Raw genomic sequence first — 144,179 nt, 5'->3', positions numbered from 1 at the left:
TGAAAGGAAACGGCAGAAAATGAAGAAGATGGTGAAGGCACTGAGAGGAATTGTACCTGGTAGCAGCCAAATGAATACAGTTGCTGTTCTAGATGAAGCTGTTAGGTACCTCAAATCTCTGAAGGTTGAAGTACAGAAGCTTGGAGTGAGTAATTCGAAGAAAATATCTTGAATCTATGCTGCGGTAACAGCAATTGAATTCAATCTATTTTATTATGCTTCAGTTACCCTTTATTAGTTGGGACTCTCTCTTTCTCTCTCTGTCTCTCTCTCAAAAGCAGGTTGGCATTATAAGGATGATAATGATCAAGTATTTGAGATGAGGGTCATGTTAGAAATTCCAGTTTCAATGATGCTTTCCTTAGTGGGATGACCCCAGCTTGTTTTGTTTTTCACTTTGTTGGTGGGAAGGATGGGCTGTGGGTGTTTATGTGTAATATGCAAAACCTCTTCCACTTGGGTGTTATCCTATCTGAACTCTTTTCATTTTGGTTGGCCAATACATTAAGTGCTATAATAAAGTGTACTTCGGATTTAATTAATATGCTCTCTATCCTACTCTCCCTGTTGAGATTTCCCCCCTTTTTTTTACTCTAGCATTTGTTAAGGATCAGTAGTCCTTGTGTACTGAGTACTTGATATGCTTTTATATATGAGCATGGCTTGCTCAGCAATCTCACTATTTTCAGTTTCTTTATGATACTTGCAACATGCCTTTTTATCTGTTTGTGCTGGAGATCAAGAGACATTGGGGTCATGCTCATGTTCATGTTCATGTTCCTTTGCATGCATGGTGGTGCTTTTCTATTACCTCCCCCTGCTGCAGAGTCAGGTAGTGGTGTTCCTTGTTAGTGGTGCACCAACAGACTTTTTGTGACATCTCTGCTCTTCCAAGATTTGTGCTCCTTCATAGGTCCCACCTTTCTATCTCTTTTATTAAATTTTGCAGTGTATTTTTCATGTTTAGTCAATTATTTTCAATTTCTTTATAGGGGAAAAATGCTTATTCAAGGACAAAAGAGAAGCCCCAACCACACAAGTAGGTAACAGAGGATCCAAGCATTAGGGTATCTATATAATGCCCTTTTTTGCCTTGTATGATCACAGAAGAGATGATCCAAAACATGAATAAAGCTTCCAAACTCCCTCACTCTTTTTCTGAACTTTTGGCTGCTTTGCTCTTTTCTGATCCACCAAATAATGCAATGTAGGGCACATTTCAACCATGGAACATGGCAACACACTTGAATGGCCCTGAAAGGCCGTCTCTGTGTTGTTCCTCTTAATTATGGTGCTTATGCATATGGGGTTCCTTGGTTTGGGTTTTCCCTTGTTAGTACTTAAATGGAATTGGAAATAAGCTTTACATGTGGGTGTAGTTGCTTTGCTATATTTTGCTGACTTGTACTCTTTTCATCGTCTTCACTTGCTCCTGTTCTGTTAGCAATATTTTGTCAAGAGTTTGATAAAGCCCGTCCCTCTCAATCAAGACATTTGATGCCTTAGCAGAAAATTCTCTTGGACTGAAACATATCCCTCCTTTTTGTTGTGAACATCCTACCATTTATGTTTGTGTCTTCCACTGTCAGGTTTGAATGGAATCAAACTTCAGGCTGATTTCTTGTTTTGGGCTCAAACATTTTATTAAATGAAGTCGGATTAAAATTACTCTTAGCCAAGTTAAGTTGTTTTATTTGCCTCAAAATGGCGTGAGTCCAGGACCATAGCAATTCAATTAAGACGTTGAATTTGAATTAGGCTAGTGTTTATCCAATCAAATAAGCTGTCTTAGACATAAGCTGTGATCGCAAATTCTCAAGTGTGATGGTAGAGGGAAATCAATTGCTTCATTGTTCAATATGAATAATTTATTGAGCCGCATGGCTCTAAAACATTTGACTCTAGAGATATGCATCCGGCCACTCCATTCTAATGGGCCCATATATCACGTAACATTACTTAAGATTGCCCTCATTGAATAAAAATCAACTGGTGAGCCAATTGCCAAGTTGGGGGGCATTTATCTCTTCGTATGGTGCGTTTGATACATAGCAGTAGGAATGAATATAGGACAGGAATAGTTGAAAATGTCGTTGACGGTAAGATCTGATTTCAATTGAAATGGATTTTTAATTCATATTCCTATATTAGAAACCAATCTGAGCACATACCAATGAGAAATGGGATTGATTTCCTCGGACCGGACCAGCTGGTCCGACTGAATAAACTTTCCGGTAGTCTAACCGGTATTAAACCGTGTCTAAACTTATCAAATGACAAGCTTATAAAACTTAAATTTGGGCCATGTTTCTAGGCCCATACAGCTAGCTTGTTTAGCTTGGATGTTGAAGTTATTTATAGGGCACTTAGAGCACATAGAATCCATCTGCTTCCGATGTGGGACTGGGAATAGGATTAAATAGAGGCAAAACATTGCTTCTTTGAGGGCTGGACGGATCTCAAAGTTTGAAGCATTTGAAGTTTGAACCATTGAGCCACCATATTTATTAAATGATATTGTTAAAAAATATATATAATAAGAATCTAAGATTAATATTTTTATTTCAATTTTTTTTCATATAAAATCTTTAATGAAATGTAAATATTTAAATTCCTGTTTATTTTTATAATAATAATATAATTATTATTATAAAAAATAATATAAATTAATTAATAGAATAATTTTAAAACAATAAAATACAAAGACAAAAAGATAAAATTAAATATTTTAAATTTTTTCATCTTAAATATATTTTCATTATTAAATATTACATATTTCTATTTAATAAAATTTAAAATATTAAACTTTATCATTTAATTTAATATACCAAATATAAAAATCAAATATTATTAAAATTTGTAATTTTATATATTTTTAATTTTTTATAATTATTTTTAATTTTATATAATATATAAATTATATATTTAGTACATCACTAATTCGACCGTGATTCGACTACCGGTCCGATCAATGAACCATGAATCGACAATTTTTCCGGTTTGATGACCGATTTGATTTTAAAAACATTGGATTTCCCTTTATCATTCTAAACAAGTGAGTGCGGGTACTTATAGGATTCGTAAGATTATTATACCAATTGCATGCTAAACAGGCATGTCTTTTATGGCAAACCATAACTATTTTTTTTTTTTTTATAAGTAAAGGATATGCATTAAAAAAGGCATAACGCCACAAAGTATATAAGGAGTATACAAGGCAACTAAGGCCTCAAAAAACAAAGACAAAAAGAATCACTGTCATTTAATCCTATTTTAAGTATACTAGTATGATTATATTCAATTAGTTATTGCTAACTTCATTTCTTAATTTTGTTGGCAATGTAGTGTGTTAGAGACATAGGTTATGTTTGATTTAAGAGAGTACTAAGGAAATAAAAATAATTATTAAAGCTATTATTGGTTCCATAAAATTTGAGGGAAACATAGTAGAGAGAAAAAATAAAAGGAAAAAAATTGAAGGAAAATAAAAAATAGATTGAAAATTAATAAATTATTTTTATATGCTTCTTCAAACTCATTTTACTTATTTTTCTCTATTATATAAAGATTAATTAATTTTAAAAAATTCAAATTGCATAAATTTCTAATTAATTTTAACTATATTAGATTTTCTTTTGTATTTTTCACGGTGAAATCAAATATGAGAAAATAATTTTCTTTTGTATTTTTTTTTCCTTTTCTTAGTACTTTTTGAGTATTAAACATAAAAAAATGATTTTCTCTTATTTAGTTGTACTATGAAAAATATGAAAGAAAAGAAAATTAAATATAATTAAAATTAATTAAAATTTATGTATTTTCAAATTATTTAATTTTTATTTCAAAAAGTTATAATAAGTAAAATGAATTTGAAGGAACATATAAAAATAATTTGACTTTATATCGATTTTTTTTCCTTATTTTTTCTTTTTTTCTACTTTTTCTTTCTATTTTCTTTCCTTTTCATTTCCCTTTAATTTTTTCAAAAACCATATCGTGGACCCTACATTTTGCTCGATGCGTCCCACTCAATGTTGAACTCGCATTTTATTTTATTTGGTGAAAATTTGATTTTTTTTTTTTAAAGACTTGGAGTCACCACTTATTTTTGTTTTATTTTTTTAAGGAAAAATAAAATAAGAAAGAAAACTTTAAGTGTGACTCCTTATTTGGAAAAGATCGTCTGTGAAAAACCAAATTCGAGTCCACAGGTCAGGTTACTTGTTACAAAATTTCTAAGTTGTCAACGTTTCAATTCTATACACATCCAATAAATATAGACATAAGAACATTTCCATGAACTAATAAAAATGAAACTAAATAGAAATGAGGAAATAAAATATATACCAAAACAAGTCTACAACAAATCGAATGCCTCATTTACAACTTTCCTAATCTCATTTTCTTCCGTGAAATTTGGTTCTCCACATGTCGTAAATCTATGCTCAATCAATATAATACCAATAGTGGAATGAGCCCATGCAAAACAAAAATGAGCCCAAAGTAAATATCCAAAAATATGAAGAGACCCAAAATTCAATAAACCCAAAAACAATCCACAAATTGGTCTAATAAATTTTGCCAATAAAAATAGACTTAAATTAACAAATATAACCCAATAGAAATATCCCACATGTTATAGACCCTAGTTCAAAATTTTTTAATTAATAATTAAAATACAAACACAATCAACCAAGCTTAAATATAAAAAATCAAAATAAATCAAATTAGACCTAAATTTAATATCTAATAATTCAAGTCTAATTTAATATGCAAACCGAATTCACAACAAAAACTAAGTCCAATTTAATAAATAAATAACTAAACAAATTAAGTAAACTCAAAATACCCAAGCTACTACTACAAAAATCAAATAAACTAAAATACAAAATAGAAGTAAAACAAAGTAATAAAAATAAAAATTTAAAATATATAAGAGAGGCAAAACATTTAAATGTTAATCGGATTTGAAATTTAAAAATAAAATTAAGCTCAACATTAATATAGAAATAAATTTGAAACAAATTTTGACGTCTACAACTTTACATAATTTACAAATCAATTATTGTAGTTGCTAAGACTTATTAGTGGAAGTCTTTATTTAATAATAAGTGGGACGCAAGTGAGAAAAAAGCGCGCCGATTCACATATTGTCCATCCGTTTGTTTCCATTTCACACTGGGGCTTAGACTAACACCCAAAAAAGGAAATGGGCAGCCCGATTCTAGCTTTCATTCTATTGACAACTTTTGCAATGTAGCTAGGAAGAAAAAGAAAATATGCAAAAATAAATAAACGAAATTCTCCAAACAAATATCCAATAGTTTCTCAGCTCGCAAACAGACTGATGGGCAGTAAAATATTCATACCCGGCCCCTACCTCCGGTCATCAAAGGCCATCAATAATAGAGAAAATGTAGTCTCACCATCCCAAAAGAAGTACTGTGAGCAGAATGGCTATCCCTTATCCTTTTTACCAAGTTGGTGATACGCTTCATAAGCCAATCTTACATCCTTGCAAGTCCTAAAAACTCTTCTATTTACTGTGGTTCTCTGGACTTCTTCATAGCTTTAAAACTGAAAACAAAAATGTATTTATAATAGGGATGACCTTCAATATGGAAATTTGATCATAAGAATTTCTTCATAATTTTGGGGCTATGAATGAGCTCATGAAAGATGAGGTTGACTGAGGTCTTTGGATTTTGTCTTGATATCTTGGTGGGTGTCTTGATATCTTTTGCTTTTGAATGGGAAACCACCAAACGCTTTCTTCCTTCTGGGTGGTGCTCAAAGTCAAGCATAACACTTTTCTGAGGTTCAATGAACTAAATTTTCTTCTTTTCTATGATTATTGCTTATGGGTTTGTGAGACCATTGGCTGATAGATTGAAATTTCTATATATATATATATGCTTCTTCTGGTTCAAGATCCTTATTAGTATCAAGTGTTCATTGATGGAGCCCAGAAGTGTTGGTTTAACAGTAGTGGTAGTTTGTTCTGTTCTGGTTGTGGTGGTTATAAGCATGGATCCAAGTTTTGAAGTCGACCATCAGGCTTTGAAGGCCTTCAAGAGTTCAGTTGCTGACGATCCCTCTGGAGTGCTTGCAGATTGGAGTGAAGCCAACCATCATTGCAATTGGTCTGGAATCACATGTGACCCTTCATCCAGTCGTGTCATGTCAATTATACTGATGGAGAAGCAGCTTGCCGGCGTGATCTCCCCATTCCTTGGAAACCTTTCCAAACTCCAGGTTCTGGATGAAAGAAACCAAAACTGTTCTGGAAAAGCTTACTAGATACAGAGTATATATCGTTATCACATTTGAGATAAACTCAGATCATTATCCTTATCACTAACACTGGACTTAACTTTAAACACATTCACTGGGCAAATTCCACCTCAACTGGGGCTTTGCTCCCAGCTTTCAGAACTGATTCTTTACCAAAATTCTCTTGCCGGACCAATTCCACAAGAACTAGGAATCCTAGGGAATTTACAATCATTAGATTTGGGGGCTAACTTTTTGGAAGGAAGCATTCCTGAAAGAATTTGTAACTGCACTGGCTTGCTGAATCTGGGCATTGATAACAACAATCTCAGTGGTGCCATCCCTTCCGACATTGGAAGATTAGATAATCTTCAAGTCTTCACAGGGTACAGAAATAATTTGGTTGGTTCTATACCAGTTTCCATTGGCACGTTGGGAGCTTTGCAGGTTCTAGACCTGAGTACAAACCATTTGTCTGGTGTATTACCTCCAGAAATAGGGAACTTGTCAAACCTTGAAACCCTTCAGTTGCTTGAAAATCAACTTCACGGGAAAATCCCACCTGAACTAGGGCTCTGTAGGAAGCTCACCACTCTGAATTTGTATGGCAATCAGTTCAGTGGGGGCATTCCTTCAGAACTAGGAAACTTGGTTCATTTGAAAGTGCTGCGGTTGTACAAAAATAGGTTAAGTTCTACAATTCCATCCTCTTTATTCCAATTGAAATCATTGATCCACTTGGGAATATCAGAGAATGAATTGAGTGGAACAATCCCTTTTGAAGTTGGGTCTCTGAGATCATTGCAAGCACTGACGCTGCAGTTAAATAAGTTCACTGGGCAAATCCCATCATCCATTACAAACTTGACAAACTTAACATATTTGTCTATGGACTTCAACTTCTTCACAGGTGATATTCCATCCAACATCGGATCGCTTTATCGTTTGAAGAACCTAACCCTGAACAATAACCTTCTCCAGGGGTCCATTCCATCCAGTATCTCTAACTGTACACGTCTAGTCGTCTTAGGTCTAGCTTATAATAGAATAACAGGAAGAATTCCACAAGGTTTGGGGCGGCTTGCAAATCTTATTTTTCTATCTTTCGGGAAGAACCAAATGTCGGGCAACATTCCTGATGATCTCTTCAATTGCTCAAATCTGATTATTCTAGATTTGGCCAAGAACAATTTCAGTGGAGTTCTGAAACCAGGCATTGGCAAGCTCTATTATCTGCATATTTTTCAAGCTCACAAAAATTCCTTAGTAGGGCCTATCCCACCTGAGATTGGCAATCTAAGCCAACTGTTCTCATTAAAACTACACTTGAATAGTTTCTCGGGCACAGTTCCTCCTGAATTATCCAAGCTTTCCCTCCTCCAGGGTCTCTATCTGAATGACAATGCTCTAGAAGGTGCACTTCCTGAGGTAATTTTTGAACTAAAACAGCTTAGTGATCTTGGGTTGGGTAACAACCGGTTTGCAGGACCCATTCCACATGCTATCTCTAAGCTTGAGTCGCTTTTGTACTTGACCCTCCATGGAAACCTGTTCAATGGATCCATTCCAACGAGCATGGGACACCTTTCTCGGCTGGCAACCTTGGATCTCTCTCACAATCATCTGGTCGGGTCAATTCCGGGGCCTGTCATTGCTGGTATGAAAAACATGCAAATATATCTCAACTTTTCACACAATTTCCTATCAGGGCCCATTCCAAATGAGCTTGGGAAATTGGAGATGGTGCAGATCGTGGATATGTCAAACAATAATCTATCAGGGAGCATTCCAGCAACTCTTCAACGCTGCAAAAACTTGTTCAATATTGATCTGTCAGTGAACCAACTTTCCGGTACAATTCCAGAGAAGGCGTTTGCGGGAATGGATGTACTTACAAGCTTGAATCTTTCAAGAAATAATTTAGGTGGTAGACTACCTGGAAGCTTAGCGATTATGAAGAATCTAAGCTCCCTGGACCTTTCTCAGAACAAGTTCAAGGGCATGATCCCCGAGAGTTATGCAAATATTTCCACATTGAGGCATCTGAATCTTTCTTTCAATCAACTGGAAGGTCATGTCCCAGCGACTGGAATATTAAAAAATATAGGTGCATCTTCTCTGGTGGGAAACCCAGGTCTTTGTGGAACCAAATTTCTCGGGTCATGCAGCAATAAGAGCCATTTAGCCGGTTCTCATCCGTTCTCCAAGAAGGTTCTGTTGATTCTCGGGGTAGTTGGATCTCTCATTGTATTGCTGCTTCTCACATTTTTGGTTTTAATCTTCAATCGGTACTTCAGAAAGCAAAAAAAAGAAGAAAGTGAGAATCCAGAACCATAGTATGCTTCAGCATTGATGCTCAAGAGGTTCAATCAAAAGGATTTAGAAATAGCTACTAGTTTCTTTAGTGAAGAAAACATTATTGGGTCCAGCAGTTTGAGTACCGTATACAAGGGCAGAATGGAAGATGGGAAGATTGTAGCCGTAAAGAAATTGAATTTGCAACAGTTCTCATCGGAGTCTGACAAGTGCTTCAATAGAGAAGTGAAGACCCTGAGCCAACTCAGGCACAGAAACTTGGTAAAGGTACTTGGGTATGCCTGGGAAAGTGGAAAAATAAAGGCTCTTGTTCTGGAATACATGGAGAAGGGGAACTTGGACAGCATTATACATGAACCAGGGGTGGATCCATCAAGGTGGACTTTATTGGAGAGAATCAATGTTTGTATTTCCATTGCAAGGGGGCTGGTTTACTTGCATTCAGGGTATGATTTCCCCATCGTCCACTGTGACTTGAAGCCTTCAAATATTCTCTTGGATGGAGATTGGGAGGCCCATGTGAGTGATTTTGGAACAGCTCGAATTCTGGGTGTTCATCTCCAGGATGGAAGCAGTGTTTGCTCATCATCAGCATTTGAAGGCACAATTGGATACTTGGCACCAGGTAACCAGTTTATTACCTTTCTAATTGTAAAAGTTTCAGTTTCATCATGTGATTGCTTTTGTGTTTGTGTCTTGATCAGAGTTGGCATACATGAGGGAGCTGACGACCAACGTGGATGTGTTCAGCTTTGGCATCATAGTGATGGAGTTCCTGACAAAAAGAAGGCCAACAGGACTGGCAGCTGATGATGGCATGCCATTGACCTTGCGTGAGATGGTGGATATGGGCCTTGCGAGTGAATCCAAAAGGCTTCTTCAAATGATGGATCCTTTTCTAGCTTCAACTGCAACTGAGAAGGCGGGGGAAGTATTGGAAGAGGTCCTTAAACTGGCCTAGTCTTGCACCTGCACAGAGCCTGAGGATCGACCCGACATGAATGAGGTGTTGTCCAGCCTTTTGAAGCTAGGAGCAAAGGTTGCTTCATCAACAGCATAAGAGAGGTCGGATGGAAGCTGTAATGGTGCGAGTCGTGCATGGAGAAGGAAAGGCAACCAAATTGCATATGAAAATTGGCTGCTGCCTATGTTTTGACTGAACTGATCATCTTGCGTGGTGGTTATGTAGATTGTAATTGAAGTTGACAATGCATGACCTTCTTTTGTGTTTGGCACTTGGACCTTTGTCTTTCCAACTAGTATTTTCCTGATTTTTGCATCCGTCTCTTGAATTATTGGGAGGTTTCTCAATTTTTGGATGAACGAAATCACACTTGATATGAGATGCCCTTCAAAAACATAATCAGTGAATTCATGGAATGTTTCAAATTTTTGTTAACAAAAATAAAACAGTGGAATTTTTGGGATTGTATTGACCCTAAAAATAAAGACAAATTAAAAAGTTTCACACGAGTGAATCCATCTTGGGCCACCAAGGCTATGACTTCTGAATCAAAGGCCACATAGTCCTCCATGGTACCACCTACATTGAAGTAGACCATATTCAACCAATAAATGTACCCATCACTTCAATTATGAGAGTGAGAGTTGCGTTGACCATCATTGTCCCCCCTTCCCCCACACCAAAAAATAAATAAATAAAATTAAAAAAAAAAAAATTCTCTTCGTAATCTCTTGGAAAAAAATTCAAATACGATGAAATTGGGATAGAAAAATCCTTCATTTCTATGTTCAACTTTTATAAAATTCTAAACCTTATTATTATTATTGTAAAATTTAGTTTAAAAAAAAGGTAAAAATCAACACAAATATCCTTTTTAAAATCTTTCTTTAATGTAAAATTTTATTAAAGATTTTTGTTATAAAATTTACATGGCATAGTATATTTATAAGATTGTATAAAGTCATCAACATCCTAAAATGAGGTATTATTGATATTTTCTCCTTATCCTAAAAACTATTTGTAGACCCCTTTGAAGAGCCAAAGGCTATTAGTTTTTTTTTAGGGATTTTTTTTCATAGCATTGGAGGAGCTGGGCAGCACCTGAGACAAGTGGGGGCCCAGCTGATGGACATGGTAGGGAGATGGCCAACCATGCTGGTGGTTGAAGGCACCATACTTGTTGATGCATGAACAGGGGAGGGATGGAAGTTGGCTTGAGAGGAAAGGCCAGGGGAAGCAAAAAAACAGAAAAAAGAAGGGGAGCGTTCTAAAGTACGTCTGCTAAGCCACATTTTTTTTATTGCCATTGAAATCTTTTGGGTTGAGGTTATTATGCTATAATATATCCGCTGCTTGTTCTTCATGTGAAATTTGATATAGAATGAACTAATTCTTCCTTTGCTCTCCTTTGTGTGCTTGAGTGATACCTTTGAATCTCCATTTCCACAACCCTACTCTTCTCATTTCTCCATACTGCAAGTCTCCTCTTTTCCATCATAACGTCCATTTTCTCATGCCTCATACCCAACCGAATCTGTTAGCCACATCCATTCCAACCTCCATACCCATCCATCAATCCTCATGCACGCATGGTCCTCATCTATACCCATCACGTCTTCTTTCATGCTCATTGCACCCACTGCTGGCTGCCCATTCCCCTCAAAAATCATACCCATTACAATACCCATCCTCTACACCAACTTTCATGCCCGTCTTTCCCATACCCGTGGGCATCTCTCACTCACCATCCTCCCATTCCTGCCATCAGCCAAAGCCCTCATTCTTGGTGAGGATGGACTCCCGGAAGCGTGGCGACTCCTCACGAGCCCCCTTGGAGGCGGTCGCCCTGGGAGAGTGAAGAAAAAGAGCTTGAAGGTGGTTGCCAAGGAGGCTGCTGGTGGGGCTGATGGTGCCCGGCTGGAGAGTTGGACTGTGAGAAAGTTTGGAGCTCTTGGGCTTGCCCATGTTGGCCTTGAACTTGGGCTTAAGTTGGAGCCCAGGCCCAAGATGTGATGGTGATGGTGTCTTGGGCTTAAGTTGGAGCCCCGGCCCAAGTTGATGCTGAGGATGGATGCCTTGGGCTTGCCCATGGCTTTGGTTTTGGGCTTAAGTTGGAGCCCAGGCCCAAGTTTGCTGATGGAAGGCCCCATTGCTCCTTATGCTAACCACTCTTATGGTCCAAGTCCATGATGAGTGAGCCCATTTAGCTACTTCATGTCCTAACAAGTTTTAAATCTTTAATCTTAGTAAACTATTAACTTATCCATGCATTTTCATTTCACTTTTTATTTTTATTTTTTTATCTTATTTTATCTTCACCAATTTAGTTAGCTCAAACTTGAAGGCAATTAAAAGACAAATTATTATTGTTAATTATATTTTTATCTCGAAATTTATACTATTCAATTTCACTAGCTTAAACATTATGATTGTTAATTATTATTTCATATGTATCTATTTATCGTCTTTTAAAATTTCATTCGTTAAAGCCTAATTCTAATTCTTCAAAAATCCAACATCCCAAATTTAATTTTCAATCTCGAAATTTATACTATTCAAATTCGTCCTTTTAAATATTATGTTTGTCAATTATTATTATTATCATTTTGCATGTATCTATTTGTCATCTTTTAAAAATCTCATTCATCAAAGTTAAATTCTAATCCTTGAAAAATCCCATATCCTAATCTAATATTTCAATAATCCGTTTAAATCTCATTTTCATCAATTAAGAATTATTATCATATGTTATCTAGCTATCTAAAGTCTAAAGCTTTCAAAGAAATCATGTGTCTTAATTTAATTCTTCAATAATTAGTTCAAATCTCATTTTCATCCATTAGAGTTAGTATCCCATATTTATTTACTAATTTAAAATCTAATCCTTCATAAATCCGATGTCCTAACTTAATTTTCAAACCCCTAAAAATTCCACTATTCTTTTTATTTCGTTTAAATGTTATTTTCGTTAATTAGTATTATCATCCTATACGAGTTTACTAATTTAAAATCCAATCCTTCAGAAATCTGATGTCCTAACTTAATTTTTAAACCCCTAAAAATTCCACTATTCTTTATATTTCGTTTAAATGTTATTTAACGCATTATTCTTTTTATTCCGTTTAAATGTTATTTTCATTAATTAGTATTATCATCCTATACAAGTTTACTAATTAAAAATCCAATCCTTCAGAAGCCCGATGTCGTAACTTAATTTTCAAACCCCTAAAAATTCTACTATTCTTTTTATTCGGTTTAAATGATTATTTTTGTTAATTAGTATTATCATCCTATATTAGTTTACTTATCCAAAATCCAATTCATAATTTAATTTTCAATCCTAAAATTCTACTATTTGCCTAAATGTTATTTTTTTTAATTAGAATTAGTATCTCATATTCATTTAGTTATTTAAAGGCTAAATCCTTCAAAAATCCAATATCTTAATTTAATTTTTCAACGACTCGTTTAGATCTTACTTTCATCAATTAGAATTATAATCTCATACTTACCTAGTTATTTAAAGTCTAAATCCTTCAAAAATCCCATGTCTCGATTTAATTTTTCAATAGTTCGTTTAAATCTTATTTTCATAAAATAGAATCATTATCTCATATATATCTAGTTATTTAAAGTCTAAATCCTTCAAAAATCCAATATCTTAAATTAATTTTTCAACGACTCGTTTAAATCTTACTTTCATCAATTGGAATTATAATCCCATACTTAGTTATTTAAAGCTTAATCCTCCAAAAATCCCCTGCCTTAATTCAATCTTTCAAATATTCGTATAAATCTTATTTTCATTAAATAGAATCATTATCCCATTTTATCTAGTCTAATCTGTCAAAAATCTCATGCCTCAATTTAATATCTCAATAATCCATTTAAATCGTATTTTCATCAATTAGAATCATTATCCCATATTTATCTAGTATTCCAAGGCCTAATCCTTCAAAAATCCTATGTCTTAGTTTAATTTCTCAATCCTAAAAATTCCATTATTCATCTATATCTTATTTTTATCAATTAGAATTATTATCCCCCCACTTATCTATTTATTTAAAGTCCAGTTCTTCAAAAACCCAACGTCCTAATTTGATTTTCAATTTTATAAATTCCACGTTTACTTATTTATTTCTTCTAAAAATTCCAATAATTAGAGTTCAATTATTCAAAGATCAGACTTTCAAACTTAATTTTCAAAATCCCACTATTCACTTTCATCCGTTCAAATATCACTTTTGTCAAAATCCGATTTTCCAATTTAATTTTTTAATCTCACAAATCTCACTATTCACTTTTCATCCGTCCAAATATCGTTTTGATTAATTAGTAATATTATTTCATATTTACCTATTTATTTCTCTTAAAAATCTCAATCATTAAAGTCTAATTCTTCAAATTTCCGATTTCTAAATTTAGCTATTTAAAATTCCAAGTGTCCTATCTTCGAACTTAATTTTCAGTTCCTAATATTCCGATTATCGTATTTACCCAGTTACTCATTTGTTATCATCATTATTTTTATTACCATTTTATTTGTTCATTTCTAAAAAGTTCGTCTTCAAATGATTTTCGAGATTTCCAATTTTCATAAATCAACTTTCATAATTTCTACTTCTCAAATAACTTACGATTCTGATTTCTTTCAAAATTTAACTCCCAAAGTTCCAATTTTCGCAACTTAATCTTTCTTTAAGATCCCGAACTCTCAAATCGTTTTCAAAATTCCAACCTCTTTCAAATTCAATTTCTAAAAATTCTCATTCTCACATTCAATCTCTAAAAGTCTGATCTTCAAATAAACTCTAAAACTCCAATTTTCCAGTGATCTTCGAGATTCCAATTTTTCAATTAAAATTCAAAAATCTAATTTTCTCCCAAATAGTTTCAATTCCGCTCTGGCTTTCAAACGATCTTCTGCTCCTCTTGGTTTTAGTAAGCGTGTACGAATTTTTCATAATTTCATAATAATGGAATCTGTGGTATTAAGTCATGTTAAATAAACGGGCTTTGGTGGGGGCCCAACATGGGTGACTTTATGATTGATTGATTGGATTATCATACATCCTGCTCTTTGACATGCATGAGATTATTTCTTAATTGTGCATTGATTCCATTTCTATGATAGTGCACTGTTCGTTCGTGGCCCAAGTATGCATCCATTCCTATTCTGCTCATCCTCTATTGCATGTTTCGATTCCCATATGCGCCTAATCGATTTGAGTATCCATTGATTTTCCTATTGATTGCCATGTTAGCTTCATTTTATTAGTAGAGACCCGACTTTAAGGACTTAGAGAGATGCTACGGTCTTTACAGTACCTTCCCAATAAGCAACTTGACCCCCGAGCCCGATCCGGTTTTTCGTAGATCACCTTTTCCAAAATAAGGAGTCGCACTTAGGGTTTTCTTTCTTATTTTGTTACCCTTTAAAAATAAAACAAAAATAAGTGGCGACTCCAAGTCAATTCTTTTTAGTAAATAAAATCTTTTTTTAAATCAAAATCGAGCTCGAATGGGAAATGCATGAGCCGAAATGCGGGGTCCACACTATTGTTTATAATTCAATGGTTTGAATTTTTCCATGCCCGTTATATTGTTAAAAATGATTAATAGTGAAGATTATGTTAACCAAACCACATACACAAGCCTAAAATAAAATAAAAATATAAGATTTTTAGTCGGATACGACAATCCATGTCATTTTCATATCCATGAAATGTGCTAACACTCAAGAATTCACTTATTAAAACAAAACAAAAAAAAAATTATAACAATAAAACTCTCAAGAAAAACCTCTCGACTACAACCACATACTTTAAAAAATAAAACCTGAAATATAAGAGTTAAACGTATAATAGGGGTAAGCTTGTCCATGGACAGATAAAAAAAAATTTATGCCGTTTAAAACTGAACAAAATATGCTAAGATACATGTATGTTAAAGATGGAATCGGACAAACTAGGTATATAGAGATGTAAAAGCTTTTTGCCTCTTTTATTAGAAGTGGAATTTTTTCTTGGATTACAATGAGGTTAGTTCCCCCTTTATAACCAAAATTTGTGCATTGATCGGCTTAGTGGAACTGTACTTTTCACAGATTTTTTCTTTATCCTCGTTTTTTTTAGGCTTTTTTCCTTTTTTTTTTTTTTTTTTTTTTTTCTTCTTCTTCTATGCATGCAAATTTCAGCTTTTTGTCAAACTCGTTTAATATCTTCTTAGCCAAGCTGTTAGGTTGGGCGGGTTTACGGGTTACTCTGTGAGAGGTACTCCTCAACGAGAGGTTGTTTGATTTTATGTACATCCCATAAGGATATCATGTTACATTGAATAAAATATATATAACTTAGTGATTTCCGGGTATAATATGATAACTTATATAGAATAGAAAGATAGCATAAATTTACAAAATAAATCATTTGTAGACCCAACAAATCTGAGGTCATGACTCGTGAGCATCACGGCATCACCACCAACCCTATTCCATATAGAGTCTTGTGAGTAGAATCCCTTATCCCTTCCTATCCTTTTTGGCCGCTATCTTGCAAGTGGAGCGAGCATTGATATTGCCACCATGTAAGTACAAACTCACGCATTCACACTCCACAAGGCCCCCGGATTTCACTCACATTCAGTTCACCCATCGCACAACCGTTTACATGGCTTTTCATGCTACACTCATCCTAATTAATTCAGCGTTGAAACTGACCATGACGGAAAGTTGCTGATGTTTGACTGAAACTTGAGATTGAGTGAAGGATACAGATTTTGGTTTGATATGGAGATAGGTGGGTTGGCCAGGTTTTGAATTGGACAACGTCTGGTTTATATGTACGTACGTGGTGGCTTAGTGGTGTCTGTCTACAGTGTACGCCTTCATAGGCAAAACTTGCAAACAGCACGGCTAATTCGAGGAGGTTAAGTTAAGACTTGTCTGGTAAAGTTGTATATTAGTGCTTCTTCTGGTCGAAGCTCCTCATTAGCATCAGGCATTTCTCCAGCAATGGTGTCTGAAAGAGTCAGTTCTGGGTGTTCATCTCCAGGATGGAAGCAGTGTCTCCTCATCATCAGTATTTGAAGGCACGCAAGGTAACCATTGTTTTTCTTTTTTTTTACCTTTAGCTTTGTAGAAGTTTCAGTTTCATCCTGTGATTGCTTTTGTGTTTGTGTCTTGATCAGAGCTGGCATACATGAGGGAGCTCACAAACAAGTGGATATGTGTTCAGCTTTGGCATCATAGTGACGGAGTTCCTGACAAAAAAGAAGGCCAACAAGACTGGCAGCAGAGGATGGCATGACATTGACCTTGCGTGAGATGGTGGATATGGCCCTTGCGAGTGAATCCAAAAGGCTTCTTCAAATAATGGACCCTTTTCTAGCTTCAACTGCAACTGAGGAGGAGGGGGAAGTATTGGAAGAGGCCCTTAAACTGGCCTTGTCTTGCACCAGCACAGAGCCTGAGGATCGACCCGACATAACTGAGGTGTAGTCTAGCCATTTGAAGCTAAGACAAATACTTGCATTTGTCTCTTCAATTATTGGGAAGTTTCTCAATAATGCCCTACAAAAACATTATCAGTGAATTCATGGAATGTTTCAAAATTTGGTTAATAAAAATAAAACAAGAACTTTTGGGACTGCAATAACAGTTTCACACAAGTGAATCGATCTTGGGCCACCAAGGCTATGACTTCTAAATCAAAGGCCACATAGTCCTCCATGGTACCACCTACATTGAAGTAGACCCATATTCAACCAATAAATGTATGGTTTCATTATACCGTTTTGCCACCCCATTGATGAGAGTGAGAGTAGAGTTGACCATCATTTCCCCGCTCCCCCCACACAACCAAAAAAAAAAAAAAATCTTCATAACCCAACGAAATATTTATAGTTTTCAAATTGATAATAATTTATAAAATGTATTGATTGGGTGCTTTTTGAGAAATGATTTAGCAAATCCATCAAAACTATAATTGATTGGTTAGATAGAAGAAAAAGATACTACATGAGTTTGTTTTTCAATAGAAGATATATAATAATAAGATGTGATCGATTTATAGACCCAACGAATCTGAGGTCATGAACAATCACTACCAACCCCATCTGGGCCATCTCCAGCCACTGCCTATCCGTTTTGGCCGCTTTTTTGCAAGTGGGGCGAGCACTGACATTGCCAGCATGTAAGTACAAACTCATGCATTCACATTCCACAAGGCCCCCAGATTCGATTCACCCATCTCACATCCGTTTAAGTCTTCTATTTACATGGCTTTTCATGCTACACTTACCGCTAAATTCAGCATTAGAACTGACGATGACGGAAATTAGGATCCTTGACAGCTAAGTTTGAGATGTTAGGCTAAAATGCATGTTTGAGTACTGAAACTTGAGGTTGATTGAAGCATACAGATTTTGGTTTGATATGGAGGTAGGCGGGTCGGTCAGGTTTTGCCTTTGGGGTCTTAATCACTTCGAGGGCTTTTTCAATACCACGAGTGGTTTATATGTACGTCGGCTTAGTGGTGTCTGTCTACAGTCGACGCGTTGATAGGCCAACTTGCAAAGAGCACAGCTAATTTCGAGGAGGTTAAGATTTGTCTGGTCATTGATTGACGGGTTGAAAGTTGTATATTAGTGCTTCTTCTGGCCGAAGCTCCTCATTAGCATCGAGCATTTCTTCAGCAATGGTGTCTGAAAGAGTCAGTTTAATCCTATTCCTGATTTGTTCATTTCTAGTACTGGTACCACTAGTTCTAACCATGGAGCCAAGCTTAGAAGTTGAACATGAGGCCTTGAAGGCCTTTAAGAATTCAGTTGCTGACGACCCCTTTGGAGCCCTTGCAGATTGGAGTGAAGCCAACCATCACTGCAATTGGTCTGGAATCACATGTGACCTTTCATCCAATCATGTCATATCGGTCTCGCTGATGGAGAAGCAGCTTGCAGGTCAGATCTCTCCATTCCTTGGAAACATTTCCATCCTCCAGGTTCTAGACTTGAGTTCCAACTCATTCACTGGCCACATTCCACCTCAGCTGGGGCTTTGCTCCCAGCTTTTAGAATTGAATCTTTTCCAAAATTCTCTTTCTGGATCAATTCCACCAGAACTAGGAAACCTTAGAAATCTGCAGTCATTAGACTTGGGGAGTAACTTCTTGGAAGGAAGCATCCCCAAAAGCATTTGCAACTGCACTGCCTTGTTGGGACTTGGCATCATCTTCAACAATCTCACAGGTACCATCCCAACAGACATTGGAAATTTAGCTAATCTTCAAATCCTTGTACTATATAGCAACAATATTATTGGTCCTATACCAGTTTCCATAGGTAAGTTGGGAGATTTGCAATCTCTAGACCTAAGTATCAACCAATTGTCTGGTGTAATGCCTCCAGAGATCGGGAACTTATCGAACTTAGAATATCTTCAATTGTTTGAGAATCACCTTTCTGGAAAAATCCCATCAGAACTGGGGCAGTGTAAGAAGCTGATCTATCTGAACTTGTACAGCAACCAATTTACAGGAGGCATTCCTTCTGAGCTAGGAAACTTGGTCCAGTTGGTTGCTCTGAAGTTGTACAAAAATAGGTTAAATTCAACAATTCCAAGCTCCTTATTCCAGCTGAAATATTTGACTCACTTAGGAATCTCTGAGAATGAGTTGATTGGAACTATTCCCTCTGAGCTTGGATCTTTGAGATCACTGCAGGTACTAACTTTGCATTCAAATAAGTTCACTGGGAAAATCCCTGCACAGATAACCAACTTGACAAACTTGACAATTTTGTCAATGAGCTTCAACTTCCTCACAGGGGAGCTTCCATCCAATATCGGATCCCTTCATAATTTGAAGAACCTGACCGTGCACAACAACCTTCTAGAGGGATCCATTCCATCTAGTATCACCAATTGCACCCATCTTGTCAACATCGGTTTAGCTTATAATATGATAACAGGGGAAATTCCACAAGGTTTGGGACAGTTGCCGAATCTTACTTTCCTTGGTTTAGGGGTTAACAAAATGTCGGGGAACATTCCTGACGACCTCTTCAATTGCTCAAATCTGGCTATCCTAGATTTGGCCAGGAACAATTTCAGTGGAGTTCTGAAACCAGGCATTGGCAAGCTCTATAATCTGCAAAGATTGCAAGCCCACAAGAATTCCTTAGTAGGGCCTATCCCACCTGAGATTGGCAATTTAACTCAATTGTTCTCCTTACAGCTGAATGGGAATAGTTTGTCAGGCACAGTTCCTCCTGAATTATCCAAGCTTTCTCTCCTCCAGGGTCTGTACCTCGATGACAATGCCCTAGAAGGTGCAATTCCTGAGGAAATTTTTGAACTAAAACATCTCAGTGAGCTTGGTTTGGGTGACAACCGGTTCGCAGGACACATTCCACATGCTGTCTCTAAACTTGAGTCGCTTTTGAACTTGTACCTCAATGGAAACGTGCTCAATGGATCCATCCCAGCAAGCATGGCTCGTCTTTCTCGGCTGGCAATCTTGGATCTCTCTCACAACCATCTTGTCGGGTCAATACCGGGACCTGTCATTGCTAGTATGAAAAACATGCAGATATATCTCAACTTTTCACACAATTTCTTATCAGGACCCATTCCAGATGAGATTGGGAAATTGGAGATGGTCCAGGTCGTAGATATGTCAAACAATAATCTATCAGGGAGCATTCCAGAGACTCTTCAAGGCTGCAGAAACTTGTTCAATCTTGATCTGTCAGTGAATGAGCTTTCTGGTCCAGTTCCAGAGAAGGCATTTGCCCAAATGGATGTACTTACAAGCTTGAACCTTTCAAGAAATAATTTAAATGGTGGACTACCTGGAAGCTTAGCGAATATGAAGAATCTAAGCTCTCTGGACCTTTCTCAGAACAAGTTCAAGGGCATGATCCCGGAGAGTTATGCAAATATTTCCACCTTGAAGCAGCTGAATCTTTCTTTCAATCAACTGGAAGGTCGTGTTCCAGAGACTGGGATATTCAAAAACGTAAGTGCATCTTCTTTGGTGGGAAACCCAGGTCTTTGTGGAACCAAATTTCTAGGCTCATGCAGGAATAAGAGCCATTTAGCTGCTTCTCATCGATTCTCCAAGAAAGGTCTGTTGATTCTCGGGGTACTTGGATCCCTCATTGTATTGCTGCTTCTCACATTTTCTGTTATAATCTTCTGTCGGTACTTCAGAAAGCAAAAAACAGTTGAAAATCCAGAACCAGAGTATGCTTCAGCATTGACGCTCAAGAGGTTCAATCAAAAGGATTTAGAAATAGCTACCGGCTTCTTTAGTGCAGAAAACGTCATTGGGGCCAGCACTTTGAGTACGGTATACAAGGGCAGAACGGACGATGGGAAGATTGTAGCCGTAAAGAAATTGAATTTGCAACAGTTCTCTGCTGAGGCTGATAAGTGCTTCAATAGAGAAGTGAAGACCCTGAGCCGACTCAGGCACAGAAACCTCGTAAAGGTACTTGGGTATGCTTGGGAAAGTGGAAAAATAAAGGCTCTAGTTCTGGAATACATGGAGAAGGGGAACTTGGACAGCATTATACATGAACCAGGGGTGGATCCTTCAAGGTGGACTTTATTGGAGAGAATCAATGTTTGTATTTCCATTGCAAGGGGGCTGGTTTACTTGCATTCAGGGTATGATTTCCCCATTGTCCACTGTGACTTGAAGCCTTCTAATGTTCTTTTGGATGGAGATTTGGAGGCCCATGTGAGCGATTTTGGAACAGCTCGAGTTCTGGGTGTTCATCTCCAGGATGGAAGCAGTGTTTCCTCATCATCAGCATTTGAAGGCACAATCGGATACTTGGCACCAGGTAACCAGTTCATTATCTTTCCAATTGCAGAAGTTTCAGTTTCATCCTGTGACTACTTTTGTGTTTGGTCTTTACACTAATGAAAGACGTTTATGCTTTGATCAGAGTTCGCATACATGAGGGAGCTCACAACCAAAGTCGATGTGTTCAGCTTTGGGATCATAGTAATGGAGTTCCTAACAAAAAGAAGGCCAACAGGACTGGCAGCAGAGGATGGCTTGCCATTGACCTTGCGTCAGCTGGTGGATGCGGCCCTTGCCAGTGGATCCGAAAGGCTTCTTCAAATAATGGACCCTTTCTTAGCTTCAATTGTAACAGCGAAGGAGGGGGAAGTACTGGAAAAGCTGCTTAAACTGGCCTTGTCTTGCACCTGCACTGAGCCTGGGGATCGACCCGACATGAATGAGGTGCTGTCCAGTCTTTTGAAGCTAGGAGCAAAGATACCACCTCCATTACCATCATCATCATGATGGCACTTTTCCCCATAGCATGACTTGTGCTATGTCGTTCCTGGTTCCATGTGAAATGCTCTCTTCCTTGCTGGGAAGGAGATGTTAAACAACCATTTTTTTTGTCTCTACACCCTTCTTATTTGTTATAAAACAAGAGGTAGATGTCGAGAGAGAAATGGTATAGGTGTATTTATCACCAGCCTCGTTGGAATGTATTTCAGCTATACACTGATATGGTGGACATAACATGGGAAAACACAACCTTGATGGCTTATATTCCTAAGCCAAGTGTGTAACTCATAGCCTTATATGCTTTTTATATCATCTATTGATCTTACACAGTTGCTAGCTGTTAGTATACCCAACCAATCTTGAGTCAAACATGGACATGTACCATATGTCGTAGTCCTTCCTTCCTTGAATGCATCTAAATACCCACTTAGCTGCTCCATAATGAACCTTGCTTGGACTCTTGATGAACCTTGATAATAGACTGGTTGCATACATTATATCTGGTCGTGTAGTTGCCAAATTGTGTAGGCTTCCAACGAGTCTTCAATAAATTGAGTTGTCTTACTTTGATATGTTGCCTTCCTTTTTGAGTGCGTCATTGTCGTCAAGTGGAGTCACTAAGTCATCACATCTATTGAACTATCTTCCACAGGGATCTTTTTCACTATAATGTATAGCATTCGAACGATGCATCTATGATAAAATGCTTTCTAATGTCAAAATGTTTGATCCTCTTATGGAACATATGTATGATAAGATATATCCACCCTGTAACAAAACCCCCTAAACTAACATTAAGTTCTTTTGAGTGAATCCATTCATCACATTTCACATCAATTAATAGTTTGAAAAGAAAAAAAAAAAAAAAGTAGCTCATATACTCTTCATACATTTCATATATTAAGCTTCAAAGAAAATCGAAAAATCAATAAATAAGTAAATAGACAAATAAGAATCTCTCTTCAAGACTTCAACAATATATGGATGAAGGATGGCTGGCTTAATGAGTTGGGGGATCATTATGCAGAAACTCCTCTATGGTTGAAGGGAACTCCAAACCCCTAAAACCACCACCACCACCACCACTATTCTCAGAATCAAAAACAGCTTTACCCAAAAGCATATGAGCCAATCTCAAAGGCTCTCTCCTCTCCTCCTCACCACCATTGTAAAAGTGCTTAACCCACCCCTCCAATCTCTCCACTTCCTTTCCACACTTGGGTCCCTTTACCCCAACAATTCTTGAATAAAACCCAACTTCACAACAGCAAAAACCACCATCATCACCACTCCTCAACCCCAAACCAACGCTTTTTTGCTCTTCCTGTATCCATTCTGATAAACCCAATAGTTGGATCAATAGTTGGATGTCATCCACCACATCATCTTCAACCCCATTGGCCGGTACTGGGAGATATGGACCGTTTGATGGAGAGGAATCCTCATGGGCGGGTAGGAAATCAGGGGAATCTGAGAGGAATGCTCGAGGAGTTTCACTGTCTTGGAGGGTTGAGGTGGTGTTTGGTGGCTGGTCGCAGTGGAGATATATTGGAGAGCTCAGAGATTGCGTTGATGTGTAGGTACTTTCTTGTGGTGGGCGGCTTTCTGATTTTAGTCTCTTCTCAACCTGCTTCAGTGAAGAAAAGAAATTGGCGTGGGGAGTAGGTGGCGGCATCCTGCTCTGGCGATAGGGTTTCATAATGATAGATACACAGAGGTCCAGAGGATGAATATGGACTCGATGGGGTTGATGTGGCCCACAATTTGGTGGGCCTGGTGGGCCAAGTAATATGTTTTATCTTTTTTTTTTTTTTTTAAGGCAATTGTGTTCCAAAAATTAAGTTTTTATCCATATAAATTCACCATTTAAGTCCAAGATTTAGAGAAAGTGTGAAAATTAAGAAGAATGATATGACTATTTTATCTTTCAAAAAATGACATTTATAAAAAAAATAGAAAATTATTAATTTACATTTTATTTAAACCTCAATAAAATTTAATTTAATTTAGTGATTTAAAAAAAAATACACCATTTTCCAAAAAAATAAAAATAAATTATTATTATTATTATTAAAAAATCAAACATATTAGAAAATATATATTTTTAAAATTATGTACTTAAAAAATAACTAAAAAGTAAAAATATGTCAAAATTATTTTTTTTAAATGATATATTTTTTAAAAAAGATAGTTTTCTAAAAGTAATAAATTTTTAGACTAATTATTTAAAAAAATTAAGATCAAAAGTTTGTCAAACATGGTAGAAAATAATCAAAATAGTTTTAAAGAGTATATTGATCTTTTCATATTTTATATGGTTTCGATAAATTATGGGACTTTTATGGGTGAAATCTAGTTTTGAGCCCAACTTGTCCAAAATACAATTATTCATTTTTCTTTCCACTTAAAAACTAAAAGCATCATTGGGAAATTATAGAAAACGCAATAATAATTAGCATTCACTCTTGAGCAATAGCAGCTCACATCAATGTACATTAAACCAATACCACACTCAAATCACGCGCTCACTTTCCGGGAACAAAGTTTGTGGCATAAGCCCAAGCGTTGTTGTTGACTGGATCGGCGAGGTGGTCAGCAAGGTTCTCCAAGGGTCCCTTTCCGGTCACAATGGCCTGAACGAAGAACCCGAACATGGAGAACATGGCCAGTCTCCCATTCTTGATCTCCTTCACCTTCAGCTCAGCGAAAGCTTCTGGGTCATCAGCAAGCCCCAATGGGTCGAAGCTGCCACCGGGGTACAGTGGGTCGGTCACCTCACCAAGTGGCCCACCGGCAATACGGTAGCCCTCAACGGCTCCCATCAAGATAACTTGACAGGCCCAGATGGCCAAAATGCTTTGAGCATGGATCAAGCTGGGGTTGCCCAGGTAGTCAAGTCCACCCTCGCTGAAGATCTGTGCACCAGCCTTGAACCACACGGCTTCACCGAACTTGACTCCATTCCTGGACAGCAGCTCTGGGAAGACGCAGCCAAGAGCTCCGAGCATGGCCCATCGGCAGTGGATCACCTCAAGCTCACGGTTCTTGGCGAAGGTCTCGGGGTCAGCTGAGAGCCCAGCGGTGTCCCAGCCGTAGTCACCGGGGAATTCTCCAGTGAGGTAGGATGGGGGATCGCCAGAGAGTGGACCCAAGTACAAGACACGGTCAGGGCCGTACCACGGGCTGCCGGAGGGAGCCTTGAAGCCAGTTTTCCTCATGCTGACCCGTCCTCCACCGAGAATGTCGGAGGCATTGGGGCCAAGCTTCACAGTGGTGCCGGCAAATGATGGGGAGGAGAGGGCCATGGTGGAGGCAGCCATTGGAGAAATGGAATTGGAATGCAGAATTGGTGAAGAGTGATGAGTTTGTGGTTGGGCCTAATGGGCTGGATGAATGTGAGTTCATATAGAGGAAGGTCCTTATCTTTGGAGATCTCTATCTACGCTCTCATTGGTTGATGGCATTTTAGAAGCTTCTTTGGTTGTCCACGTGGCAATCTCTATACCACTAAGGTGCAACCTTGTACAGAAAATCTATGAAATATTAAGAGTTGTTCGCTCCACCAATGGAATTCAGCCACTTATGTGACTTTGGATTGTGGTATATCCTGATGGATCCTGATTAGGACCACTAGAATAGGCGGGAGTCCTCCACAATAAGTCCTGTGGGGTGTGGCAGTTGGCCCCATGGATCGGGTGGGTGTAATTTTTGCACTAATTGCATTATACAATTATGTAAAATAAGCTAGATTTATGTCCTAAACCAATAATTCTGATTAAAGATTTTCATCCACCCGTTTTAGATTTTAATTTTCAGTCATAGCACTTTTGTTAATATCGCTTTTATTAAAAACACTTTTTGAAAATACATACACACATATATACTCATGGAAACTTGTAAACGAACATCTATAATTATGTATATCCTTATAAAAGGAAAGACCTCTAATAAATATTTTTTTTTTTTTTGTTCGAACATTCTACATTTTCTATTTCATTTTCTTCTATCACTTTATTTTTCTACAACATGTTATCAACACAACGCTCTAATGAAAATTTGAAACATCATATATTTTTTAAGACTTCTACATCAAAGGTTATAAGAAAGTATGTCATATGTTATTTGATTACTTAAATTTTTAATTGTTCATAATATGAAGTTATATAAAATAAATGTTAAAAGTCATATAGCCAAAAACCATATGAAAAATATTATGTTTATATATAACCAAAAGCTATGCAATTATTATCATTATTCATAACTAGAAGTTATGAATAGTCAAAGGCTTTATAAATTTTTTTATTATATATAGCTTGAAGCTATATATTATTATCATTATTTATAATTAGAAGTTATAAATATAAGAAAATTAATGATGTTCATATAATCCAATTTTTCATAGCAAGAAGCTATATAACCTAAAGTTACATATCACAAATTAAAATTATGCATAACCAAAAGTAATTACTATTCATAACTATAAGTTATGAAAAATATTAACTTTTTTTTTACTAGCTTGGGATTGTTGTTTATATATATATATATATATATATATATATATATATATATTATTGTACAATAATTTCTAGATGTTTATTATTGAAAATTGAAAAAAAAAATTAGTGATAGACTTGCATGATAGGATGTTTTTATAGAAAGTTTGTTTTAACTATAGATTTTAATTTTGAATTATGGGTTTGACAAAAAAATAATTTTGTTTGCAACTATTTTTACACTCTAAGTTGTAGGTCTATCTAAATCTATTTTTTGGGGAAAAAAATTTAAAAGCATAAGGATTTGGTGCTGCCTAATCTCTCCAGAATTTAATTTTGAAAATAAATAAATAATACATAAACCTAGTTCTTGTTTTTGGAAAGAGGTGCCCCATCCTAAATGGGCAAGTTTTGTTTTCATAAAAAAATCACTTATGCATTATTCTTATACAAGAGACATTGTTATAGACATCATATTTTTCTTTTCTTTTCTTTTCTTTTCTCCCTTATTGTAAATTCACAAAATTCTTTATTTATCAGTTATATTTCAAATTTGTATATATGTTTCATTAGATTATTTCATATGTAATCGCCAGATAATGTTAAATCTCACCAAACTTGAGTTTATTTTCTTCGTTGTTTCTAAGAAAAATTACTTATCATGGATATTGGATACTGAAATCCATCTAGATGTCATGAACCTTAAGATAACCATTAAGAAAAGAAATGACGTATCACTACAGGATCGCACAAAAGCCCTATGTTAGCCCAAGAGTTCTCCTAATCAAATTTTGATGATAACAAATCATGGTTCAGTGACTAATTGGTTTGAATGGTAAAAAATTTCAAGTATAAATTCGGAAATTCATCAAAAGACCAAATGGATACAAGATTGAGGCTTTTGAAAAACTTTTAATTATAGGAAACAAATGTAAGATGAATGCATGGGTGCACTTAGAGTTTACATATCTTTTTATGCATCTTTGGAAAACTCGGTTTGTTCTTTAAAGTTGCAATTTCATTAAAACCCGAGTTTTATCAAATGTACCTTAGACAAAACGTTTCAAAATTGGCATATTAATTTACCTAAAGATCTTGCCTAAGTGTTAGAAAAGAAAAGAAGGGAAAAAGATAGGTTTTCGGGGCCAAAAGGCTAAACTGATCGAGGCTCTGGCCAACCGGCTCAACTGGTTGGGGAACCAGTCGAGCGGTTGCCCTTGTCCGGTCAAGGTCCGGTCGAGGAGTGTAATGCCCCAAACCCAATTTAGGGGTAAAATAAAAATTTAGAAATTAATAATTAGTTAAAGTAATTTAATAAGGGTAAAAATGTCTTTTCCTATTTAAAATTTCTAGATATAAATTAGATTTTTCCTATCTTCTCTATTCAAAAAACCTTTTTACACAGAGATAAGAGAGTATAAGGTTGAAGATTTGGGGGTTTAGTGTTTGAAGATCAATTTTTCAGATGAAAAGGAAATTCTTCAGAGTTAAATACTTCAAGATTTTGAGTGCTTTTTCAAGGTAAGGGAAATTAATGCAAATTTTTATAAAAGAAAATAATTTTTTTTTTTAGGTTGTATTTTGAAATGTGTAAAAATATTATTTTTATCTTTTCGCATAAATCAAATATGTGTTTTGTATGGAAAGTATATTTGAGAATTTTCTTTGTTTATGAAAAGAGAAAAATTAAGGAGATATAATATTTTGTTTTGTAAGTTTGAATTAATAAAATAAAGTGTTTGACTTTAGATTATATGGCCCTAGTCAACGGGTTATAATAGTTGACCTTATGGCCTTAGTCAACGAGTTATAATTGTTGACATTTGGATTTGTTCACCTTAAATGGAACAAATTTGAAACTAGCCACTCATTTGTGATGTCCCACCTAATTGGACACCATTTGTTATTTGATAACCAAAGTAAATATATTTTGAATGTATTTGATTTGGTTTTGATGAGAAATTGTTTTGAAATGGATATGAGAAAGTTTTGTTGAATTAGTATTTTGAATTCAAAAGTTTTTATGAAAATAAGTATATTTTATATCTCCTATTTGCAAGCACGATTGAAAATGTTTGATCCATGAAACTGCATTGATGTTCCTTATTGAGCTTTAAGTTCATGCCCCTCTATTGATAATTTTTGAAGTACTTTCAGTTCGGGCGATAAGTGATGGTTAGGTTTGGGAATTTTTCTTTGTTAGGATTTTAGTTCAAACTTTATTTTTGGATATTGTTTAGATGTTAAAATTTAATTCCCATTTAAATTATTTGAATTTGGAGTTATTTGAATAATAATATTCTAGTTGATGTGTTGGTTTTTTTAAAATTGATACTTAGATATTTTAGAATTTTGTCCTACTACTCTAAACAGGAATTTGGTAATTGGTAAATTTTTAGTTACAATACGAATGTTTGTGTCATTTCCACTTTGAGTCTTTGGGCTTGAGGTGTGAAATGATCGTCATGCCCTTGGAGTGGATTTTGGGGCATGACAAGAAGTGTCAAAAACACACTCTCTCTCTTCCAGTAGCCTTCCCTTCCCAGTTGAGGTTCCTTCCTTCCCGATCGACCTTTGGTCGAGGTCCGGTTGAGGCAACAGTAACCTGCCAAAGCATTAAATGCTCCAACGACTAGTGAATCGGTCGACCCCTAGCTCGACCTGTTGAGGCTGTCTTTTGCTTTTCTTGGCTCCCGAGCTTAGAAACTAATAAATTGAGAGCTTCACTTCATTTATGATATAGAGAACACTTGCAATCAATTGTCTACCTACTTGTTCTTGCCTTAAATGCTCTTATTTCCTTCTTAGTACATTAAATCTTTACTTACATATCTTTTAGTGCACCCTTGTGAGTCATCCTAACTTTGTTTTGTATTTAAGCTATCATTGAGCTAAGTTGAGGGATTCATTCTTGTAAAAACTAAGTGTTAAAGCCTTCAAGAGGTTTGAGTCTTGAAGAAATTGTGTAAGAGCCCATTGGAGCCGAAATCCAAGTGTAAGAAAATTGGAAGCTTGGTTGAAGTTTCAAGTTAGTGGAACCCTCACTTGGTTAGGAGATTGAGGAAAGTGGACGTAGGCAAGGAAGTGTCGAACCACTATAAAATCCGAGTTTGAATTCTCTAACTCCATCTCTTTATTTTTTATTATATTGTGTTTGAATTTGTTATGTTGAAAAAGTTTTTAAAAAACCCAATTCACCCCCCTCTTAGGTGTTTTTCTCATTTAAGCATAGTCTTTATTTTCTCACCCTATATTCCTTCGTCATCATATTGATGAAGGGTTAAAAGGAGAATATCTCATAGTAAAAGATCGTTTCATTCTTTGGAACAATTTAAGAGAATGATATGACCACAAAAAGACTATGATCTTGCCCAAAACTCATTATGATTGACTACATTTGAGATGACAAGATTTCAAGTCAATTAGTAAATACAACTCTGCACTATTCAAAATCACCTCTCAATTGAAACTATGTGGAGAAAAGGTCATTGAAGAAGACATGCAAGAAAAGACATTTACTACTTTTATGTCTCAAATGTGTTCCTACAATAGCAATATCAAGAGCACAAATTTAGTAAATATTTAAAATTAATTTCATGTTTTCTAGTTGTTGAACAAAATAATGAGTTTCTACCTAAAACCACTAATCCTGTCTAACCAGTTCAATGTCATTCCCTGAAGTCAATGTCATCTCATCTCATGCTTATGGATTTAGATGAGGTTGTTGTCGAGGTTGTAGTCATGGTAATGGTAGACATAATTCTAAACACCATAATAGTCATTATCATTCTCAAAATAAGAAAAATATCCTCCACCACTAGAAGTGCACTAGAAGTGGAACAAGTTTAAAACAACACCAAAAAATAGGGAAGATATATCAGACAAACAAACTTATGAGAATAAATCCCTAAATGATTGTCTCATAAAGGCTAATGTTGTTAGCATCTTAGATCTAAGCAACAAAAGTAATACCAATTTTTCAAAAAAAATTGATCTTTAGGGTTAAAGTACTGACTTTTTAAGTGGATATTCCAAAACCTTAAATTCCAAGTATTGAAGACGACGTTAAAGTTGCTAGAAGTCTTGTATACCCACGATCTTCTGCCAATAACTCGACCTAGTTCTTGGCAAACTTTCAGTGGGAAGAAAAAAATGATAGAGGTTATGGATCTCTCTTTCTCTATGGATGGTGGAAAACAGAAGTAATGGAAACTCTAATTCATAGGGGGTATTTATAAGGTACCTAATTGAGATTAAGTTACTAGAGTTCACATAGGCTTGGGTCACTTAATTTAGCCCAAATTGGGTCTTAATTGATTAATTAATCTAACAATGCCTACTAATTAATCAATTAGCCCAATTCAGATACCTTGTTCACTTATCCCTATGCAACTTTACGTAATTACCAAAATACCCTTATGCAAAAAAAGTAAACTTAAAGTTCATCCAACCCTCATAACTCATGTCAACAAGGCATATAAGCTCAGAGTGGGAGCCATTGGGACTCATAGGAGTATTGGCTCTTTCAAAATCCAATTCTAAAGCTGATTCAACATCCCACTATTGATAATCATTTGAACTTCAATATCCTATATAAATAGCAACGAGACACTATGTGCTCCGGTTTGTGACCTACTTTCCATTGCATTTAGTCTCCTTATGAACTGATCTCTATAATCTAACAAGGTGAAAGCCATTAGTCTTTCAAAACTATCTCTACTATCCTTAAATTACAAATCATCCTTTTGTATGTTCAATTGACATGTCTTAGCCCTCAAAGAGTCTATGTCAAGTTTTACTTAAGAAACCACTATGGTCATAATTTTCATACCTCCTTAGGATCACCCAATGGGATACTCTATCTCAATCACATGAGATATCATAGTGTCTTTATTAAGAATACCTATCGTTACTGATTTCTATCCATAGTAACCCGATCCATAGAGAATATATGATCAACTTACGATTTCACCTGTAGGTCAAAGCCGTTGATAACTTTAATACAAACTCAATATTCTCTCAAGGTTGAGAGACAACATAATGAAGCAACTTAGTGAGGTTAGGACTAATTAATGGTGTTAAGTCATAACTCAATGTAGGTCATGTCCAATGTGTAAACCATACACACTATTACACTTACCATGAGAAACTCATCCCTATGGTCAAAACCAATCATCTCTCCAATTAGGACGTGGTGCACTACAACCTCTAATAGGTTACCTAGACTTATGAACTAGTTGTGTATAAGTCATCTATTTGCAAAAAAACTCATGACTTGGATCTTTCGTGCTACTTCTAATGCACCCAAGTCACGTATAATGCAAAAAAATATAGACAAGAATGCGCATAAAGTGTAATGCATGAAATAAATATAGATAAAAGTGAAACTAAAATGTCATTAAATAATAAATTCCAAATTTATTACATCATGTTATGCTTTTAAGGACTCTATCCTAACAAATGTCAATACAATATTAAGGTTTGAAAACTTGATTAGAAGGTCTTGAAAAGTTACTATTTTATTACTAAATAGAACAAAATTCTATGAGAATAATGTTCAAGATTCTTGAAGAATTGACAAAGTTATCACTTATAGTAGATATCATATTCTAATTATGATGAACTAGAAGTTCTTTGAAATAAAGCATTATACGTTTTCATATGACCAACTTGGTCCCTCAAGATTAACATTTATTGTTCTCACATGGACTTCACCAAAAAAAAAATCCAAAAAATCCAAAAAATTTCTTATCTAGTACTTGTCCATCTATGGTAACTTATATTATACCAAGTGGTATTTTTATAAGACAATTTTCCCATCATTAGGGAGAGAAAAGTAGTTCCAGAAGAACAACTTGAAAAAAACAAAATTACTTAGAATGTATTGGCTTTGTCTCACCTTGATCCTCGAACAAATCAATATGAACTATAAATTCAAAAGATCATTTACTTGTACGAAATTTCAAATCAATTGTCAAATGCATTCACTGATACAAAAAAAATAACTAAGCATGTTTTTATTCTAGTTGGAAATACTCCAACACGGATTGATGTCCCTATAGGACGATTATGTAATGTCAAAGCAAATGAATCTAAGTCATGCCTAAAAGGTGGTAGACTTGTCAGCTCAAAATATACAATTCCTTGAAACAAAAAAACACGAGGAAAAACATATGAAAAGGTAGACACTCTTGTAAGAGTTGTACCCAAAAATGATTTATTAAAATTGATTGATTAGTCCCAAGTTGACAACCAAATAGCCCTTGAAAAGGCATAAATTATACAATTAACCCATGAAAATGGCATAGATACCTCAAAATAATGAGATCTCAATTAGTTACTTACATACGAGAGAAAAATGGGATTAAAAATACTTTTGTTATTGATAATATGTTTGCTTTCCAAGTGGCTATTGACATAATAAGAAATGATAAGGTTCCAGAACAAAAAATTGTGGATGAATGCCAACATAATTGGTCAAATGGAAAGAAGTAATCCAAATAGAGCTAAACTTGTTAGCAAAACAAGAAGTATTTGGACTTATAGTCCAAACGCCTGAAAGAGTAAAGCTTATTAGGTACAAATGGGCTTTTATACAAAAGCACAATGAGAAATAAAATCACAAGATATAAAGTGAGATTAGTAGAATAAGGTTTCTTGTAGAAACCTAGTATTAACTATGAGGAAACATACTCTCTCTCATAGACCAATCACATTTCAATTTTTAATTAGTTTAACGGTCTCAAAAGAATTTAATATAAGTCCTTGAATGATTTAAATTGCTTGAAGCAAATATTACAAATCCTCGCAATATGTACTCAATCAAGTTATTAAAATAGGGGTATGTGAGTAACTCTATATGGATTAAAATAGTCCAAAAGTATGTGGTACCATCACCTTAGCAAATATATATTAAAAGAGGGGTATGTGAGTAACTTTATATGTCCATGTGTTTTCATTAAAAAAATCAGAAATCAGATTTGCAGTTATTGCAATATATGTTAACAATTTAAATCTTGTTGGGACTCGTGAAAAGCTAATAAAAATAGCAAGTTATTTGAAGAAATAATTTGAAATGAAAGATCTTGGAAAAACAAAGTTATGTCTCGACTTACAAATCAAGTACTTTCCAAATGGAATGTTAGTCCATCAATTAACATAAACAGAGAAAGTTTTGAAGTGCTTCCCTATGAACAAATCACACTCATTAAGTTCTTCAATGGTAGTTCATTCACTTGAAGTGAAAAATAACTCATTTCGTCCTAAAGAAGATAAAAAAGAACTACTTGGTCCAAAAATACCACATCTCAATGTTTTTGGTGCATTGGCGTATATTGCAAATTATACATTACTAGATATTGCATTCTCTGTTAACTTGCTTACGAGATATAGTTTTGCACCAACTAATGAAGTCAAACATGTACTACGATATCTTCGTGAAACAACTAACATGAGTCTATTTTATTTGAAATGATCAAAATCTCAATTGTTTGGATATACAGATGTTAGCTATCTTTTAGACCCCCACAAAGCTCAAACTCAAACGAGGTATGTACTTACTTATGGTGGTACGACAATATCATGGAGATCAGTCAAGCAAATAATGGAAACTTGTAGACTACCCTTTATCAAAGGTAATGCTACAAAGTTATATGGAGATAATGTAGTTTGTATTGCACAAATTAAAGGAGGATTCATAAAAGGTGATATAACTAAGTATATCTTTCCCAAATTCTTCCATACTCACAAGCTTCAAGAAAAAGGTAAAATTAATATCCAACAAAATTGTTCATTCAGTAATCTAGCAAATTTGTTCACAAAGGTGTTACATTTGACTACATTTAAAAAATTAAGATGCAACATTGGAATGCAAAGATTGAGAGATCTACTAGTTGAAGTGTTGAAGAAATCATAATCATATCTACATGACGGGAAGAATACTAATATGAATATATTACACTCTTTTTTCCTTCATCCAGGTTTTGTCCCATTGGATTTTACTGGTAAGGTTTTTAATGAAACAATTACTATATTCTTATGATCATCCAAAGGAAAGTATTATAAAATATGAGAATTTGTAGCATTGTGAAAAATAGTGGATGATCATCCGTAATGATGTACATTGCTTTATGACTTCCTATGAAATAAGTGAAACTTCTAATGAAAATTCATTTAGTTTTCTTCCCAAGTATTGTATTTTCTTTCTTTCACTTTATTTTTCTACAACATGTGTGTGTGTATATATATATATATATAAAAGAATTAACCACCAAGTAATTGTTCAAATATGAACTTCTTTTTTAGACTTTTAAAAATAGTTTTCAAAAATTTATCAAATGTCTAATTTTTGTAAAAGCATGTTTTCAAATGTTTTCAAAATCACTCTTAGTCAATGAAGGATCAAAATCTTGGCAACATAAATTTCACCTCATGTAAACATGTTAAGATAATACATTTTTTTTTTATATAAAATTAAGGTATTTATATTTTTGTATTAAAAAGAATTGCAAATTTTTAAATTTTTAGCAATTATATCTAGGTTTGATATTTAATAATTGTAGGTATTCACTACCTTTGTTTTTTGTTTTTTTTTTATATTCTTATTTGATACATAATAAAAAAATTAAGTAACTTACAAATATTATGGGGCATAAATTGAATCATACTACAATTATTGACCATTTTCAAATTAATGTTAGTTATTTCTATTACATCAAAGTATATTATTTTCATGCTTAATAATTGTAAGTTTTTATATCATTTTACAATGGTCTTTAACCTCTATTTTCAATGTATTATTTTGTATTTTAGGATGTTTGATGAAATACAAATTTAGTTAAAAAAAATTATAAATGCAAATTAACTACAAAAATTATTTTAAAAGAGAAAAAGGGAATAGAGTAAATGTGAAATAATTAGGTCGAGAAAAACTATTTTCACACTCAACCCAATTATTTCACATTTACACAAGCCTATGAAAGTTTGAAATTTAAAGATTTGGTTTGATTGAGAAAGTTTTCGTAAATAGATTTTAAGAATAATTCTTAAAAATAATTTTTAATTTTCTCAATTTTATTCTTCGTGAAAGTATTACACACTTTTATATGATTTAATAGTTTCTTAATAATTCTTTGTATTTTCAAATGTTGGTTTATAGAAAATAATTAAAAACACCTAAATCCCACAAACTTCTTGTAAAATAAATTATCAAAAAATTGTTTTCTATCAAAAGTTTAGACATTTTTTTTGAATTAAAAAACTAAGGGCTTGGTAATTGTTTTAAAAAAAAAAATTTGAAAACTAATTTTTAAGAGTAATTTTTTTAAAACTGTTCTTTAATATTTTGTATGATAAAAGTTTATTTGAAAACCTAAAATATTTTTAAATATGTTTTTAAAATATTTTTTATAATCATTCTATATATTTATATAATTATTTTTTAAAAATAAGTGAAAATAATAAAAAACAATTAAAATATATTTTTAAAAACATTATATTTTTTATTTTTAATAACTGAAAGTCAAAAAACAATTTATTACTAAACGTATTTTTGAAATAACTACTGTACAGACCTAAATTTTGTTTTTAGTTACTAAACAATGCCTTAAATTTTATCTGTGGATTAGAAAGTGGGAGGTGGGCAGGTACGAAGTGTGATTTATTACTGCTACTACGGAATAAATGGAAAATCATTGCAAATCTCAAAAACTATTATGACGACAAACATCCCTGATATTTAAATCCTTAAAGATGAGAGTAATCCGAAAGCTATGCGTGGCTCACCCTGGTTGGTCGGAACGTAGGAAAGAATCTAAGGAGTTGGTGGATTAGAGAGCGCCAGTTGGGCAGGTACAAACAAATACCAAAATCTTCGACCCCCAATAGCGTTTCAGATTCAGATATCAAAGGATAAGTATTCCTTCCCACTCACCTCCTATATAACATCTTCCAGAGCTGCCAACCTCCACCACTCATCCAACTTCATTCACCTACTTTCTCATTCATCAAATGGCTGCCTCCACCATGGCTCTCTCCTCCCCATCATTGGCCGGCACCGCCGTGAAGCTTGGCCCCAATGCCTCCCAAATTCTCGGTGGAGGACGGGTCAGCATGAGGAAAACTGGCTTCAAGGCTCCCTCCGGCAGCCCGTGGTACGGCCCTGACCGTGTCTTGTATTTGGGCCCACTCTCCGGCGATCCCCCATCCTACCTCACTGGAGAATTCCCCGGTGACTACGGCTGGGACACCGCTGGGCTCTCAGCTGACCCCGAGACCTTCGCCAAGAACCGTGAGCTTGAGGTGATCCACTGCCGATGGGCCATGCTTGGAGCCCTTGGCTGCGTCTTCCCAGAGCTGCTGTCCAGGAATGGAGTCAAGTTCGGTGAAGCCGTGTGGTTCAAGGCTGGTGCACAGATCTTCAGCGAGGGTGGACTTGACTACTTGGGCAACCCCAGCTTGATCCATGCTCAAAGCATTTTGGCCATCTGGGCCTGTCAAGTTATCTTGATGGGAGCCGTTGAGGGCTACCGCATTGCCGGTGGGCCACTTGGTGAGGTGACCGACCCACTGTACCCCGGTGGCAGCTTCGACCCATTGGGGCTTGCGGATGACCCAGAGGCTTTCGCTGAGCTGAAGGTGAAGGAGATCAAGAATGGGAGACTGGCCATGTTCTCCATGTTCGGGTTCTTCGTTCAGGCCATCGTGACCGGAAAGGGGCCCTTGGAAAACCTTGCTGACCACCTTGCCGACCCAGTCAACAACAACGCCTGGGCATATGCCACAAACTTTGTTCCCGGAAAGTGAGTGTGAAAAGAGGGAGTTGGCTTACATAGTCGGTTGCTTGTGATGTAAATCTGTCTAATTAATGGAGATTTCATTCTGAATTTTGTGTGCTAATACTTAGTATATTCCAGTTGCTTTCCGTTTTCCGATCTAGTAGCTGTAAACAATAACATGAAAAGTGACTTAACTAACCCTCCTGACCCATCTCAATCACAGAGCTTCAGCCATCCTGAACCCTTAAAGCAAGATCCCAACATAACTGTAAATACTAAGCCAAGGATCCATTAAATAAAACGGATGATTCATGTAAATCTAGAAATGGCATAAAGGTATAAGTATAACTGTTGGAAGTGGGCTGTGATGCCCAAGTAGGGAGCAATTTCTAGGAGTTTTATAACTGAATTTCTTGCTACTGAAAATAATAAATAAATAAAAAATCTATCGCCCCTGGGCCTTGTCAGTGAAGAAATCAAATCAACATTCTTGGACATCTTAGAATGTAACCCGAAACTTTCTTCCAACAGATATGATATAGAGCTTCTCTGGTATCTACAAAAATATTGAAGACCCATTTCCCAGGCAAATGCAATAAACAAGAAGTTTGAAATATTCTGGAAATTACAGTTGGAGACAATAAAGAGGATCAAAAAATATTCCCAAAATAACAAACGACAGATCAACGTTAAGATTTCCATAATTTATTAAAATGTCGCATCTGATTGAATGTATAAATACAAATGGTACATTCTTTACAATTACAACTCATGTATTAGTGTGCAAAAAATAACTGGAGCATTGGCCTCACTCTGTAAGAAAATCACTTACAAACAACATTGAGGACACTATATACATCAGCAACAAAACAGAGGTTGCTTCCATGGATAAGTGAATAGTGAGATCAAATGTAACCCTTGAAAATCAGGAATACACAAGGGAAACTATCGCTTAACCTGACGTGTGAAGCCTTTCTTGGGAAGCCCCAACTTAAGGATTCACTCATGCTGTAAGGGGTACCTGGCTAGCCAGATAATCTCCTTCGAAGTTGCATTCAAATACCAAGCGATTCATCTCAGCTCTGACTTGACATGAAAACCAATGGCATAGCATGCCACAATATGGGCATATTAGGAAACCCAATTTGGCGCAAGGGATGGAAAACCAATATCTCAAACAAGACTTGTAGCCCTTGCTCTGGCTACAGATTTCTCATAAATTTCCTCATACTGTAAGGCTGAGGATTCCCAACTGAAATCTATATTCATGTCCTTCTTAACAAGCTTCTGCCAACTCTCTTTGTTTGTCTTATAGTGATTAAATGCACGTTCCAAAGCACCGTTTAATCCCTGTTAAGATATCCATGTCATATGGAAATATCAAAACGATGGCAGCAAGAAAGAAAGTTAAAACAAACATTAAAGGATGCTGGATGAGGGTAAAAGGAAAATTTAGATGTGATATTTCTAGTTCTATGGCTAGCCCAGCTCAGGAAATTGATAACTCAAACACCAGTGTCAGAGGGACCAAAAGGAAAAAAAAAAATGCAAAAGGAAAAGGAATAAAAAGCAGAAAAAGAAAGAAATAAGATATATGAAGTAATAGCATATTCATACCACCTACCTGCTCATCAGGATTCAAAAATGTATAACCATTTCGAAACTGGAGAGGTATTGTATCATCATCAACATCGAAAACACTACAGAAGGAGAATAAAAAATCTATGATTAAAAATTCTCTTAAACAAACAACCTCAAATCAAAGTGGAGAAAATAATACACAATTCAGGCAGTGACTAATAACCTGTCATTTAGACCACCAGTTTTTCTTGCAATGGGTATAGAACCGTATCTCATTGCTATCATCTGCAGAGAACAACTACAGAAAAGTTCATAAAGGGAATAAACTTATTTAGGGATTTACGTCCCATGTGCATATAAAGGTGTATGGTACAATTATATCGAAGCCACATAATCTATGCAATTTGATGCCCTAAATTTCTTCTATAATATAATCCAAATTCTCATTTGAGGTTTGTAAAGAAAATATTGTCACCTCTTCAACTTTCTACATTACATGGTATTTGATATAGTTGTTCAAGATTTTATGGGCAAGATGGTAGACTTTACCTGTGTAAGCCCACAGGGCTCAAACATAGATGGGATAAGGAACATATCTGATGCTGCATAAATAGAATGGCTAAGAGACTCATCGTACTTTAATATCAACCGAATGTGATCATCACCTTTAAAATGGTTCGCAATACCCTCAAATTCCACCTACAAAAAGAACATTAAACATATCCCTTATTTCAGAGCCCACAACTATGTTGCACAAGTCATAATAACCACCTCACATGCAACACAATGATGGCCCCAGCCATCGAGTTACTTGCTCCAGTTACTTTTGAGTCCTATTGCACAGAATTCAAATAAGAAGAATGTTTGTATTCGTATACTTTTCCACATGTTTCTATTAAGAATTTCAAGATCAAATTTCAAAGTGGGGTGAGAATGTTCCTATCTATAAAAATAATCGAGTGAAAATTTCTTATTTGAACTATGTTTGGATTTATCTATCCATTGTGAAGATATTTTGGTTCTGATATTGACTAACCATATAAAATCAAATTCAACCATTCAGCAAGAAAATGAAACTGAACTAGGATTAGATTTCCATTACTAAAATCAACAAGTAGGTTTAGATTTTTATTTTTCTCAGTAATCCTTATTCAACAAATGCAAATAACGATAACATGGGTCTTAACAATTGAAAGAACAAGTTGAACATTACTTGAATATGTGGTACTGGGCTAGAACCAAGAAGTACAAACTGTCCTCCCAGCTCCAATGTGCGATATATTGCATGTCTAATAAGATGTATACCCTTCTGTGGCACCAATCGTGCTATGCAACCAACCTATTCCGCAATAGATCAAAGAATCTGTAGTAAGAAAATGATGTTCAAGCAGCTTCATCAAGCACCAATCAGGATAAATGAAGAGAAAAAATGTGTTTGTATGTTATTATGTTGGAAAACCGAAACTGATATGGAAAGAAATAACTTTGTAAAGCTGTAAATTATTTATTAGTTGTCAATCTTTGTATTTTTAGGAAAGTAATTATTAAGAGTTATTTATTAGTTGTCGATCTTTGTATTTTTAGGAAAGTAATTGTTAGGAGTTATTCTTTCCTTTTCATTAGTGATTTAGTTTCCTAATTTGAAGGATTTGTATATGCTGTAAACTCTATAAAAGAATAATCTCAATGAAAGAATATTATTCCCGTGAAACGCTATTCTTCAACTTGGCATCAGAGCTAGCAATTTGCTTGTCGAAATCCTCCTTCTTCCTCTCTTTCAATCCCTGTTCTCTGAAACCATGTCGGATATTTCAAACGAGTCCACTACTGCTCCTCAACCTTCTCTGAACAATCCCATCATCACTGATTCTTCAAAAATCAGTCCTACCACCTTGGAATCTCACTCTGTCCAAATCGCCACGATTCGCTTGAATGGTGACAACTTTCTAAGATGGTCTCAATCAGTTCGGATGTACATCAGAGGACGTGGAAAGATGGGCTACCTGACGGGTGAAAAGAAGGCTCCTGCAATGGATGATCCAAACTATGCTATATGGGATGCTGAGAATTCCATGGTGATGACATGGCTTGTGAATTCTATGAAAGAAGACATTAGTTCTAATTACATGTACTATCCAACAGCACAAGAGCTTTGGGAGAATGTAAATCAGATGTATTCTGATTTAGGGAATCAATCACAGATCTTTGAATTAACCCTCAAACTTGGTGAGATACAACAATGGGAGGACAACGTCACAAAGTACTTCAACTCCTTGAAGTGGATCTGGCAAGACCTTGACCTCTTCAACACCTATGAGTGGAAATTTGCCGAGGATGGACTTCATCATAAAAAGACCATGGAAGACAATTGGATCTTCAAGTTCTTGGCTGGCCTTAATGTCGAATTTGATGAGGTAAGGGGGAGAATCATTGGAAGACAACCCCTGCCTTCAATTGGTGAAGTTTTTTCAAAAGTTAGAAGAGAAGAGAGTCAAAGGAATGTGATGCTGGGCAAGAAGGGACCTGGAGTTGCTATTGAAGGTTCAGCCTTGGTTACCATGGGTGGAGGCTATAATAAAGCTGCTGCGTTTCAGCGCAGATCAGATGAAAGACCATGGGTTTGGTGTGATTTTTGCAACAAACCTCGCCACACTCGTGAGAACTGTTGGAAAATCCATGGGAAACCTACAAATTGGAAAGGAAAAACAAGTGACAAACCAGGCCGAGCCATTATTCCTACTGCTAATGAGGCCGAGACCAGCCCCTTCACCACTAAGCAAATGGAGCATCTTCTTGCATTGCTGAAATCCAACTTGACATCCGGTACTTCAAGTGTTTCTTTGGCACACACAGGTAATGAATTATATGCTCTATCTTGTCGTTTTAAATCTACTCCATGGATAATTAATTCTGGAGCATCCGACCACATGACCAATTCCTCAAACATGTTTGAATCCTATTCACCGTGTCCTGGAAATAAAAAGGTTCGGATAGCTGATGGTAATTTCTCACCTATTGCAGGAAAAAGTCTAATAAAAATCTCTGAGGGAATAGATCTTAAATCTGTTCTCCATGTTCCTAAACTTACTTGTAATCTCTTGTCTGTTAGCAAATTATCTAGAGATTCTAATTGTTGTGTTATCTTCTATGAATCCCATTGTATTTTTCAGGACCAGAGCTCGGGGAAGACGATTGACAGTGTTAGGATGATCAATGGTCTCTATTATTTCGAGGATAATTTACCTAGTAATAAAATTGCTCAAGGACTAAGTAGTATTAGTTCTCTTTCTGTTCGTGATCAAATAATGGTTTGGCATTGCAGATTAGGCCATCCTAGTTTCTCTTATTTAAAACATTTATTTCCAGTGTTATTTCAAAAGGTTGATCATTTATCATTTCAATGTGAAAGTTGTTTATTAGCAAAGAGCCAACGAAAAACTTACATTCCAAAACCCTACTATGCATCAAAACCATTTTATCTTTTTCACAGTGATGTTTGGGGACCTTCAAAAGTAACCACAATTTCAGGAAAAAAATGGTTTGTGACCTTTATAGACGACCATACACGTCTTTGTTGGGTATATTTAATAAGGGAAAAATATGAAGTCAAAAGGATTTTTAAAGAATTTTACAGAATGATTGAAAACCAATTTCAAACAAAAATCAGTATTTTGAGATCTAATAATGGGACTGAGTACTTTAATAAAGTTTTGGAAACCTTTTCAAACGAGAAAGGAATTTTACATCAATCCTCGTGTTCTGATACCCCTGAACAGAATGGAATAGCTGAACGTAAAAATAAACACTTGTTAGAAGTAGCACGGGCTATGATGTTTTACATGAATATTCCAAAATACTTATGGGGGGATGCCATACTAACTGCTTCATATCTAATCAACAGGATGCCTACAAAATTTTTACAGTATACCACTCTTTTGGAGTGCTTGAAAAAGGTATTTCCAGAATCTCGAATTAATTCTGAATTACCCTTGAAAAATTTGGTTGCACTGCATATGTACACATTTCAAAAAGGTCAAGATCTAAGTTAGACCCAAGAGCAGAAAAATGTGTTTTTGTAGGATATAATCCTAATAAAAAGGGTTACAAATGTTTTAATCCCCTTACAAAACGTTTTTACACAACTATGGATGTTTCCTTTATGGAAAATGTCCCATATTTTACCAAAAATTTACTTCAGAGTGAGAAATTAGTGGAACCAAATTTTTGGAAAATTGTTGAACCTTTACCTAGTGTAATTCTTGATATCTCTCTTGAAAAAGAAAATAAGGAAACTAAGCCTACTGAATCTAAATCTAAAATTGGTCTGTCAGAAGAAGAAATACTATGAATGAAAAAAAATAGAAACAATCTTGAGCCTGTGGTTTATTCAAGGAAAAAAGTCCCTGGAAGAAGTAAAGACCAGCCGATCATCCCAGCACATGGTCAACCGAAAGCCCTGGGCAATGGCTCTCTAAATGTCTCAGGTAACCCTCCTATTCCTACTCATATACATGCTTCTTCTTCTTCTATTACTGATCTAAGTTTACCATATCACACTTTGGTCCAAGTCCAGAAATATCTGCACTCAAACCCGGTTTAGGATTAGTCCCAATTGTTCCTGCACAAGGCCTTGACCTTGATCTCCCTATTGCTCTTAAAAAGGGAACCCGAGCCTGCACTAAACATCTCATTGCCAAATATATCTCCTATAGTAACCTTTCTGACAACTATAGAGCATTCACTACAAATATTTCAAAACTTGTGGTACCTAGAAATATTCAAGAAGCACTAGATGAACCGAGTTGGAAATTGGCAGTGTTTGAGGAAATGAATGCCTTAAAAAAGAATGGCACTTGGGAGGTTGTAGATTTACCAAGGGAAAAAAAAAGTTGTAAGGTGCAAATGGGTGTTTACAATAAAGAGTAAAGCAGATGAGAGTGTTGAGAGATACAAAGTCAGACTTGTGGCAAAGGGTTTTACTCAAACCTATGGGATAGACTACCAAGAGACTTTCGCCCCCGTAGCTAAAATAAACTCGATTAGAGTTTTGTTGTCCCTTGCAGTAAATTCCAATTGGCCCTTACACCAATTGGATGTTAAAAATGCCTTTCTTAATGGAGACCTAGAGGAGGAAGTGTTCATGAGTCCTCCACCAGGTTTTGAAGAAAGTTTTGGAGTTGGGAAAGTGTGCAAATTGAAGAAGTCCTTATACGGACTTAAGCAGTCGCCTAGAGCTTGGTTTGAGCGCTTTGGCAAAGTAATAAAGCATTATGGATATACTCAAAGTCAAGCTGATCACACGATGTTCTACAAACATTCAAATGAAGGTAAAGTAGCCATCTTAATTGTGTATGTTGATGATATTGTGTTAATTGGGGATGATTGCAATGAACTAGAGAAGCTGAAAGGGAAACTTGCTGAGGAATTTGAGATTAAGGACCTGGGGGCATTAAAATACTTTCTTAGGATGGAGTTTGCTAGATCCAAAGAAGGTATCTTTGTAAATCAACGGAAGTATGTTCTTGATCTTCTTGATGAGACAGGTATGTTAGGATGTAAGCCTGCTGAAATACCTATAGAGCTGAATGTAAAACTGCAACCTACAAAAGCCAAGAATGTGAAGGACCAGGATCGTTATCAGAGACTTGTTGGGAGATTGATTTACCTATCCCATACACGCCCTGACATAGCATTCTCAATGAGTATGGTTAGTCGGTTTATGCATGCGCCTGGACCAGATTTTGAAGTTGTTTACAGGATTCTAAAGTATCTAAATGAGACACCAGGTAGAGGTCTTCTGTTCAAGTCACGAGGACACCTACAAATTGAAACCTACACCGATGCAGACTTGGTTGGAAGCATAGTGGATCGAAGGTCCACCTCTAGGTATTGTTCATTTGTAGGTGGCAACTTGGTTACGTGGCAAAGTAAAAAACAGAACGTGGTTGCTAGAAGTAGTGTTGAGGTTGAGTTTAGAGTTGTAGCTCATGGTATTTGTGAGATTATGTGGATAAGAAGATTACCAGAAGAGTTAAAGATGACAGGTTCATCTCCTATGAAGTTGTATTGTGACAACAAGGCAGCAATTTCAGTAGCTCACAATCCGGTTCTCCATGACCGCACCAAACATGTGGAAGTGGACAAGCATTTCATTAAAGAGAAGATAGACAACGGATTGGTCTGTATGACCTATATCCCTATTGAGGAACAAGTGGCTGATGTCTTCACCAAAGGACTACATAAGAGGCAATTCGATTTTCTAGTTGGCAAGCTGGCTATGGAAGATATCTTTAAGCCAGCTTGAGGGGGAGTGTTGGAAAACCAAAACTGATATGGAAAGAAATAACTTTGTAAAGTTGTAAATTATTTATTAGTTGTCAATCTTTGTATTTTTAGGAAAGTAATTGTTAGGAGTTATTCTTTCCTTTTAATCAGTGATTTAGTTTCCTAATTTGAAGGATTTATATATGTTGCTCTATAAAAGAATAATCTCAATGAAAGAATATTATTCCTGTGAAACGCTATTCTTCAACTTATTATCATGTACGTGTTAGATCGAGAGCAACAGAAGTCATCCATCAATATCACTTTATGCATCAAATTCACTTCACGTTCAATGTTCATGTTACTATTGAATTTTGATTTTCTTTAGCAAGAAATGGAAATAAATTCACAAAGAAAGGAATCTACGAGGGAAAACAAGGCATCCTTGTCACTCATACTTCATATTTTTTATGAGTATATTTCTTAGCATCTTGTATGTTTATTTACCATCTTGTTCCTTTGATGATGCCAACTTTTGAGCCTTTCATTCAAGAATTGATACATTTGTCAACATCAGCAAGCACACACATGTGTGCACGCAAGCCGAAACCTTTTAAATTACGCAATTAGAAATCATCAATAAATATACTAATAGAATAACGATTTTTATTTTAAACAATAAACAGTTTGTGTTAAATGGAAAAGGGCAATGCAGAAGTCTATAAGTAGCATACAAGGAAAAATAAGGAAAATAAATTAAAACTTAAATCATCTACGAAATTCATAATCAATAATAAGATTTTGTGTGGTCAAATTGGAGATAATTGGTTTCTTATGGGCATTCCCCTCAAAAAACATATGCATATCATACCAAAAGTTTGCATAGAACATCAGGATATCAACCTTTCCCAAATGATTATAGAAACACATCAATCAAATGGCCATCCTAATCTTACGTTGCACTAATTTCCCTTGTAATGTTCCCTTCTGAAGAATGAGTTAACCTTGATAGATGTTGTTGTTTCCTCAAAGAATACACTACCAGAAAACAAAATGGAATGCAAAAAATCATAGTCATTGCAGAAAGTGAAATTAAGAAATGTAGATTATGTCTTTTCATTAAAATCATAGATAAAATTCCAGATATTATGCGGAGAGAAAAAAAATCCACATGGGACACTCAAAAGTTCTCCTTTATAAACCATACATTGTAATATTTCAACTATTCCTCAAAATTGAAGGATCCCAATACCCTAATAATAACATAGTCCTATCCAGTTGAATTTTTGAGAAAGCAAACATGAAACAATTTTGAGACTACATAACTAGTTCTGCAGCAAGAGGACACTATTCGGTTCACCTTAGCCAAAAAAAAAACCAGGAAGTAAAATCATATGCATTTCATGATAAAGTTCATAGTTTTTTGATAGGTAAACAAAACAAATATGTTAAAAGCATTCATGATAAAGCTTATAGTTAATAATTGGTAATTAGATAGGATCAAAAAGAAAAAAGGTGAAAGAAGAGAGAGGGGGAAAGAAAGGAAGAAATAAAAAGCAGAAGATTCAAGGTTGAAATGAAGCTATCCACACTATGAACTTTTAGTTTGTGTAGTCTTCAGCCATTACACTTTTCATATACCTCTCAGTAATCTACATATAAGCAGAGATATGACAAATATTCCATGTGTTGAGGTTTCTCAGAAATAAATGATATATATAAAACATAATGATAAAACTCCACAACTATTAAAATGAAAAAGAACAGAATAGAAAAGAAATCTCAATCAAACATAACATATCTCCCTGGTTGATTATCATCAGAGTTGCAAGTGTGGTAACATATTATAGTAGGTGTAATTTGTGAAACAGATCAATCCTCTCACTGATTGTACCAAAGACCAAGGATTGAATCCAGCTTCACAAAGGTTCAAGGATTTAGGATCTGCTATACAGCCATTGACCTGGAAAGAACTTCTTTCCCAAGTGCCAATTAATAGAAAAGAAATTAGTTTAAATTTAGAACATCAGAAAAATGAGACATGATCTGCATTTCATCATAATGATAATCATTCAAAACTTCAGAAGATAAGAATACCAGAGGCCGCCTGGTGTCTGCATAAGAAAGCCCTAAATGCTTTCTCAGGGCTTCTTTATTTTCTGCTTTCCCTTGAAGATCATTAGCATTGAATTGGCTTTTAAGATAAACATCAGTTGCAGGGTCCCATGCATCAGTATCAATTCCATTTAGAATTCCGATGAATTTTTTGGAGTGAGAATTAAGTGTTGAATGAAGACCTCGCCCTCCCTGTGAAGCGTATAGGAATATATGTAAGAAGAGTATTCAGAAGGAATCAAGAACATGGGAGCTAGAATTTGAAGTACATTATGCTAAGAGACAATATATCAGTTTCTTGGAGGATAAAAAAACTGAAGCACATGAATCTCTGTTCTCAATGTTAGAGCCTTAACAAAATGAGGCTAGAAACATGGAAACTGTTCCAGGATTTCATCTAAGTGTCAATCATAAATACCATGCAGTTTACTTGAATGGACCAGTGTAGTTTTTTTCTTTGCCCTTTTTTATAGAAGTACATTAATATTGGAAATATTTAACAAAAAGGAAACTATAAAGGGTGCTACAAACTCTTATTAAATTGAAAACATAAATGTGCCCAAAAAGAGAAAAGTAGCATTAGTAATGATAAAAGGCACTTGAGCAGGATCCCTACCATCACTTAGGGAGGAGGGTAAAACTCCCTCTTAATTGGGGACATCTTAAATGTTCATGCTTTTGTCTCAACCAGTCCACATTCTTATCAGCATGAGATTAGACTGGAAAGACATCATGCTTCAAAAGTCAATATTTTGACATGCACAGTCCTACTCCTAAGAGTGTGGGATATTTACATTGCTTGTGAGATTAAAGTTTATATCAGACAACTGAAAGGAAAAGGAGGGAAGAAGGGAGGAAGAGAAGGGAGAGATTAATGAAACAACATGATCCTCTCGAATCTCATCAATCTGATGCATCAAAGAGTATAAACCATATGCATGACTGTATAATACAAGTCAAGTTATAATTTTACTCATTGGAGAGCTATTTCTTAAGTGTTGTTGTTGATTTTTCTAATTTTGCTTGTTTCTCTGTGGGAGATAGTGCAAAAGTTTGTTTTTGGGAGGATTCATGGTTGGGTGATCAATCTTTCTAGTTTCAGTTTCCAAATCTTTTTGAGGTTTTGAGGACTAGAGACCTTCCAATTTCTTTTGTTCAAGTCCGTTCTCTTCCTCTGCTTCTTGGAATTTCAATTTCCATCAGAACCTTTCCAATCCAAAATTGAGGAGCTAACAGTTCTCCTTTCCTCATTTATTACATGTGTACCTTTCACCTTCCTTATAGATGTAAGGGTTCAATTATTAAAACCTTCACAACTTTTCCTAGTGAGTTCATTTTTTACAGCTCGTTTAGTTTGTTATATCTTGACCGCTTTTGTTCCTACCAAATTCATTTGAAAGTCAAAAGCTCCACTTAAGGCTAATACTTTTGCACAACTTGTGATTAATAAGAAGGTTGATATTAATAAAATGCTTCAAATGAAGAGACCTCACAAAGCTCTCATCTTGGACCCCCATATCTTATGTGCTTAGAGTAGTGAATCAATTGATCATTCTTTATTTTCTTTTCTTTTTTTATTACTTTATAGCAATGGAACTTTTTGTTATTACTTATCAGAAAAAAAAAAAAAAAGCAATGGAACTTTAGCATAGATTGTTCAATCTTGCCAAGATTGACTTTATGCTTGACCACTAATTTTGTTGTCTAAAATATTAAGCCTTTTTACATAGCAACTTTAGGAAAAAAAACCAAAACCAAAGAAAGAAAGATTCCCTATGGATTTTGTAGTACTCTAGGTATCATCCTCAAAGATTGGCCTATGGAAGTTGTCAAACTGGGTCTAACTGATTGCTTGCTATTTGATCCTCTAAATTAAGAATGTAAAAAAATTGATTCGACTGAATTTGGATTTACTAAAATAAACCTAATTAAATTGCAAGAGAATTATTGATTTCTAATTCAAATAGTTCAAGATTAGGAGTTCCACTATCCAACTTTGAGTATAGGGCCTCAAACAAAACAAAGGTATCAATTTTAGTTAATCTTAGAGTATTAAAAAATGTGAGGTCTAATGAGATCAACCAGAGTTTCATAACTTAGGGTTGCATCTACTTAATATATTTAGACTTACCACTTTGTGTAGATTTGACTTAGGGTAGATAACAATGGCAAAACCTCATATAGCTAGAGATTAAGAATTACCAAGAATCCCTTGTATTAAGAAATGGGGCATTGTACCATCCCTCAATGCAAACTAACATTAAAGAGGATTTTGATTTTGATGTTAATGTCTTAACCTTTCATTTAATCCATTATTAATTTCAATTATATTCATTGTTTCTCCATGACTCTAACCTAAGGTTTTTATGTTTCACACCCCAAGATTATTTTTGCCTCTCATGGATTTATTTTCATTCACACAAACCATAAAAGAAAGTACAAGAACTATTCTTGAATTTAAAGAAATTAGAAACAATAATTTATTAATAAAGGAGAAGAAAAACCTATCAAGATCCTTCAATGTCTTTTTCTTTCTCTTAAGAATCGTTAAGAATGCTCTAAGAAATTCTCTCAAAACCTAAAATTTGGGTTTTTTTAAGTCAATGTGAAAATTAATACATAACATGCTCCTAGTGGCCACTTATTCCCCAAATAATTAACTAAAAAAACTAAAAAATAATAAAATTGTCATTTTCAACTGTCCAAGACCCACTTCGGGTTGGTGGCGTGCCAAAGGTGCAATTTTCAAGGTGGAGGAAGCTTGGCATTGAAGTGGCAGTGGCCAAATTCAAAATTAGGCCCTTTTTGAATTGGTTAGTTGGATCTCTTAACTTGGCAATGGACAAGTTCAAAATTGGCATGATTTCAAATTGGTTCACATTTGAAGTCAACACCTATTTTGCTTAGTTGACTTCAAACATCTATAACTTCCTTGTTTCAACTCCGATTTGCAAACTGTTTGAAATGTTGGACTCCTGACTTCCCAAGCTTTGAAACAAATATAGTTTGCCCCAAAACGAGAAGTGCTTCAAAATTCACCTCAAAATGAAGGTATTTACTGCTGCCAGATTTTGAACTCCAATTCTCATGTTTAAGCTATGGCCTCCAACCTTCTTTCTCGTGTTTGCTTGCCTTTCTACTCTTTCCATAACCTTCATTTCTTATCTCTCATGCTATCCATTGATCCATTTGCATTTTTTGAAGCTTTCGTCATACTTCACAACTCTTAGAACTCTTTTTAAGCATATTTAACCCCTTTTCTACCATGATTGAAAATGACTCTTACAACTTCCATCGTTTCCATCTCTTAAACTTGGAATTTAGCTCAAGATATATGTTAGACACATGACTATGGTCTTAGCAACAATTTGAGTTAAGTTTGGTGAGTTGAGCCTTTATATTACATAATTCATTCGCTATATGTGCCATTGGAGCACATATTGTTGCTCTAATCAATGCCTCTTAGAAGCATAGTAGATATGTAGGTAATTTTCTTTAAGGCTTTAGCAATCAACTTAAAGGAAGAGTTCTTTGGCAAAAGGCTAGCTTATCCTTGGTATGGTTTTTACTGTTGGAGAGAAATGGTAAGATCTTTTTAAGATAAATGAAAATCAAAGGAGGTTATTTAATATTTGGTTACTTCTTATTCTCTCCTTGGGCCTCAGTCACTAATCCCCCTGTAGTTATTCCTTGCATCTTCTGTTGTTAGATTGGAAAAAATTTGCTACTCCGAGAGGTCACACAAGAAGACTATGTTTGGATGCTTATCTTCTCCAGTAGGTTCAGTAAAATTAAACTTTGATGGATGTTTTTTTGGGTGATTTGAGACAATTCGGTATAGGCAATGTGATCAAAGATCATTGGGTTAAGAGCTTATTGTCACAAGCTGATCCAAATGAGCCTCCCCATGGCCTTATATAGAGTCAGGAAGCTTCTGGAGACTCCTAGAGTGGGAAGAGTGTGGAAGGTTCTAGAGAAATCTAGAAGACTTTTGTATATACTTGTATATAGGCTTGTACCTAGAATGATATAGGACATTCTAGAATAGTCTTGAGTTGTAAGGAACCCTCCAAGGTTCTAGAGAGTTCCATTGGTGCCTATAAATAGGTGAGGGCCTCATTTGGCCAAGGCACCAAGCAAGTGAGCTTCCAAGCACTTGTAAAAGCTTCTTTCAGTAATAAAGAGCTTCCATTCTTTAAGGAGTTGCCTACTAAGCCTCTTAAGCTTTCGAGTCGCGAGTGTCTTAGCCGAGCAAGCTAAGCATTGAGGATCAAGGCTGACTTAGCAAGATCAAGCGTCTTGACTTGCCTAAGTGCCGCACGAGCTTAGTGAACGACTAAGTCCGTGACATTATTCTAAACCTGCTAAAGTGGATTAGCCATTGAGGAAAAGCCGCTAGCTTTATTGGAGGGCTTGTTGCAAGCTAAACTTTTGTGGCTTTCCAACCTAAATTTAGGGAGAGAGGCTCATGGAAGTTCAATACTTGGCTATGCAAAATTCTAGATATTTTTATTGAGGTGGAAGGCTCCTTCTCTTGGGTTCCTTGCTCAACTAATCAAGCTTCAAACCAGTTAGTTAAGCAAGGAACAAAACACTTGCTTTCTTTTGTTGGTGACTTCTTTCTCCCCCAAGTACATAGAACTTTTGTACTGTGTGTAAATTGCTTTGTTTGATTATGGTTTGTGTAGATAGTTGTAGATTTTTTGGAGTTGTACGCATTTCTACTTTTTGAACATCAATTGTACATCTTGGAAGGACTACTTGTCCTTCTTTGTGTTTATCATTCAATGAAATTAATATATTCTGTTTCTGATTAAAAAATAAAAAATAAAGCCCTATCTAAATTATTTGAGGATGGTTCGATATGATGGCAATAATACTAAAGAAAGCTGTAAGCAAATAAATGATAATCCTAATTAGCTTTATAATTTCAGTCACAACTATTCATGAAACAAGGAGACCACTTCTGCCTCATTCCTGTATCTGATATTGATAGACACCATGTTTGTGTTCATAGTTGTGCTCACCACCAAGTCTAATACTGCTGAACATAAAAGCATAATATTCTTCTAGCACATGCCTTTTGGGCTTTAGTTAACCAAACTGGCATCCATTAGTAGGCTTTTCTGGTTGATGTGAGATATGAAACTGGTTCCACCAAGAGAAACAACTGGAGTTCCAAATTTAACCCTGACCAGAACCATATTTAGATTTCTCTATGGATTAAAACAATCATTGTATCTTTTTTCATAATGTGAAGTTTGCTTCAACTTTATAACTCAAAAATACACAGTAAAGAAAGTTATGTCAGGATATATTAGCAGGTATCAAACCCTCTTAACAAAGATGTGAAGTGCAGTTATTTATGATGCACACTTTACATGTGGTTGAATATTGTGAAGAGAGAGAGAAAAAGGGAGAATCCATAATTATTGTTATTGAAAAACTGTAAAGAATACACATTGGACTTGGGTATATATATACATGTTAGTGGGACCCACAATACAATAAGGAAAGGAAAGGAAAAAAGAAAAGTAAATAACCTAAATAACTATACACTATCTAACACTCCCCCTCAAGCTGGAGCATATATGTTTTATGCACCAAGTTTGTTACAAATGTATTTAATTCTAGGACCTCTGAGAGATTTAGTAAAAATATCTGTTAGTTGATCATTTGAGTTGACAAAACTAGTCGCCACACATTCTGATGCGATCTTCTCTCTAATGAAGTGACAGTCAACTTCAATGTGTTTGGTCCTTTCATGGAAGACTGGATTGGATGCAATATGCAAAGCGGCTAGGTTATCATAGATGAGCTTCATATGAGTTCACATGTTGCCAGAGCCATAGCTCGATACTCGGCTTCAGCACTAGATCTGGCCACTACATCTTGTTTCTTACTCTTCCAAGATATTAGGTTACCTCCAATAAAAACACAATACCTAGAAGTGGAACGTCTATTTGTGGGTGAGCCAGCCCAATCTGCATCTGTATAACCAACAACTTGGGTATGACCTCTGTTCTCGTACAACACACCTTGGCCTAGTATGCTTTTGATATATCGAAGAATGCAGATTACAGCATCCCAATGGCTATCACATGGTGACTGTAGGAATGGACTAACCACACTTACAGGAAAAGAAATGTCTGGACGAGTAATGGTGAGGTAGTTTAGTTTACCTACAAGTCGCCTATCTCCCAAGATCTCCTAAAGGCTCCCCCTGTCCTAGTATAAGTTTAACATTTGGATCCATAGGAGTGTCTACCGGTTTACAGTCTAACATACCGGTTTCTTCCAAGATGTCTAAATCATACTTCTTTTGGGAAAGAACCACACCGGAACTGGATTGAGCTATCTCAATCCCTAAGAAATACTTGAGTTTCCCCAAGTCTTTAGTCTGAAAGTGGGTGAAAAGGTGTTGCTTTAGTTTCTGAATACCATTCTGATCACTGCCTCTAATGACGATGTCATCCACATAAACTACCAAATAAATACACTGCCCCGAAGAGTTATGATGATAGAAAACGGAATGGTCTACTGTACTGCGGAACATGCCAAACTCCTGAACAACAGAACTAAAACGGCTATACCATGCTCGAGGAGATTGTTTCAAGCCATATAGAGAACGGCGTAACCTGCACACTAAACCAGACTCCCCCTGAGCAACAAAACCAGGTGATTGCTCCATATAAACTTCCCCAACAAGATCTCCATGAAGGAATGCATTTTTAATATCTAACTGATAAAGAGGCCAAGAACGCATAGCAACCATGGAGAGTAATAGACGAACAGAAGCTATCTTGGCAACAGGAGAGAAAGTGTCACCATAATCAGAACCATAAACCTGAGTATAGCCTTTAGCAACCAAATGGGCCTTAAAGCGATCAACCTGACCATCAGGGCCAACCTTAACTGTGTAGACCCAACGACAACCAACTGTAGATTTACCAGAGGGTAAAACAACAAGATCCCAAGTGTCATTGGAGTGTAAAGCAGTCATTTCATCTACCATTGCCTGTCGCCAGCCTGGATGGGAAAGAGCCTCAGGGGTGCTCTTGGGAAAAGAAACAGAAGATATAGCAGAAATAAATGCAAAATAGGGTGAAGATAATCGATGGTAACTCAAAAAATTGAAAATAGGATGAGGATTACGAGTAGATCGATTACCTTTCCGAAGAGCAATGGGTAAGTCAGCAGAAAGAGGCAGAGTCGGGGCAGGAGAAGCCGAAGGGATAGGAAGTGAGTCAGCAGGTACCTCGGCCAAAGAAGGAGGAACAGTGACACGATAACAGCGATGATAAACCTGAAATGGGCGAGAAGGCACTGCATCAGGTAAGGAGATAATGGGAAAGGGTAAGACTTCAGAAACAGGAAAAGACTTAGAGGTGGAGAAGAACAGTGAGTCCTCAAAGAAAGTGACATCAGCGGAAAGAAAGTAGCGATGAGTCTCAGAGGAATAACAACGATAATCCTTTTGAAGTCTGGAATATCCCAAGAAGATGCATTTTGTGGCTCTGGCAGAAAGTTTATCCTGTCCAGGAGTGAGAATATGAACAAAGCAAGTACAACCAAAAACACGAGGAGGAAGGAAATAAAGTGGTTGGTCAGGGAAAAGAAGGGAATGAGGAATCTGATCGAGTAATACAGATGATGGCATACGATTAATCAAATAACATGCTGTAAGAACAACGTCCCCCCAAAAACGAAAAGGAACATGACTATGGAGAAGGAGAGTACGAGTTGTCTCAACAAGATGTCGATTCTTACGTTCAGCTACCCCATTTTGTTGATGAGTATGAACACAAGAAGACTGATGAATGATCCCATGTTGGGACATAAATGAAGTAAATGGTGTAGAAAAATATTTTCTGGCATTGTCACTACGCAACACACAAATAGAAATATTGAACTGGGTTTGGATTTCAACATAAAATTTCTGAAAAATAGAGAATAACTCAGCTCGATTTTTCATTAAAAATAACCAAGTACATCGAGAATAGTCATCAATGAAAGTGACAAAATACTGAAATCCTAAAGTAGACGCGGTCCGACAAGGACCCCAAACATCAGTGTGGAGAAGTTCAAAAGGAGACTTTGCCCGATTATTCAAACGCTTTGGGAACGAGACACGAGTATGTTTCCCAAGCTGACAGGACTCACACGCAAGCGACGACAAAGATGAAAAACTAGGGACCATTTTCTGGAACTTGGATAGACTAGGGTGGCCCAGACGACTATGGATGAGAAGGGAAGCATCAGTGGAAATGCAAACTGCAGGAGTGGAAGGCGCGGTGAGGTGATAGAGGCCTTGAAACTCACGTCCTATGCCAATCGTCTTCCCCGTACTCCAGTCCTGCAAGGTCACAAATTTATCAGAGAAAGTGATAGAACAGTTAAGAGTGCGAGTTATTTTGCTGATGAAAATAAGATTAAAAGGACACTCAGGGGCATAAAGGACAGAATAGAGAGGTAAGGAAGGGAGAGGATGAGCGAAACCAAAACCTTTAGCCATAGTTTGGGAACCATTAGCTAAAGTAACAGTAGGCAAGGTAGAGGTAGTAGTAATAGAAGAGAAAATATTCTTATTACCAGATATGTGATCAGAAGCGCCAGAATCTAGAATCCAAGGTCCAAGAGAAGATGTGTGGGTAAGACAAACAAAAGCATTACCAGTCTGGGCAACAGAAGCAACAGAAGCTGACTTGGTGGCCTGATAGCGGAGATAGTCATCATACTCACTGTCAGTGAGGGAAATACCCTAAGATGTGGAGGAACTGGGAGGCTGAGGCGACTGAGGGTCAGATGGCTGGGCCACGTGGGCAGTGCGGGGAGGCCGCCCATGTAACTGATAACACCGATCACGAGTGTGGCCAAGCTTATTGCAATAGGTGCAATGAGGACGTTGGCCTCTACCTCGGTTACCACTGCGTCCTCCTCGAGAGCTAGTTTGAGAAACTAACACAGAAGAATCTGAAGTGTTATCAAATGGCAAAGTCTGAGTGGAAGAGATATGGAGGAGGCGAGCAAACATATCATCCAAGGATGAAACGGAGGAACTGCCAAGAATCTGATCGCAGACGGTCTCGAGATCTGGACGGAGGCCAATAAGCGTAAGAACCATGAAGAACTTGTCAATCTGTGTTCGTTGATCCCCAACATCAGTAGTAAGAGGCATCACAGTCAAGAATTCCTCCTTAAGAGAGGCAATCTGGCCAATATAAGTAGATAAATCCATGTCTTGTTGTCTGACATTGACAATAGAAGAAGTCACCTTATAAAGACGTTGGATATCATTCGTGTATAGCCCTTTCGCTTGATTCCAAAATTTAAAGCATGTTTTGTAGGCCCGAAGATGAAGCAGAATCTTAGGATCAACTAATTGCCAAAACACACGACATAATTGTGCATCTATCTTCCTCCATTGTACTCTGTCAACCTCAGGGATATCCGCCTCCTGCGTAACAAGGTGATCCTCATAACCTTGACCCATAAACCAAAGCTCCACAGAGGCAGACCAGGACAAATAATTTTCACTCCCAATCAATTTCTCCGAAGTAATCATAGGAGATCCAGATATGATAGAGGAAAAAGTGAAACTTTTAGTAGTCATATCTACTTATCTAGTGAACGAAATACGTTTGGATCGAAGAGAGCCCTAATACGGCTTATCGCGGACTTCCTAAGACACGTGCAGGGCTCGGGGTGGAGAGGAAGTCACCGAAGGTCGCCGGAAAGGCGGTTTAGAGGGTCGGCGGAGACAAAAAACCCCAAAAAATGCACTTTTAGGGCTCAGATGACACAAGCGCAGATGGAGGGTGGCTAGACGGCGTCAGGCGAGGCTGGAGGTGGAAGCGCGTGGCCGGAAAGTGCCCCACGCGCCCTCACGCGCCAGCGCATGAGATTCAGGCCGCCGGAGAAGAGACGCGTGTGGCTGGGATTCTCCCTCCGGTGCTTTGAGAAAAGTTGAAGATCTCCTCCTTGCGCACTTGATGGTATGGTCGGTGTCGGAAAAGGACTTTGCGAGAAAGTCGCCGGAAAAAGTCGCCGGCGGTGAGGGTTTTCTGACGGTGATACGGTTGATCGGAAGCTTTAGGAGATGGGAAGGGTGATCGGAATGAAACACGGTCACTGAAAGATTTCCCAGAATGGATTCACGAATAAACCAGAAATAATTAGGGTTTTTTTTTTTTTTTCTCCCTAGGATCTGATACCATGTGAAGAGAGAGAGAAAAAGGGAAAATCCCTAATTATTGTTATTGAAAAACTGTAAAGAATACACATTGGACTTGGGTATATATATACATGTTAGTGGGACCCACAATACAATAAGGAAAGGAAAAGAAAAAAGAAAAGTAAATAACCTAAATAACTATACACTATCTAACAAATATATATACAAGGACCTCATTCAAGTATCTTATGAGGAAGCACAACAGCTGATGACAAAATAGCACAAAGAGAAAAGCTAAAATGCACTACTAACACAAGGAGGGTACATAGAGAATGAAATAATTTTTCTAATAATATAAAATTCATTAAGACACCCAATGAAAAGGGAAGAGACAAGCCAGGTGCACATGGAAATACATGGATTAAGCAAAATGTGCAGAGAATTTACCGGAAACAGCAGTATGAACCAGAATACAAGTTATATATGAAAATTAATTATGAATACCAAAATAAGTCATCAAGTCCCATCCAAATTGCAAAGCCCAAGGGCAAAGTGTGATTAAGAACTGATACTGGAGCACGTGAGAGGAAGCTTCAGATGTTTGAATGTTCTCTTGTTCTTTTCCTTCCAGAGAATCTTCATCAAACAAGAAAGGCACCCTCCAAATATTCCACTTTTCTTAAATACAAACTTCCAATGCCAACTAACTAACATCCCCTCCACTGCCTTGGACATCAGTGAATGGAGTTGTCAAGTGGAAATGCCCATAATGAAGAGGAAAAATATGACGAATATTGGACTGAACTGAGTTCAACAAAAGCTTAATCCCAGTGAGAAATCTGATGGTTAATAATGGTTTTAGAAGTAGTGTTCTTGAATAGTACCCTCTCTAACCAAAGGGAGGATATGAGTCATGTTACGGGTTATGATGGAATTAGATCCCTTAAATCATAATATTGAAGCAGGTAATTTAAGCCCAATTATGATACTGATCTAGGTTTCCAATGCGGGTTTTTCTTTCTGGAAGTTGTGTAAGCTAGTGCAACAATGCTTTATACATATGAACTTGTTTTGTTATTTTTCCTAAGATATGTGTAGTTCGCCTTAACTGCCTGCTAGAAATGTAGTTTGACTGATTTAAAGTTTGACCATTTTTCCTATTTTTGTGATTTTAGTAAACTTTCTGGGAGAAGTACTGATAGGTGTCAAAGAGTACTAGTGGTACCAGGCATTAGCCCTACCAATACTAAAACTTGAACTATTCTTCTTTGATAGGGGAAACGTCCTCAAAATTATTTAACTCTTCATGAAAGGAAATGGGTTAAACTTATTTCCACATGGCAAAAATTTCACAATAATTACAATTTTTTAAAGGTTTATAGAGCTATAAATTACAGAACTTTTGAATTCCATGGTAAGGGAGTGTTTGTAAATTACCAAGGAATATTTTGTAAGCTACTCAGTCATATTTACAATTTATTGGTAGCATTCTATGTTCCAAGGATACCTCCCACGTTTTCCTCCTTTGATTTTCTAACACTGCAGACTCATGACAATTGGGCCATAATCATAATATTTAAAGTTTTTATAAGTGATCAGGCTGGACACCTCATAAAACTATCAACTGATGCTTAAGCTTACTCATGAATTATGATTCATCTTTGATGAAGTCAGTTTATATCCAATTGGTGAAAAGATGTGAATAGCCCAGATTTTGGAAGGCCAGTAGGCTAAAAGGATGAATCTCCTGAACAACAATATAAAATGTGACCACTGGCTTAATACACTGATAGCTATGTAAAAGAAAGTTCAGTCAAAGAGGATTCCTAGATACCTACATGGAAAACCTAAAAGAAAGTTCATCAGAGATGTATTTTATCATGTGGTGTAAGAGCAAGCCTCCTGTTTATTTCAATCAAACAAATTAAAGTGATTCTCATACATTATAATGAAATATTGTACAATTCTTGAACATCAATGGAACACATAAAGGAATCTCTCTAGATGCTTTAAGACCAAACACATTTGGACCAATCAAATATAACTAAGCCACAGATGTAAAATATACTACTCATCAATCTCTCTAGCTAACCCTGTCATTCATATCACAAATTTATCAACCACAGCATGATATCATAAACCCGGGTTTAGACTGTGCCTTCTAAAACCTGCTTATAAAAAATATAAGGCTAAAACCAGAAGCAAGGATAAAAAGGCATTCTTTAAGAATATAGAACAACTCAATTTAAAGCATTCATACCTCAGAAGTCCGCACTTCCTGTGCATAGGTCGGCGATACAGTTGTCACAATGTTAGAGAACACAATTGCACCCTGAAACATGGGAACATGTAAAGAGGAACATGAAAAAAGAACCACCTCAACAAATGTTGGTTATAAAGGAATCAATAATTTGTCTACCTTAACAGGATTAACTCTGTCATGTGCTGAGTTGTCCTGCATCCTGTCTGGCCTGTTTAGGTGGTGGACATCAAGACCACAGGATGCCATTTCGGAAGCAGGTGCAGTTCCTTGGTATTCAAAATTGTGGCAAGTAAAGCATATTCTAGCTGAATTTAATCCTTTTGGAGCATATAAATCCCAGTAAAGAGGTGCCTAAAGAAACAATAAAGAAAATGAATTGAAATGAAAACAATTTATGTCTAGAGAAAGAAAGCACAAATCAATAATAAAAATATGAATTGTCCATACAACAAAAGCTGTCTGCCAATCATGGCAATGAATTATGTCCGGTTTTTTGCCAGCTTGGAGAAGTAACTCAAGTGCTGCACGGCTAAAATATGAAAAACGTCTGAAATCATCATGCTCCCCATAAACTGTCCCTCTCCAGAAGAACTTACTTGGATGATGAGGCTCAATGAAATAGACAGGAAGCCCTGCATAACCAAAATCACATTCACAATAAAACAATAAAATAAGTCATGCAAACAACAAAAGAACATTCCTGACCTTCGACAGTGCCAACCCAGACTTTATTTCTGAATAGTCGACCATCAAAATATGACTCTAGCTCCATGTCTAGGACCTGTATAGGTGGTCAGGAAAGTCATAGCTAAATCTCAGGCTACATTCAGTGTGGTGCTCAAATCATCAAAAAATCAGCTTACTCTTAAGTCACGGATACGGTCATATTGCATGCAGTCGTATTTTGGAAGAACAATTTCCACAAGGTGTCCTTTTTTCTGCAGTGCTCTGCTAAGACCAGACACAACATCTCCCAAACCACCAACCTTCAAATTAAATAATAAATTTTAAGCATATCTCAATACAGATATTAAAATTTTAGTCAAAAAAAAAAAAGAAAACAAAAATCATGTGCATTTAATAATTGTTTTATGACTGAAACTTCAGCATTGAAACTTTTTTATTAAAAGCAACAATTCATTTCAATTAATAGTAATTACAAAGAAGGACAAGAAATTCTTCCAGAATATACATAAATATCCAAAAAATGCAAAAGCAAACCTAGACTACCCTAAAAGAAAGCAAAAAAGGCTACACAGTTGAAAAAGAGCATGATATACATTGTGCATTCAAATCCTACAAGTTTAAGATTTTAGGTAAATTGGTTATCTAACAAAAACAAAACAAGAGAGAGAGAGAGAGAGAAGCTAAACTTTCCAAGTACTTTCTAACTCCTTCCTAGGTAGTCAGTAAAGCTAGTATATGATCTAGAATCAAAGTCTGAAGGAACACTAGCCCAGGAATACAAAGTATTCATAACACTAAATAAATAAACTTATCTGAAAGTTCATCATCCTTGGAAAATATTCTACTCTGCCCTAAGTCAAGCAAAGAGGAGAAAAACTTTTTATCCTCACTTCTGAACCTTCCATATCCTGAAAAAATCCTTCTATTCCACTTTAACTGAATGCTCTAAACCAAGAAAAGATAGAAAAGACAAACTTCCGTATTCCTCCTACAACTCTTCCCAATAAAATTCCCATGCTAACCCAACAACTCCTTTAATGACCAAAGAAGCAACCTGAGCAACAGAAATAGAGAAAATGACATAGCCCACAAACTCCAAGCCAAACCACAATGGATAGGCATATGATTATCCAACTCCTTATCTCCCTTAGAAAGGCAAAACCAATTAAAAAAAAAGCATCACCTTTTCATAAGATGATCCACAATAAGAATTTTCTCTTAAACTGGCTTGTGGCACATAAGAAGGTGAATACCAATGACTTGCTACAATTGAGGAGACCCCACAAAGCTATTAGCCCTAACATATGTAAGTTGTGTATGGAACAAGGAGAATCAGCAGATCATCTCTTCCTTCATTGCTCAGTTACGTTGGGGTTGTGGCACAGACTTTTTCAGCTAGCCAAGATGGATTGGGTTCCTCCGAAAAGCATTTCAGACATGATGTTCATCAATTACAAAGGTTTTGGCAAGTCCAAGAGAGGGGTAATTCTATGGCAAAACGCAAGTATAGCGTTAATCTGGGTTGTGTGGCGTGAAAGAAACGCTAGGATATTTGAGGACAAGGCTAGGAATGCAGGGAATCTTTGGGATTCCATCCATTTCCTTGCGTCTCTTTGGGCGTTTTGTTCAGCGGGTTTTAAGGGCACCCCCCTTAACGTACTACAACTTGATTGGTTATCAGTGTGTAGTTCAAATAGTTCTATTGGGACGGTCTAGTGCTTTGTTATTTTTTCTTGTTGTCTAGTTTCCATTTGGAGGGAGGATTTCTCATCCTCCTTTTGTACTTCTTTTCTATCAATATATTCTAGTGTGGTTTCCTATCAAAAAAAAAAAAAATTTCTCTTAAACTGCCTCCTAAGTAAAAGGCACCTGAACTTCCTTAGAAGGGGAAAAAAAGACCAAAAGTCCTTGAGCTCAATAAACTACAATACTGTGTCACTGAGAATGTATGGTTCTTCACTAACCTCCCTACCAACTTGTTGAAACAAATCTTCCTTAGAGCCACCAGTTGAATGCATTACAGAATATCCTACACCGTTTCAAGCTCCGCATCATGATGAAGAATTTCTGAACTCCTTTATTGATTTTTTCGGTACACACCATACACATATATATACACAAATGACTGAATAAGAAAATATCTATCTAACTTGATTCTCTCCTAAAAAATAAGAAACTGAATCCTAAGGAAATATCCTAAATGATCTCTCCTTTTTTATTCCTAAAATACTTTCCTAAATTAAAACCCTAACTTTAAATGCCGAATTTCAACACTCTCCCTCAAGCTGGAGAATATATATCATATAATCCCAACTTGCAAGTTAAGTCTTCGAAGTTAAGCCTAGGTAAAGCTTTGGTGAGGATGTCTGCGGTTTGGTGCTTGGTAGGAACGTAGTTCAATTTAACCGTCTCACTGGTCACCTTCTCTGTGATGAAGTGTCTGTCAATCTCAACGTGTTTGGTCCTGTCATGATGCACGGGATTCTTTGCTACGCTTATAGCTGCCTGATTATCATACATCATCAGAATTGGAGATGAACTCGTTTGTCCCAGTTCACTAAGAACCCTTTTTATCCAAATCCCTTCACAGATTCCCTGTGCTAGAGCTCTGTACTCAGCTTCTACACTACTTCTGGCTACAACTGATTGCTTCTTACTCCTCCAGGTAACAAGATTTCCCCAAACAAAAGAACAGTATCCAGAAGTGGACCGCCTATCAATAATGTTTCCTGCCTAATCCGCATCTGAGTATACTTTAGTGTCACGATTCTCTGTCTTTTTGAAGAATAGACCTTTCCTTGGTATCATTTTTAAATATCTAAGAATCCTGTAGACTGCTTCCATGTGTTCCTCAGTGGGGATGTGCATGAATTGACTTACAGCACTCACTGCAAAGCCAATATCTGGCCGAGTGTGTGAGAGATAAATCAAGCGTCCGACGAGTCGCTGATATCTCCCCCTGTCTACCGGTGTACTCTCTTTCTCGATACCAAGTTTCTTCTGACTATCCATAGGAGTATCAATTGGTTTACATCCAAGCATAAAGGTCTCCTTAAGAAGGTCGAGTATGTATTTTCTTTGAGAGACTACAATTCCCTTCCTTGATCTAGCCACTTCCATACCAAGGAAATATTTCAAATTTCCAAGGTCTTTAACTTCAAACTCTTCTAACAAATACTTCTTCAAATTCTGTAATTCCTCCATATCATTCCCAGATAGAATAATATCATTGACATAGACTATCAATATGGCCATTTTCCCGGCATGAGACTTCTTGACAAATAGAGTATGATCAGCCTGACCTTGTTTGTAGCCCAGCTTCAAGATTGCCTTTGTGAATCTATCAAACTAGGCTCGGGGAGATTGTTTAAGGCCGTACAAGGATTTTTGAAGTTTGCTAACCTGATTCTTTTCCATACTTCCTTCAAAACCAGGTAGTATTTCCATGTAGACTTCCTCTTCTAGGTCACCATTTAGAAACGCATTTTTTATGTCCAGTTGTTGCAAGCACCAATCTTGATTGACAGCCAATGAGAGAAGAATCCTGATAGTGTTCAGTTTTGCAACAGGAGCAAAAGTCTCCTGATAGTCTATCCCATAGGATTGTGTAAACCCTCTAGCTACCAAACGAGCCTTGAATCTCTCGATTGATCCATCTGCTTTGTATTTTATGGAGAAAATCCACTTGTACCCCATGGGCCTCTTCCCAACTGGCAAATCTGTGATAGTCCATGTCCCATTCTTCTCAAGTGCATCAATCTCATCTTGTACTGCCTTCTTCCATTTTGAAATTTTGAATGCCTCTTGTATTGTGTTGGGAACCTGAGTATCATCAAGAGAAGTAGAAAATGCTCTGTAAGATGGTGATAGCCCTTCATATGTAACATAATTCCCAATTGGATGATCTGTACATCTCCTAACACCCTTACTCAATGCAATCGGCAGAGTAGAATCATCAATGTTGGGAATTGACACCTCTCCAGCCCTATCCTCACCTATGTTCTCTTCAGGTAGACTTGAAATGGAGTCAATATATTGGCCACATGTTGGCTGTAATCCATGCTTTAATTCCTGTCTTTTCCTCCTCCTGATATATACTTGTAAGTTCTCATTAGCAAGTTGTGGGGCTATAGGTTGAATAGGCGTGGGAGACTGGACTGATGACGGCATGGGTGTGGACAACTCAGTGGGCGCGGATTGGGAAGGATTTGGTGACTCTGAGTGAGAAAAAGGGACAACCTCAAGAAGAGACTCCCAAACTTGATGTTCATTCATACTCTCCCCCTGAACATGAGATTTGGGATAGAAGAAGACATGTTCAAAGAAAGAGACGTCCATGGTGGTGTAAAATCTTTTGTTGGTTGGAGAATAGCATTTGTACCCTTTTTGGGTTGGAGAATACCCTAGGAAAATGCACTTATTGGCTCGAGGAGCAAATTTGCTACGATTTTGAGGATACACATGAACGAATGCCGTGCAACCAAATACTTTGAGTGGTAAATCAGAAGAGGCTGCACGGGTGTGAGGGAATTTTTTTAAGAGAAGTTGACGTGGGAATTGAAAGGTAAGCACTCTGGATGGCATACGGTTAATCAAATAGGTAGCTGTGAGAATGGCTTCCCCCCAGAAATAGTTTGGAAAACATAAGGCACCGGGCAACCTCCAAGAGATGTCTATTCTTGCGTTCAGCCACCCCATTTTGTTGTGGGGTGTCAACGCAAGAACTTATGTGGATAATGTCGTGATTTTGAAGATAGGTACTGAGACTACTAGTAAAGTATTCCTTTGCATTATCTGACTTGAGGACCTGAATTTTGGAATTGAATTGATTTTGAACCATAAGATTGAAGGTTTGAAAAATGTACCCGACCTCTGACTTTTCTTTCATAAGGAAAACCCATGTTACCCGTGTATGATCATCAACGAATGTCACAAACCATCGAGTGCCAGAAATATTTTTTATCCGTGAGGGACCCCACACATCACTATGTACTAAAGAGAAAACAGTCGAAGGTTTGTATGGGATTTGAGGATATACTGTTCGAGTATGCTTTGCAAACTGACAAATTTCACAGTGATAAGATGCTGGATTTTTATTGATAAATAATTTGGGAAACAATTTTGCAAGGTAAACAAAGCTAGGATAACCAAGGCGATAGTGTAACATTATAATCTCACTATCTTTATTGACCTTAGAATTTGACACAGAATTGAAAGACTCTAACAGACTCTGAGACTGTACGCAACTTGCTTGAGAGACTTGGTTTGAGAATCGGCCACATGGGAGGAGGTAGAGCCCGGAACACAGTTCAGCACTGCCAATCATCTTCCCCGATTTCAAGTCCTGAAAAACACACGAGTTTGGATAAAATTTAGTAACACATTGGGGATCACGAGCCAATTTGCTAATGAACAAAAGATTACAATCCAAGTTTGGAACATGGAGGACAGAGTCAAGATACAATTCTTTAGTAAGTTTTATGGAACCTGTCCCGGCAATTTTTGACTTTGAACCATCAGCAATATGGACGGATGAATGACCATTACTTGGCTTGTAATTTTGAAGAATGGCAGCATCTCCTGTCATGTGATCAAAAGCACCTGTGTCCACTATCCACGGCTTCATTCCTCCTCGATTAGCAGTGAAGGTTGTCCCGGTAGCACTGCCACTGCCAACTTGGCTTAATAGTTTCTATAGCATCTCCATTTGCTCTTTGTTGAATGGACTCGGCTCGGGAACAGATGTGCTCTCAGAGTTGGCAGCCACGTGTACTCTGCCATCTCTGTCAAACCGTGGCTTTGGTTTCCAATCAGCCGGTTTGCCATGAAGCTTCCAGCAAGCCTCCTTATAATGGCCTAGTTTCTTACAATAATCACACCAAGGCCTATCCTGTTTCTGACGATCTCCACCACTACCATTAAATGACCGAGCAGCAAGGGCAGAGGCATCCAATGTTGGGGCAGGTTGCTCTTTGGATCTCATCATTACTTTCTTTCTACTTTCTTCACGCCTAACCTCTGAAAAAGCCTCCCTGAGACTTGGCAGGGGTTTAATGCCCATGATTCGGCCTCTAACATCATCCAATTCCCTGTTTAGTCCTAGGAAAAACTTATACAGTCTCTTTTGTTCCACAATCCGCCTGTATGTTGCTGCATCATCCAAACATTTCCATGAGTGAGTCTCGAATAAGTCAAGTTGCTGCCAATACCTTGTGAGTGTGTTGTAATACTGAGTAACTGACTGCTCTCCTTGGCGGAAGTCATGTAGGGCTAATTCAACCTGAAAAAGTTCTGAAGTATTTTCAGAACTTGAGTAAGTTTCTTTGGCTGCATCCCATATGCCCTTTGCAGTCCCAAACAGCAAGAAATTTTCACCTATGTCATTATTCATGGAATTGATAAGCCATGACATGATCATGCTGTTTTCAATCTTCCACTTCCTGAAACTCGGTTCTGTAGTTTCTGGCATGGCGGCTTCTCTAGTGAGGTACTCATCCTTTCCTTTACCCCAAATGAACAGCAACACAAATTGTGACCACTGTAAATAGTTATGGTCATTTAATTTGTGTCCTATGATGAGAATAGGAGAGGAATCACTGCCACCAAGGTTTGGAATTTCAAAACTGCCCCTTGATTCTGGTGTCGTGACGCTGGATACTTGTGATGATGTCATTCTGTATTTTGTCATGGAGATGAGGAAGACAGTCGAACATGGTTGCTGGAAATAGGGAAGAGAAGAAAACCAGAGATACCGGCCTGAGAACAGGGACTGATGGCCGGAATGAGAGATGGCCAGAGAGAGAGATGGCCAGAGAGACTTGGCCGAAATGAGTGATGGCCAGAGAGAGAGATGGTCGGATTGACAGATGGCCAGAGAGGTTTGGCTGAAATGAATGATGGCTTGAATAAGAGGCGGCCAGAAGGGATTAGGGTTTCAGTTTCTGGCTCTGATACCATGAAGAATTTCTGAACTCCTTTATTGATTTTTTCGGTACACACCATACACATATATATACACAAATGACTGAATAAGAAAATATCTATCTAGATTGATTCTCTCCTAAAAAATAGGAAATCGAATCCTAAGGAAATATCCTAAATGATCTCTCCTTTTTTATTCCTAAAATACTTTCCTAAATTAAAACCCTAACTTTGAATGCCGAATTTCAACACATGAGAATTTTTCCTAAAGACAATCAATGCCCCTGACCTCCCATCCCTATCTATGGATCTGCCACCCAGCATTTCTCAGATAGCCTATTCTTAAAAAACTCAGAAAAGAAAGGGAAAAAGAGGCATAAAGAAGTACATCAAACATCATGCTAGAACCGAATATAATTGCCGCACCTAAAGTAGTCCTTATGCATGCCTGAAAAGCTTCCCACCCTTTCCTAATTGCTTTCCCAAAGCCAACCCCATAAGCCTCCTTCTCCTCCTTAAAAGCCTATCCTTTTTCCATCTCCCAAATTTATCGTGTTTAACTCTTCTGAAAAATTATCCCACTTCACCTTGAACCTTTAGAGCCACTTCCAAGCAACACACAATTGAGAGTCAACAAACTTTGAATATCTAAAACCCATCACCTTTTACTAAGGAAATCACCACCATACTATGTGGATCTTCTTTTATAGAGACCAACCATCTCCCACACTGAATCTTCTCTAATCTAATCCTCATTAGCTATGAGCTCAGAACCATCAACATGAAGTAAATTGGTAAACTAGATAAGATGATTTTAATCCATTCAAAGATTTGAAAGATTCAAAAGCATTAGGGTGCAGCAGACCCTTCAAAAATGCTACAATCTCTGCCTGGATAGGCAAACCCTCTATAGTAGGTTCAGAAAAGGTTCTCGATAATGTACCATAATGATTCTTGAATGGCCACCCAATCCCGGCTATGCTAAGTTACCCAAAGAACAACATCAAAATTTAACTCTAAATATGCCCAATAGAGGTGGAATCCACTAACTTGTGTCTTCCCACCTAACATCTTGGAACTACAAACAACATTCTAGTCAATCAATAGAAGGCTCAAAGGAGTAGCAGCAAAGGCATTAGTCATTTTCAAGCAATGATCTAGTCAATTGAATATTATTTAAGCAATAGAAGTATTTGAATTATCTCCAAATAGATTCAAGAATAAAATGGAACTTACGAAGTTGAAAACTAAATGGCATTTGAAGCAATCATTTATCATTCTCATCTTAGGATGATGCAGTGTATGTAGTTCAATAGGAACAGTGAGGGAAAAGATGAAAAAGAATTTCTATTAATCTGACTCAATGAATTGTGTAATGGTTGCTGCTAAATATATACATGAGTATCTGATCAAATATACACACGCGCACACACACACACATGAGCAAGGCTAGGATCAAGGCTAAAAACTAGGGAAAAAATGGGAAAATATCTGCAAAATTCCTATATATAATTTATAGCTATAGAATAATGTAAATATAGGAACAAATCAGCCTAACTAATCCCAGAATAGGCCATTCAACCAAGTTTGACTTCTTATCTTTAACAGCAAACTCCTCTAGGTTGTATAGCCTGGTTTGATTTTGGATTCTCAGCATTCCCCCTCAAGTTGGTTTGTAGACATCAATCATTCCCACATTGCCAAGAATCCCCTAGAATTGTGGCTTCAACAGACCCTTAGTCAAAACACCCGCTAATTGTTTTCTAGTTTACACGAACAGTATACAAATCAGCCCATTATTCATCTTCTCTTTAATGAAATGTCGATCAACTTTGGTGTGCTTCATTCTATTAAGTTGGAACAGATTGTGAGCTATACTTATGGTTGCCTTGTTGTCACAGTACAGCTTCATAGGTCTATCATTCTCCATCTTTAGTTCCTTTAACAGAGATTTTAACCATTCACAAATTCCCAAGGCCATTAATCTAAACTCAGCTTTTATCCTAGATCTCACCACAATTGATTTTTTTTTTTTTGCTTCTCTATGTCACCAAATTGCCTTTAACAAATATACAATTCCAAGAAGTAAACTGTATGTCATTAATACAACCTGCCATGTCAGCATTAGTGTATGGATCCACCTTTAGGTTGCTGGTTTTTGAAAATAGAAGTCCTTTCCCAGGTGCTCCTTTGAGATATCTCAAAATTCTCACCACTGCATTCATATGCTCTTCATTTGGTGCATGCACAAATTGACTGACAATTCCAATGGCAAAGGCAATATCTGGTTTAGTATAAGACAAATAAATTAACTTGGTCACTAACCTTTGGTAATTGTCTTTATTCATGCGATTGGACTTATGTTCAATGTTCCCACTTTGTGATTGGCATCAATTGGGGTACTACTTGGTCACTAACCTTTGGCAACTGTCTTTATTCATGTAGTTGGGCTTATGTTCAATGTTCCCACTTTGTGATTGGCATCAATTGGGGTGCTACTTGTTTACATGCAAGCATTTTGGTTTCCTTTAATAGGTCTAGAGCATACTTTCTTTGTGATAAGAAGATCCTTTCTTTAATCTAGCCACCTCAATGCCTAGGAAGCATCTCAAATCCCTAAGGTTTTTAATTTTGAATTCTTTAGCAAGGGAATCCCTCAAATTTCTAATTTCGGCCAGTTCATTTCTAGTCACCATTATATCATCTACATATATATTTAGTATAGTCACCTTACATCCTTCATGTTTGTGAAACATCGTGTGATCAACTTGGCTTTGTAAGTATCCTTTATCATGGATTGACTCTGTAAATTTTTTAAACCAAATGCATCGTGACTGCTTTAAACTGTAGGGAGATTTCTTAATCTACAAACTTCCTTCTCCTAAAATTTTCCTCAAAGCTAGGTGGCAATTCCATAAATACTTCTTCCCCTAAGTCTACATGAAGAAAAGCATTTTTAACATTTAGTTGGTGCAGAGGTTAGTCTTGAGTGGCAGTAAGTGAGAGTAGAACTTGAATTGTGTTCATCTTTGCAACTGGTGCAAAGGTTTCTTGGTAGTCAATTCCATAAGTTTGTGTGAACCCTTTTGCAACCAATCTAACCTTGTATTGATCAATTGTTCCATCTGATTTGAATTTCATTATGAACACTCACTTGCATTCTATGACCTTCTTTCCACCAGGATGTTCCACCAATTCCCATGTCCCATTTTTGTATAGGGCTCTTATTTCTTCTTGAACTATTTCTCTCCATTTTTTATCCTTCAAGGCTTCTTGAATAGAATTTAGGATACTCACACTAGAGAGATCAGCAGTAAAGACTTTAAAAGATGGATTAAGTCGATTATAGAAAACAAAAATAGAGATATTGTACTAAGTAGAAGTTCGGACCCCTTTTCTAAGAGCAATAGGAATATTCAAATTAAATGACGACTCATAAATAGATTCAGAACTTAGGAATTTTGGGAAACTTGGAGAATCTTGGGACTTACATGTGTTGTCTAAGTTTTTTATGTTCTGTTCAAGGGATTGGCAGTGAGGAGAATTGTTAGCTCCTTTATTTTTTCTCGAATACACTTTTATCTTTGCTTGTTTTCCTGGTCCAATCTTCAAATCTTCCTCTCTTACATGATCTTCCCTATTTGGTATTTCAAAATCTAAGATAGGGTTAAGAATGGTAGGGCCAATGGGAGTGCAGTTTTCAAGAATAGTAACTAGTAGAACTTCCCAAAACCAATCTTCCTCTCTAAAACTCTCCCCCCAAAGAGAAGGTTTAGGGTAGTAAGGTTGGTTTTCAAAGAATGTGACATCCATTGTTACACAGAATTTCCAAGACTCTAGACAAATGCATTTGTAGCCCTTTTAATTTGGTGAGTACCCTATAAAGAAAATTTAAGGGCTTTTGGATCTAATTTACTTTTGGTATGGTTATAGTTATGAACAAAAGCAACACAACCAAAAACCTTTGGTTTAAGGGAGGAAAAAATGAGGCTAACAACAAGGAAGAATTTCTTAAGCATGTTCACGAGTATCTTGAGTACAAGAGTGCAAGATGGCATTCTGTTAATAAGATATGAGGCTATCAAAATGGATTCACCCTAATATTGTTTAGGAACCCCCATTTGAAACATTAAGGTCCTAGCAACAAGGAGATATCTATTTTTTCTTTCAACCACTCCATTTTGTTGGGTTGTTTCAACACATGATGATTGGTGTATAATCCCATTGCATTCAGATATTTCCTTAAACTCTGAAAAATATTTTGTCCCATGGTTGGTTCTAAGGATTTTAATTTTGGTTTGGAATTGATTTTGAACAGTTTTGTGGAAGGTTTGGAAAACAATTGCAGTGCCTAATTTTTTCTTTAAAAGATAGATCCAACACTCTCGAGTATGGTCATCAATAAAAGTAATGAACCACCTACCTCCGAATACACAAGAGGGGCCCCACACATCATTATGTATAATGGAAAAAGGACTAGATAGAGCATAAGCATGAATAAGAAACTTAGCTCGATAATGCTTTGACGGTTCACACACTTCACATTGATAATCAGTGATTTTTATTCAAAAATGGAGAAGAGAACAACTTCTTTAGGTAAGCAAAGCTTGGATGCATTAGTCCAGAATGCTATAACATAATTTCACTACCAAAGGAACTTTCACATTGTAACGCCTTTGGAATCTTTTCAGCCTCTTCCTAAAAAATAAATAAGCCTTCCAACTCCCTTGCATTCAATCCTCTTCCTCAAACATAGCTTCTAAATTACACAGTGATTGGAGAGAATTTAGCATGACTGTTTAGATCACAAGTGAGTTTACTGATAGAGATTAAATTGCAAGATAAATTAGGAACATGTAAGACTTATTTTAGGACAAGAATTTTTTAGATGTCAATATTTCCGGCGACAAATGAGCGAGACCCATCTAATATTTTGACATTTTGACATCCTAAACGTGGAGTATAAGAAAAGAAAATATTTGATGAACATGTCATGATTTGATGCCCTTGAATCTATGATCCAAGGGTTGGATGTTTTTGTGTGTAGGGTAAAGAGAAAATTACCTACTTGAGCTTCATTCCCTGTAGACGAAGAAGGGGTCATGAATTTTTAGAGAAACTTCAATTGTTCCTACTAAAAACTGGAGATTTAGATGTAGTAGGCTAAATCTTTAGCTTGTTAGCCACTTGAAATCCTCTACTATTTCTGCTTGTTGGTTTGTTTCTTTTCCCCCACCCTTATGGCTTCCCATGGAGTTTTCAACACATCCTTGGGTGGCGTGATTTACTACAATAATCACACCACAATTTGTCCTTATCATCATTCTTCTTACTAAATTTCTGTTGGTTATTGACAAGTACAGTTTCTAATTTCAGTGTTGAACCCTCCTTTGCTAGATTTTCTTGTCATCATAACCATCAGCCTACTCTCTTCTCTTATTGCTGACCAAACTTCTCTTATCGATGGAATGGGCTTTGTCTCTAGAAGTCCCCACTTACCTACACCCCCCCCCCCCCCCCCCCCCCAAAAAAAACCTAATCAAATTCTACAAACACTCTTTCTTTTTCAAGTACCTTCCTATAAAGTATGCTATCCTCAACGTTCTTTCTCCTGCCAGAGATGATTCATAGTGTAGCAATAAGTTGTCATTGTCTGGTCTCTTTGCATGATGTCACAAGCCTTACGTTTCAAATCGTACGACATTGAGTCATTGTCCATATCTAAAAATGCAATATTAACAACATCCCTTATTTCTTCTACAGTAGAGAAGAACATAAACCCTTGACCGACTTCGGTCTCTATGGAATTGACTAGCCATGGCATCACCATGAAATTCTCAGGATCCCAAACAACATAATTCAGGATCAATCACACTTAGAGCCTTCTTTAAGCCATCCAAATATCCATCTTGTCTTTGACATCTGATAAAAAAACCTTACTAATTAGGCCCAATGCAAAAAAATTTGCCCATTGAGCCTATGAGTTGTAATTTGAATAGTGAGACTTTCTATGAAACCAAAAACTTGTCCCAAGTGACTTCCCTCCCCTTAGACAGCTTTGGACATTGTTCTCCGAAGACACCAAAAATGAGGGCCACTTGAAAAAATCTCAGAACCCAAGAAAAGGGGGCGAGACTTTCTATGAAACCAAAAACGTGTCCCATAGTGACTTCTCTCCCCTTATTCTTCAGGCATTTCTCTAGTGACACCAAAAATGAGGGCCACTTAAAAAAATCTCATAACCCAAGAAAACGGGGCTCTAACGCCATGAGGGAAAAGATAAAAAAAGAGTTTCTATTAATCTAACTCAATGAATTGTGTACATGGCTGCTGATACATATATGCATGAGTAAGGCTAGGATCAAGGCTAAAACCTAGGAAGAAAAGATGGGAAAATATCTGTAAAATTCCTATGGATAATATACAGCTACAGAATAACCTAAATATAGGAAAAAATCAGCCTAATTAATCGTAGAATTTTACACTATTCAACCAAGTTTGACTTCTTATCTTTAACAGCAAACTCCTCTAGCCTATATGACATAATTTGATTCTGGATTCTCAGCAATCACCCTTGAGGGAAATCTAAATAGACAAATATGTATACCTGACCATGACAGACAAAATATATTGAAGAGCATCCTACATACAACAATATTACACTATTAAATAGACAAATCTGATTTTTTTTTTCCTTTCTGAAATGTAAGTGCTCAACTGAAAAACCAAAAAGGCTCCCAAGGGAGATGCCTAGGTTTGAATGTCTAATAACCCTATTAACACTACTATTTACCCTTATGAACATGTTTATGAGACTTTCATATATTACATTTGATATTAACAACTGTATGTTGCTATGAAGCAAAATACAATAAGCCAAAGCAAAAACCTTAAGGAAGAAAGGGAAAATTATTCCAGCCAAGACTTTCCTCCTCTATCTTTTTTTTTTTTTTAATTATTATTATTATTATTTTTTATAAGCATTCGTCCTCTTTCCTTTATGATATCTTCCTCTTTAAAATGTGGAAATTATGTCAGCCTTATTGCTGAATATCCAGAATGGTTAGGTGTGGTTGAGATGATGATTGAAGAACTTATTTACCATGTTATATAGTATTATATACTGGAAAGAACTGCAACTTATATAGTTGAAACATTTAACGGAACAAAAAAAACATATGCCTTCATTCAAAAGAGAGGAATTTTTTTTTTTATAACCAATACCAATGAGATGAAAGATAATGAATAAAAAATATGCAAGTCCAAGCAGAAAATGCTCAACTTAAGATCAACCAATCAAGGCCCCTGTATACCCTTTTTATTGGATAGCCATAGAAAGATAAAGCACCTAACAAAAAGAGGATGCAACCCAAGTATATAGATATTGATGGGGGAAAGCCTTTTAAAGTTTATTCAAGGAAGAAAGTGAAGACCTAAGTAAACTTTAAGTATGATTAATATTAATTAGAATTGAATTGGGATTGGTATTTGTTGGAGTCTAATTAGGATTAGCTAGTTGAGTTATAATATAATTAGAATTTGAGTCATGATAGGTTATTAAAGTCTTAGTAGATTTTGAATGTTATAATTAAAATTAGAATCATAATAGGTTATTAGAGTCCTAGTAGACTTTGGATTTCTTAGAGAAGCCTATAAATAGGCTAATCAATGTAAATCAAAGGAATGAATTTGATGAATAATATTATACTTTCTTTCATTGCAAGGTTGCAACCCTCAATGGTGAGATTCCATTGATTTTCTTCTAGGTGAGACTCCTAGAAGGCCTTACTGAGACTCTAAGGTTTTCCATCTTTTCTTCATTGTTTCTTCTTTCTCTCTATTTCTTATCTTATAATTTTCTCTACCATCAAATTTATTCTTTGTTTCTCTCCTTACACCCTAAAAGTAAAACCCTAGCCCACCTACCCTTGAGTGTAGGCAACCATCCTAGGGTTGTCCTACATCAATTTTGGTATCAGAGCCAAAGTTCTTGGCTTGAAGGCAAAGTTGAAAGGAGCAGCACGTCTATGGTGGCATAATATTGAGAATCAAGTTCATAGAACTGGCCAATCGCCTATTGACACATGGAACGAGATGAAGTTGAAGATGAAGGAGCACTTTCTCCCAACTGATTATGAACAACTTATGTATACAAAATTGTTTTCCCTTAAACAAGGTACCAAGTCCGTTGAAGAATATACAGAAGAATTCCATGAATTGAGCATTCGAAATCAAGTGCGGGAAAGTGATGCTCAACTTGCAGCCCGCTACAAAGCTGGACTTCGAATGGAGATTCAACTTGAGATGATAGTTGCACACACTTATACCGTAGATGACGTTTATCAACTAGCCCTCAAAATAGAAGAAGACCTCAAATTTCGAGTTTCCAGGCGTCCAAGTTCACAAATTGGGAGCACTTTCTCCAACAGGACAGCAAGCAAACCTTTAAGCACATCAAACTTCAGAACTTCTAATCATGTGAATGGTGAGGGCAACACTCAACAAACTTCGAATGTGACTCATAAGAATGGTAATAAGGGTAAAACTTCAATGAGTATTGGAGATAGAAAAGTAGACGTGACTCCTTTGTGCTTTAAGTGTGGTGGGCATGGTCATTATGTTGTTGTATGCCCAATCAAAGGTTTACCCTTTTGTGTTGAAGAACCAGAATCTGAATTGGAAAGTTACCCAAAGGAAGAAGAGACCTACAATGAAGATGAGGTTAGTGAAGAATGTGACTACTATGATGGTATGATGGAAGGACATAGTCTTGTAGTATGACCTTTATTAATTGTCTCAAAAGTAAAAGGAGAAGAAGATTGGCGACGTACTAGCATTTTCCAAACACGTATTTCTTGCCAAGGGAGATTATGCACCATGATCATTAATGGAGGTAGCAGTTTGAACATAGCTTCACAAGAACTTGTTGAGAAGCTAAACCTTAAAACAGAGAAACATCCAAATCCATTCAGAGTAGCATGGGTTAATGACACCTCTATCCCGGTAAGTTTTCACTGCTTAGTAACATTCCTTTTTGGTAAGGACTTTGAAGGGTTTGTATGGTGTGAGGTCTTACCCATTAAAGTAAGTCATATTTTACTTGGAAAACCTTGGCTCTTTGATAGAAGAGTTCAACATGACGGCTATGAAAATACATATGCTCTCATACACAATGGACGTAAGAAGATCCTTCATCCAATGAAAGAAGTCCCTCCAATTAAGAAGTCAGAGGAGAATGCACAACCAAAAAAGGTACTTACAATGTGTCAATTTGAAAATGAGAGCAAGGAAACTAAAATTATTTTTGCTTTAATGGCTCGGAAAGTGGAAGAATTTAAAGAACAAGATAAGGAATATCCAACAAATGTACGTAAAATCCTTGATGACTTTTTTGACTTGTGGCCTGCAGAGTTACCTAATCAACACCCTCCTATGCGTGACGTACAACATGCCATTGATTTGATTCCCGGTGCATCATTACCAAATTTACCAGCCTACAGAATGAATCCAACAAAGCATGTTGGATTGAAGAGGCAAGTTGATGAATTACTTATTAAAGGCTTTATTCGTGAAAGCCTAAGTCCTTGTGGAGTTCCTACCCTACTAACACCAAAGAAGGATGGATCATGGCGGATGTGTGTGGATAGTCGTACAATCAACAAAATCACAATCAAGTATCGATTTCCAATTCCAAGACTTGATGACATGCTAGATATGATGGTTGGATTAGTAATCTTCTCAAAGATTGATCTAAGAAGTGGATATCATCAAATACGTATTAGACCAGGGGATGAATGGAAGACATCTTTCAAAACTAAGGATGGATTGTATGAGTGGTTAGTCATGCCGTTTGGATTAACCAATGCTCCAAGTACCTTCATGCGGGTTATGACGCAGGTATTAAAACCTTTTATCGGACGGTTTGTTGTCTATTTTGATGATATTCTTATTTATAGTCGATTTTGTGAAGATCATGAGGAACACTTGAAGCAAGTAATGCGCACTCTTAGGGCTGAAAAATTTTACATTAATTTGAAAAAATGTACTTTCATGAGCCCTAGTGTTGTATTTTTTGGCTTTGTTGTGTCTTCTAAGGGTGTTGAAACAGATCCGAAGAAGATCAAAGCTATTGTTGATTGGTCAATACCAACAAATATCCATGAGGTGCGAAGCTTCCATGGAATGGCTACATTCTATCGACGATTTATTCGAAATTTCAGCTCTATCATGGCCTCAATTACTGAATGCATGAAACCTGGTTTATTTATTTGAACCAAGGCGACCAACAAGACATTTGAAGAAATCAAATCCAAGATGGTGAACCCTCCTATCCTACGTCTACCAGACTTTGAGAAAGTATTTGAGGTGGCCTATGATGCTTCCCATGTGAGAATTGGGGCAGTTCTTAGCCAAGAGGGACATCCTGTGGCTTTCTTTAGTGAGAAGCTCAATGGGGCAAAGAAAAAATACTCCACATATGATCTTGAATTCTATGTGGTGGTGCAAGCAATTAGGCATTGGCAACATTATCTCAATTACAAGGAATTTGTTTTGTATTTAGATCATGAAGCCTTGCGATATCTTAATTCTCAAAAGAAGCTTAACTCTCGACATGCAAAATGGAGTAGTTTTCTTCAACTATTTACCTTTAATTTAAAACATTGTGCAGGAATTGAAAATAAAGTAGCCGATACCCTTAGTAGGAAGGCCCTTCTCTTAGTAAACATGTCAACCACTACAATTGGATTTGAAGAATTAAAGCATTGCTATGACAATGATGCTGATTTTGGAGATGTTTATTCCTCTCTTTTGAGTGGTTCAAAAGCAACATGTATTGATTTCCAGATTTTAGAAGGGTACTTGTTTTATAAAAATCGTTTATGCTTACCAAGGACTTCTCTACGTGATCTTGTCATATGGGAACTTCATGGAGGCGGAATGGGTGGACATTTTGGACGAGATAAGACCATTGCTTTGGTGGAAGATCGCTTCTTTTGGCCTAGTTTAAAGAAGTATGTTTGGAAGGTTATCAAACAATGTTGAGCACGTCAAGTAGGTAAAGGTTCAAAGCAAAATACGGGGTTATATACACCATTACCAATTCCATCCAAACCTTAGGAAGACTTGAGCATGGATTTTGTACTTAGATTACCAAGGACACAATGGGGCTTTGATTCTATATTTGTTGTGATTGATAGATTTTCCAAAATGGCACATTTTATCCCATGTAAAAAGGCTTCGGATGCTTCTTATGTTGCTGCCTTATTCTTTAAAGAAGTAGTTCGATTGCATGGATTACCACAATCCATTGATTCCGATCGCGATGTCAAGTTTATGAGCTATTTTTGGTAAACCTTGTGGGCCAAGCTAGGTACTCAATTAAAATTTTCAAGTTCTTTTCATCCTCAAACTGATGGACAAACAGAAGTTGTCAATCGCAGTCTTGGTAATCTTTTGAGATGCATTGTGAGAGATCAGTTGAGAAATTGGGATAATGTCTTACCACAAGCCGAATTTGCTTTCAACAGCTCCACTAATTGTACTACTGGGTACTCACCTTTTGAAGTGGCATATGGGCTGAAACCTAAGCAACCTGTTGATCTTAGACCATTACCTACTTCTGTCTGCACTAGCCAAGATGGTGATGCATTTGCACGTCATATACGAGATATACATGAAAAGGTACGAGAAAAATCAAAATCAGCAATGAGAACTATAAAGAGGCAACAGATGCACATCGAAGATATATTCAATTTCAAGAAGGTGATCTAGTGATGGCTCATCTACGGCTAGAAAGATTTCATCCGAGCACATATCAAATGCTTGAAGCTAAGAAAATGGGTCCATTTCAAGTACTAAAGCGGTTGGGTGAGAATGCTTATTTGTTAAAGTTCCTTTCAAACTTGCATTTTAGTCCAATATTTAATGTGGAAGATTTGTATATATACCATGGTCATCACAATGATGTAAGTGAAGAGTTGGATCTTCAATTACCACCTACTCTTAGCCCACGTCCTGAGATCGAGTATGTTCTTGATGATCAACTTGTGTCTACTCGACAAGGTGAATACCAAAAATTTTTGGTGAAATGGTGAGACAAACCACACTCTGAGAATACATGGATTACGACAACAGATTTTCTGAAGCTTAACCCCTATCTCTATGAATTGTATCAAGCATCTAACTCGTCGGAGCCGAGTTCTTTCAAGCCGGGGAGAATTGATGGGGGAAAGCCTTTTAAAGTTTATTCAAGGAAGAAAGTGAAGACCTAAGTAAACTTTAAGTAGGATTAATATTAATTAGAATTGAATTGGGATTGGTATTTGTTGGAGTCTAATTAGGATTAGCTAGTTGAGTTATAATATAATTAGAATTTGAGTCATGATAGGTTATTAGAGTCTTAGTAGATTTTGGATGTTATAATTAGAATTAAAATCATAATAGGTTATTAGAGTCCTAGTAGACTTTGGATTTCTTAGAGAAGCCTATAAATAGGCTAATCAATGTAAATCAAAGGAATGAATTTGATGAATAATCTTATACTTTCTTTCATTGCAAGGTTGCAACACTCAATGGTGAGATTCCATTGATTTTCTTCTAGGTGAGACTCCTAGAAGGCCTTAGTGAGACTCTAAGGTTTTCCATCTTTTCTTCATTGTTTCTTCTTTCTCTCTATTTCTTATCTTATAATTTTCTCTACCATCAAATTTATTCTTTGTTCCTCTCCTTACACCATAAAAACCCTAACCCACCTACCCTTGAGTGTAGGCAACCATCCTAGGGTTGTCCTACCTCAGATACACATCGGCAAACCTAGGAAATAAAAAGAAGATGCATGTCAGACCCACCAGATTAAACCAATCCCAATTTGCTTAGGGAAAAAGGAGATCTTTTACATTTCTGTAGTAAGTTTTTTTTTTTCAATTTTTGTAGTTGCACATCCAAGTGTGTTTATCTGAAAGAAATATTATAGTTTAAAAGATACTTCTTTCCACAAAGAAACATGGAGACACCTGTCAGACTCCACAAATTTCTCAAGAGATTTTGACTATCTAATAAACAGAACAATATAATATCCAAAAAAAAACTCTAATATATATTCTATCCAAATTTAAAAATAAAGCAACAAATGTATAAAGGTAAGTTCACCTTAGCAACTGGTGCCATCTCTGCTGCAATATGAATAACATGCAATCTTGAACTAAAGATCAAAAAGAAGCACAAGTTAAACCACAGCTTTATACAATACAATTTATTAAATAAATTCTTATAAGAAAAAAATACAACTTAATAATTAGTACCGTTTTGGTGATGATGTCAACTTGAGAAATATAGCCACAGCTTCATGCTCATTCGTGTCCTTGCACACCAAGTATGCATCACGAATACGTCCATCTCTCTTCCACACCATTTCTCTCAACAGCTTTGCATCATTGGCTGATATTTTCTTCTCAAGCAGCCAACCATCAATAATAAGTAATAAACGACTCCAAAAGTCCCAAGGCATATCATCCACAGGTTCATTTAGTGCCCTTCTCTTGCTCTCTTCTTTCAAATTATTAAGAGTATCTTGAAATTCCTTTATAGATTCTTGATATAACTTAACATAAGAAAGTATCTCTTCATCAGACCTGTCAAGACGCTCTTCCAATAGTTTTATTTTTTTTTGCATTAAATCATTATATTGTTGCATTTTTTCTGATGATAGCTTATAAACATTAGCTTCTTCAAGAGATTCTTCCAACATATCCACCTTCTTCCTGAGCTCCTGGTTTTGCTCCAGGACCAAAATTGCTTTATCTGCTTGGTCGGTTGCTCTATCTAGAAGCACTTGCAAATTTTCTACCCTATCCCATAAGTTCTTGCATTCAAATTTTAGAGTAGAAAGTTTTGAAACATCTTCTTGAGAAGCTACAAGTTTAAACTCCAATTCCTTCAGAGCAGACTCCAAAAATGAACGTTCTTTCTCTAGCATTACCACACGTTTGTCTGTTTTTTGGACATGACTAAGTTCCTCCTTAAGTGCTAAGATATCATCCTTCAGGGACACATTCTCTGTCCTCAACAAACTAAGCTCCTTGCCGAGAGAATGAACACCATCAAAAGCTTTATTCCAATTCTCGTGCATATCAGCTCCACTTCCCTCAGTAACACCCCTATGAGACAGTTCATTCCTCAGGTTAACCAACTGTTCCTCCAAGATTTCCACATGTATCTTCTCTTGGGCAGCAACTTTGATCCGTGCATTTGTCTCTGCCAATCTCATCTCCAAAATATTAATTTCTCCTTGAAGAGCATCCTTCTCAGTGAGAATTTTTTCAAGATCTTGAAGTGCACGAACCCTAGCTTGGTTGAGAAGAAGGATATCTAACATATTGAATAAAAACAAAGTAAGTGTACACATATTCTCTGCAACACAAAACAAATTAAACTAAAGCATATTAAAAATATTCAAGTATAGCAGAAAGATGTCCTACTTTTCTCCGCATTTTTTAGCATGCCTACCAAATCCTCGAGTTGAAAACTTGAAAGCTGTTCTCCACTTTTCACATTTATACCCTGTATGTCAGACAATAGCTTCATAAAAATTTGCAATGTTTCTCTTCTCTTTCTGTTAATCATGTAATCAAAGACCAGAAAGTTATTTTCTAAGATGAATAAGAGTGTCATAATGACACAGATAAACCAAATATCTAGTATGGACAATAAGCAAAAGAAAAAAACAAATATATAGCTCTATCGCATGCAGATCCTCTTTCACTATTCAGCTATTTCTGGATCTGTATCTTTTACTGCTCAGAGGTCCATTTAAATAGGTAATATACTTGCTTCCAACAAACCATAACTTCCAATAGATCAAACCACAAACAGAGCACTTGGCCCCCATTGTGTAGCACTGTCAAGCCCTGGTTCTTACTCTTTGTTTAACTACATCTTCGAAAGGTTCTAAAATTCATTATATCCCAGCCCTCAACCATGTTGACACACTACCTCCACTAATCCATTACTGCCAAAGCGAACTCCCACCCCCATTGAACTACCATCATCAGCACCTCTTTCACCAAATCATCTTCTCCATCCCCCAACACAACAAACCACAAACCCCCACCCTGAACCCCCCACAACCAAATTCTGCTACCACAATAGCCATTACTCACACCAATGCAACCCCCACAGCCATACCAGCAATGCTACAACCACTATTACTTAGAGGCAGAGCCTCCAAACAAAAACTGGAACTTAATATACTCTATCCTAATAGAGTTTTAACTGTTATATAGCACTATTTGACAAGGTTCATAGTATCATATTATAGCACCAATCGAGCTTAGTAGATGCACTTGTAACCGAGTGGAGTATTAAGATGACTTGATTGAATTTCTGGTGTGTTGACCAGAGTAGGCCTCATCTTCCACAGGCGGGATAGCTGAAGCACATATATTTCTTTTGCCCAACAAAAAGAAACAAAACGACAAAAGGTAATCATCTCCAGGTTCTAGAAACAAGGAAAATGGTTATACAACCTCATATTTCCTTTGTTTTCCTCTATTGATTGGACAGTGGAGCATACAATATTAACAGCAAAATAAAATTTTCAACGCTACTTTTTCCAATATGAAGTGATTATAGATTCTTGTCTATTTTGCAAGATGTCACATTCCAGGGGATATTCGATTGAATTTATGATATGTACTATTTGGCTTATATAAAATGATTATTTTCAGACACAATATCTATAAAATGATTATAGATAGTGATGTAGGACAACCCTAGGATGGTTGCCTACACTCAAGGGTAGGTGGGCTAGGGTTTTATTTTTAGGGTGTAAGGAGAGGAACAAGGAATAAACTTTATGGTAGAGAAAATTATAAGATAAGAAATAGAGAGAAAGAAGAAACAATGAAGAAAAAATGGAAAACCTTAGAGTCTCACTAAGGCCTTCTAGGAGTCTCACCTAGAAGAAAATCAATGGAGTCTCACCATTGAGGGTTGCAACCTTGCCATGAAAGAAAGTATAATATTATTCATCAAAATTCATTCCTTTGATTTACATTGATTAGCCTATTTATAGGCTTCTCTAAGAAATCCAAAGTCTACTAGGACTCTAATAACCTATCATGACTCAAATTCTAATTATATTATAACTCAATTTGCTAATCCTAATTAGACTCCAATAAATATTAATCCTAATTTAATTCCAAGTAATAATAATCCTACTTTAATTACAACTAATACTAATTCCCTTTCTTGATATATATCTTGAATATTCATCCTCATCAGATAGTCTCCAAACACATATCACATAACAATGATCCAAAGTCACAGATAAGGCTACAACTCGCAACTAAATGATGACTTTAAAACCTTAAAAAGATTCACTTCAGAAAAATCACAATAAAGATCGTAAAACCATCCTTTCTATAACCCAACATCAGCATAGATAAGACCTTTTACTGTATTGGCAAACTTACCTGAATTTAAATGCCTCACCTGGATGAAAAATGAATATGGTATCTTCTTGAAAATTAAACAACAATGGATAGTTGAAACTACTTCCCACTCTTAACCTTGGCTAAGTATTGCATATGATAACTTAAAAGTAATCATCATCTACTGAATACTACAACCATTATGTATCAAAAAGAGCCAAATATAACGAATAAAAAATTTAAAGAGTTCAATTCCTTTAGAAAAAGGAAAAGGTGCATGCTAATTAGGACTGAGTCCTAAAGGCAAGGTTGGGAGTGGATGATACAAAATGCCCTCAATCTTTTTGGCCCTGTTGCACCACAGCTTCTAATCTTGTAATACCTTGTTCAATTTGTTATTTTAGATACTATTATCTCAATTAATTGAAGAGGATGTTATTATTTTAGATATAATTAATTCCCTCTTGGAGCTCACCTTGATCTACGATCAACCCACCTAAGATCTATGAGAACCCTTTGTAACGATCCACTCCCAATTGTGTATTTATTATCCGCTTTGGGCCCAAAGGGGCTCTCATTGCTTCAAAATGCATCTACAAGGTTAAGAGAAACCCATACATATATAGCACCAGGAACTTTTCCCTTACTTTATGTGGGATATCACAATAACCACCCCCCACCTACCCCCTAATGTAAACAAAATGTCCTTATCGTGTCCCACAAGATTATGGGACTAAACAAACAAACATCCCTTATAGGACCAAACAAACTCTCACACTAGAGTCAAGGATCCACTTTAATACCATTCGTAACGACCCGCTCCCAATTATATAAATATTATCCGTTCTAGGCGCAAAAGAGATCTTACGACTTCAAAACGTCTACAAAGTTAAGAAAAGTCCATGCACATACAATGTCAAGAACTTTTTCCCTTATTGGATGTGGAATATCCCTTCTCGTTTTGACTAGCCTGAGTCCTAAGAGATTTTGAAATCCTTTTCTAATCCCAAAGATGTTAGCGAAACTTTTCAATTGATCAAATTTTATGGGGATTAGACAAGGAGCTTACAAGTGACAAGCCTGAAAAAAATTTATGAATCCTAAATAATTATGCCACATTTAACAACTATTACAATTCATACAAAAAAAGCTTAAAAACTTCTTACATTTGTGACAATTTATTAGGAAACATTTTTTCAACTAAAAACAAAAGCATATTTGATCTCAAAAGAATAGAGGTCCACCCCTAATAACATAATCTAATCTTCAATTGATATAGAAATTTTCTCAACTAACCACATGAAAAAACCAAATAGATGAAATGGACAAAGTAGCTACCCATCTTTCCTATTAATGGGAAAATGAAAATCATATTGAACACACCAAAAAGAAGCATCACTTTGGTCAACAGGATGTATATAAGAGATCATCAACAAAGAGGTAGCCACATGACTTAACCTCTAATTCTTCTATATACACAAAAAGAATCCTTATCCAAAACAAAAAGAAAAAAACTATAAGTGGATGTTCTCTCAATATCGAGATGTTACTTGTCTCCTTTCAAGTGTTCCTAGAAGAAACCTAAAGGAAGTTCTATATAGAGAGGGATAATCCTAGCTATCATGGAGGTTATTTGGCCCTACCACAAAGAATGTATACAAAGTATTATCTACAAAGGACTAGCTACCCTTCTTAACCTCTAAATCTTCTGTATCCAAGAAAGGATCCTGTACAAAATAATTCCTTTTTATTCCTTTGAATAATTTTGTAAAGGAATATAGGGAGACATCTTACAACATACAATTAGGAAATTACCTATTCTAGGTTAGTAAAACATGCAATAACTCATGAGTCAAATTTACAAGAATTGGAAATTAAATAATATACAATCAGATTCATGGTATATTTGTCAACTTTCCCATTAAGAGGGAATCGGCCCATGACCTAGGATATTAGTCAACTTACATATTAAGAAAGAATCAGCTAAAGATTCATCATCCCCCATCAAGCTGGTGAAAAGATATTTTGCATTCTAAGCATGTCAACAATCTGAAAAGTTGTAGATCATGATGCACTAGATCATGAGCTATATTTATGGCCACTTTATTATCACAATATAACGTCAGCAACTCCTTTACTTCTACTTTCAAATCTGAAAGTATTATTTTCAACTAAAGCAATTCCCATTTCCTATCACCCATAGCCCTAAACTTTTCCAGGCACTAGAGCAAGCAACCATCAGTTGTTTCTTATTTTTCCATGTAACTAAATTGCCTTCTAATACACAATTTAGGATCTTCCATTGCTAGTGGTGATGCTATTCCCATCACATATTTCGTTTTTCCTTCACTTTTCAAAAATAGTTTGGGAGACTGGAACCACTCCATGAAACTCATTTTGTTAGTTATCACTATACATAGAGCCCTGGTTGGTGGGATTTGGGCTTAGGGTGGTTGAAATAATGCAAGATTCACACATCCTCAATAAAACTAGTTAAAAAAATGCAACTAATAATTGAAAGACTAGTTATACAGGCCAAAATAGGTATCAGCGGTGAAGGACAAAACCCTTAGAAGTTTACAATGAAGGCAAACACAAAATAAGGGTGCCAATAAAGGCCCAAAATGAGATTAGGTTAACCTAACCCACTGTAATACCATGTAGGAAAATAATTCCTTTGAATAACCATATACAAGAATAAATAGAGACAAAATACAATAAAAAAATTATTCTTATAGTATGCAATAAGGAAATTACCTATTTTAAGTTAGTAAATCATAGGTCAAATTTACAAGAATAGAAAACTATAAAATATACAACTAGATTCATTAGATATTTGTCAACTTTTGCATTAAGAGGGAATCAACACATAATCAAGGATATTTGTCCAAATTTCTTATTAACACAGAATCAACCAAAGATCTTCAACAGATCCTTTATCCAAAACAAAGAAGAGAAAATCATGAAGTTTTTATCATTGTTAACATATTCCTCTTCTCCTTTCAAGGGTTTGGGAGGAGCCCTAAAATGAAATCTCTAGAGGGATCATCCTAGCTATCATGTGGATTATATGGTCAAAGAGGAATAACATGATATCCAAGCACAAGAAAGGATTTGTGATTGACTTCTATGGGAACATCTGTTATCTCACTACTCCAAAGATGGTTTCTTCAAGGTCCCAATTGCTAAAATCTTGCTACATTTTAGAGATCAATATATCATTCTCATACGAGGTAATGTTTGTTAATATTAATAGTGAGTTCCTCTTACAAATTAGTCTAAAGGTAAAATTGCAACTCGAGCAAGTTAATCGGGTAAGAAGCTAACCTAAGACCCAATGAAGTGGTGGATGAGAAAAGAAGGTCAGGGGAGGAAGGGGTAGTCTTCAAAATCGATTTTGAGAAGGCCTATGATCATGTGGATTGGGGCTTTTTAGATCATGTGCTACAAAGGAAGGGGTTCAGCCAAAAATAGAGATCTTGGATAAGGGGCCGTTTGTCTTCATCAAGTTTTGCAATCCTAGTTAATGGGAATGCAAAGGGTTGGGTTAAGGCCTCTAGAGGTTTGAGACAAGGAGACCCCCTTTCTCCTTTTCTTTTTACTCTAGTGGCAGATATTCTAAGTAGGTTGATGATCAGAGCAGAGGAAACTGGGATAACTGAGGGTTTCTTTGTGGGGAGGGATAGGACTAGAGTGTCTTTGTTACAATTTGCTGATGACACCATCTTTTTCTCTAAAGCCTCTATGGAACATCTTCAAAACCTCAAAATTATCCTTTTGGTTTTTAGGCAAGTATCTAGTTTAAAAATCAACTTAGAAAAAAGCACCATTTCAGGTATTAACACTAAGCAGGAGTTGTTGTCTAGTTTGGCATCGGTTTTGGATTGCAGAGTGTCAGAGTGGCCTTTGTCTTATTTAGGTCTTCCATTGGGAGGGAACCCAAAGACAATAGGCTTTTGGGATCCGGTGGTTGAGAAAATTTCGAGGAAACTGGATGGTTGGAAAAAGGCCTTTTTGTCTTTGGGACGGAGGATTACTTTAATTCAGTCTTGTCTGTCTCACATCCCTAGCTACTTCCTCTCCCTCCTTAAAATCCCAGTATCAATAGCTTCAAAGATTGAGAAGATGTAAAGGGATTTTCTTTGGTCTAGGGCGGGGGAAGGGAAGAAAGATCATCTTATCAGATGGGAGGTTGTTAGTAGACCAAAGGAGTTGGGAGGTTTGGGCTTTGGGAAGACTTCTATGAGAAATATTGCTCTTTTTGGGAAATGGCTTTGGAGGTTCCCTAGAGAAAGGAGTGGCCTTTGGCATAAGGTTATTGCGAGTATATATGGGACACATCCTAATGGATGGGACGCCAACATGGTGGTTAGATGGTCACACAGATGTCCTTGGAAGGCTATTGCTCAAGTTTTCCAGGAGTTTTCCCCTTTTGTCCGCTTAGTAGTGGGCAATGGGGAGAGAATTCGTTTCTGGGAAGATCTTTGGTGAGGCAACCAAACTTTGTGTTCTCAATTTGCTGATCTTTACAGAATTATTTCTATAAAAAACCTCACTGTCTCAAATGTCCTTGGCAATTCCTTTCCACTGTCTTGGAATTTTAACTTTCACCACAATCTTACGGATTCAGAAATTGATCTCCTTCAGAGATTAATGTCCTCCCTTAGTTATGTGTTTTTCTCTCCTTCTTCATCAGATTCAAGAACGTGGTCTTTGTCTTCGTCAAGATTGTTTTCAGTCAAATCTTTTTTCTTGGAGTTGTCAAAAGTCTCAAATCCTATATTGTTCTTTCCGGCCAAGTTCTTGTGGAGTTCAAAAGTCCCTTCGAAGGTTAAGGCCCTCACTTGGTTAGTAGCACATGGGAAAGTAAACACCAATGACAAGTTGCAATTGAGAAGACCCTACAAAGCCCTCTGTCCTCAATGGTGCATTCTTTGCAAAGGAAATGGAGAGTTGATTGACCACCTTTTTCTTCATTGTCCCGTTACCATTGGACTCTGGCACAAGTTGTTCAATCTAGCAACGTTGGTCTAGGTCCCTCCAAGGAGTTTTGAGGACATGTTGGTTATTACTTTTAAAGGCTTGGGGAACTCATTAAGAGGCAAGACACTTTGGCAAATCACTTGCCTTACTTTGATTTGGATGGTGTGGCAAGAGAGAAATAATAGGATCTTTGAGGATAAAGGAAGAACGGAAAAGATGTTATGGTATTTGATTCGGTTTTATTCTTCTCTATAGGCTTCTTGTACTGAAGCTTTTAGAGGAATTCCTCTAAATGTTTTACAACTCAACTAGATTGCAGTTTGCGCTTCAAATGTTTGAAGATTGTTGGGGTTTCTCTTTGTTTTTAGAGTTCTATTGTTGGGAGTTTTCTCCTTTGTTCAATTTGTGTAGGAAGGACCTCTCATCCTTCCCTTGGTTTTTTCTCCTTCTTTTGTTTCTTTTATCTCTCTTGTATCTGTTCTTCTATTAATATATTCTTCTTCGTTTCTAATAAAAAAAAAAAGACCAACCTAACTTCATCTCTAATTAGAGATTTGCCTAACATAGAGTTTAATCAATTTTAAATTAGCTCTTCAAGTTGCTCAAGTTAAAGAAAAAAAAATTTTGATTTTACACATTTTATGTCCATTACTACTCAATATATATGTATGCATTTTATTGAAAACAAGAATGTATTAGAAATGGATAAAACGAATACATAAAAAGAACGAGGAATCCTCTCTATATTTACAAAAGCTAAAAAAAAAAAAAAGATTGAAATAATCCGATATACTAATAACACCTATATATCTATGTAGAACAATAAGAGAAAAATCAAAACAAAACCTCTCAATCAACTAAGGTTTTAACCATCTTAACATCTATGAGGAATAACAACATTTCAATTTGATAAGATAAGAACAAATCTCTTTTCCTCAATATTCAAACCCTTATGACCTACACATGGAATGTCAATTGAGCTAAACAACATTAAAAGGGATGTCCTTTAATGTCGTGGTACAAGAGACCCAAAAAGATGAATAGAAATGTTAGATCCCAAATTGTCTCTAAAGCCCTAGCATTTCTTTCCCTCCACACAAACCATATCAACAAAAGACAAGCGATTTGCACAGGGTTGTGCCTTTAATAGAGCTTCCCAAACCCCTATATGAGATTAGTCATCATATCACATATGCTCTTGAAGGGACCCAATCTAAACTGGCTAATTTGAATAGCCTTTGCCATAGGCCCAAAGTCACTTACATCACTATATAGTTAATTGAATAAGTACAAAATAAAATTGTTTACAAAAAAATTAAATATACCTAAATATGAGTTTTACAAAACAATGCATCTATAACTATAGGTTAAACAATTTTCATGTCTTAGGTCGAGCTTTTAATTTGGGCTCAAGTTGATAGATTTTTAACCCAACCCAATCGAATTATAGGTCAAGTTCAAATTTCCCAACCAATTGAATTATATTTGGCAAGTTTTGACTTGGTTTGATATAATGCTAGGATTGAAGATAAATTTTGCAAAAGAGTGAGATGACCACATTAGGGAGATTGAGAGGGCAGCGAGATTGGCTTCTTTGCTTGGACAAAGGGTGGGTGATTATCCTTCTACCTATTTATGATTGCCTTAGGGTGCTATTTTCAAATCCTACTCAGCATGGCATTCAATGAAAGAGAATTTTAAGAAAAGGTTGACTTCTTGGAAGAATCATATTTGTCCAATGGAGCTAGATTGGCACTTAGTAGAAGTACACTTTCAAGCTTTCCAATTTATTTTATATTGTTGATAATCATTCCAAAGACAATTAAAAGTAGATTGAAGAATATCTAGAGAGGCCTCTTTTAAGGGAATCAAGTTGAGGGGAGAAAGCTTCATCTTATGAGTTAGTCAACCATGTGTACAAGTAAAAAGGACAGGGAGTTGGGAATCAGAAGTGTCTCTACCTTAAACAATGCCTTGCTTAATAACTAGTTAAAAAGAAATATGAAAAAGGCAAATAACTTTTGAAGGAGGGTAATAAAGGGCAAGTTTAGGTTGTTAGATGAAGGATAAAGTACACTAAAAGGTAGGAAGGCTTTTGGGATGGCACTCTAGAAAGTCATTAGAAAGAGACCTAGGAGTTCACAATTAGGCGGTTAATTTCAATGGGGAATGGGTTAAGGACCAACTTTTGCCATGCATACATTGGAACCCCTATATGTGTGGTAGAGGGAGATCAAGGTCATTGGAACCTCTGTTTTCATAGGCCTTTTCATGATTGGGAGCTAGCCATGGGGATATTGTTGACGAGGTAGATAGAATTGTTTGTAAGGGAGAGAAAAAGGGACATTCTTCAATTAAATCTTATGACAATTTTTTGTACACTACAAGGTTGAACTTGGTTCCTATAAAGGAGGTGTAGGACTCCATTTCACCTTTGAGGGCTTTTTTCTTTGCTTGGGAGGCTACTTGAGAAGATCCTTGGTATTGACCAATTGATGAAGAGAGAGTGGTCCTCGGTTAATAGATGCAAAGTATGTAAGATGGCTGAGAAGACAATAAGCCACATCTTTATTCACAGTGACAGTCAAGTTTTTAAAAGATCTTTTATTCGCAATTTTTAGATTTCAATGGGTTCATCCCAGTCCAATTAAAATCTCCTTCTAAGTTGGCAAATGAGGGGCTTGGATAAAAGGAGGAGAAAGTTGTGAAGATTGGATCCAATGCACCTGTTTTGGTTCTTGTAGAAAGAGAAGAATGAGAAAGTGTTTAAAAAGTAGTATCTTTTGGACAAAAGATTGAAAGAGTTCTTTGTCAAGTTGTTGTTAAAGTGTTTTGGAGCTCCTATAGGGTTGGAGTCTTACACTTTGTTGAACTTCTTTATGTTATCAGCTAAGGTTGTTTTTGTTGTTGTTATTGTTTTTTTATTAATTAATTAATTAATTAATTTACTCTTGGTTTCTTTCTCCTCGGTTAGAAGCTTTTGTATATTTTATTTTCCTATAAAAATAGATTTCAACCAAGTTTCTTTGCCTAGAAAAAAGGATTTCTAAACCAAGCTTGCATCTCCTTCTTAAAGCTCAATTTTGATAGTTGTTCTTTGAATAAACCAAGGAAGATGACGATGAGAGGTTTTATGAGTGGAGCCTTTTTTGAAGATGGCTACATTTGGGTTGACCATTGAGGTTGAGATCCAAGCCCAAATAGCATGCCTAAGAATCTTCTTAGGTATCCCAAGATCAACGCGGGTCAAGGAGATATGATCGTTGGGTGAGGAGGATTGGGGACCTCACTAGAAATATGGGATGTTTGTTTTCTTGGAGGTCTAAATCAGAAAATCAAATAATTGGCAGACTGGATAAAAAAGGAGCTATATTTTCAGCCTTGGTTGGGGAGCTTATGCACTTTGAGCTATTTGGACTATGGGTGTTGACTTTTCTTCTTTTTCTTCTTTTTTTTTTCATTCTATTTGTGCTGATGTACATGAGCTTTTGGAGGATCCCTTATCACTCTTTGTAGTTTTATATATAGCACTAATGTTGTTTCTTAACAAAAGAAAACAAATTAACAAATATAAGTTCTCTGTAATTGAACTTGACATCATAATTACATCGGGATGGTTTGAAGAAGGAACATGAATCATACTAGTGTTTTTATGAAGAATTTTTTCTTCGTTATCAAGAATCTCAAGAGTATGCCCAAAACATATATTAAGTTATTTACTCTTCGAGTAATCTTCTTGACTGGCTAGTATTCAATACAAAGTGACATCCACCAAGACAAATAAAACAAATCAGTTAAGAGAAAGGCAAAGTGATATGATCTGAATCCACATTATTTATCTCATTGGCAATATATTGCAATAGGAAATTACCAAAGGTGTCATCTCCTCTGAAACAGTTAGATGCTTCAAAGGATTATCATTGATATGCTCAATGGCTATATGTGAGTCGACATCAGCATCTTCATCGTCAGGTGTGGTTCCCTGATTCAAGCTTGAGACACCATCTGCCAAAGCATTCTCAGGTTCAGTGTCTTCATCTCCATTTGACTGGAAGTGTGAATTTGTTGGACGCCGGTCAGGGGAAACTTTCTTTGTCTGCTGTCTCTTGTGTTGGGAACTGCACAAATTTCAATAATTGAAGTGCAAAAATTATAATAAAAAACCACAAAAAAAGTTTGATCCAAATATATAAATCCATAAGTACAAATATAATATGTATGCATGAACATATGAATTATATTATTAACTACTAAAGTTAAAAATTAAGGAGGTGGCTGCTGCAATGGGAAAGTAGATCTTGAAATAGTTTAGAGATCCTAATTGAATAAATTTTAGCCATCTAATTTGCACAGTCTTCTCTCAAAGAGATCTCATCTTATTGTATATGTTGAAGATGTGACAGAAGTCAAATAACTACCACTCTTATAATCTCTCTTTGGTGATGATAACAAAAAATTAGAGTAGAATCTACTGATATATAATAATAAAGCAGAACTGTGCCCCCTAATTTTGATTATGGCTTTGATTGTTTTGCCATAAACTTCATAATGAAAATTGCTTTCCATATAGAATACATTTTCTGCCTCTGATACCATGTACCACATCTTACAATCAGGTTGTGTTACCGAGAGAGAGAGAGAGAGAGAGAGGGGTAAGTTTTAAGGAAGATGACAATATTTTGCAAAGTCATTTCATGCAAGACTGAAAAAAGGCCTTCCGATTTAACAAACCTCCTAATCTCACCCATCAAACTTCTCAAGTTCATCTCTGTTGCATCCCTTAACAACTGCCATCAACTTCCACTCACACTGCCAGCACCAACAACCACACCTAACCACCCAATCTACCCACCATTGCCACTGTCTTTCTCTTTGCACCTCAATAACCTCCAACTACCTTATGCTATTATTTCCTCCCTAAAACATTTCTATATGGAACAATTATGGTGAAGCTAATCAATGGTTTTTCCTTCAATCGGTCTTTTCTCAAGCTACAATCCCATCGAAGTCTTTTTTTTTTTTTTTGATAGGTAAATAAAGCAAATATATTAAAAGCGCTTGAAAAAGGCATAAAAAGTACACACGTAGTATACAAGTAGCAGCCGAATACAAGCAAAAGGAAAGAGAGACAACAAACCAATACCCAAAACAAAATCCTTCACCCTACAACCTAGAAAAACTTCAAACTTTACAAACACTTGGGTGAGTAACAAACCGAAGGAACCCACTACTACCTCATCCACTCTTCAGAAAGCTGAACCCCTAGACCCTAGGCCATCCAACAACAACCCCAAAAACACAACCTACAAGATCACTTGCAAACCAACTCCCAATTACTGCTTCATTCTCTCTCTATTTTTTGTTTGACTTGTTGTAATTTTTTTTTTATAAGTGAGCATAAATTGTATTAAAGGGCAAACCGCCACAAAGCATACAGGGGGTATACAACGTAGCCACACCCAAAAAACAAAAGAAATAAGCAGCCTCACCGGCCCTTAAGTAGCCGCTAGCCACTCCAAAAAGACTAAAAGCGAAGAGGACTCCTCTCCCATGTACACTCTAACCCAACTCCACAAGTTACAAACAAAATAATTTTTGAGTTTCTGTATATCCAAAGAACCCCCCCCTAAAGGCTAATCTATTTCTTTCCTTCCATACCGTCCAAAAAATACACAACGGGATGGAATACCAGATTTTTTTCCTCTGTTTGACTTGTTGTAATTGATTGAGCATTCCAAATTCTGAAGCTCTCTAACCAAGCGGGGTGTGGAAGGGGGCCTCCTCTTTGCAACCTAAGCTCTACATCACTTTTTGGTTTCCATCTTTCTTAGTAAGGACGCAACTTCCTTCTCATTTCCATCCACTAACAAACCCATAAACTTGCTAAACTCAAGAATCTAGCATAGTGCATGAAAAAATAAATAACTTGGGAAAGAAATTAAAGAAAACTTTGATTCTAAAAATCCATAGGTGGAAACTGTGAAAGAAAAGATCTCTTTTACATTTTCTTAAATCGATTTTGTAATGACTCACTCCTAACCATGTAGATATTATTTTCTCTAGATCCAATGAACCCTCACAACTTTAAAACATGTCTACATAATTAAAAAAAGTTCATATATATAGTGTGAGGAACTTTTTCCCACATCCGATATGGGATATTATAATCATCTCTCATGCAAATACGACATCCTCGTCATATTGCACAAGATTATAAAACCAAACAAACATATACTCCTTGCAGGACTAAACAAATTCACACATCAGTGTCAAGGATTGACTCTAATTGAACCGATCTAATTGAGCCTAAAGCGGTAAATATCTACATTATTGAGAGCAGACCTAGCTTAGAGCAGACAATATCTACCAAGTTGGGAGTGGATCATTACAAATTTTTTCAAATTTTCTAACAAACAAAATCCAAAAGTAAAATGTCAAAATTGATTGTAAATAAATAAAACCTCTGGATGTACCCAAGGGATCGAAGTCTGTACTTCAAATGGCAACCAAGAATCAAGAATTTCAAAAATAAATAAGAATCATGTGGATGAAAAATGGTACTTCAAATGCTCAGAATCAAATTAAAAAAAAAAAAGCAAAAAGTGTCAGTGATGAGCCTAGGCCAAAAACAGCCCTCCTCGTATCTCTTTTGCTTGCTTAGATATTGGTCAATAACCCGGTCCTTCATGTTTTACATTAAAAAATAATAAATAAATAAATAAATCATGCTAAAGTACTTTCTCAAATTTGCATAGACCAATCCGACTTTTTTTCTTTTTTTACAGCCTTTATTCACTGATTGAAAATCTTATTCAACTGGAACTGCAAACAATCAAGCTAAGTCCAATCCCCTAAAATGTTGATCAAAGTTATTCAACTAAATCAATTACGAATTGCTACTAAATCTTTGTCATTTTTTCTAACACCTAAATACACTGCTTAATGACAAACGGTTTGCATTATATCATCAACCTGGAATCGCATACATAAAAAAATAAAAAAAAAGCACAATCGAAACTATCCATAAAAAAAAAATGCACAATTCATCAAACACTAGCAGATTAATCCAGAAGCAAGAGAGATGGGTTGATTGTTTTCCAAAAAATTCAAGAAAAATTAGAGAACGAAAGAGAAAACAACAATCATAAAAAAAAAGTACAATTCAATCCATCCATAACTAGAAAAAAAATTCAAAAAAAAATCAAGAAATTAGAGAAGGAAAACGTCAAAAAGTACCTGAAATTACGGTGCCGCATCTTGCAGGAAGCTGGCAGTAGCCGATGAGAAGGCGCAAGGAAGCGCCCATTCGAGCGTTTGCAGTCGAGACTGCCCCATCCATGGCTCAGAAAACACGTCGATAGCTTCGCTGCCATTGAAGAAGCTCTGCGTCTCCGCTAGAGAGAGGAAGCGTTGCTTGGCCACAACGACTACTTTCGGTGTAACGTTGGGACAAAAAATGGGTATCATGTGATAACCTTTTAGAGAGGTTTTGCATCTATACGAGAATCTGGCGTTACGTGCGGGTGAGATAAGTGAGTGTACTTCCACTGTTGGAGGACGGGTGTCGGTTCAGCCGCGAAAACGCCTTATCTTAAGCCGACGGTCGCAGATTGAGGTCATGAGATCTGATGGTTGGTGATGATTCACATGTAAGGACGAAGAGTTGCCTCCTCTGAGATACACTCTAGTTTTTCTCACGGTACGCAACGCCGTCTGAAAATGCGTTTTCCATCCTAGAACTTTTCATCCACTTTTCTTAATTGCCTCAATTTTTAAATTATAAATTATTTTTAAAAGTTACTTAGTTGATGAATTCAAAATAATAGATTTCACTCTAATTTAGATATTGATTACCTGATAAGAAAATTTACATTCTGCTCTTGAAGAATTTTAGTCTACTCGACTATCTGTTACCTCCATGCACAGTTATTGGGTTATTCGAAACAAGGTTTCATTGAATTTTGGGTGTGGGAGAGTTTTATAATGACCTTTTTGAATGATTGAATTTACAAATTTATCCTTATTTACTCAATTACGTGCATGACATCTGACATTTTCATCCATTGAAACTAACATCATCCAATAAAAAATGCACATTGTTGGTATTTAAGAAGTTTTGAGGGCAATGTATTCAATTTTAAACCTAATGGGATAATATGTAAAATACGTAATAGGTTAAGGAAGTAAAGTATATTAAACCTTTTTTTTTTTATCAAAATAACAATAAATTTTAAATATTTGAATATAAAATAAAATGAAATATAAAAATTGCAATTCTTTTATTCAATATTTTAATATATTCCATGAAAAAAAGAAAAAAAAAAAGTGAGAATTACATTGCTATGGTTTGAATACATCCCAACTAGGCACTCACCCAACTATCAATCATATGCATTACTCTACCTTTAAAAATGAGTCACATTTAATAGATTTAAAAGAAATGAACAACATATAATTCTTCAATTTTCATGTTCATTTTTGTCTTTTTATTCAATCTTCATTTTTCTTTTGTCATCTTCATCAATCTCTTGAACACTTTTATCTTTATTGACATCCAAATACTCAAGTTCAACTTTATGTTCATATTTCAAAGTTTAAAGCCTCATGCATCCATTTTCCCAATTCTTCAAGCACATCAAGGCTTAAAAGCATTTCTAGTACAACTCTTGTCCTCGTATCTCTAACTATATTTGTAGCCATAGAAAAAGCATATTTTGATACTACAATTAAGGGTTTCCAACGGGCGGGCCGGGCCTATGGGCCCGTTGACTGGTCAACGGGCCGGGCCGGGCCGGGCCGAGCTCAAATGCTAGGCCCGCGGCCCGGCCTATGAGCCCGCGGGCTAGCGGGCTGGCGGGCTGGTGGGCGAGCTGGGCAGGCCGGGCCGCGGGCTTTTTTAAATAAGCCAAAATGGCTTTTAAATAAAGGAAGGAAGAGGGGGGGATTCGAACCCCTCCCCTCAAGCTTAAATTTCAAGGCTCTAACCAACTGAGCTACATTTCTTTTGTGCTTATTAAATGAATTAGTTATATATATATAAAACTATAGTATATTATTTTTTAAAAAAAAATTAAAGGCGGGCCTACGGGCCGGGCCTAAATTTAGGCCCGCGGCCCGGCCCGCCCATAAACGGGCTCGGGTCGGGCTCGGGCCGGGCTTGGGCCCGGCGGGCTTGGGCCGGGCCGGGCCTAAAGCGGGCCGCGGGCTTTTTGGAGACCCCTAACTACAATAGACACCGGTGGGGTTAATAGATCATGTGTCATTTTAGATAATACGGGAAATGTGAGTTCATAAGATTTCCATCAATTTCATAATATCAAAATTTTAGATTTCCTTAGGAGATAACTATGAAGAGTAAATAATATCTAAATATTTTGAAAGATCATATTTACTTGAACGACCAATTTATCTATTTCTCCTAACTACTTGCATAAATAATGAATTATTTCTAAATGCACATGGAGTTATAGCACTTGAAGAGACACTATCATATTTAGTCTCATAATATTTATATAAGGTGTTTAATTGTTTGTATACCTTACTCTTTGGTTTGGATGGTTGGTTTACATAAGTAGCTATGAAATTTAAAATATTTCCTACACTTTTAACTTTAACCCTTAAATCCATATAAGTAGCTAAAAAATGGTGGAATATTTTTTCAATATTTTTTTAAAAAAAAAGATCCATTTGTAAACACCCTTCACTAAAAGGGGCACATTCCCTATATCGTTGAAACAGAAAATTAATGTTGCAAATACATATAAGGGTTATACAAGATGTAGGGGTATATATAGTAGAACACATGATAGTAGTATCATAAATTCAAGAAGTTTAAAAAAACAAAACCTTTCTCCTAATCATCCAAAGTTATTTTAATTTCACCTATGTTACCAATTACCATTGACAAAATTTGATAATATGTTATTATACCTTACATAAGATTTTAATATTAGATAGGTGGAATTCCATTTAGAAACCGATATCATAATGAAATTTTCTCTTCTTCAAATCAATTGTTTTACATAAAGCATTAAATTTTTGTAATTTGTTAGGTGGATAAATAAATTGTATAGCAAACTAGATAGACTCTAACGAAAGAGATATTAATTTTAAACCATCTTGTACTATTAAATTAATTATATGATAAACACATCTCATATGAAATATCTCACTTAGTGGACCTCTTCTAATTGTTCTTACAAATAAATCTATGACACTTGTATTGTTTGAAGCATAATCAAATATAATACTAAATTTTTTTCTCAAAATGTCAAACTCTCTAAAAATCATATATAGCATACCCATTATAAGGATGATATATCATATGAAAACCTAATATTTTCTTACTTAATTTCCAGTTGAATCTATATAATGTATTGTCACACATGTGAAAGGGTCATTACTTTGACTAGTCTATGTATCTGAGGTCATAAATATAATACCACTATGATTTTGAAATTCTTAAATTATTAATTGTTTATAATCCTTATAGCTTTTAGTTATTTACCATAACAAGTATTCCCATGAACTCTTTAAAGGGTTAGTTGGACATACTCTTGAATATAATTTTAAATTTTAGGATCTTCTCCAAATATGAATGTTAAGTTCGCACTAGCCATAAATTTAGCAAACCTTTCCCTATTTCTTTCTTGATTGAATATAAAAGTGAGCATTAATGATATACTCAATCCTATTTTAGTTACACTTATTTGGGATTGCCTAGGGTGTGCACAATTTTTTGTTAGCATCTTAGGTCTAAACAATAGAAGCAATACCCTTTTTTTTTAAAATTGATCTTTTAGGGTTAAAACACTAACCTTTAGGTTTGAATGTTCCCAAACCTTAAATTTCAATTGTTGAAGATGACCTTGAAGTTGTTGGAAGTCTCGTAAACCTGCAATTTTCCGCCCGATGACTCAATCTTGTTCTTAGCACATTTCCAATGGGGAGGAATGGAATGTGGAGACTCTGGTTCTCTTTGTCTCTGGATGGTGGAAGACAAAAGTTATAGAAATCTTAACCTTTAAGGGGTATTTATAGGGTTCCTAATTGGACTTAAGTGACTTGAGCCCACATGGGCTTAAGTCACTTAATCTAACCCATATGGGTTCTAATTGATTAATTAACCTAATAGGACCTACTAATTAATCAATTAGCCCAAGTCAGAGACTTTGTCACTTATCCCTATGCAATCTTGCGTAATTACCAAAACGTTCTTATGCACAAAAGTGAACCTAGAGCTAATTTAACCCTTATAATCCATGCCAACAAGGTATATGAGCTTAGAATGGGGACCACTAGGACCCATAAGAGTACTAACTTCCTCATAATCCAATTCTGAAGTTGACTCAACATCCTACTACAGATAATCAACCGAACTTTAGTATCCTATGTAAATAATAATGAGACACTACATGCTTGGGTCCATGATCTACTATCCATTGTGTTCAGTCTCCCCATGAATTGGTGTCCATAATCTAATAAGGTGAAAGCTATCCGCCTTTCAAGACTACCTCTATTATCCTTAAGTTACAAATCCTCCTATCGTGTATTTAATTGACATGTCTTTAACTATTAAAGAGTCTATGTCAAGTTTCACTTAAAGAACTACTATGACCATAGTTTCCATGAATACACCTTCTTAGGATCACCTAAGATTACACTCTGTCTCAATCTCATAAGATATCATGGTGCCTCTATTAAGAATACTTATTGGTACCGACTTCTATCAATAGTGACCTAATCCATAGGGAATATATGATCAATTTACAATCTCACCTGTAGGTCAAAGTACTCTTAACTTTAGTACAAATTCAATATTCTCTCAAGGTTGAGAGATAACACAATGAAATAGTTTGGTGAGGTTATGACTAATTGATAGCCTTAAGTCATGACTCACCATAAATCCTGTCTAATGTGTAGTTCACACTAGTGCACTCATCATGGGAAACTCATCCCGATAACTAAGACCAACCATCCCTCCAATTAAGAGGTGGTGCACTACAACTTCTAATGGGTTGCCTAGACCCATGAACTAGTTGTGAACAAGTCATCTATTTACAAGGAACCCATGAGATCTTCTGTGTAACTCCTAATGTACCTAAGTCACGTACAATGCAAAAAATATTGACAAGAATGCTCATAAAGTATAATACATGGAATAAAGATAGATAAAAGCGAAATTGGAATATCATTAAATAAATAACAAATTCTAAATTTATTATATCATGTTATGCTTTTAAGGGCTCTATCCTAACATTTTTTTGATACATTGTTCGACATGTCTTATAAGTTAACCTGTGCCATTAGTAGCTTTTCAAATATATGTTCTTTTTTTTATAACAATATTTATATTTTACTGGATTTTTTTATTTCTCATCGTATATTTTATCTATTTATTATAGTGAAGTGATTCCATACTACAAATGTGCATCTACTAACCTTAGGTCTTTTGCCTATAAGATTGAGTTAAAGAAGGTTAGAGGAAGGATTAGAGGGAGGGACACTAGTGGAAGTGAGGTTCCCCTCATCCTAAAAAGACTCAAATTCATTACATTCATCAATACCAAAATCAAGGTTTTCAATATTTAGGAAATGATAATCCATTTTTAATGTTAGAGAAAAAAGTAAAGAAAGGTAAAAATAAGAGAACAATTAAATGAAAATATAGAATTAAAAAAGGTAAATGAAATAACTAAATATAAATATCTCAATCATATGATAATGAATACTTGTAGAGTTAGTAAATATCTTTAGTATAAAAGAACTTGTGAGTAATGAATACTTGTGGAGAGTAGATAACTTGAAATTTTGAATTTGAGAACTTATAGAAAATTTAAATTTAGAGAATTGTAAAAATATGGATTGCAAAGAAATTGTAAACAATGTAAAGAAAGAATAGAGAATTGCGTGAGAAAAAATTAAAATGAGGAGGTATTTATAGAAAATCATTGGTGAGTCATTGACTTATTTTCCTTTAAAACTAGTCGTTATAATTGTTAAGAGGAGTATTATAAATATTTGATATGAAAAAATACTAATATTAAGTGATTGACTTATTTATTCTTTAAACTAGTCATTATATAGTTGTTGAGAGAGGTAATATAGACATTTGACATAAAAAATAAAAGAAAAAATTGTTGATTCACTTTTTTACTCCTTAAACTAGTCATGCTATAGCTATTGAGAGTGATATTATAGACATTTAACATGCAAAAAATGAAAAAAAAAATAAAAAGTAATATTTCAATGGGCCATGTGGGCTAGCAGAACGGGCCAACACCATAGGTTGTCTCCTCAAGCTCAACATGACTCAAAGGAGCAAGTCGTGCTAGCACAACCCGTTATAGTAATTAGGTCATGTTAGCTTGACTTGACCTTTAGATGTGTTGAGCCATAGACCAAACTAGATTATCCAATCCATTTGACACCTTTATTGATGACCAAAACAAGTCATCCCTCGGAATAGGTGATAATGCACTTCAATCTCAAATGGACTATCCAAATCCATGAACCGACAAGAACTACTTAGCACTTTGTAAGAAACCTATGACTTAAATTTTCTATACAACTCCTAATACACTCAAGTTATATACAATATAGATTATATAGGTGTGAATGTTCAAATAATCAATTATTGCATAAGGAATGATAAAGGGAAACATAAAACATAAAAAAATAAATTTATAAATGAATCAACCATCTATTACATGTTAGGACTTATATTTTAAAAAATAATTGATTAAAATAAATAAAAAGATTTTATATTTGTAAATCTAACTACCCTCATTTTTTGTGTTAAAAAAAACCTATTTTACATATTGCTCGTGATGTACTAATAGTTCCTGTGAGTACAGTTGCATCAAAAGCTGTTTTTAGTGCAAGTGGAAGAGTAGTTAGTGATAAACGATGTAGCTTAGTGCCGGATTCTATTGAAGCAAATATATGTGTGAAAGACTGGGCAATAGCAAATAAAAAGATATTTGATTCTATTCAAGAAGAAAATATGCTTGTCGATATGGAAAAACTAAAATCATCAAGATCTTCATGGATTTGTGATAGTTCGCCATCACCGCCAAGAGATAATGATTAAAATATTTTACTAAATGTATGTCATATTTTTATTTTTATTTTTGTGGTTGAAAAGTACAGATGATTGACAAATAAGTAGGTGTCAACCTAATTGAGATGTATTTATTTTGTAGTGTTGTAAACTTTTCCCACATTTTCAAATGTAATGTATACATTCAATGAATAAAATAGTTAGCAATGAATATTTTTATTAATGTAGCATTTTCTATTTCTTGAATATTTATATATATATATATATATTTAAGTGGTGGGCCAGCACGTCGGGCTGAGCCAGGACTAAATTGGGGCCCATGGCCCGGCCCATCTAGAAATGGGCTCAGGCCGAGCTTTAGCCCGTTGGGCCGCGCCGCGGGCTTTTTGGAGACTCTTGTTTCTAGTTTTGTACAACTTGAAATAGAATTGCCGTCGAATACACTCAAAGCCGGGGAAAAGTGAGATTTTTGTGTATTTATTTCGATTTAAACTATCAAAGTATAATTTTTCTCGAAAGAAAAAGAAATTAAAATACATGTTCTGAAATATTACATTATAATTTATCAGTTTTTTTTTTTTTGCAACTCCAACGCTGTTAATAATCACGCATCCTCGCTGCTTCGCAGCCTCTGCCTCTCTTTCTTTCTTTCTCTCTCCCTCCGGCGCGATCCGTAGTTCCGATTACTATCTCTATAATCCTTGATCTAGAATTTCCAAATCTCGTCAAAAAATACTCAGTTGTTTTTTCGTTTCACGCAGATTAGCCTTGGGATTTGCTTCTGCGTTTAACTGGTCGATTCAGGTCAGTCAATCTTTTGTTTTCATTTGTACTCTGTTTCTTGTGACTTCTTTTCTTGCTGAAATAAAGTTAGGGTTTTGTTTTTGAACCATGAGATTGGGGAAGGTTTTTGGGTGTGTAATTTGTTTTAGTTTTTCTAGCTTCAAATGATGAGTATTTGATCTGTTGGCTTCCTCTCTCGTTTGTACCATTAAGAAACAAGATACGGGATTCAACTTTTCAAATCCAGTTTCAGCTAATATTGAACGCATATTAAATGAACAAAAGAACGTGCTTCTTTGGAATTCTAATCAAGAAGTCTCCTTTGTTTTTCAACTTCTCTTCCATATCCACCGCAATTCAATCTTTCCAACAACCCTACAATCTCACCACATGCATTGCTTCATTGCAAGCCTCTGCCCACCACAAGAACCTTTCCAAAGGCAAAGAAATCCACTCATATATGCTTATCAATGGCTTCCTCAACTCCCCGCTTTCTATCACAAGCCTTATCAACATGTACTCCAAGTGTAATCAAATGAACTTTGCTTTGTCAATCTTCAGCGACCCCACCCATGAAATAAATGTGTTTGCTTTTAATGCAATCATATCTGGGTTCATCACCAATGGTTTTCCCGAAGAGGGGTTTGAATTCTATCAAAAGATGCGGAATGAGGGTGTTATTCCAGATAAGTTCACCTTCCCATGTGCAATCAAAGCTTGCCTTGATGTTTTGGAGATTAAAAAGATTCATGGGTTGTTGTTTAAATTTGGATTGGAATTGGATGTCTTCATTGGTAGTGCTTTGGTAAATTGTTATTTGAAATTTGGTCTGATGGAGCATGCACAAGTAGCATTCGAGGAATTGCCAATAAGAGATGTTGTGCTATGGAATGCTATGGTTAATGGGTATGCACAGATTGGTCAGTTTGAGATGGTGTTGGAGACTTTTAGGAGGATGAATGATGAGAGTGTTGTTCCAAGTAGATTTACTGTTACTGGGGTCTTATCAGTTTTTGCTGTGATGGGAGATTTGAATAATGGCAGAATAATTCATGGGTTTGCCATGAAAATGGGGTATGATTCAGGTGTTGCTGTTTCAAACTCATTGATTGATATGTATGGGAAATGCAAGTGCATTGAAGATGCATTGGAGATTTTTGAGATGATGAGAGAGAAGGATATATTCTCATGGAACTCAATTGTATCTGTTCATGAACAGTGTGGTGATCATGATGGTACTCTAAGGCTTCTTGATAGGATGCTGGGTGCAGGGATTCAGCCTGATTTGGTCACAGTCACAACTGTCCTTCCAGCTTGCTCTCATTTAGCAGCATTGATGCATGGTAGAGAGATCCATGGGTACATGATTGTTAGTGGGTTGGGGAAGGATGGTAAAGATATTGATGATGTTTTACTGAAGAATGCTGTTATTGACATGTATGCAAAATGTGGGAGTATGAGGGATGCTCACTTGGTTTTTGAAAGGATGAGCAATAAGGATGTGGCTTCATGGAACATTATGATTATGGGTTATGGCATGCATGGATATGGTAACGAGGCATTAGAAATGTTTTCTCGCATGTGTGAGGTACAACTTAAACCCGATGAAGTTACTTTTGTTGGAGTTCTGTCAGCTTGTAGCCATGCAGGCTTTGTGAGCCAAGGCCGTAACTTCTTGGTGCAAATGAAGTCAAAGTATGATGTTGCTCCAACCATTGAGCACTATACATGTGTGATTGACATGCTTGGTCGGGCTGGGCAGCTTGATGAGGCTTATGAGTTGGCATTGACAATGCCAATTGAGGCAAACCCTGTGGTATGGAGGGCTTTGCTAGCAGCATGTCGGCTCCACAAACATGCTGTTCTGGCCGAGGTTGCTGCTCAACGTGTATTTGAGCTTGAACCTGAGCATTGTGGAAGTTATGTATTAATGTCAAATGTTTATGGAGCTGTTGGCCGATATGAAGAGGTGTTAGAAGTGAGGCATACAATGAGGCAACAAAATGTGAGGAAGACACCAGGATGTAGCTGGATTGAGCTCAAAAATGGTGTGCATGTTTTTGTTTCGGCTGATCGAGCCCATCCAGAAGCCCACTCCATATATGCTGGATTAAACTCATTGACTGCTCGTCTGCGTGAGCATGGATACGTACCAGATGTCTAGGGTGGCAATATTAACAATTTGTACCTCTTCCCAGAAAGGTGGGGGTGAAAATTAAATTAACATCTTGGCATAAAATTTCAAAGAGAGAAATAATCCTCTTGAGTTGCATTATTGTGTAGAGCTGCTCTGTCCAGCCTCCCTTACATATGCTGAGTACTAACCACAAAAGACATAATTTTGCAAAATGTCAGTTGAGATCATTCATTTGACAACATTAAACCAGGAGTCTGTTCATGTTTAAGGATAGTGTATCTGATTGCATTACAAAAGAAACCAGAGCCATGCGACCAATTATTGGCTTGCATTTCCAGATTCAGATGTCTCTGTTAGATTTATATCTTGGATATACTTAATGCCTTTGAAAGCTTTTTCTCCATTTGTTCATTACTTCCAAACTTTGCTTTGCATTCAGGTTTTGGGCTGTTTTTGTGGTTCACATTGCCCATTCTCATGTTATATTTAAATTAATATAATTATCATCATGGTTTATGAAAAGTGGAAATTCTTGACATTTTATTCATTACAGCGACCTTCTCTCCCCATTTCATCCAAAACCAGGTCAGCTTAGAGCTTGGACAATACAGTTCTCTGATCATAGAAAGTAGCAATCACGTTTCCATGACTTTTCCTACCTTTAGTTTTGACAAAAGCAAGATTGGCCTCTCACAAGAAATTGACTGAGTGGAATTGGCAATCTAGGAGAGGGGACAAAAGAAGGTTTTGTTTTTTTTTTTTTTTTTTTTTTTTTCTGTGAGCAGCCAACATTTTTTTTTTAATCAGAAGTGAGCAGCGAACATTGTTGCATAACTTTTAGTTGGGAGATGATTTTAAATGAGTATCTGATCAAAAGGGGAAAAATGAAAGGAGATTTTAAATGGCTAGTAATTTTCTGAAAACTGACTCCTACATATATTGTTAGAAACAAGGTGTAAGCAACATTCTAAGGAGACTTCAGAGCATTGCAACTGGAAAAGTGCAGTTAAAATGCTGGAGAATTTGAAATTACTGTAATACTGTTCCAATATTATATTTCAGGACTTGTAGGATGTGAATACTAATGATATCTAAACGTAGTTATGATTAACAGTGAATTTTCAATTACCTGTCAAAAAAAAAAAAAAAAAAACAGTGAATTTTCAATTAAATCTTAGCTGTATAGTGAAAATTAGATTCTTTCCGTCTGAAGCTTCATTAAATTGAAACTCTTGCTGATCCAAGGTAATTTTGTTGTCTTTTACACCATGCTAATATATTATTCCTTGCCCAGGTCTTAGTAAATAGCATAGGCAGTGCCATGCAAGATCACTATCCTAGTGAACTCCCTAACCCCTGGACTGAAAAGGAAAGGAGAAGAATAAACTCCTCCATTCAATGCTAGCCTTAGGCTTGACTACAAAAAGATCACAACCTTATTTCATTCCCAATCACTGTTCGTTCATCCCCAAACCCTTGAACCAAGTCCTTCTCTGGTGTCTAAAGTTGTTTTAATTTCTAATAGTAAATTAACTAAATACAAGCTTGGCACTAAAAGGGAATTTACCTGCATCCTTCTTTTTTTCTTACCCAATTAAAGAGTGAGTCCTTCTATAATTGAAGAGTGAATTATCAAGTGGGTAGATTTGCTCCAATCAATAGCAGCCTTCTGAATTTATAAGTTTATTTTATTTCTTCTTTGTTATGCTAGCTTGTTTCTGTAATAGATTAAAAAAGCTTCCAAGAGATTGTCAATGGAGGAGGGGACGAAGAGAGGAAAACTCACATGGTAAAATGGTAGATTTTGTTCTCTCCAAAAGGTTCAGGAATTAAAAGTTCTTATTCTCAATAGTCCCTTTCTAGGAAAGTGGTATTGGAGATTTGCAAATGACAAAGATGGATTGTGGAGGAAAGTTGTAGAGGACTGTTTTGAGGTAACGGAGAGGTGGTGGTGATTAAAAGAAGGTGTGGGGATTGTGGATCAAGGATTTGAGGAGAGGATTGGATGGTTTTTTGGATGCTTGTGGTTTATACCTCTGTAGGTTATGGTTTTAGGACCAAAGCCTGGTCCCATGTTTAGTATGGGAGTCTTCTTTCAGGGATTGTTTCTTGGTGATTGTTGTCTTGGTTTGCCAATAGTTACGCTCTGGTGGTGGATTATTGGAGTGTGTGAACAGGGAAAGTGGTCTTTGGAGTCTGATGTTCATTAGAAACTTTTAGGAATGGGACCTTGAGCCAGTGGAGAGTTTCATGTCTTGCAATTTTCAGTATGCTGTTAGAAAGGATAAGGGTGATGGTTTTGTGTGGAAGATCTCCAAGTGGGGTTCTTTTTTTGGTTAAAATTTTCTACTGGATGCTATTGTCAAGATCCAATCCTTTTTGCTTTCATCTTTGCTGTGGGATTCTAGCATACTGTCCAGGGTGGTTTCTTTTGCATGGGAAGCTGTTATGAAAAAAATACTTACTAGAGGAGCAGAATCTTAATAATATTGTTGTTTCTTATGCCAGCAGAGAAAGAAGTCTACTAACCTAATCCTCATTCACTGTTTCGTTCTCAAAGATCGGTCTTTTGTCTGACATCTTTGGAGTTTCTTGGATGCTACCTTCATTAGTTAAGAAGCCCTGGACATTCTGACAAGGAAGTTCTATGAGGAAGAATGAGAGGAAATTTTGAAAAACAACTACAGTTTGTCTTCTTTTGGTCATTTGGAAGAAAAGGAATCAGGGACTCCTTCATGGGTTGGAGATTTGAGAACTAAGGATGAAAGATATCTTCCTTAAGTTTTGGTTTGCCTGTTCTAAGTATTCTCTCAACAAGAGTAGCTTGTCATTTTGGGACTTGATTGATAGATGGGGGTGGCCAAAGGCTCTTTGGTTGATAGTGTTCAGTCTTTTGATTTTTCTTTCTTTTTTCCCTTTCTAGCACATGGGTGTTCTATGTATACATCTAATGTGCTAGGGTTTCCTCATTTTTAGTAGTCTTCATATATATTCTATATTCTGTTTGCCTCGATAAAAGAATCATCACATATTTGAACATTAAAGTGATAAAAAAAGGTGATTCCTTTACTACAAATATTTTTTCCATGTAAACAAGATGAGAATACAATATTCATTAGTGGCCTAAAACAAAATTAAAATTATAATTGTTGCTATAATTCTGAGTCAAAAAGAATAGATTTTTATCACAAGAAATTTGATCCAATGCTATAAAAAAAATTTGTTCTTGATTAGAGATAATGATTGTTATGCACCTTTTATGTATGTACTATATGTTTGGATGTCTGTATGTATTTATGTATTCCTTTTTGAAGAATATGGGGGAAAGAAAAGGGCATGGGGTTAAGATCTCAGGCGGAAAGGAATTTGGCTTCCCATCTTGAGAGGGAATTACGGAAGCTTGAGTGCACTGTTAGTTACAATAGCTCTCCGTGCTCCTTCAGGGGAAAGGGGAGGAATAACAGGGGTTCTACAGTTGTCTTGTGAGGGAGTTGTTTTGTTTCTTATGAGGTTTCTTGCGGGGGGTGGGGGGCGGTGTTGGTTTTATTGAGTAGGGTGGTAGGTTTTTTGCTTTTTCTCTCCCCTCTTGCTTGACTTGCCTATCCTTGTATACTTTGTGTGTACTCCGATGCGCTGTTTTGCAAGTGCTTTTAATATATATTTTTATTTACCTATCAAAAAAAAAAAAAAAAATTATGTATGCCTACATGTATGTATGTATTTATATATGTATGCACACACTTTCTCTATGTGGTTGTGCATGAATGCAATTTATTTTATAAGCTTTATGTACAAAGTGTTTTATTGATTGCATAATATAATATACAGTCAAGTTAAAGTAATGCCATGCATATATGAAATCCCATTTTTATTATTAATTGTCTGACTGGGCAAATCATGCTGAACACATGAGTTGTCATGATTTTCTGTAAGAATTTATTATCTTTAATAATCCAAGCCTCTAGTACTCCAATGCGCCGTTTTGCTAGTGCTTTTAATATATATTTTTATTTACCTATCAAAAAAAAAAAAAGAAGTTATGTATGCCTACATGTATGTACGTATTTATATATGTATGCACACACTTTCTCTATGTGGTTGTGCATGAATGCAATTCATTTTATAAGCTTTATGTACAAAGTGTTTTATTGATTGCATAATATAATATACAGTCAAGTTAAAGTAATGTCATGCATATATGAAATCCCATTTTTATTATTAATTGTTTGACTGGGCAAATCACACTGAACACATGAGTTGTCATGATTTTCTGTAAGAATTTATTATCTTTAATAATCCAAGCCTCTAGTTTGGTTTCCTTTTTTTGACCCTCTTTCTATCGTTGTTTTGGCTTCAGACTTATTGAAATGGAAAAAGGCAATGGTTGTTGCTTCTCTGCAATGACATCGAATCCTACCATCCTTGTTCTTGTTACCATCATCACCGTTATTTTGACTCGTGTTCTATATATTATGTATCAAAGCGGCAAACCATTGCACAATACTGCTCCACAATCTGTCAGTACCCTCATTGTTCTAGGTTCAGGTGGGTCTTGAGTCTGCTATCAGTATAATAATGATAACCGTTATTATCTTCATCCTCATAATTGCCTATGCTGCTGATGTAGGGGGTCACACAGCTGAGATGCTAAATCTCTTATCCATGCTGCAGAAAGACAGATTTACACCTAGATTCTACATTGCTGCTGCCACTGATAATATGAGTCTTCAAAAGGCACATTTGATGGAGAAATCCTTAGTTGATATGGTAGATTACATTTAACTAGTCTTTGTTTGTTACCTATTAAAAAAAAACTAGTCTTCGTTTGTCTTAATTGCTCCCCTTATAGTACATGTGAAAACCTTTATGTGGCCATGCCAACCTTGTGCAGTGCCATCTGTGTTCCTGCATGTGCTTAATTTTTCTTTTTTCACTGATGTCTCAGGGCTTGCCATTTTTCATATCATCTTTGTTGCTGATAAGTTTTGAACCAACAAATGGGTTGAATTTTCTCTAGGTATTTCACACCTTAGTTCCATTTGGCTTTTGATGATATAGAGCTTCTTGAGAAGATTGGCATCATGGAGTGATAAAAAGGATATTGTCTCAAAGAGTGTGAGTTGATTTTGATCATGGAGATATCCCAACTTAAACATTCCTAGGTATCCCAGTGTTTAGGTTGCTGAAGCTCCCAAGACTTCTCCGTTGGAATGAGAAATATCTTGTGTTTAAATGTCATCTACTTATCTACAGGGTAATTTCTTTGAGAAGGAGCCAAGTGACTATGTTTTTTTCTGAACTTCTTGGAAGTAAATGCGGAGACTTGAGAGCAACAAAATAATTTTCAGAGATCAGTAGTTGCTGTTATCATGTATCAGGTTCAAGGTAAATCTAGAAAAAGTTAGGAGCATGAATGATTCTTTGTGGTACGTGTGTGTTTTGTTTTTCTTCCTTTGATGAATTTTATATAATCAACTGGCCTGTGAGGAGATTCTGCAGGGCTTAGTATTGAGAAATCCAAGTAAGTGTGAGTTTTGTGGGGACTTAGTGTTTTTATGTGCAGATGTTCCATGTGGGTGGTCTAGGTCTTCTTTGAGGTGGTGAAAGGCAAAGTAGTCTTAGCTGCAGAGGTCAGATGGTAGCATTCTTGTTGCTCAGTTGAGCAAAATATTGGAAAGTGGATGAACAACAAATGTGTTGTGTCCAAGATGGATGTGGAGGGTGTGAGCCTTTCTCTTGTCAGTTTGGAGTTAATTTTCTATCTTGATTTGTTGTTGTTTGGTTTATGCTGAAGTGTGTTGTTGCCTTGCCAGAGGCAATAGTATTGTGAGAATCCAACTCTTCTTTAGTATTTGGGAGGAGAAAATTAACAAATCAGTTGCTTTGAGTCTCATTGGGCCTTGCTTAGATGCTACTTAGGCTTTTTTTTTTTTCATTTGTGAACAGCCTTGGAGGAATAAAATAGAATGTCTAATTTAAATTTTGCAGGATGTTGTTTTGTTGTTTTCTGTGTGTATTACCATCGGAACCCAAAACCAGATATCCTGCATGTGGCGTGGTAGCCCATGTATAGTCCAGAATGAAGTGGAAAACAGAATTACTAAGGCAAAAGCAAATAATCCTAAGATAAGAATCGAACTCTTAAGATAAAGGATATATGTATTTTAAAAGATTATAACACATCAAAACCATAACAAAAAGTATGCTGCAGAATAAAACTTAAGTAAACCAAGTCAAACTCCAGATCTCAAATAAAAGCTCTCAGAAGGTGCATTATACATTGAAGATATCCATCACAAAGTAACTGAATTTAAATGGCAACTGTCTGAATACAACTCAAACAGGAATAGTATCATAGCTACAGACATAACAGAGAGTCTAAGATGGGAAAACTACACTCTGAATGATCTAATGGCACAGAATTAAAAAATCATAGTAACTAAATTGAAGGCACCAAATCACTTGGTGTAGAAATTAAAGATTAAAACTAATTCTAGATTTCAGTGACTTAATATGTTGTAGTTGTTGAGTTGTCAATCTTCTGTAGATTCATCATGTACATTAGTAGTTCCTTTTCTCTTGATAGTGGAGGGAAGAATAGCTAAGAAGATGTGAGCATTTATGTCTTTGGATCAATTCCTGCATTGCTTCCATCAAATGGACCACACTCTATTTTTCTTAGTACATTTTCTTTATTTGATCTTTTACATGTTAGCTCTTTTCTGTAGAAAGTTAAAGCCGATTATGTTTTTCTTTGGATTGTCCATGTCAAAGACCATTCAATCTTCCCTTTCTTTTCCTGTGAACTGTTGCTGTTTTATTCAGAAAAATTTCTTGAGTTAGTTGTGACTTATTATCTCAGACGGGGGGTGAGGCGCTTGAGAGTGCTCAGTTCATGCAGATCTATCGAAGCCGGGAAGTTGGTCAATCATATATAACTTCTGTGGTGACTACCATCATTGCTATTGCCCATGCCCTATGGATAATGATTAAAATCAGACCTCAAGTGGTGCTATATCTGTCCTTGTACTTCTTGTCTTTTTTCCCAATACTTGCAGTTACTTTGGTCTTTATCTGACTTTAAGTAATTCAGTGGAAAGTTTTGTGTTCTTCCAGATTCTATGCAATGGTCCTGGGACTTGTCTTCCTCTATGTGTAATTGCATTCCTTTTTAAGGTTTAGATGCTTAACCTTGAAAGCCTGTTTCATTGTCATCTGGATAATCTTAAAATTTGAATTGTTGCTTCTTTAAGATGGTCATGGAATTCATCATTCATCATTTTCTTTATGTTCCTTGCAGGTAGTGGGGATTAGATGGTCATCTACATTTTATGTTGAGAGTATAGCAAGGGTGAGGAGGCTCTCTTTAAGTGGCTTGCTTCTATACAAGTTACACATGGCTGATCAGTTCTTTGTGCAGTGGCCACAACTACAGAAGAAATATCCTCGAGCTCACTATGTTGGTTGTCTCATGTAGTTGATTTTGGGTACTCACTTTAACCTGCAACTTTTTGCAGTATAATCTGAATCTTTGAAGTCTAATCTTCTGTATGCTCACCCTCTCTCCTCCCACCACTTTCCCTTCCAAAAAAAAGAGGAGGAAAAAACAAAAAATAAGTCCAAATTACGTCTGTTTTAGTTCTATATCTCAAACAGAAGCTACTACAATATTCTGAAACTGAAAAAAGTAGGTGTTCTGTGGGTCTTATCTTATTTGGAGGAAAGAGTGATGACCCTGTAAAGCTCTTTGTAAGGCAAGTATGATGATGACCCTGTTGAACAACTAAGTTTATGTTTTATTTTATATAACAAATGCATTTTTTTAACACAATAAAAATTGATTCTAGCATACATTGAATGAGTTCATCTTACTTACTGTTGTTGTAATTGCTTTCATTATCTCACTATCCTGATGAGAAATTTCTAACATCATCCTTGCCACCTAGTTAACCCATGCAAAGCTGGAGAGTCAGTTGCGAAGTAGGGAGACAAAAATGAAATAAGAAGGGATTCAACTTTGGAACTAACAGATGGGCTGAAACTGCGGGAAAACTGAAGAGCAGTAGATTATCATATCCAAGATGACTATAAAATTTCCCTTAATATCTTCTTGAAAGCAAGCTGGATTAATGAAAGCGTCAACCCATATCCAGATGATGCACAAACAGTGCATAAGAACCCGATAATGCACTTCTTTTTGTAGGACTTCTCATGGTCTAGGGACTTCTCATGATCAGGTTGGAATAATATGGTTGAGGACACAGTGAGAAGGACTAGAGAATTGACTATAAAAGGAGTGAGTGAACTTCTGTGAATTGATGAGAAAGGAGAAGAGTGCATTAAGGCCAATTGGGTTGCATTGATGAGGGAAAAAGTGAAGACAGGGTGCGATTGCCCAACTAAATACATCATGCAGTTTCCTGCAAGTAGTACTCCGAAGCAGACACAAAGCAATGGAAGGGTTAAGACAGAAATTTGGTTTGTCTTGATATTGTCTTTAAGGGGGACCTTCGTTGAAGCACAATCTTCCCAAGAGCGTACCCTGACCAGAAAGAACAGAGAGCGAATAAATGGCCATTTGGAACCACCTCATATATCCTTGGATATGTGGGACTGTTGATTGTTGAGATTTGCCTTCTCCATTGAGTTTTTTCCTTTGGCTTCCTGAACTGGTAAAAACACACAGCAGGATTAGGATAGGAGAAACAATGCCAACTTACCATAATAGTGTAGACAAGTTCACGTCTTACTCCAACTATAACTCATTGTTGGACTCGTATATTTTTCATATAGGATTGAGAAACATGTACAAGCAGCTTTATTCAATCAATGTTGAGTTTTGCATGATCCTAGGGATAAGCCAGTTTGATTCTTCTAGGTATGATTTTCTTAGAAAAAAAGTTCCTTCTCTTGACTAACCAGTTTCTAAGTGGTTGGATTTGTCATTGGAGGACAAAGTTACAAATTTATATTGGATGGCGTTTTCCTAATCTTGTTAGTTGATAGATATTCCATTATCAATGGCCTTTACCACATCATTTTAATAGCATTTTAGTAGCCTTATGCAGATGGTTCTATTCCTTTCAGCCACCTTGGTAGCAACCTTTTTTGTTTTGCTCCTTGTTTGATGCTGCAAACATGGATTATGAGTCTCTGGTTAGATTGTTAATCAAATAAATACGAGGTGATCTTGAGGAATCATTTCATTTTCAGGACAGCAGCTCAAGAGAAGGAAGTTTTTATCTAGGAAAAGTAATTGAGGAAGAAAGCAACTTTAATAGTCTCACTGCAACCAAGCTTGTCTAATTCATCTATGAACCTCTTCTGTAGGAAACTTAATCAACGTTTGTATTTTCAGCCTTGGAATCATCTAAATAATGTTGATAAATATATGAAACAAAACCCCAAATTCCCAACAACATAGCAATCACCTTCACTCCATCCATCTTGTCATGGAAAAAAACTACTGCTAGAACTGGAACGATAGGCAATCCCAGAGTACTAATCACATTGGAGAAGAGGGAAGACACCTCAAAAATCAATCCGAATAGACCCACAGAAAAAACTGCCCACCCCACGGCTGTCCAAAGCAAAATCATGAGATAGGATACTTTCCCCAGTTCAAAGTCCCCCATCTCTCTATTCAGACTCTTCCAATCTCCACTGGCAAAAAGTCCCACCATGGCAACACAGGTTGCAACTAGAGACTGGTAGATTATCAAATCCAAGATCACTGTATAAGTCTCCCTTTTTAAAATCTTCTGGAAACTGAGCTGTATCAGGGAAAGCGCCAATCCTGATCCAGCAGATGCACAAAGAGTGCATAAGAACCCTATAATATACTTTCCTTTGGCTACTCTCTTGGGATCTGAAGAATCACCAGTTTGGAATACAAGGAGAGTTGAGGAGGTGGTGAGAAGAACTAGAGAATTGACTATGAAAGGGGTGAACTTCTGTGAATTGAGGAAGAAGGAAAAGAAAGCGTTGAAGGCCAGTTGAGTTGCACAAATGAGTGAATAAGTAGAGACAGGCAGATATGAGAGACCAACTGAATACATCATGCAGTCTCCTGCTAGAAGAATGCCGAGGGAGACATAAAGCAGCAGAAGGACTAAGGCTGAAGGTTGGCTTGTGTGGCTATCACTTGTCCTGGGACTTTTGGGCAGTGAGAGACAGTATAAGGGGAGGAGGATTGGAAAACCTGCAAGTTGCACTAGTGTTGCCAACCATTTGCTTTTTCCACCTTTCTCAAAGTACAATCTTCCCAACAAGGTAGCAACTGTCTGGCCAGAGAGGACAAAAAGCGAATAGATGGCGATTTGGAGCCACCACATATACTTTCTGATTCTCGGTGTCATTGTTTGGAGAACCACATTTCCTTCAGCAGAGTTCTCTTCTCTGGCTTCCTGACCTGGTAAAAACTAAAAACACATCAATCGGAGAAACAGTTGGAACTTCAGAATTTGAATGCTGGGGAACGCATAAATATGGTAAAAATATATTACTAGTTTGCATTTCATCCTAGACCTGTTTACTCTCCAAGGAAGGAACATATTTTTGCATCATGAAATCTTGAAGGATTTCTTTTTCACGTGCATAGAACTTGCGAGTTCTTTGATAGAACATAGAGAAGGAAAGAGAACATAGGGAAGGATTTCTTCTCTTCTTCTTTTTTTTAAAAAATTTTATTTTTATCCTGAATTAAAAAAAAGTCTTGTTTTTTGTAAATTAAGGCCCTGTGTGGAGCTTGGAAAGAGCATTCTTCCATTTCTTTTCTTCTTTCCAGATCCAATATCCTGCAAAGTGTTGGTGCTGCGAAGGAGGAGATACTTTGGATTTCTTCTCCTTTTGGTCCAAAGAGAAAAGGTAAGAAGATTCCAAACTTTGCTTTAAACAACCTCAACGCAACCATGAATGATAGATACAACTATTTAGCTCAGCTGGGGAGTGTGTTTTTCAAATATTTGGAAACCAAAACAACATATGAAACATACTCTTTCATAGTTTGCTTCTCTTTTTCCTCAATTTCCTCATCAACCAATCAGAGGGTGCATAATTCATTTAGATTGTTGGAAAAACAAACTTACCCATGATCTGGAGCTGTAGTTCTCTAGCTTCCCCCATCTCAAAGACCCCAAAATTCCTCAAAAATGATGCCAGGGCCAGAGAGGCAGAGGAAAGCTGGGGAATGCAAAAGATGATGAAACTGAAAAGGATTTTTCAGCACGGATGAAACAGGCAAGAAATGACAGCAACAGGGAATTCAAGCAAGAAGATTATTGTAAGCACGTATAACTGATTTTTCACTTTGATAAGTAGGCTAAGGCTTTGTGCATGGGGGGTTGCACAGCATATAAAAAGGCAGAAGCACCGAACACAACACTACAATAGCATGATCCAAAGTCCAAACTGGGAGTCCAGCTTTGGTTTCTTGCTTCATTAGTATGGCTAATCAATGTTTCCAACTGGTTTGAAGCACTAACCTACAAAACTCTCTTTGGAATGGATGGCTATTCTATTATTATTGGTGGTCCTGCGATTAAAATCCTTGTAATTGCATTTTGATAATGGGATATTATTGATGATCCCCTTCGCCCGTTCGGTTGATTCTGATTTTTAATCTGCTTTGCCTTGATACAAGCTTTGTTTGTTTCCCATGAAAATAGGGAAGTGTTTAACTTCATTAGTTGACTAGGTGAGGATATATATGGCAGTGAGGCTAATGAAGAACCATTGTCAGGATGTAGATAAGCATTCTTATTTCTGGAAAGTGAAATGAATTTTGTCTCGGCTCTTTTTCTTCTTCTTTTTTCCCCAGGAAAGTGATGGAAAGCATTAAATTATGATATAGTGAAAGGTACTATCAATCAATCATCGGTTTGTTTCATGAGTCTATATTTGTAGAGCAAATGGAAGGTGAAATCGCAATGCTAATGAGTAATGACCTGTTCCAACTGGGGGGGTCAACGGATCCATTAGATTTCTGTCAAACAGCTAGGCCTGTCCCTACTATTATCCACTTTCTTATCATTTTTTATTTGAATTTCAGAGAGAGAGAGTGGATGCTTTGAGTAAAGAGAGACACTACTGAATAGGATGAGAAAGAGAGACACTACTTTGTTAAACACGACAGGTCCATGATTTCAGTAGCCTACCCTTACATCTTTTCTTCACTAAGTTCCTTCTCCAGAATCAGAGATTTGTTTTGGAGCAGCACCAAGGCATGTGTACACTAGCCCTGATTTGTCAGGGCTTCCAAGTCCCCTTATTTACTTTCATCTGTACCTTCTTCTAGATCCAACAGGAAATCCCTTTGTACCAGTCCTTTCAGTCCTGATTTGTCAAGCCTGTAGGAGTAAATTGCATTACTTCTTAAATGAACGTTCAAACATCAAAATTAGTTTTATGGATATTCTGAATGACATGATCCAGTTAAAATCCTTAAGAATGCATTTTGCAATACATCTTGGAAATCTGATTCATTCCAATTACATAGAAGCAAGAAATAGAACTTACTTGTGCATGAGGAATCTGAAGAAGAATGAACCCAATGCAATATAAACACAGAGATATGCCAATTCCAGCAAGAAAATTCATGCAGCAGCCGGCGATTGTCCTTTGTAGGAATAAAAACTGTCTTGAGTGTATTGGTTAGTTCAAAAAGCCGAGGGGATACCTGCAGAGAGGACAACACAAGCAAATTTCATTAGTATTTTTCACTTATAAAATTTGAAGCATCAAGGAAAAATCTGTTTACTAAGATATAGATGGCAGTTGTGAGCATGAAGTTGAGCAACGGATAATCTGGAATAAGAGAAAGAAGCCACTTAGGCTGTCCATTAGGCTTGTTTGATCTGCACACCCATGTCCACAAGTTAGAAAGGCATTCACCATATTCTTAGGCACTATCAAGCAAGTTTTTCCCTTTTCTTCCCTTTTTCAGGCTCCATTTGGATTTTGGAAAATGCAAAGGAAAGTAAGAGGGGGAAAAAATGTGAAGTGAAAGATGACAAGAAAAAACAATGGAAATAAAAAATATATTTAAGATGAATAAATTTTTATCACACGCTTCCTCAAATTTATTTATCTTATTTTCTCCTCATGTAAAAAATCAAGAATTTAAAAATGTATAAGGTTTTAAATAATTTTCATTATATCTGGTTTAAGATGGCGATTTGGAGCCACCACATATACTTTCTGATTCTAGGTGTCATTGTTTGGAGAGCCACATTTCCTTCAGCAGAGTTCTCTTCTCTGGCTTCCTGACCTGGTAAAAACTAAAAACACATAAATCGGAGAAATGGTTGGAACTTAAGAATTTGAATGCTGGGGAACACATAAATATGGTAAAAGTACGTTACTAGTTTGCATTTCATCCTAGACCTGTTTACTCTCCAAGGAAGGAACCTATTTTTGCATAATGAAATTTTGAAGGATTTCTTTTTTAGATCATAGAACTTGCGAGTTCTTTGAGAGAACATGGAGAAGGAAAGGGAAATGATGAAAATTGCATAAAAATGGATTCCTGTCTCAAGCTATTTTCAGCATTTTGTTTCCTTTCCCTTGTTTCCTAGGATGCAAATGGATCCTGAAAGTGTAGAACTGCATTAGAACTGTTGAATTTTGACTTAGTATTTGCTGGAATTTGAATTTTGAATATTGCAGCTGGAGTCTTGCACAAAATCTGCAACATCTAGATATTTTCTTATTTTTATTTGGTCAAGATTTGGTTTCTATTTTATAGGAAGTAGTTGTTCATCATCTAGTAGCTTGATTTTCTGCTATTCTAATGTCATTTAAGTTACAAGTTCATGTATAAATTCAGCACTCTTCATCAATAAAAAAAAGTTCCAGCAGCCCAAAAATATATTTTTTGTATAAGTATTTAATCTTATACCAACAAAGTGGTATCAGAGCCATAGTTATCTTGAGGGGCCAGTGAGGTGAGAACCCAAACACCTTCTAAAATCATATAGCAATGGAAGAGTCAAGTCTCACAGTTGCACCATCAATTCTTGATGGAGACAATTATGAAACTTGGGCTGTTAGAATGACAGTTCATCTACAAGCACTTGATGTTTGGGAAGCAGTTGAAGAAAATTATGAAGTTCCTCCCCTGGGAGCCAATCCAACTGTGGCTCAAATGAAGTTGCATAAAGAAAGAAGGACAAGAAAGGCTAAAGCGAAAGCTTGCTTGTTTGCTGCAGTTTCACCATCAATTTTCATCAAAATCATGAAAATTGATTCAGCTGCAGAAATTTGGGAGTATCTCAAGGAGGAATACAAAGGAGATGAAAGAATCAAGAACATGCAGGTGATGAACTTGATTCGAGAATTTGAAATGAAGAAAATGAGGGAGTCTGATGCTGTTAAAGACTATGCTGCACAACTTCTTTCAATAGCAGACAAAGTTAGGCTGCTTGGAAAAGAATTTTCCAATGAGAAGATTGTTCAAAAGATATTGGTTACACTTCCTGAGAAATATGAAGCTACAATTTCCTCTTTGGAGAATTCAAAAGATCTGTCAACTATTAGCTTGACAGAATTATTACATTCCTTGGAGGCTGTGGAACAAAGAAGACTCATGAGACAAGGAGATACTGCAGAAGGAGCATTTCAAGCAAGAATGCAGAAAAATGCAGGCCATAAAAATGAAAAGATGAACAACAACAAGCCATGCAGCAACAACCAGAAAAATGGAGTTTTTCCACCTTGTCCTCATTGCAAGAAGACAAATCATTCTCCACAAAAATGTTGGTGGAGACCAGATGTGAAATGCAACAAGTGTGGTAAACAAGGACATGTGGAGAGGATTTGCAAAAATCAACAACAGGAAGAAACTAGTGCAGCAGTTGACTATTGCCAGGAGGAGCAATTGTTTGCAGCAACGTGTTTTGCTAATAAAAGCACCTCTGAAAGCTGGCTTGTGGATAGTGGTTGTACAAACCACATGACAAATAATCAAGATCTCTTTAGAGAACTTGATAGAACAATTATTTCCAAAGTCAGAATTGGAAATGGTGAGTATATTCCAGTGAAGGGCAAAGGAACGGTTGCTATCGAAAGCCAAACAGGTTTGAAACTCATTTATGATGTTTTGTTTGTGCCTGACATTGACCAAAACTTACTCAGTGTTGGACAGCTCGTTGAGAAAGAATTTAAAGTTTATTTTGAAGATAGGAATTGCATTATCAAGGATGCTGAAGGCAAAGAGGTGTTCAACATAAAAATGAAGGGCAAAAGTTTTGCCTTGAATTTACTGGAAGATGAGCATACTGCTATTTTACAACAAGATAGCACAACAATGTTTTGGGACAGAAGGGTCGAGCACTTTCATCATGATGATGTGCTCTACATGAAGAAAAATCAAATAGCTGAAGGACTTCCTGACTTAGAAAAAGATCTTCCTATATGTGCTACTTGTCAATATGGGAAGCAAACTAAACTTCCCTTTCCAAAGAAAATATCCTGGAGAGCAACCCAAAAACTGCAACTGGTGCATACTGATGTTGGTGGATCTCAAAAAATGCCATCCTTGAAATGGAATGCAAACAATGTTTGGTGGATCTCAAAAAATGTCATCCTTGAAATGGAATGCAAACAATTTTGGGCTAAAACTGCAAGTAGAGCAGTATATTTTCTGAACATATTGCCAACAAAAGTGTTAAAGAAGCAGACCCCTTTCGAAGTTTGGTTTGAGTGTCTACGTGCAAGACTTGGAGTTTGCATCTACGAAGTCAAGGAGGAGTGTTGAATTTTGACTTAGTATTTGCTGGAATTTGAATTTTGAATATTGCAGCTGGAGTCTTGCACAAAATCTGCAACATCTAGATATTTTCTTATTTTTATTTGGTCAAGATTTGGTTTCTATTTTATAGGAAGTAGTTGTTCATCATCTAGTAGCTTGATTTTCTGCTATTCTAATGTCATTTAAGTTACAAGTTCATGTATAAATTCAGCACTCTTCATCAATAAAAAAAAGTTCCAGCAGCCCAAAAATATATTTTTTGTATAAGTATTTAATCTTATACCAACAAGAACTGTAATAACAAAATGCAGCAGATTGGGAAACCATTGCCTGAGGAGCCATTGGATACTGTAAGGAAGTGCTGCAGATCTACTGTTGGACTGCTCTGGAAACATCCATCACCTGTTGCAACTGTCTGATGATAGAAGTAAATTTAAAATAGAAATAGAAATCATCCTTGTACAAAAATCATTTGAAGGTTTGTATCCTTCATCTAGATATTGTCCCATGGTTTTAATGACTACAAGGAGAAGAATTTTCTGAGTTCTCCTTTTGGTTCCTGCAAAACTCCAATCTATAAACAAAAACCTCCATTCAACAAAACCTAATCCAATTAACTTAGCAGTGGAAAGTTTTTTCCATATTTGAAAACCAAGACACAAACCATGCTACTCAATAGTTTTTGTCTTTTTCTTCGGTTTCCTCATCAACCAACCAGAGGGCCAATTCATGTAAACATTTGGAAAATGACACTTACCCATGATTTGAACTTGCAGTTCTGCAGCTTCCCCCATGTCAAAGACCCTGAAACTCCTAGATGATTAAGCCAGGGACAGAGCTTGAGAGACAGCTAAACAAGGGAAGGAAAAAATGACAGTAAGAAGGAATTCAGGCATGAAGAAGATGACAGTAGCTGAAAATTCTAGCAGAAGAACCTTTCAAATCCAGTCACATTGCTGCAAAGCCTTAGTCCAACTATATTTTTCAGTTTTATATGTGGTTTTTTCTCATGGAGGAGCAGAACACAAATACAAGTAGCCGCATCACAATCAACACTAGTGTGTAGCATCATACAATGAGTAGCCTAGTCCGACTCTTTGCCTTATTCGGTATGACGAATCAATTTGCTCAAGTTCGTTGGATTTGTTACTGATTGGTGCAAAACTATAAATTTATTTTGGACTGGATAGCATCTACCCTTGTCCTTAGTTAATAGAAGTTCCATCATTGGTTGGTGTGCAACTGCAGTCTTAATTGCTCTTGACCATCTGTATACTGCTGATCCTATCCTTATCTGTTAAATTGGCTTGCATTTTTTCCCCTTCATATCAAATACCAGAAACAGTTACACTGGCTCAAAGTCTGTGCCAAGCTTTAGCTGTTCAAGCCAAAATCACCACATAACTTCCCTGGATCAAAGTCTCTCCCACAGCGTTCCCTATCCCCCTTCTGCAGTTAAGTATCCCTCAGCCCAGTGTGATATCCCAAACTACTGTCACTGCATCCCCCAACCCAACAATTTTATTGTCGGATGAGCTAACTAAAAAACATCCACCACCTCCTATTCTGTGACCGCAGAAGATTTGAGATTAGAAAGTGAAGCACTGTCCTAAGATCATATGAAGTCTAGTATCTTTTTGTTTTTGTTTTTTTTTAATATTTATATTTACCTAAAGCTTTGATGACTGAAAGGAAAATTTTAAGAGCTGTCCATTTGATTGCTAAGAAAAGGATTCTAGATCATTGAATCAAAACCTCCACTCAACTGAGTGTAACACAACTATTTTGCTTAGCTTGGTTGAGTTTTCATATTTTGGAAACCAAAGCAACCCAAAGCATGTAACTCATATTTATCTTCTGTTTTCCTCAGTTTCCTCATCAATCAACCAGAAATATCTGGAAAAATGGACTAACCCATGATTTGGAGTTGCAGTTTTTGAGTTTCCTCCATGTCAAGCACTCGAAAATTAAGCTTATGGTAAAGGGCGGGTGAGAGAAAGACTTCTTGAACAGCTACTGAGAACTCTTAGGCATTGCAAAACATGACAAAAAGAAAGTGGAAGGTATGGCTTATGAGGACTCTTAGGCAATTGCAAGTAGAAATCAGAAGCCTAGAATTGCTTTATTGTCTTGATGTTATGATTAATGAACAACCAACTTTTCAAGTGGTTGAAATTGGCTGCTCCATTGTCGGTGGGTGTTGTGGGCTTGTTTTAATTGCTTTACTACATGCGGATGATCCCATTCTCATCTGTCAATCTGGTCTATCCAAAATATGTAAAACAAGAGAAAAAGCTGCTGACTTGTGGAAAATGTATCTGTGGTTAGATTTTAAGCAATTAATACAAGCTCCACCTTGCGAACTAATGCTTTCATTTATCTGAGAAGTATTTCCCCAAGAAAAGTAAAGAGAGGAAGATGGAAATAGTAGTCACAATTCAAACACATGATGTCCTTTTAAAATCATCTGGAAAGCAAGCTGCATTAGGGCAGACAATGTACTTTCGTCTGGACGTTCTTTTGGGACCTGAAGACTGATCGGTTTGGAATACAAGGAGGGTTGAGGACATGGTGAGAAGGACTAGAGAATTGTGGAGGAAGGAGAAGAAAGAATTGAAGGTCAATTGGGTTGCACAGATGATGGAAAACATAGGCGCAGGAAACTTAGTACATCATGCAGACTCCTGCTAGTATTATGCCAAGGGAGTCATAAAACTATACAGGGATTAAGGCAGAAGGCTGGTTTGAGCAGATATGATACATTCCTAACAAGGAAATTAATCATAGTCACTAGATGAGGAGTGCTGCATTATGAAATCATTCCATGAAATGAATGACAATCCATTTGTTGTTGGTCTGGGGTTCAAATGATTTCTTACTTTTCTAAATTGATACTCTATGGGTCTTGGAAAAAACTAGAAGGAAAGAAAATGCTGAAAAATGTACGCTTAAAAAGTGATTATTTTCTCAAGTTATTTTCAACATTTATCTGGAAAACCTCCTCCTGAGAAAGTATTTGATTATTGCATCGAATTTCAGAGGTGATTATTGTACTACAATTCTACACAGTCAAAACAAACAAAGCAAAAGAAATGATAGCAACGGGCAATTCAAGCATTAAGAAGATCATTTAAGTGGAAATCCTGCAGCCAAACTTTCCAACAATCATAGTGAATGAAAGAGAAGGAAATGATGATGTGTAGCTTTGTTCATGGAGGGTCAAGACATATACAAGCAGCTGACGCTTGGATAGCATCAGCCAAGGGGTAGCTTGGCATTTCCGTTCTTAATATCTCGGCATGACTAACCAATTTTGCCAGGCAGTTGGGGTTGTCAGTAAAATTGAAGTACTAGACTACAAAATTGTTTTCAGAAGGCATCTGCTTTTTCCTTACTTGGTAGCTGATCCATTATTAGTGGGTCATCTTGATGCCTGAAGCAGATGATGATATTTCTATTTCCCATCTTCCTGACCTTGCTACAGCATTATTTTTTGCCTATACAACCTTGTTGTCACTGAAAGATCAGAAAGGGGGAAATGGTGCAGAGTTGAGTTACACTGGCTCTATCATCTGAGGGGTCTCTGGATTGATTTTCATCAGTAAATACAAGGCCCATCCGAAGATGTCATTTTGTTTTTGTAAGAGTACTCCAAAAGAAGGAAGTATTTAGCTAAGAAAAGAAGAAAGAAGCAACAAGGTACTAATGCAAGTAAGATTCCGTGTCTTCTTGTGTGGAAAATGGAAGTCTAAAATGAAACTTGGAAGGGCCATCCTTCTTCATCTATCGACTTCTTTGCTGGTGGAAGCTTGGGAAACTTGATCAACATTTCCACTTTCAGCCTTGGACTTGGAATCATCGAGATAATGCTGATACATATAGGAAACAAAGCCCCAAACGGCCAACAACATGGCAATCACCTTCACTCCATCCAACTTATCATGGAAGAAAACTAATGCTAGAACAGGAATAATAGGCAATCCCAGAGTACTAATCACATTGGAGAAGAGGGAAGACACATCAAAAATCAATCCAACTGCACCAATAGAAAAAACATCCCAGCCTGCTGCTGTCCAAATCAAAGTCATTAGATAGGATATTTTTCCCAGCTCATACCCCTCCATCTCTTTCTTCAGATCCTTCCACTCTCCACTGGCGAAAAGCCCAGCCACAGCCACACATGTTGCCACTATAGATTGGTAGATTATCAAATCCAGCATTGCTCTCATAGTGTTCCTTTTTATAATCTTCCTGAAAGCAAGCTGTGTTAAAGAAATCAGTAGTGCATAACCAGCGGACGCAAGAACAGTGCATAAGAATCCAGTAATGTACTTCTCTTTGGAGATTTTCTTGGAATCAGAAGAATCATCAGTTTGAAATACAAGGAGGGCTGAGGAGATTGTGAGAAGGACTAGAGAATTGACTATAAAAGGAGTGAACTTCTGTGCATTGAGGAAGAAGGAGAAGAGAGCATTGAAGCCCAATTGGGATGCACAAATGAGGGAGTAAGTAGAGACAGGAAGGTATGACAGTCCATATGAGTAGAGCAGACAGTCTCCTGCTAGTAGTATCCCAAGGGAGACATAGAGCAATGCAAAGGTTAAGGCAGGAGGTCGGTCCATGTGGATACTGTCTGTGGTCGGATTTTTGGGCAGTGAGATGCAGTAGAAAGGCAGGAGGAGAGGAAAACCTGCAAGCTGCACAAATGTAGACATCCATTTACTATTTCCACCTTTGTCAAAGTACAATCTTCCCAAGAGTGTAGCAACCGTCTGGCCAGAGAGAAGGAAAAAAGAATAGACGCCCATTTGGATCCACCATATGCGACCTCTGATTTGGGGTACTGTTGATTGGTGACCAGCATCTGGTTCGCCCGAGTTTTCTTCTTTGGCTTCATATCCTGGTAAAACCACACATATGGGATGATAATCTTACAGAGAACAATACCAACTTGTCAAAATCAGCCTGTTCAAAAACACTAAATTTTTGCTACTTATAACTCCCCTTTTAGTCTGTTGTGTTGATTACTTCATGTATATAAACAGGGGTGTAGACAAGTTTGCATTTCATCCTAGACCTTTAGTTTCATTCCTAAGAAGATGGTAATAACAGGATATCTCCTAGATGGGGAGCCCTTGATGGGCTGCCTTTTGAATGCGTGCCCTGAAATGAATGATAAAACCATTTTTTTTTATCCTGAATTAAAAAGAAAGTCTTGTTTTTTGTAAATTAAGGCTCTGTGTGGAGCTTGGAAAGAGCATTCTTCCATTTCTTTTCTTTTCTTCTTCTGTTCTTTCCAGATCCAACATCCTGCAAAGTAGGAGATACTTCGGATTTGTCTCCTTTCGGTCAAGGAGAATATGCAGGAAGATTCCAAATTTAAACAGCCACCTCCACTCAACCATGAATGATAGATGCAACTATTTAGCTCAGCTGGGGGTATGTTTTTCAAAGTTTGGAAACCAAAACAAGATATGAAACATACTCTTCATAGTTTGCTTCTCTTTTTCCTCAATTTCCTCATCAACCAACCAGAGGGTGTATAATTGAATAATTCATTTAAATTGTTGGAAAAACAGACTTACCCATGACCTGAAGCTGGAGTTCTCTAGTTTCCCCCATGTCAAAGACTCTGAAATTCCTCAAAACTGATGCCAAGGCCAGAGAGGCAGAGAGACAGAGGAAAAAGATTTTTCAGCACGGATGAAACATGCAAAAGAAATGAGATTGACAGGGAATTCAAGCAATAATATTATTGTAACCACAAGTATAACTGATTTTTCACTTTGATGAGCAGGCTATGGCTTTGTGCATGGGGGGTTGCACAGCATATAAAAAGGCAGCAGCACCAAACACAACACTACAATAGCATGATCCAGAGTCCAAACTGGTACTCCAGCTTTGGTTTCTTACTCCATTGGTATAGACTAACCAAGTTCCCAAGTGGTTGGTTTTGTCATTGAAGCGCTAACAGACAAAACTTATTTTGGAGTGGATGTCTATTCTATTATTATCGGTGGGTCCTGCAATAAATGTCGTTGTTTGATAATGGGATATCACAGATGATCCCCTTGGCCCGTCCGGTTGATTCACATTTTTTATCTGCTTTGCCTTGATACAAGCTTTGTTTGTTTCCCATGAAAATGGGGAAGTGTTTAAACTTCATTAGTTGACTAGGTGAGGATATATACGGCAGTTAGGCTAATGTAGAACCAAGGTCAGGACGTAGATATGCATTCTTAATTCTGGAGAGTGAAATGAATTTTGACCCATCTCTTTTTTCTTTTTGTCCCAAGAAAGTGATGGAAAGTATGAAATCATGATATAGTGTAAGGTACTATCAATCAATCAGAGGTTAGTTTCATAAGTCAAAATTTATAGATCAAAAGGAAGGTGAAACCGTAACGCTAATGACTTGTTCCAGCGGGCATCAATGGATCCATTGCATTTCTAACAAACAGAGCTACGCCAATCCCTAGTATTATCCACTTGCTTATCACGTTTCATTTGAATTTCAGAGAGAGAGACAGAGGGGATGCTTTGACTATAGAGTAAAGACAATTTCTGCGGTGAGAGCGGGACCACCGCTTCATAGGATGAGAAAGAGAAACGCAACTTGTTCAGTAACTTATCTTCTTGGGCTTATATGCTTTCGAACTTAACTACACGACAGGTCCATGATTTGGCCTTTGAAGTATGAGGTTGTGATGAGTAATGGGTGACTAAATTCTAGGTTGGGCACATAATTTACCCACCTCAAATGATATTGTGGGGCCAAATCAGGATATGACAATTTGGGCATTACATCTTTTCTTCATTAAGTTCCTTCTCCAGAATCAGAGGTTTGTTTTGGAGCAGCACCAAGGCACATGTACATTTACCTAAGCCTCCTGTTAGAACATTTAATCCACTCCTATTGCTACATTTTGGACTATCAGAAGGTTTCCTCATAGAAGTACAAATTTACCATTGTTCCACAGATGTAAACAGAGCCAAAGCTGTGAATTGAAAATTGAAAATTGAAAACACATCTCAGGAATGAATCTTGAATTTCATTTTCGCCAAACAACAAAACTATACCACCGAAACCTACATTTTCTCATCATTGATCCCACCCACAGAATAAAAAAAACAATGATATATGGCAGTTTGCAATATTACAAAAGAGAGTAAAAAGAAGATTCTCTTTCCTGTGATCTAATTCCCTCTGCCCGGTTCCAGGGCTAAACACAACAATTTTAATTTTTTTTTTTTGGCGCTGATGCAGATCGAGGGTAACTCTCCTCAAAAATTGTTGGAACACTAGCCCTTCCAAGTCCCCTTATTTACTTTCATCTGTACCTTCTTCTAGATCCAACAGGAAATCTCTTTGTACCAGTCCTTTCAGTCCTGATTTGTCAAGCCTGTAGGAGTAAATTGCATTACTTCTTAAATGAACGTTTCAAACATCAAAATTAGTTTTATGGATTCTGAATGACATGATCCAGTTAAAATCCTTAAGAATGCATTTTGCAATACATCTTGGAAATCTGATTCATTCCAGTAAAACATAGAAGCAAGAAATAGAACTTACTTGTGCGTGAGGAATCTTATGAAGAATGAACCCAATGCAATATAAACACACAGAAATGCCAATTCCAGCAAGAAAATTATGCAGCAGCCGGCGATTGTCCTTTGTAGGAATAAAAACTGTCTTAAGTGTATTGGTTAGTTCAAAAAGGCGGAGGGATATCTGCAGAGAGGACAACACAAGCAAGTAAAAAAGAGAGATTCATTAGTATTTTTCACTTGTAAAATTTGAAGCATCAAGGAAAAATCTGCTTACTAAGATATAGATGGCAGTCGTGAGCATGAAGTTGAGCAACGGATAATCTGGAATAAAAGAAAGAAGCCACTTAGGCTGTCCATTAGGCTTGTTTGATCTGCACACCCATGTCCAGAAGTTAGAAAGGCATTCACCATATTCTTAGGCACTATCAAGCAAGTTTTTCTCTTTTCTTTCTTTTTTCAGGCTCCATTTGGATTTTGGAAAATGCAAGGGAAAGTAAGAGGGGAAAAAACTGAAGTGAAAGATGACAGGACAACAATGGAAATAAAAAAATATATTTAAGATGAATAAATTTTATCACATGCTTCTTCAAATTTAGTTCTCTTCTTTTCTCCTTATGCAAACAATGAAGAATTTAAAAATGTACAAGGTTGTAAATAATTTTCATTATATTAGACTTTCCTTCCTATTTTCCTTGGTAGACCAAAAAAGAGATCTTGGATTTCTTGTTTAAAACTAGATAAATGACATCTTGAGAAAAAGTTTAAAACTAGATAAATTAGAATTACATATGGAAGAGACTTGGGATGGCACAATTTCAGGAAGGGATACATGAACAAAGGCAAAGGGTTCTACTCAGAAAGGAAACAAAAAAAAATGTAGATAGGCAAAGTCCTCAAAAGGTGCTTAGATGAATTCAAGAAAATTAGAGATATAAGACACTAGTCGGCCCCATTTAACAAAGATGTATTATTTCAGTTTTTATGTCATAATGAATATACCAGTACAACAATTCAAATGCAATCTGTTTAACAGTGAAAGAGAGACAAAAACAAATTTAAGTCTGCATACCTCAACCAGATGTGGAATTGAGAAATATAAGTCTCCAAAGTGATCTTGCCAAGCCAACTAGAAGCACAAAGGTGTGGCACAGTTAGAGAAATCAGAGTTGTTAACTATTATCTCTAAATATAAAAAACAATGTTTCTAAACTATAAATTTTTGTGAGGTTATGAGTCAAATGATTCAACTTAAATCATATAGATCAAAGAGAACTTACGCAAAGAGAGTTAAAGAGTAACTTCTAAGCTGCTGAGTGAAATTCCGCAAGCTAATATAAACACTGGAATCACAATAAAACAAAGATGATAATGAGATACTGAGACTAAACTGGAATGTTCAATTAGATCTGATATTCTTCATGCCACACTATAGAACTCCTTAATACATTTCCATAAATTGACAGAGAGAATGAGAGAAGAAAGAAGAGTGAGAGAGAGAGAGAGACTCTTAACACATACGTTATTGGAATCCATGATGTGTAGGGATGGAACTTATTATATGTAACTTTGTCCAGCTTGTAAATGTATTCATACCACAAATAACCAACCTATAGAGGACAGAGTAGACAATTAAATTAAAAACTAAAAAAAAGAAAAAGAAAGTATAAATAAAAAAGTCACTTAAAATCTAAACAGATAAGAATAATACTGTGATCACAGGATCATGCAACTTACAAATACGGTAACTGTAACAATGCTTGTTTTGATCGTGAGTCTCCGCTTAGTTTCAGTTTCCTCCAATTTCTCCATCCACTTCTCAACCTAAGAACAAAAAATATATTTACCAGTTAGTGGACGGAGAAAGAAGAGCTATAAAATCATCATTGTACCAATACTTGAAAAAAATTACATTAGGGTGATAATAGGCATATATCATTCCGATGATCCAAATATAGCGATCAAGCCCAGATCTAAAATGCCATTCATGCAGTCGAGGGAGACCTTGTTTAGAAGGATCTGGATCACTGTAACCTGCCATTGAAAATACTAGTTTGAAAACTTGGAAAACACAACTTAACTTGGTGTTAAGCCACTAGATTGAACTAGCAACAAACCAGTTCAATATAGTAATGATTAAATAATATTATTAACATACTGAATAATATAAATACATTAAGAAACTTGATTAAAAAATATCTATGAAACAAATAATCTCATTATAGAAAAAAAAAAAAAAAGTGAAAATCCAGCTACAGGAAAGGTTTAAAAATTGGGGACAGGGAAACAAGTGCCATTGAAGGTGAACAAGAAAAGACAACCAAAAAAAAAAGTTCTCAAAGTCTTCCAAGCTCAAAGTTACAAAATGAAAACTTAGAGACCATCCTTTGATTGGTTTCAGATTTCCACTTTTCCAGTCAAAAGTGCAGTAGTAGCAATGAAATCCAGCTCATTTCCAAATTAATTTGAAAAGTTTTTTAGTTGTAGAAACAGTATGATTCATGTCTAAAAGGGCTCCGCAGGTTACTTACCTAATAAGAATGCTGAAGGACTCCAGAAAATGTCAAAAACTCCAGGAATTTCCCAGATCAAGATAACCACAAGAAAGCATGCAAGGATCTTCACAGCCATCACAGACCTTATCTCATTATACTTGTTAAAAATCCCAAGGGCTCCATATACCATAAGAGTGAAAAGCGTGTGCATGGGGCAGATATAGTATAGCATGTAGTCATTGTTAAGAACAATGCAGCAAAATGCCACAAAGAAATTTAGCCGCCACATCATCTGCATTAGAAAGTAAAGATTCACATCCTAAATTATCAAAATTGAAATATAGAAAATGAAAAGGAACAATATCACTTCTAATAGAGAAATGATGAAACAGTTCAGAATTAACAAGGTCACCTGTGTAAAGCGTGCAAGGCTAAAATCCTTCCTGATGTAATAATAGGAGAAGTTTCCAAATCCAGTCATCCAGACATATGCAGCAATAAAGACACGAATTGCATTGTATATCTCCGCAGCAGCAAAGTAGTGGTACATTAGAAATAGAACCTGTTAAAAAGAAAAAGAAGACAAATCCAAGCTCAGAAAATTATTTGAGGCAAATTGCACTATGTAACAATGGCATTGCAAGCAATAATAGATAATAAAAATAAAGTAAAACAACAGAGCTGAAGTTCATGCAAGAAATATGGGTTATCCGACTGAGAAGTGGGAATTGACAAGATCACCATAGGTCTTTGCAGGCGTCAGTCAGACACTTTTATTTTTTGATAATTATCAATCTTATACTGCTGATGAATGAAAGCCAAATCATATTACCATTCATTTTATAGTTTCACTTTCTCAGTATCATGCAGCATTAAAATAAGCCTTTATGACAAAAAATAAAAAAGAGATGTGGCATGACTTTTCATCAAGTCTGAACATCAATTGGTGACAAAGGATCTGTGAATCTCTTGCCAGACAAAAATGAGCAGTGCAACAATGACAAAATCCGAAAATAAAAAAAGGCACATACAAATTTTCAGGTTAAGCAGAGTACAAAAGAATCCTAAAGAAAACAAAAGCAATTGCAAAAACTATTAGGTAAAGCATCACCGCATTAAAGTTGAGTTTTGAGAAACTTGCCTGCATCCATCCTTTCCACTCCTCAGTTTGATGCCGGTTAAGATAAAGTAAGGCCTTTCCAGAGAATGCTGACTTGTCATGATGTTTCTTAAGAGAAGTCATAAAACAAACTATGACAAGAAGCAAGTAGAGAAAGATGAAGAGGTCGCGATTGTAGTTCTGTACAAGGAAAACAACACAAATTTTAATGAAGTCACGAAAACCACCATGAAAACACAAAGAATACTCTTACTTTCCCTCATATAACTTGAAAAAATAATAACAATTATTTTAGAAACATGAAAGCCACAAGAGTAACTGCTCTCTAAAGCCCATTTTTGTGGTTAAAACCAGGTTTTTGTTCTATTCTGCTATAAAGATGGTACAGTATGGTAATGAAGTGAGAGTTCCACAAAAATTGGACAAATCTATCCATGAGTTTGTCCACCAAACATCAGGGCAGAGAATAATAATGACAAACCTTAGAAGGATCAATATTCACAAAAATAAGTAAATTCAGAAAAATTGTTTCAAGAAATGTTGATTCATTTACTAAATAAACAGGATTTTTTTATAATGCTGGTCCAACTACGGCATAAAACTATTGGTTGTAAAACACATCCCCATCCACTAAAGTACAGGATCCAAACACCAGCCTTCTCTTCATGTTTCATCCCCAATTTCATACTTCATAATTCAGTATGTGGCATCCTCTATTGTGTCATCAAGTTTCGAAAGCAACTTGAAAGAAATGGTTTTTCTTGTACATGTTTCATGCATGCTGAGTTTCACCATATTTAAGATAACAACTATGCACTGTCATAACCCACAGTAGTAATTTGGACCAAAGACATTCTAAATGAAATCATGAATAAGGATTAGAAGCATAACCAAGATAAAAAAAAAAAAGGCACCTTAGTAGAGTCACCCAGTAACTCTGTGCGGTCACATACGTAGAAGTATGTCAGAATTGCCCCAAACTCAGACCTACATGATATAAAGTATTTTGAAGTGTAAGAAGGAACAAAAAGCTACCAAGTATTTTAATCACTATCCACAAAATGATATGACTTACATTGCTCTCAAAGTTAATCGGTTTTCCAGCAAGAAGGAGTCATCCATTGTTAAAAACCTAGAAAAAAAAAAAAAAAAAAAAAAGCAAGCTAAGAAAAAGTTTTATAGCATAACCAAAATCAGAACCCCACTGTAATACTTTTATTATCCAATAGTAACCTAATTAAGTTCACTTTGATGGATGAACTATTGAACTTTGCAGATGCTGATTTTGTAAGACCTCCTTCCAGTAAAATAGCCCGATCATCTTCCTTGATTGTCTCACTTCCCAATTCAACCAGATTATTGTCTGAATGACTGTGATCCATGAGAGAAAGATATTTAGCATTAGAATATTTGCATGGAAACATCCCTTTTCATTCTCTTAAGTTGTTATATATTTGGTCAATTCTCACAGAAAAGAAACAGTAAATCAGAGATGTGACTGCATTCATGCAAAAGAATATATTTCATTATATTGAATTTGTAACCTCAAATTAAATTTTAAATTGATCAATAAACAAATGTCTCAAATTCATGCAAGTAGTAAGTAATTTGATAATACCAAACTCTCATAGGACACAACTAATCAGACAGTGGCATGGTGCAACATGCATAGATGTCCTCATATGCTTGAAATACATTTTCCAAGTTTATATACAAAATGGTATTGTAGAGGAAACTTTAGACAAAACTTGTAATATTTTGCTAACAGCTTTTATTTGCATTCCAACAATTTAATGAACCCTCTCAAGTTGTTTGGGCCCACTAATGCCAGGAGCCCAACATGTAGGCCTATGACTAATTATGCACTCAACAGTCAACATGTCATCCAGAAAGAAGAGAAACTGGTTTCCTGTGCGTGTAGAATATTGGAATTACATAATGCATCATAATGGATTTTCAACTACGTAGAATTTTGGGAGGCTGGCTACTTAGCTGAAGTTCTAATGAGCTGGTTGCAAACTTCACTTGGTATATGAAAAAACCCATTGCTTATATTCGTAGCCTTTTGAGCTAGAGTCCACAAGATGATATAAGGGACGAAGAATCAGCAACAATCCTCAAGTGACCATGTTCTATGAACTTCAACCATTGTAGAGAGGTTAAGAGAACAGTATGGTATAAGCCATAAAAGGCCTGGTTGTGCATTTTGAGATGAGGTAGATGTTAGGCTACCAACTGACCCAAAAGTTGAAGCAGTTAACAACACTATATATCAAGCCAACTTGAACGGCTTGGATTAAAGACTTTAACACCCTGCCTCAAGCATAGCCTTCTCATGTTTGCATGGGACTTGATTAATGGGGAAATAAACAAGTGTGAGGTTCAGATTCATGACTTCCCAGAAACAAGGTTTTTGCACCATTTTAAGCTACCAATTAACCCAAAAGCTTAAGCTATTAGGTATTGGACCAACAATGTATAGCCCTCTTGACCAACTTGGCTAAAGCCCCAACAATAGAACAACAAATTCAAGACATATAACAACAATCACACACCTGACAACACAAGCTACGTCAGCTTTAAAAGATTTTCCATCAATTCTCACCTAAAACCCCAGAAAAGAATTTGTAACTTACATAACACCTTGAATAATTAGCTGGTATATTATTCTACATTTCAGTTTCATATCATATTAGAGCTGGTATTGACATTTTTGGCTCAATCCATCGTACCTGTATCTTATTTCCAAATAAAAAACATTTTGGATGCTAGGCATTTGCCTATATCCATTCATTTCAGCATAGTTAAATACTAATTTAAGCAGGCCTATTGGTGTGCAAGGTATTCTATTCACCATTGGTTGAGCTTATTCTGCCTTTTGTAAGTCTCTTCCTTTTTAAACATGCCAACATTTCCACTATTTATATCCTTCCCATGCTTTTCAAAGTTTCTCCCTTTTTTGTTAGAAAACAGTAGAAAGTGGCTCCAAAAAATTAAACATGATTAATTGGGAAAGCTCCATAATCTCATATCTATTTAGACATGGTCATGAAAGAATAAGAATAGTTCTTCATTTTGTATATTCTCACTGTCCTAACTAGTTTCATAAAAGAATCATTTCAAACTCACCAGCTAAAACAAATTTATAAAATTGATTACACCACCTATTTATGCAAGCACAATGGCCATCATAACTTCTAAAGATATATGAGGACTGCCCAGCTATTTCATAATCCAGCTTTTCATGTTGCAGAGAAGAAGCTTACACTTTAGAGGGAGATGAAGACTTCTTATATTCTAAAAACTCGGAATATATCCATGCAACAAAAACAGGGATGATTCCCAGCAAAAAAGACACCTGGCATTGAATAATGAAAAACTTTGTTAGATATGCGAGGAGAGATTTCATTATAGGAAACAAGCACTAAACAGAAATCAGAAGCAAAAAGAGGAAATGATGTAAATAGAAGATACTACACTAAACAGAATGCTGTTAGACTAGAATCAGTACGTGTGTTATAATAAACTTGTGTGCTTTCCCAGATAAATTACTTAGAAAAGCCTATCCTTATTCAATTTGATATCAAGCTAAGCAAATTAGACCAAACATTCCTTTTGTGTAGAAATGACCAAGTTCTAATAGCCTAGATTCAAACGCCCAATATTAATGAGTTCACCATTTCAACTTTCAAGACTGGCATCATAAATTTATTTGGACAGCCCACATATTAGTTGTCATATAAACTGGATCCTTAATCTAATTAAGGTTACATTTAAGTTCCCAGTTTTGCTATAATCCCAGCAATAAGAAAGGAAAATTGTGATCCTAAGGCAGTTTATCTTACTGGAAATATAGATTCATACCATCATTTCTAAGATCCAGTTATTAACATTAATATTCTTTCCTGGGGGAAGGTGAACAAATCCTTCTTCTTCCCTTTTTTTTTTTTTTTTTTTTTTTGATATTTGAATAGATTTTTTACATTATTAGATGAAACTAGCAAACTCATACAATAATCTGCAAGGAATTTTTTTCTGGAAGTAGCAAATTTATGTTATTTCCAGATTTCTATCAACTTACATAAGTATTTCACCCTAAAAGTCATCACAAGAGATTTCCATTGTGGCCCTACTTAGCCAGCCACAGCATGTACTAATTTATTCAATTTGGAATACATCCATGTCCTTTTTGACAGCATGTCATTTTGTAGAACCGCAATCAGAAAGACCCTTCAGAAAACTAGGATAACATATACATCCTTGACATCCCAATTCAATCCTAGCATCCAATAGGTAACAATAGGGGTTCAGAAAGCACTGAAATGCCAAAAAGTAACATTAACAATGAACAGTAATAAGCAAGCAAATCATAAAAAAGATGATATACTGGATGTGATGAAGCAGGCTATGATTTGTATGCACTTAGATCAAATGACAGATTGATGGTGGTATAAAAGATTCAACATGGTCCAGCTAGATTATATCCATCTAGGATAATGACAAAGAAAAGAAAGATAAACATCTAGACAATGAGATTTGTTGAAACAAAGTTAAGGAAGGGATTGAAGTAAGTGCAAATAAAGTAGTAGCTATAAGCCAACTCATCTAAATATTTTCAATGATGATTTAAGAGAACATAAGACAAGTTTATGTGATAAGTACAGTCAGTTTACATTATTATAGACATAATATGGGTGTGCATATTACTTCTAAGAGATTTTTTATTGTGGGGCATGGGGGTTGTTAGGGAAAAAACAGCACTTGGTGAGATGGGCAATCACTTGCAGGGAGAAATGTAATGGAGGACTTGGGATTAAACACCTCTCAATTCACAACAGGACATTGCTAGGCAAGTAGAATTGAAGGTTTGGCTCAGAAAATGGATCCCTATGGAGGCAGGTTATTGTTGGGAAGTATTGGGGGGAGGAAGGGGGTGGATGTTTCAGGGAAAGTAGAAGTGGTTTTGGAATTGGATTGTGAAACGCCATTAGAAGAGTTTGAGATAATACTAACAACAGAACCTCGTTCAGTGTGGGCAAGGGTGGAATGGTAAAGCTCTGGAACGACAAATGATGTGGTGGTTTATGTCTAAGAGAGTCCTTCCCCTCTTTATATTCCATACCTATAACAAAGAATGCTTAGGTAACTGATGTGAGGCATCAACAAGGTAATCATGGACATTAGGACCATCGCTTTTCAAGGAATTTGAATAGTTGAGAGAGAGAAAGACATGAGGCCTTCCTTTTAAGGCAACAAGGCAAGGCTATAAATAGGGATAAGAAAGACAAGATGTAATTAATGAATGCAAAGAAGGGTAAATTTTCAGTTAAATCCTGCTACAATTTCCTAGGGCAAGAAAAAGCAAAAAAGTTCCCTACGAGGGCTATTTGGAATGTGATTTTTTTTTTTTTTTTGATAGATAAAGAAGAGAATATATTAAAAAGAGGAGTCAAAGGAGAGACTCAAGGTATACAAGACCTATACACCCACTGCAAAAAAGGTTCAAACAACATAAAGAGGGCTATTTGGAATGCGATGGGTCCGACCAAAAGGGCTTTTTGCATTTGAAGTTAATTAGGAAAAAGGTCTTACATTAGATAGGCTGCAAAGGAATGAATGGTCTCTAGTGAATAGTTGTTTCCTTTGTAAGGAAGATGAAGAGTCAATAGAACACATCCCTCTACATTGCTTGTGTTATATAATTTGGTCTTTTCCTTGTTTAGGATTGCCTGAGTAATGTTTCTTAGGGCAGCATGAGAATGTCACTTATCAAAAAAAAAAAGTTTGGTATGAGAATGTCTCTTAGGGCGGCATGACTCTTTTGTAAGAAAAAAAGTGAAAGAAGGTTTAGAGGGTTGGCTGTTGTGCATATCTAGGTCTTTGTGGAAGGAGAGAAACCAAAGAGCATTTGAAAGCAAAAAAACTGTTGAATCAAATTCTTAAATCCACTTTTGTTTGTACATTTCGTAGTGGTTCAGGATGTAAATAGATGGGATTTCCATAGCCATGATAGATTTACTGATTGGTTAAGGTCTTCATGAAAGGACTTTAATTATTTATGCCCCTTGCTTTTTTCGCTTTGCCTCTTGGGGTACTTTGTTCCATTTTCTGTTAGGTGCTATTAAAAAAAACATACATGGGTAGCATATTATATATCATTACATCGGCGTATACATATATTGCCTCTTGGGGTACTATGTAAACAACTTGTATGCTTTGTTCCATTTTCTGTTAGGTGCTATTAAAAAAAAACACACATGGGTATGCATATTAGACATCATTACATTGGTGTGTAAATATTACTAGCTTTAATTAAACAGACTCTTAACCCAATCTCATAAAGACATAGAATGGTACCTGTGTAGGAGAAATAAGAAATGATAAAGCATCTAATTATACCACTAGTAGTGAAATTAAATTTTCCCACTTAGAACTATAGTTGATACATACAGTTGAGGCTCTTTTATCTCAAATTATAAGGGGATAAAAAGAATAAGGAATCATCCTACTTCCCTTGCATATTTTAGCCTGAAGGGATGAATTAATTGCTCTTTTCACTTCAAAAGTCAAAGAAAATAGATACTCATTGTGGAACTAAGCATTTTTCATCCAAAGGACAACACTACAAGAAGCTAGACAATTTTGCAAGCGCTTTAAACAGCATATGCAGCAGAAAACGTTATCAAGAGTTCCAAGTAAACCATAGTCTTGAGAGGCGCAAGAAAAACTAACACGCAAAAGTCTAGTAAGGCTCAAGGGCAAGGTGCAACCCAAGGTGTGCACCAAAGCAAAGTGAAGCGCAACCTAGGGTGCATGTCAATTTTATAAAATATGACCCAAAATCCAATCCAAACAACAAAAAAATTAAGATTTCAAATATTAAAAGAAACATCTAACTAAAACTAATGCAATTATATAAAATTTCAATACACAATAAATTTTATTTTATTTTATTTAAAAAAAAGCATTAAAAAAGGAATAAAAATAAAAATAAAAGAGTTACGCCTTTCGAACAAGTGTTCATTTGCAGGTGAGGTGCTATATCTAGGGGGTCATTGATCCTAGGAACTAAGCATGAGTGAACTTTAATTATATGGTGCCATTTGAGCTTGCTAAATGAAATAAAAGAGAATTACTTTTGTATCTATCACCCACAAAAGGTAGAGGGCTGATCAGCTGACTTTAAAGTTAATTGTATTAACAACTTTCTCTAGAATCTCCTTTATACCTCTGAATCGGACAGAAATGACTGGCTCACATTATTGCAAGGTACAAGCTCAGAAGCTCCAACTTTAGAGGTATAAATTTAGGCAAGTGATATCCATACCTGACTTCAGGCAATAAGAAGGTTATGATATTGTTTTCCTATAAAAAATAATTTTTTTTTTTTTAGAAATCAAGATTCTGGTATTGTTCAGCATCATATTTGACATGCCTGATTTAGAGGCAGCCCAATGTTCTTATAACACTTACGATATAAGCAATTTACTTATATTAAAAGACCACCTTATTTAGTTATTTATATATTTATTTATGATAGGGGGCAGAAAGTTATTACATCAAAAAACCGTTACGCTTCATGGCATCTATATTCAAATTTTTGGGGTTCAATTTAGAATTGAATTATTTGATCCATACATAATGTCATAAAGCTAATTCCCAAAACAAAAATAAATAAATAAAAAATAAAAGAAAAAACAGACCATAAGTTGGATGAGTAACAAAATGAAAAAACATATAATAGAAAACAAATGCATTTTTAGGATGCTAGAGACAGCACTGTTTGACATCAAGATGATAGAAAATGTTTAAGATGGTTCAACCAAGTGCATCAGAGAAGAACTTATGTAGAAGTACAGAGAAGTGATTCAGTTCATTGTTCTAAAAGGTGCAAGATGCACCTAAGGCACAAAACTCTCCTAAAGATTAGGTACAAGATGCAAACCAAGGCGCATGCCTGAGTGAAGTAAGATGCAACCAAGTCAATTTTATAAGGTATGATCCCAAATTCAACCCAAGCAACAAAAAATTCAAGATTCCAAGCATCTAAAGAAGCATCCAACAAAAAACTAATCGAATTATATAAAATTTTAATATATAGCAAAAAATTTCAACAATAAAAGTGTTAGGAAAAAGTGAATATTGATAAGGTGTGTCTCTCCAACAAAAAGTGTGCCTTGGTAGGCAATGCACTATATCAAGGGATTGCTCCTTGGGCCTAGATGCTCGGTGTGCCTCTCCAACAAGGCGTGCACCTTAGCAAGTGAGGTGCCATATCTAGTGATCTCTTACGTTTTGGGCCTAAGCATATGCCTAAAGCACACTTTAATAACAATGATTGGAAGTAAGTAAATCAAAGGTATTCAAAGGATGTAATGAAGACCAAAAAGAGCATGGTTCAAGACTTAAAATAGAGAGACAAGAAACAATGGTCATCAAACTAAAGGAGGATATGACCATAAATAGTATAAAATAATTTATGTGGTTGGCACCAAAAGGTTGGGACACAGAAATTTATTTTTTGTCCTTCACTGTGTCACTGAGCTAGGGTGCTCAATTGTCTTTGCTCACCTGAACAAGTCACTGACATTTTGATTATATTCCAAAAACAGTTATACCAAAACCATAATCAATAACTATCACTTTTTCAGTGTATGGCCAACCAGTTAACAGCTCTGTTTATCTCACTCATCACAGTTCATAACAAACAAATCCGCCCACAGCTTATATCATGTAAAGAAAAAAAATGTACTTCTCACCGATTCACAATACTTCCATTGATCACATAGATACCACCTAAAACTTTTACACAATGACAAGACAAAGCAATGGTCTCCAATCGAAATTCTCCAAAATTCGCAATAAATCAAATCCAAATTCAACAATTCAAAAAACGAATACAAGGATCTAAACGCATCCAATGACCACAAGACAAACGAAAATTCCAAAAAGAGCGCACCTGCCCAGGCGTAATCGGCGAGGAGACCACCATTCCCGCTGCGCGAACCGATTCGGAACTGAAAATTTTGGAAGGGGGAGGAATCAAATCAATGCGAAAACAATGCGCATCATCAGAAAGAGAGAGACGAAAACAGAGAATCAGAACCTGAGAAATAAGAGAGCAGGTGAGGCCGAAGAGGACGAGAGAGCCTATGACAAGGTGGTGAATACATATACAGGAGAAGAAAACCCTAAGAGAGAGATAGAAAGAGAGATCTGAAGCAAACGGGGAGGGAGGGAGAGAGGATCTTTGCTTCAAGGAGAGAGAAACTGTCGGAAGCGACGTCGTTTTCACCCCCTCAAACCAACCGTTGATGGTTGTTGTGCCCTGGTTGCTCCATTGTTTTCGTTGAAGAAAGCGTGTGAGCAATCATTGGCTGCGTCTCCCCCCATTTAATTAATTCCATGTCCGCGTCCTCTTCACTCCGATCGGTTCTATACAATAAATGAAGTCTTATCCTGGCCGTTGATTTGTAATCATTATTTCCTTCAAAGCTTTATGTTTAATGGGAGTCCTATTTAATTAATGATGGGATGCAAAAAATTCATTATGGCTTCGTCAATAAAGAAAATCCATTAATTTATTAAAATCTTAACAGAAAAATCCAAAAAAAAATATATTTTCCTAATTTTCCTCTTTTTGACAATATTCAATGCTTATATATCTCTCCTTTTTTAAAAAGGAAAAAATATTGAATTATACTATTTTATTTTATTGTTGACTTATCTCACTTAAACCCTTTTATAATTTTTTTCTATTAAAGTCGGGTTTGGATGCCAACCAACCCGACCCAACCTAATAAATAAAAAGTATGAACAATTTTTAGAAGTTTTAAAACTATCTAAAAACTATCTCTTAAATATTTTCAATTCCATTCAGGAGTTAAAACGAGAAAATTAGTCAATAAGACAATCGAGATTTTTAGGCATATCAAAACATACCCCTAAACCTTTTTTTTTTATCATTATCCATAAAAGGATATCATAATTATTTTTTAATTGAAGAATGTCACAAACTTTATGGAAACATTACATATATAATATTTTTAATTAAAAAAAAACTAAATAAAATATCTTAAACATAGTTCAAGCTTATTAAATTTTAAAATTTGTTTATGATGTATGAATGTGTTGATGTGGGTAAAGGAGTAGGTATGAATCCATAACGACCACTCATATTTTTATCAACCCAAAAAAAAACAGTACGGACATCATTGTGAGATGCTTAAGGTTTGGCACAAGTACAAATGAAGGAAGTGCCAAACCAAATGTGATTACACGTTAGCTATGACTACACTTTTACACTTAGTGGTTGCCCACATTAATTTGGAGTGTATGATAGGTCGCTAAACTTACTTTGCCTTCTATTTTGAAGAGTTCAAGGCATCTCCTTGAATTTTTTATTCATGAACTTCCCAAGGGATTTGATGTATTGCTCGTAATTATTTCTAATCGTGTGGGGAGTATGGTCCACTAAGTGGTACATGATCCTAGGTTTAAATCTTATTATTATAATATCCAAAATTCACCAATGGTTATTACGAGTCTATCAACACCCAAGGTTTAGGTTCATGTGTTCGATTATCTAAAACCAAAAGTGATTTGTATGTATTTATTATTTTATTCTTTTGTTTATCCAATGAAATAGGATATAATGAATATTCAAGATTTATAAGTTCTAACATATTACATAATATGCTCAGTTGTCTTAAATGGCATCTTTTTAATATCATTTAAAAAATATTAGTTATAAAAAAGTGTCATATATACAAATTTACGGGTCTTATTATTACTTTATACTTGAGGCATATTGTTTTGTACCATATTTGTATTATTTTGTACTTTTGTCACATTTCTTTATGTTTAGATTCATTACAAATTGCAGTCTATATTTGAACAATTTGAATTGCAAGTTTGATATGATACCCAATTGATAGGATAGTCATTTTTTGCCATTTAGATTCTTCTTATCTAGCTGTTAATTGATGTTATTTCACCATATATAAGACAAATAATAGATCCCTTTCAATGATCAAATTAGCAACCAAGTTCCACAAAAAAAGGAAACAAAGAGAAAGAAGAATAAAATTATAGATGTTAGGTACAAAGTTACATTCACCTCAAGCTACTCATGTATATATATTTGTGCTTCACTCAATCATTTTTGGTTAGATTTGTCTCCTAAGAGGTTGAACACCTGTCTCTCCTTAAACTTCTTGAGATAGTAGTAATTAATTCCATGTGTATTTGAAATATGTTATCGACAAAATACCCATTTACTCCTTATGGCTTTCCGCTTCCCATTTCACTTATTGCTTTCATGGATTACCTTAAACATAATTCAGTAGGTTATAAGTCGATGTTTAGTACTCTTAGACTAAGACAAGTGGGTTTTTCCTAGTAGCTGATTTGGTTAACTGCTATTCTCGTTAGGTGGTATTCAAGTAGGGCATAAAGTTAGGAAGTCTCTATTAGGAGATGTCCAAAGAAATCACTCTGAGCATCCTATCTATTTTAAAGAGGAATTCTAATCTACCACAATAAATAAATATTAAAATTATGAAGAAAAAGAGGTTTGTAATTTACCATATAAATAAATGTCTAATTCAAGTGATTAAAAATTAGGTCAAAATTAATAGAAAGAAATGCATGAATCTTTGCTTTCACCAAACTCTCCTTGAAGTTTGGAATTTAAAATTAGTAGCCACATTTGATCATCCAATTCATTCGTATAAATAA

General features: G+C 36.1%; 9 protein-coding genes, 2 long non-coding RNA genes, 1 other non-coding gene and 1 pseudogene across 21 annotated transcripts in view; 7 read left to right on the top strand and 6 right to left on the bottom strand.

Moving 5' to 3' along the window:
* The window catches only part of LOC100264025 (transcription factor bHLH144), a 4,729-nt gene extending 4,187 nt beyond the window's left edge, over positions 1 to 542 (top strand). For all 6 annotated transcript variants that reach the window (XM_010657339.3, XM_002275329.5, XM_059740093.1 and 3 more), the window contains one exon: positions 1 to 542. This exon is cut by the window's left edge and continues 898 nt beyond it. In XM_010657339.3, coding sequence (XP_010655641.1) covers positions 1 to 172 — 172 coding nt within the window. In that variant the 3' untranslated portion in view covers positions 173 to 542.
* Positions 543 to 5,625: 5,083 nt separating this feature from the next.
* On the top strand, positions 5,626 to 9,868 carry LOC100243571 (LRR receptor-like serine/threonine-protein kinase FLS2; annotated as a pseudogene).
* An 8,378-nt stretch (positions 9,869 to 18,246) lies between these two features.
* LOC100253808 (LRR receptor-like serine/threonine-protein kinase FLS2) lies at positions 18,247 to 21,867 on the top strand. Its single transcript, NM_001319280.1, has 2 exons — positions 18,247 to 21,397; positions 21,503 to 21,867. Exons 1-2 carry the CDS (start codon positions 18,247 to 18,249, stop codon positions 21,865 to 21,867), a joined length of 3,516 nt encoding a protein of 1,171 aa, NP_001306209.1.
* Positions 21,868 to 24,292: 2,425 nt separating this feature from the next.
* LOC100241745 (chlorophyll a-b binding protein of LHCII type 1) lies at positions 24,293 to 25,297 on the bottom strand. The gene has a single exon (XM_002275039.3). The coding sequence runs from the start codon at positions 25,179 to 25,181 to the stop codon at positions 24,387 to 24,389; it is 795 nt and encodes a 264-aa protein (XP_002275075.1). The 5' UTR covers positions 25,182 to 25,297; the 3' UTR covers positions 24,293 to 24,386.
* Positions 25,298 to 36,299: 11,002 nt separating this feature from the next.
* Positions 36,300 to 37,237, top strand: LOC100252004 (chlorophyll a-b binding protein 40, chloroplastic-like). The gene has a single exon (XM_003632976.4). It carries the CDS (start codon positions 36,363 to 36,365, stop codon positions 37,155 to 37,157), a length of 795 nt encoding a protein of 264 aa, XP_003633024.1. The 5' UTR covers positions 36,300 to 36,362; the 3' UTR covers positions 37,158 to 37,237.
* A 575-nt stretch (positions 37,238 to 37,812) lies between these two features.
* Positions 37,813 to 96,052, bottom strand: LOC100257130 (probable starch synthase 4, chloroplastic/amyloplastic). 2 transcript variants are annotated; one of them, XM_002274680.4, is made up of 16 exons: positions 95,784 to 96,052; positions 92,419 to 92,665; positions 81,612 to 81,693; positions 80,436 to 81,501; positions 80,284 to 80,335; positions 60,390 to 60,512; positions 60,232 to 60,307; positions 59,974 to 60,158; positions 59,683 to 59,877; positions 59,524 to 59,595; positions 47,072 to 47,281; positions 39,924 to 40,049; positions 39,260 to 39,409; positions 38,934 to 38,995; positions 38,754 to 38,829; positions 37,813 to 38,479 (listed from the first exon to the last, which is right to left on the bottom strand). In XM_002274680.4, the coding sequence occupies exons 1-16, from the start codon at positions 95,918 to 95,920 to the stop codon at positions 38,303 to 38,305; spliced, it is 3,036 nt and encodes a 1,011-aa protein (XP_002274716.1). In that variant the 5' UTR covers positions 95,921 to 96,052; the 3' UTR covers positions 37,813 to 38,302. The 2 variants fall into 2 exon arrangements, 1 of the variants encoding a protein (XP_002274716.1); XR_786751.3 differs by lacking the exons at positions 37,813 to 38,479; positions 38,754 to 38,829; positions 38,934 to 38,995; positions 39,260 to 39,409 and adding an exon at positions 45,931 to 46,012 and having other exon boundaries at positions 39,940 to 40,049.
* Positions 96,053 to 103,412: 7,360 nt separating this feature from the next.
* LOC100262464 (pentatricopeptide repeat-containing protein At3g14730) lies at positions 103,413 to 109,998 on the top strand. Its single transcript, XM_019222618.2, has 2 exons — positions 103,413 to 105,594; positions 109,887 to 109,998. Exon 1 carries the CDS (start codon positions 103,667 to 103,669, stop codon positions 105,554 to 105,556), a length of 1,890 nt encoding a protein of 629 aa, XP_019078163.2. The 5' UTR covers positions 103,413 to 103,666; the 3' UTR covers positions 105,557 to 105,594; positions 109,887 to 109,998.
* A 304-nt stretch (positions 109,999 to 110,302) lies between these two features.
* Positions 110,303 to 111,403, top strand: LOC132254444 (uncharacterized). The gene is made up of 2 exons (XR_009466732.1): positions 110,303 to 110,691; positions 110,783 to 111,403. It is a non-coding gene; the product is annotated as an uncharacterized LOC132254444 (long non-coding RNA).
* Positions 111,404 to 114,509: 3,106 nt separating this feature from the next.
* On the bottom strand, positions 114,510 to 116,692 carry LOC132252503 (probable purine permease 10). Its single transcript, XM_002272168.4, has 2 exons — positions 116,617 to 116,692; positions 114,510 to 115,940 (listed from the first exon to the last, which is right to left on the bottom strand). Exons 1-2 carry the CDS (start codon positions 116,651 to 116,653, stop codon positions 114,865 to 114,867), a joined length of 1,113 nt encoding a protein of 370 aa, XP_002272204.1. The 5' UTR covers positions 116,654 to 116,692; the 3' UTR covers positions 114,510 to 114,864.
* Positions 115,936 to 117,050, top strand: LOC109123316 (uncharacterized). The gene is made up of 2 exons (XR_002031024.2): positions 115,936 to 116,395; positions 116,690 to 117,050. It is a non-coding gene; the product is annotated as an uncharacterized LOC109123316 (long non-coding RNA).
* A 406-nt stretch (positions 117,051 to 117,456) lies between these two features.
* On the bottom strand, positions 117,457 to 123,616 carry LOC100241841 (uncharacterized). 4 transcript variants are annotated; one of them, XR_009466729.1, is made up of 5 exons: positions 123,192 to 123,616; positions 122,035 to 122,127; positions 118,287 to 118,796; positions 118,046 to 118,205; positions 117,457 to 117,876 (listed from the first exon to the last, which is right to left on the bottom strand). It is a non-coding gene; the product is annotated as an uncharacterized LOC100241841 (transcript). The 4 variants fall into 4 exon arrangements; XR_009466730.1 differs by lacking the exon at positions 123,192 to 123,616 and adding an exon at positions 122,213 to 122,709; XR_009466728.1 differs by lacking the exon at positions 123,192 to 123,616 and having other exon boundaries at positions 117,458 to 117,876; positions 122,035 to 122,709.
* A 1,227-nt stretch (positions 123,617 to 124,843) lies between these two features.
* On the bottom strand, positions 124,844 to 127,211 carry LOC100267617 (probable purine permease 10). The gene is made up of 2 exons (XM_002274309.5): positions 126,863 to 127,211; positions 124,844 to 126,177 (listed from the first exon to the last, which is right to left on the bottom strand). The coding sequence occupies exons 1-2, from the start codon at positions 126,897 to 126,899 to the stop codon at positions 125,057 to 125,059; spliced, it is 1,158 nt and encodes a 385-aa protein (XP_002274345.2). The 5' UTR covers positions 126,900 to 127,211; the 3' UTR covers positions 124,844 to 125,056.
* Positions 127,212 to 128,309: 1,098 nt separating this feature from the next.
* LOC100252110 (protein REDUCED WALL ACETYLATION 4) lies at positions 128,310 to 141,923 on the bottom strand. The gene is made up of 17 exons (XM_002272090.5): positions 141,547 to 141,923; positions 141,400 to 141,457; positions 135,707 to 135,798; positions 133,674 to 133,811; positions 133,516 to 133,572; positions 133,355 to 133,427; positions 132,462 to 132,620; positions 131,733 to 131,882; positions 131,357 to 131,612; positions 130,738 to 130,859; positions 130,563 to 130,649; positions 130,347 to 130,435; positions 130,106 to 130,168; positions 129,898 to 129,954; positions 129,103 to 129,199; positions 128,851 to 129,009; positions 128,310 to 128,680 (listed from the first exon to the last, which is right to left on the bottom strand). Exons 2-17 carry the CDS (start codon positions 141,430 to 141,432, stop codon positions 128,675 to 128,677), a joined length of 1,638 nt encoding a protein of 545 aa, XP_002272126.2. The 5' UTR covers positions 141,433 to 141,457; positions 141,547 to 141,923; the 3' UTR covers positions 128,310 to 128,674.
* Positions 141,924 to 144,179: the final 2,256 nt, after the last annotated feature.

The sequence above is a fragment of the Vitis vinifera genome, chromosome 10 (genome assembly GCF_030704535.1).
Source record: "Vitis vinifera cultivar Pinot Noir 40024 chromosome 10, ASM3070453v1".
In the NCBI taxonomy this organism is placed as follows: Eukaryota; Viridiplantae; Streptophyta; class Magnoliopsida; order Vitales; family Vitaceae; genus Vitis; species Vitis vinifera.
Note: the sequence above shows the minus strand (reverse complement) of the source record. Positions and strands in the feature narration are given on the sequence as shown.

Bases quoted from the DNA above. Each gene is read 5' to 3' on its own strand.
- LOC100252004 (XM_003632976.4), top strand. From the start codon at position 36,363: ATGGCTGCCTCCACCATGGCTCTCTCCTCCCCATCATTGGCCGGCACC.
- LOC100241745 (XM_002275039.3), bottom strand. From the start codon at position 25,181: ATGGCTGCCTCCACCATGGCCCTCTCCTCCCCATCATTTGCCGGCACC.
- LOC100257130 (XM_002274680.4), bottom strand. From the start codon at position 95,920: ATGGCAGCGAAGCTATCGACGTGTTTTCTGAGCCATGGATGGGGCAGT. The intron at 80,336-80,435 runs GTACTAATTATT...TTTGATCTTTAG, and splicing joins TTGACATCATCACCAAAACG to TTCAAGATTGCATGTTATTC. The intron at 60,159-60,231 runs GTCAGGAATGTT...TTGGTTATGCAG, and splicing joins CTGGGTTGGCACTGTCGAAG to GGCTTCCTGTCTATTTCATT.
- LOC100262464 (XM_019222618.2), top strand. From the start codon at position 103,667: ATGAACAAAAGAACGTGCTTCTTTGGAATTCTAATCAAGAAGTCTCCT.
- LOC100252110 (XM_002272090.5), bottom strand. From the start codon at position 141,432: ATGGTGGTCTCCTCGCCGATTACGCCTGGGCAG. The intron at 130,169-130,346 runs GTATGTGTTAAG...TTGTGATTCCAG, and splicing joins ACATCATGGATTCCAATAAC to TGTTTATATTAGCTTGCGGA. The intron at 129,010-129,102 runs GTAAGCAGATTT...TCCTCTCTGCAG, and splicing joins CGACTGCCATCTATATCTTA to ATATCCCTCCGCCTTTTTGA.
- LOC100267617 (XM_002274309.5), bottom strand. From the start codon at position 126,899: ATGGGGGAAACTAGAGAACTCCAGCTTCAGGTCATGG. The intron at 126,178-126,862 runs GTAAGTCTGTTT...TGGTTTTACCAG, and splicing joins ACTCCAGCTTCAGGTCATGG to GATATGAAGCCAAAGAAGAA.
- LOC132252503 (XM_002272168.4), bottom strand. From the start codon at position 116,653: ATGGGGGAAGCTAGAGAACTACAGCTCCAGATCATGG. The intron at 115,941-116,616 runs GTAAGTTTGTTT...AGTTTTTACCAG, and splicing joins ACTACAGCTCCAGATCATGG to GTCAGGAAGCCAGAGAAGAG.
- LOC100253808 (NM_001319280.1), top strand. From the start codon at position 18,247: ATGGTGTCTGAAAGAGTCAGTTTAATCCTATTCCTGATTTGTTCATTT. The intron at 21,398-21,502 runs GTAACCAGTTCA...TGCTTTGATCAG, and splicing joins AATCGGATACTTGGCACCAG to AGTTCGCATACATGAGGGAG.